We start from the raw sequence: 102,293 nt of genomic DNA, 5'->3' as shown, positions 1-102,293 counted from the left end.
CAAAGAGAGTTATGTGAAGTTCATGAAAGATGTTATTGAAAAGGGTGAAGCAGAGGAGGTCCATGACAAAGGAAATGAAGGAGAAAGGTGGTACATTCCCCACCATGGAGTTTATCACTCCAAAAAACCTAATAAGCTCCGTGTAGTTTTTGATTGTTCAGCTAAGTATGGGGGAACTAGTCTAAATGAACACCTCCTGTCAGGACCAGATTTAACAAATAATCTGCTTGGTGTACTCATCAGATTCCGACAACATCCGGTTGCCTTGATGTGTGACATTGAGAGGATGTTTCATCAGTTCCTCGTATATGAGTCTGACAGAGATTACTTGCGCTTCTTGTGGTGGAAAGATGAAAACCTAAGTGGAGAGCCACAGGAGTTCCGCATGAAAGTTCATCTCTTCGGTGCCGCATCTTCACCTGGCACAACTATGGCCTCAAGCACCTTGCCAAGGAGAATGAAGGCCTATTTCCACTAGGCTCTCAGTTCATTATGAGAGACTTTTATGTTGATGATGGTGTCACAAGCGTAGCAAGTGTGACTGAGGCCATTCAGCTTGCAGAACAAGCTCAGAAACTCTGTGCTATTGGTGGTTTGAGATTACACAAGTTTGTGTGTAATGACAAATTAGTGCTGGAGAGCATTCCACCTGCTCAGCATGCTACTGAAGGGAAGACATTGGACCTCACCCTTGGCAACACAAATCTAGAGAGAGCTTTAGGGATCCACTGGCACATTGAATCTGACAGTTTCAGATTTCGAATCGACTTGAAAGATCAGCCAGATACACGACGAGGAATGTTATCCACAGTTGCCTCGCTTTATGACCCCCTGGGACTCGTTGCTCCATTCCTGCTCACCGGAAAAAAAATGCTTCAGGAAATGTGCAAGCATGGTACAGGATGGGACGACCCTCTGACTGATGAATTAAAACCAGCATGGAGAAAATGGAAGGATGATTTGCAAAATTTAGAGAAAATTATCATCCCACGTTGTTATGTGCCAGCTGATTTTGGAAATGTGCTGCAAAGAGAGATACATCACTTCAGCGATGCAAGCACATCTGGCTATGGTCAGTGCTCATACCTAAGACAAGTGAATGAGAATGGAAGTGTTCACTGCACCTTGATTATGGCAAAATCCAGAGTGGCACCTATCAAGGTCATAACCATTCCCAGATTGGAACTGACTGCTGCGGTGGTGTCAGTTGTGACAAGTGATGTCCTGAAAGAAGAGCTCGGGTTTGCTGGGATCCACGAATACTTCTGGACTGATTCCAAAGTGGTTTTGGGATATATCAATAATGAGTCTCGTCGCTTCCACACGTTTGTGTCCAACAGGATTCAAAAAATCCATCTCAGCTCAAACTCACAACAATGGAGATATGTTCCCAGCGACAAAACCCGGCTGACCTTGCCTCAAGAGGTGCATGTGCTAGTGAACTTCTCACATCAAAGTGGTTTACTGGTCCTGACTTCCTGTGGGAGAAGACAATACCTCCAGCTTTAGAGGTCATAACAGAAATTTCACTCGGAGACCCAGAAGTCAAAAGAGCTCAGACACTGAACGTACAGACCAAAGAGGATCTGAATCTATCACAACGCCTGATAAAGTTTTCTTCATGGTACAAGACCATTCAAGCCGTTGCACGTCTTCTTCGCCGTGTCAGAGGAGACAAATCAGCCAGTCACAGCACTGTACAGGAACGAGAAGATGCTCAATGTGTCATTTTAAAGGACTTACAGAGACAAGTGTACACAGAGGAGATAAGGTTGCTTAGCAAAGGCACACAGCTTCCATCCCGGAGTAAACTGTATCGGATGGATGTCTTCCTGGACAGAGATGGGATCCTCAAGGTGGGAGGAAGATTGAAAAATGCTTCTATGCCTGCCTCACAGAAACACCCAGTAATTATACCAAGGGATCACCACATCACCAAAATGATTATTGCTCACTCTCATGAGCAGGTCCAACATCAGGGAAAGGGATTCACCATAAACCAGATCAGAGCAAATGGATACTGGATGCCTGGCATTAACAGAGCTGTTGCGGCATATGTGCATCAATGTGTTAAATGCAGAAGACTCAGAGGATCTGCTGAAGAGCAAAGAATGGCAGACTTGCCAGCAGAACGTGGGACCCATCCCCACCTTTCACTTATTGTGGAATGGACTGCTTCGGCCCCTTCTTTTCAAAACAAGGTCGCAAAATGCACAAGCGGTACGGCCTGCTTTTTACATGTCTCTGCTGCCGAGCCATCCATATTGAAATGTTGGATGATATGTCATCAGACTCCTTCATTAACGGCCTCCGCTGCTTCATTGCAGTTAGAGGAGCAGTACGCCAAATAAAATGTGATCAGGGGACCAATTTTGTGGGGGCTAAGAATGAACTAAAGGATGCATTAAAGCAAATGGACACAAATCTTGTGACTACATTTCTTGCTGAAAAGCAGTGTGACTTTATCATGAATGTTCCTCATTCAAGCCACGTCGGAGGGGTATGGGAGAGACAAATCAGAACGGTGAGAAATGTTCTTCGCTCCACTCTCTCTCTCTCATCAGGCAGAATGGACGATGCTTCACTCCGCACATTTCTTTATGAAGCAATGGCTATTGTGAATAGCCGTCCCCTCACAGTTGACAACCTGTATGACCCAAATAGTCCTGAACCACTGACTCCCAATCATCTCCTGACTATGAAACCTGTTGGAGCCTTGCCACCCCCTGGCAAATTCATCAAAGAGGACATGTATGCACGTAAGAGGTGGCGTCATGTTCAGTATCTGGCAGAGCAATTTTGGAGTCGCTGGAGAAGAGAATATCTCTCCAACATTTCCACCAGACAATGCTGGCATGCTCCAAGGAGAAACCTGAAGGTTGGCGACATCGTCTTGGAAAGGTTGGAGGATCTACCTCGCAATGAATGGAGATTAGCTAAAGTTATTGAGACAACTACTGATGCGGATGGACTTGTGAGGAAAGTAAAGATTAAGTTTGGTTATCAGAAGATGGAGAAGAATGGACAGCACTCTGGCAAAGTATCCATCATGGAGCGCCCTGTTCAGAAGCTGATTCTGCTTGTAGAAGCTGTTTAACTTCACACCCATATCCTTTTTATGTTATTTTATGTATGGACATTTACACAGATTTGCTGGTCTGAATAATTGACAGCATACAAGTGTGTAGACTTTGAGTGAAGGCCATTTTAAGTTTAGAAATCATTTGTGCTTAATTTCATTCCATTTAATCACTTCAGATTTGGTGGGGAGTGTAAATGACCTTTAGTAATGACCAAGTTGAACAAGTTTTCTAATCTTTATAAGTCCTATATACTGTTACAAGGAAGCTGTTTTATTTTGAAATTCGTGCTTTTATTTTGAAGTAAATAGTACCGTGGAAACGGAAATACATGGGAGAAAAACGAGGGAAAGTACGGAGCAAACTATGCAAACGGCAAAACATAAAAGTTATATTTAGCTCCTGGCTGACAGCAGGCACAAGGTATTCAATACTTTATGATTTATAATGTTTGTTTATGTATAGGAATGATGGCTAAGCTAAGCTTTGAACTTAGGTTGTGTCTTATATTACTGACAGAATTTCCTTGTGTGTAAGAGCAATTATGTGATTAGATGTTTTCGTTTTATTTCCTTTCATAGCTCTTACGGTGTGTTCACGTTGTTCATGGCTTATTATGAAGATTCTCTTCAATAAAATTGTGAAACATCAGTGCGAGCGACCATCATTCAGCCAGGGATGCTACACTGGGGTCCAGCAATGTTGCTAGTGCCATCACACTCTGTTTCTAAACCAGCCAGATGTTCTCTAAGTCTGCAGATAAGGCTGTCAGCCAGCAGTTTGGCAGGATCAGCCTGTAAATTTGCAGCGTCACACTGAACTCTGTGTTGGAGCTTTTCATGAGCGGTATAACCTTTGAGGCTGAGACATGTTTCTCCTCAGAGAGTTCCACTGTGGCCAGGTGGAAAGGGCCTAACACCTTTAATGCTTCCTAAACTATTTCATACTCCAACAAACTCAATGCAAGAAGGTCCGTGGAGAGAGATGGCAATGCTGCACCCACAGCTTCACGTTGTTCAAAGATGTGCTCTAACATGAATAAAATGCTATTCCATCTTGTTTCCACTTCTAAAATTTGTTTATGTTTTGGTCTGCCCAGCAACCCCTTTATCTGGCACAAACGTTCTTTTGCAGTAGTGCTGCTCTGAAAGTATGCGATAATCTTCTGTGATTTTGTTGAATGTCTGCAAGGATGGGGACCTGGTCAAAGGACTTGAGCACTATCAGATTTAGTGAGTGGGTAACACAGATGCTGTGCCTGATCTGCAGTGTCCTTTCATATTGGCTGCAGCTTCCGTGAGCAAGTAACTCACATTACCCTTGATTCCCCACTCTTCCATGATTTTATCTTTCGCCTGTGCTAAGTTGTCAGCTGTGTGAGTTTGAGGAAAATGCTCCACATCTAACAAAACTGTATTAAGGGTATCCTCCTCTGTGATGTAGTGGCATGTTAGGCATAAATAAGCCTCTATATTCATAGATGTCCACATATCTGCTGCCAGATTCACAGCAGCAGCATTTTGGACCTTTTCCTTTGGCTTCTCTTTTGCTCTTGTATATTTTTCTTCCACCATAGCCTTCAGAGCCTGGACACCAAAACAAAAGTGAATGACAGGGGAAATATTCAACTGTTAATAATATTTACAAGTATTGCCAATGACAGCATCATAGACATGAAACACATTCTTGTCTTGATAAGAGAGTGTAAGTTGGATCAAGTATATGGATGAGATTCCTAAATCCTTCATCGTCCACCACCGAAAACGGTTGTGAATCTTTTATGATCCTGGTAACGATCCACAGCATGATTCCTGGTACATACACAGATGTAATATTATGTTAGCTGATATGTTTCAACACAACGAAGGACATGGCAAGTAAAAGGGATGAGGGGTACATTACATGGCCTGGGATGTAGCTGTGGTTCATTATCATGTAGTGCACAATAGTGCCTCAGCATGGATGTAGTATTATTGCTGTAAGACAGCTTCTAAGGCACAACCGGCACTTCACCTGTAACAATATTATTAAGATGTGTAGATATGACAGTTTTTTAAGCATAATCTATCTATCTATCTATCTATCTATCTATCTATCTATCTATCTATCTATCTATCTATCTATCTATCTATCTATCTATCTATCTATCTAGCTATCTATCTAGCTATCTATCTAGATTAAAGTCATACCTTACCTTATTGGACAATATCATATCAAAATATTCCCAAAATGCTGATGTCTTTTGTCTTTTTGGCTGCTCCATCTATGTATTTTGTCACCTCGCAATCACCTTGAGTTACGTACAACATTTCCTCAATTTTCCACGGCTTTTTCAGCGTCATTACGACGCAACAAGGCACTCACGTGATTTACAACAAGCGGGGCCTCGTTTGTCTTTGTTTGGCCTCACTACAGGCCTCATTTGGACATGCCCCCTTTATTCGATGCAGGCCTTGTGGGCTTTTGTGTCAGATGTAATATCAGTATATACAAGCAATAAATGCACAGGCTATTCGTTTTGCAACATGCATTTATCCTACAGTAAACATTCATTTCTACAGCTTCATGTCCTGGGCATTGTTCTAATTTTCTATGTGTTTAGTGACTGCTAAATTGTGTTTAATATTGATTGACATGGGGCACGGTTTGACAACATAATTCAGTTTTAGGCACAGATTAAACTGTTTTAAGGTGAGTTTGTTTGTGCAAAAAGAGTCTGAGGTTTTTTTTATGTAGCTTGGAAATTGGGTTTTGTGCTCAGTTTGGAGAAAAAGAGACAAGCTTTCGTGAAATGTGTCATAGCAATCGAAACTGTAAAAGATAAGGTGCAGATGTCATGCATAGGTGCATGAGAAAATTGCAGTTTGTTCCACTTGTTTGCAGCATAACAACTAATTTCTGGTTCTCCATGGTTAGTCTGGTCTGGACTGGGTGACCAGAGTCTTTGGCTCTCAGAGCTCTGCTAGGTTTATATTCTCTCAACATATCTTAGATGTATTCAGGGCTTAAACTGATTTTGGATTTGTAAACTCAGCTGTTTACTTTTGTAAACAGCATCTGCAGATGTTTAATGGGTCTTTTTAGGAAGTCCTGTTAAAAGACAATTGCAGTAATCCAGCATGCTAGAAATTAATTTCTCCTGATCTTTCTGGGAGACTAAACCTTTTTTTTTTTTTACAGATATTTTTTAGTTCATTTAGAAATTTCTGAGTTGGTAAAAACGCTGTCTTGGTGAGATCTTTGAAAGTCAGATATGATTATATTAACACTCCAAGGCTACCAACTTGATCAGTGATTTCAAGAGCCTGAGTCTCAAGATGTCTACCAATGCTGACCCCCTTCTCTTTCACACAGTCTGTTGGGCTGCAGTTGTCTGGTGACAGAGACACAAAGTTGAAAAAAGGAGCATACAGGTTGAACAGAAGGAGTACAAGAATTGACCCCTGGGGGACTCCTTTGAGGACATTGTAGAAAACAAAGCTATTAATTTTTGTATTGTATTAACTGTACTGTTTGGCATTGAACAAAATGGCAGCACATCAAACAGACATGCATGCACCGTACTGAAGGACAATGACTCAGTCCTCTTGGATACTTAAAACCTTTACAAGGTGCATTCAATCCTGATTTGTGACAATAACTGTTAAATACTGCTAAGTTAGTGATTACTGCCAATGTGCATGTAAATATATGTTGACTCATGTTTTGAGGCTTTAACTGCTCTTCAACAAGGATGCTATCATCTAAAACAGTGAGTGATGTGCACACTCAAAACTCAAACAACATTTTTTTTTTTTAACACATCATTCACGCACCTGTCTCTTGGGTTTACCTCTGAAAATTAAAAATCACATGAGACAGGTTGATTTGGGGAGAGGGTGAAGAAAAACAAAAGGAGCATCTGGCAATTTGTGTAGGAAAAACCTGAGAGTTAAATCCAACTGAAGGTGGACAGGGAAGTGGAAACAGGTGTACTGATTAAGAACAAGGAGCCGGTGAGGTGGGTGACAAGCTGTGAAACTCGTTTTACTGCTTTCTGAGACAGAAAAAAAATTCCTATTTTGAGGTGGAAACTGACACACTGGGCTAGCACGTACATTCTGTCACACTGGACAGAAGTTTGTCAAGGTCACAAAGTGTGTTTATTTGCCAACATGGAGCAGAAATGAAGAGCCTCCTCCTTCTTTAAGCCACCCAGCTGGATGATGAACACCAACTTAATGTAATAAGATTTGCACGATGATGACCCCAAGAGGGAAGGTGATTAAAATTATAATTGGGGTAAACAATGTTGTTTGGGTGCCAGAAGAGAGAGTGTGTGTGTGTGTTGCATGTGGAGGATGCCTTCGAGCATACTAATGTGCAAACGTTAGAAAAGTGTTTCTGAAAGCTTTTCGTTGGCATCAGTCCATGATGTATAGGCCACACACAACTACAGAAATGAAAAATAATCACATAAACAGTCTGTTTTCACTCAGTCTGCACACAACCTTTCATTTATTTCATGAAAACATATGAAATACAAAAAGACCAGCTGTTTTATTCCCGCTTCACATCTATTAAAATTAACATAATGTTGGTAGATTTTTGTGTAATATTTTTTTATTATCATTGGCTGTCCTCCAAATGTTATGAACAGAAATGTTTGACTGACACAACTCTGCCATGTGCTGTCAACATGATACATAATGGAATATTACACATTACAGAGGAAGGCAAAATTACACATTTCAGTACATTTCTACCTGCTCAGATCCAGACAAACAATCAACACGTCATATTGTAAACGACATGCAAAGACATGCCTGTTAGGTTAATTGGTCACTCTAAATTCTCCCTAGGAGTGAGTGTGTGTGTGAATGGTTGTTTGTCTCTTTCTGTGTTGGCCCTGTGATGGACTAGTGAGTGTGTACCCTGCCTCTCTCCTTTAAAACGCTGGGATAGGCTCCAGCTTACCCGCAACCCGTAATGGACAAAGCGGTACAGAGAATGATATTATAAACGTTGTATTTGTGTAGGAATCTGTGAACACCCTCATTTAACTGTGTTTGTCAATTTGAGTTACACAAAATGGTTAAAGTGAGCACCAGCCTTGCTAACAAATAATCCTTTAAATGATTTGACATAAATTTCTTCACATGAGCAGACAATTCCTCTCAAATCTGCCAGGCTAATCCACTTTTAATCCCTGGCAAACTGCTCTTTATGCAAACGCTGCATTATTGAAAACACTTTTAGAGAAACACATGTTGACATTTCAATTACAGTACATACATCATATTAAGCACTCCCCATCCAGTTAATATACTCCTTCAAAACCCCATTCTCGTGTCACATTATATGTATTTGCTGTTTAGTCCCTGAATCACAGGGATGCTCTGCTTTAACCAAACCATCTGTCACAATATAGCAACAGTGATAGCTAACTAGCCTGTTTTGATGTATGTCTTACTGACTGCCAACAATGCCCTAATTTAGTAGACATGTCATTTGAATCAGTCGACCGCTGCAGCTTCCTACTTGAGTAAATCGGTCAAAGCTCAGCCGCTTGGCCTTGGGTTAATTGAATTGGTTCTCAGTGAAATGAAGCTCATTTATCAGAGAAACAAATAAAAGCTGATGGCAATGTGAAGGCGTCACATTGTTGAACTTCCTGGAAGGCATCAGATAAAGTGATAAGGCAAGAATTCATGATTACTTCACTGCCAACAAATACATTCGTAATCTGTAACAGCATTTTTTCCCAACTTTTTTTGAAGCTTTAGGAGACCCAAAAATGCAGGTCCAGACTCGTATTGACTTTAAAGTTGAGATAAATACCAATTCAAAGTTAACAAAGAAACTGAGAGATAATTTATTATGACAGTACACTCATTGGCCACTTTCTCCACCTTGCTAGGAAAGGATTGAACCCACTTTTTCCTTCAGAAATGCCTTAATTCTTGGTGTTATAGATTGAACAAGGTGGTGGAAACCTTCCTCAGAGGTTTTCTCCATATTGACATGACAGCATCACACAGTTGCTGCAGGTTTGTCGGCTGCATCCATGATGAGAATCTCCCGTTCCACCACATCACAGAGCGGCTCTGTTGGATTGAGATCTGGTGACTGTGGAGGCCGTTGAAGTCCAGTGAACTCATTGTCATGTTCTTGAATGCAGGTGGAGATGATTCTATTCAACTATTCTATTCTACAGTCATTTGGCAGACACTTTTATCTAAAGCAACTCACATTTGAGAGTAAGAACAACATAAGCAAGAATTCAAACAAGAAGGGACATCATCATTAAGTGGTAGTCAGACTGCAGTGAGTCCGGCTGGACCCAGGTGCTGTCATGTAGTTCTAGTGGCAGTGGTTTTTTTTTTTTTTTTTTTTTTTTTGATCTGAACTTTGCATTATCTTGCTGGAAGTAGCCTTCAGAAGAGACTGTCTTCTGCTGCTATAGCCTATCTGCTTCAAGGTTAGACATGGTTTGTTTTCAGAGATGCTATTCCACAGACCTTGGCTGGAACCAGTGCTGATTGGACTTCCTATTGCCTTTCCATCATCTCCAACCAGTCTGCCCATTCTCCTCTGACCTCTGATATTATCAGGGCATTTAACTGCTGCTCACTGGATACTTTCTCTTTTTCAGACCAACCCTGGAGATGGTTAAATCCCTTTTCTTCCTCATTCTGATGCTCAGTTTGAACTTCAGCAAGTTGTCTTGACCATGTCTACATGACTAGATGTGTTGAGTTGCTGTCATGTGATTGGCTGATTAGATGTGTGTTAACAAATGTGAAAACCTTATTTCAGGCCCACATAACAGAAAGAGGAGGAATGGTTACTGGAACAATGTTTGCTCCGACATTTAAGCAGCCAAATCAGTCAAAACAAAACAAAGGTCAAAGGATCAGTGTTTCATAAATCTAAAATTTTATTGAATCCTGCATTTTATAATTTATAATTTATCATTTTTTTGTAGCTGTCATTCTCTGTAAAATGATGCAGTAAAATAAAATAAATTTTTTAAGAGAGTGTCGACCTAATATCACAGCAAAACCTGAAACCGCCATGGAAGCTTGGTCCTTTAATTTATTCAGTTTTCTTTTTTTTTTTTTTTTTTTTCTTTGTTTTTTGGCTAGTGGGCAGGTGTTACATGAAGCTGTCAAAATAGGATTGTATACAGTTTTACAAGTCTATCAGGTATTATTATTGTATTTATTTCCTTCAGGTTAGAGGAGAGTCGAGGAACTTTTAACGTATCTAGTAAATTCCAGAAAATAGACAAACTTGCTTTCCTTTTCATTATCTTATAAATTCAGAAAATGTTTTTTTTTTCCCTTTTTTTGTAAAACAATGTCAGTAATTCAAACAGAGCTATTTTATTATTTCCTCAAGTAAATGTGTTTAGCTTTTGTAGAGCAGAAGTTATAACAGTGATAAAATAAAACACTTTTTTTTAATAATGAAGAAGGCCACAGCTCACGATGTAGACACACTGACAGCTTATTTACAACCTGCGGTCATTACCGGTCAGAAATATTCTGACATAACTAAAAATTCAAAATTATATTTACGCAATGTGTACACATGCATGTCTTTGAAAACAGTTTTGCCCTCCGGTGACAATATAAATCTTCAGTATAAAAAGGCCCAAAAATTACTTATCCACTTAATGTGAGATGTCGAGTCATGACTCAAATCAACAAGACAAGAGCTGAGGAGGGAAGATAGTGGATTGTGCTCAGTTAAAATCTGCGGAATAACAGAGTTAATCATAAGTCACGTTCCTCCCTGGACACAGCTGTGCAGACGCCCTACAGCAGGAGCTGCTGCGTTACCAGCTGTAGACCAGTGTTTAGCTTTAAGGTTGAATACATGAAATTCTGACAAGGTAAATCAAACCAACCCCGCAAGTTCTCAACCTGTTTTCATTTACATGTAGTCTTTTTTTTTTTAATTTATTTATTTAACCTTTATTTAACCAGGTAAAAAAATGTTTGAGAACCAGTTCTCATTTGCAAACATGACCTGGCCTGTCTGATGCTTTTCACTCATAAACCTAACCACAAAAAGATCCCACTTCATCAGTTTTTAATGTTGATCATGTCCTCAAAGCATCACTTTTGAATGTGCAGGGACTCAAGAGACTGATAAGATGATGGCTGAGCAGCCCCTTTTAATGTGAAACCTTGACGTAGATGAAAGGCATTAAAATAAACACTGGGGATAAAAATAGAGACATAAAAAGGAAGGTCTGAGGGTTGGTTTACAGATATCAGCGATCACCCTCTTTCCCTCTAAACCTCCTTACACAATCTGTGGCAATTATTGATAATCCAGTTTCACTGAATGTGTTTTTTTTTTTTTTTTTTTTTTTTTTTTGTCTGTGCTACAATTGGTGCATCACGTCCTGCCACAGAAAGATAAGTTGGAATATGCAGCTGTTCCCTGCATGCTAAGATGATGATAACGACCTGTCAGACATAACATCTGCCAGTATGCCAGTTCTATCTGCATTTCCTGTCAAACTGTCCGTTGGCAAGGCACTGAATAATATGCTGACCTTGAGATGCTCATAACTGTAAAAACAGAAAAAATGCTGCATTTTTATCAATACACCTCCATGCCCCCTCTGTTCTGAGCAGCTGCTCCAAGGTGCTGGATGAGGGCTGGTATCAATGAAGGCAGGATCAGGTCCTGGAATTCATTGGAGAGGGAATCCGCAAGGGGATTAAGGCCGATACCACCAAGCCACAGCCAAGACCATTAACTTTGTCAAGGAAGGAAAGACCAGGTCTATACAAGTGGAAGCTGACAGTAAGAGATTTTCCACCCACTTCCTGATCACGGCCTACAGTCACACCGGGCATAACAGGCTCCAGCCGAAGAAGAGCCATCAACAACACCCTAACCCTGTAATCTGAACACATTTCTACAGAAATCTTCTACAGCTAATTGGTGTAGAAAAGTTTCAGCACACGTGAAGATTTCAGACCATGATTGCTCTCCAAACCTAACCAAGTAGTTTAAGCTCATAAGCCTAAACTAACAGCAAACATGAGGAAGAAGAAAGCTTACTTATGAAAGTGACTGGTGCATTTTTGGTTTTATATATATATATATATATATATATATATATATATATATATATATATATATATATATATATATATTTATATGTATATAAACATTAAACCAATAACTCAAAATTCAAGACAAATCAAAGCCATAAGCTAAAATCGATTTTGGTCATTAGAACAACAATAAAAGTTAGAACTTTGGCTTAATGAAGCATGTATGTATATATAATTTCATCATAAAGGTATCTCTGCTCGTGCAGTCATCTGTTTGTTGCTTCATTTCAATTTACCAGGAAGAAGGTACGTTAGGTTTAGAAGCACAGTGAGAAAGAAGCATGGAAAAAAAGCTAGATAAAAGGTAAACGGGTACAGTGACATGCAGAAGGGATTATAACCATGTGCTGTTTTTAAACTGTGTTAGCATTTAAAAAAGACAAATGCTGCCTCTACTTTCCATTTGTCACACTGCTGTCAGCCTGGGTAAATTATCAGAGCTTCTTCCATTTTCAAAGGAAGACATTAGCTGTCATTTATTCCTGAAAACCTGTCAGCTCTAAAATGTTTTCTTCTTCACTAAATTGGACCTGACCTACATTCACTGGCAGTGTCTTCAGTCTGTTTCATGAGTCACACCTTTTTAAGTTAGCTAGATATTTATACAGCAAAAAGAGTTCTGTTTTATTTTTTTAAGTGTTCAAGTGTAATTAAAGATTAAGTGCTGTGATCCAAAAAGTATAGATAAGCCCATCCCTAGCCCCTAGAGATAAAATATTGATTTTCTGTATTTTATTTATTTATTTATTTTTTTCATGTAAAACCGTTTTATCGGGCTTTTTTAGGAGCAAACCTAAAAATATGAAATTTGTGATTTTATAGAGGAACTTAAACCTAAAGGAATGTTAGGCTGAACCATGACCAACTTTTTAAATTTGATGTAAGGCGACCCAGCCAGGAGGAAGAAGAGGAGGATGAGGAAGGCAGAATATGAGGCAGCTTTTTGGAAAAGTTGCTGCGATTGAGGTGAGTATTTGGGGACATGAGTGGAGGGAACTGAAATACTATAGTGAGTCAGATCCCACCGGATGGGAAAGAATTTGATTATTCTGATGTTCTCAGTTGTAAAATTCCTACAGCAGCTTGGAAAAGAGAGGTTTGATGGCTGGTGGTGTGTAAAACATCCTCTCCTAAGCAGGTCATAGAATGTCTCATCGCAGCTCAGCCGCCCTCATGTGAGGGTTCATCACCTGCCTCTTGCATAATGCATCCAGCGGCAACTTTGCCCTCCAAATGACTACAGCCCACACAAACAGATAACAGTTATCCTGCAGAGAGATGGAAGCTCATTCTGTCTCCTCTCTGATGTCTTGAATATCAATCTGCAAACACAAAGCAAGCGCTAGCTGAGGCTTCAACTTCTCTCTTGATAATGACATTTTCTCAGTGACCTGCAGACCTCTGTGTGGTTTTAGAAGCCAATTATGTGGAAGAAAAGTATAAATTCACATGGAGTCAGAGCGCAGACTGTGATGCCTGGTTACAGATTGAGGTCTTCCCCTTTAGTCACTCTTTCCAGCCCCTTCTATTCATCTGGCTCACTTTTATTTCTGTCTCACTCTCACCTCATTGCTCCCTGGGGCCAGATGAATAAAACTCTGTATAAGTTTACAGATGAAATGTCTGGGAGGCGGCTCAGCGAGGACGCATCAAGTGGAACTGCTCACATTAACCAGCTGAAGCTGAGACACATCAGGACCACCAGGCTGTTGTAAACATTCCAGCACCTTGTTGAATCGATGACACCAAGAATTAAGGCAGTTGTGAAGGAAAAAGGGTCCAACCCGGTGCTAGCAGGGACCTGATAAAGTGGCTTGTTTGTTTCTGTTGTTTGGAAACATGAAGTGGATGTTTTCACATCCTTTCCTGAAAACTGGGTTAAATCGGATAAATAGACTTTCTGGAAGTAAATGTCTTCTTTGAGTTTCTTTCTTTTGCAGGAGGAGTTCATATCAAAGGAAACACAGAAAGATCCTCCTTATTTAACTAATCTACCCAGGCCTGAATATTAAACTAAGAGTGAATTGTTAAAGTGGTTACAGCCAATTAAATGTCCCTGGCTCAGTGCTCACATGGCAGTTGTTTAAAAGTGTGAGAACTTGCGAGCCAGTCCTTTAAATACTATTAGCTTTTTCTAAATCAAGCCACATGTGATTTTTTTGGTAGTGCAGGACCAGCAGCTGTGTTGGTTTGAAAGATTAATGTGCATGTGTTGTTCAGGGTAGAAGTTGAAATCAAACTGCTTTCACAGTGACTAAACTGTATTAAACGGGGCTGCATCCACCTGCCCACCCACGGTTTCATAAACCCAGAGTTATGAAGCAAAGAGTTTTGCATTGCAGCTGCATGTTTCACCAACAACTTTGCTTACTTTGTCTGTATCCAGGGGATTAAATGTGCAGCCATCAGGGAAGCAGAACCTTGCTGGGGCTACATATGAAATATACTCTTTATAAACGTCGTCTGTACAAAAACATAAACCATGGTGATGCCACAGGAGGTTACAATTCTGTGTGTGTGTGTGCAGATAACTGCATAAAAAGCAGCAGCACCATTATAAATGTTCTCTTAAAAAGACAAGCTCCATAAGTTCTGCCATTTTCAGGAAATGAGTTGATATTATTTTATGGACTTCTACAGATGATCTATTGAAACAAAAAGCCAAATGCAAAAGCTTTGACTCATACTAAACTTTAACAGAGGAGTGCACATTTTACTATTAAAGGAGGTTGGAGATGAATATGTATTACATATGTGCATATGCACCAGTTGCATTCTGCAGATTATCTTACAGAGAAATTTATTCATTTTTCCGTGGATAGAAATGGTTTGCAGAAGATTGTATAAACCAGACACTTTCAGGTAAAATCCTCACACACCAACAATCAATTCTACAAAGGTGTTATACAAATATTTGTAAAGACGGCAGTAATAACAAGAAAAAAAGCTTAAAGAAGATTTTAACTTTTTACTGTTTTTACAGAGAGGTTTAGTTCAGACTTCTTATTTCCTGTATGTACTTCCTGGAAGCAGTGAGGCTAATATTTAAATTACGTGTAAACGTCCAGTCTCACAGGTTCTACTCTCATTTATAAGTCAGCTTAATTGCAATTTCAGACTTAAACAGACAATAACATTTATATTTATGCTCCTTGTGGCATCTTAACAGTAAGGAAGGAGGAATAATACGTGTACTTTCAGACAGTTATTTTCTTCTTTTGAAATGAAAAATTAGTGGGGAAAAAGTAATGGGCTTGTTTTCTTATTTGTATTTTGTTGCCTAAATGTTCCTTATGAAAGAGAAAATAATTCATTCTGTATTTGCCAAGATGATGAAATAAAGGAGATAAATTCCAGGTCATGTGACTTCTCAGATGAACAATCTGGACATAAATCATGATGTCATGTTTTGGTTTGTTTGTTTGTTTGTTTGTTTGTTTTCATTCTAGCACAAATCAGAAAACTTAAAACAGTTTAAGAAAAAAGAAGAAATTGTCTGAAAGTACGTGGACCAGAAACCTGCTTTTAAAAAACCTGTTTTTTATGAGTTGTTAGCCTTAGAATTTTGCTCTTGATCTAACTAAAAGGCATCAGTGTAGGCAAGGATAGCACTCAACCCCCTGCTGTCAGTTTAGTTTGAAATGGAAAAAATAAACAAGGCAGACAATCATTGGGAGCACCTGTAAGAAGACAAATTAAGAAACACCAAGGACAGCACCAGCAATAAGACTGGAAACACACAACTGTAGCTACTGGTACCAAACAACACAGTGGTTGACCAAACATGCGCAGTAATGAATGTGAGTGTGTTACACCCCTGAAAAGGGAATAATCCAGAACAGACACAAGACACACTGTTGCTGCTGCCATGTCCAGTGTTGTAATGTACGAGCAGGAGCAACGTTTCCCCTACACTAACTCAGGCATAATTACTCGAGACACGATCAACAAGTCAAACTCTCAAAACACAAACTTTCAGGAAAATACTTAAAGAAAATCAAAATTAGCTAAATAACATCCAAATAATGGCATTTTTAAACATGTTGTTGTTCTAATGCATCTTTTCATAGCCTTACAAGTTTAAGACCAGAGTAGTCGATCTTAGATCACTCAATCAGTAATTCACACTGTTTTATTCTAACAACTTTCTTTTATATCGGAATAAATTTAGTGTCTTTTTCTTCCATTTAGGCACTATTATGGTTTGAAGCAAATTACCTTTTTAACTAATAGTATTACAATATTATATCCATTTGCTTTATGTCTTAACATAAACCATTTTATAACCATTACAAGTGCAGAATAAAGAGAATGAGAAGTGGTCACCTGTGCCCCACAAGCCCAAAGAAACATCCAACCTCCTGGCTGAGGTCCTACTGGACACCCAGGAGGACCAGACTAGAGACCTGCACGGGACAGGATTTTAAATCCTGCTCACGCTCCATCCTGCTCCCACAGGACTCCCTTTCCCTGACTTCGCAAGGGATTCCCATGAGTTTCAACAGTCCTGAGTTTTTTAATGCAAATTTAATTTTTTTAATTACATTTGGAGGGAATGAAGTCAAATATTTAATTTTTTTTTAATGCAAAGATCTTCTCATTGCAATTCATGAAGGATTTTCGACAGCGCAGCACACTCAGTCCTGGTACACACAGAGATCATTTGGCTGCTTTTGTCCTGATTTTGCACCTTCCCGACCAAGGATGGTAAACACTCGAATATCTTGAGTCTTATGAGATTTTCCTAAAAGATCATCCTGTGGTCTAAGGTGTGTCATGAGCAAATTCGTTCCGATGATTGGCTCCAAAATGGGTCGTGGCTGAAAATCAGAAGTATCAAACATATTCAGTATTTCTGACCAAAACTCTTGATGTGTGTGAGGAAAGCCGACGACTCCTCAGCTGGGACTGTGTGGATTGTGACGTGGAACGGGATGTAGCCAATCAGAGAGCAAGCTGACTGGGGAGCAAGGAAGGATATAAAGGCAGTGTTCACGCTGTCTTCAGGCAGTTATTTTTTTCCAGTTCTGGCTTTTTCTGTTAACAATAGTCCCAAGACCACCATCATTTTTTTTTTTACTATAATAACGTTAAGACAAATAAAATACAGCCGCCAGGAGGTCACAATCATTCAGAAGCCGGGTTTCAAAATATCATAAATCATATTTCATATTAGTGGAATGTCTAATAGTTTTAAAATATTGTTTGACTTCATAATCAAAGGCAGAGAAGAGTGGTTTTGAATAGTATAACATTTGTGGAAATGCCATTTGGCTAAATATATAATAAGATTAATGATATAAAATTATTTTTGTTTCTCAGATGGATAATCAGTGAAGCCAAACAATATATGTTCAAAGCAAAGGGAATATTTCAATGTTTCAGTATAAATAGAAATCAAGTTACAAATGTCTTTTCACACTTTGGCGGAAAAGGGTCAAGACAATAAATGAACTCTGTCTTCAAGGTGTCCTTCACACAAAGAGCTTTTTATATCTACATCATTTTTGAATTGTTGTAGAAAAAAAAATGATGGTCAGAATCTGTGAATTATCTTAAAAGAGACTTCATTTACTTTATGATATATCATGGATCTAGCCATCAAGTTCCAAATCTTTTTCCAGTCAAGACTATTGATGAAGTAAGTAAGATATCATATAAAACTGATATGACTTCTTTTTTAAATAATGAGCGTATATGACAATTACTGTTGCGTGATGAAGAGAAACAAATTGGGCCAGTGGCAAGCTTGGTTGGATCAATAATAATGTTGACTTCTGTCCTGTTGTACCTTTAAATAACATTATTATTCCACCTGAAATTAACTGTGTTAAATTTATTAATAAGAAATAGAATACCATATTTTAGGATAAATTCTTAATACATCATTAATGATCCATCTGGGCCAAACAGCTGATGAACCAGGAGTATATTTTGAGTAAACCAGAAAGGGTAAAATAAGGATTTGTTTCTGTACCTTTGTGGGGGGAAATTGTGTTTGTAGATCAGTGACGTAGAGAGAAGCATCTGTTTATGAAAGTGAGATCTTTTTTAAGGGGATCTTGTTAACATTTTAGTTAGAAAGTTAAAGGAAATTCAGGCCTCCTATTTACAGAAGAAATAAAGTTTGGTATGAAGCCATGGCCACCATCATTCTCTCACCTTGTATATCCTCCACCATGTTGGGTGGTGTGTTTTCAGGTTGTTGCTACGTTTCTTCTTCTCTGTTTTTTTGTTGTTGTTGTTTTTATCTGGATGTTGCTATGTTTCTTCGTCTCTATTTTTTTGTTGTTGTTGTTGTTGTTTTTCTCTGGATGTTGCTATGTTTCTTCTTCTCTGTTTTTTTTGTTTTGTTTTTTTTTTCGTTTGTTTTGCTTTTTTAGGTTTTTTTGGGATGTTGCTATGTTTCTTCTTCTCTATTTTTTTGTTGTTGTTGTTGTTGTTGTTGTTTTTCTCTGGATGTTGCTATGTTTCTTCTTCTCTGTTTTTTTTTTTTGTTGTTGTTTTTATCTGGATGTTGCTATGTTTCTTTTTCTGTTTTTTTTTTGTTTTGTTTTGGTTTTTTGTTTGTTTGTTTGTTTCGGGATGTTGCTATGTTTCTTTTTCTGTTTTTTTTGTTTTGTTTTGGTTTGTTTGTTTGTTTGTTTGTTTGTTTGTTTGTTTGTTTCGCGATGTTGCTATGTTTCTTCTCGTTTTTTGTTTTTTGTGTTTTTTGTTTTTGTTTGTTTCGGGATGTTGCTATGTTTCTTCTTCTTTGTTTTTTTTTGTTGTTGTTGTTGTTGTTTTTCTCTGGATGTTGCTATGTTTCTTCTTCTCTGTTTTTTTTTTGTTGTTGTTGTTTTTATCTGGATGTTGCTATGTTTCTTCTTCTCTGTTTTTTTTTTGTTGTTGTTGTTTTTATCTGGATGTTGCTATGTTTCTTCTCGTTTTTTTGGTTTTTTTGTGTTTTTTGTTTTTGTTTGTTTCTGGATGTTGCTATGTTTCTTCTCTGTCTTTTTCCAGTTGTTGCTTGTTTCTTCTTCTTAGTTTTTGTTGGATCACGTTTGATCACATGAGATTTCTGGCTCAGCGGACTAGATTCTAAATCGGTTGCAGGACAGAACTGTTATGTGTGTGTTGTTCTGTGATGAGATGGTCAGAGCCACTACACACAGTACGATCAACACTGTTAAATGCCTGATTTTTTTTATTTTCATATGTGAGGTCTCGAACTGATAAAAAGTCATCAAATTAAAAAAATTCTTACGTGTGTACCAGGCCTACGTAAATGGGATTGACACAGTTGTGTAAAACAAACAACCAAACAAATAAAAACTCCCCAAACTTTAAAGGTTCAAAGGTAAGAAAGGACAGAGGCTGCTCACCATCCTTGAATTTGCAGCTTATTTGATTTGATTCACTCTGTAGTATAAAGAATTTTATAAAGGCTGGAGGGAGATTAAGAAGCTAAATTTACTTATCAAAACATGGTGGCTGAGAGGGACAAATCCAAGAGTTTTTTTTTCTCATTATTTCAAAGGAAAAATAGAGCAAGAGACTTCTTTATCGCAGTTTTAGAAAAGTACTGTAACACTGCTTATCACCATTTCAAAGACTGGCAGAAAAGAGGTAGAGGGATTGTGTGTCAGTATTTCTGCAGGAAGTTTTTTTTTTTTTCTTCACAGATACAGATAAAAAAAATAAAAAAAATAAAAAAGCTTTTCAATAGCTTTAAACGTGCGGAAGCAGAGTTATCTCTTTAAGAAAGAAAAAGACTTTTCAAATTGAAGTGGGAGACGAGTGTTAAGAGGCAGAGATGGGGAAAGAGAGAGATAAGGAGGCTTCATTTATAAATACTCCATTATTATCCTTATAAACGCAGCAGATAAAACAAAACTTGTGTAAAAAAAGAATATCAAAGGGAAACTGACAAACTGGGCATTCTAATCATATTTAATGATTATTTTGTCTTTGACGTACAAATCAAAGTGACAGCTATGCAAACAATCCGTTCCGTAGGTCACATTAAAAATTGCTGCTTCACTGTGATGACTCAGCAGCTGGATATCCGCTCACTTCACACTCAGTATCAGCCATGGTTTCCATGATTGGTTTAAAGTTAGAGGTTGTGTAGCGTCTTTAGGGGGTGGCCATTTATATCACCAGTGGTTATAAATCAGAACAAATAGTTTTCTGACTGAAAACAAAGCTCAAGGAGGAAAACAACTGTGGTGGACATCTACAAGAAGAAAATGAAGAGATTCTCCTTCAGGAATTACTCACCTCCGGGAATATCAGGGATATTGTCTCATTATGTATCACTTACGCACATCTGAAATTTTATTTATGAAGTCTGCAACACTTTCCTGGAAATGTTGATATAAAAAATAAATCTTCCTGATTTGATGTCTCTGAAGCACTGAAGACTTTGTGTTTTTCTCTATGGTGATACATGTGAAATAAGAAGAAAAATGTATCTCAGAGCAACCGTAGCCCTGCTTCCGTACCAACACTAACCCAGATCATTCTCATTAAATATGGCTGAGCACCAAACCATTGAATTAGATTGTTTTATAGTCTAAATGTATAAATCTTTTAATTATTTTTTCAGCTGCTGCTAAAGCTGCTTGGCTCTGAACGGTTTTAGGTCTGCAAATGGGACCATGATGAAAGATTTGCTGACCATCCAACACGAGCATCACTTAGCCTCGTTATCTGGGCTGCTGTGGCCCTCCTGAAGGAAAAAGTAATATCAAACCACTTCCAATGAAAAACTTGCTGCTGAAGCACTTTTTTCTCCCAGCGCCCCAGCCCATAACACTGCCTGTACCGACTCCTGGGTCTAAAGATGTGAGACTATTTCCTTTATTTTCAGAAATACTAATCTGATGGGAACTAATTTGAAAAGTTTTGCAGAGGGCAAACAAAGAGGATACAGAATCTAATTTGGACCACTGGCCTTTATTTCTCCCCAGACACAGAAGTGTTAAAACTTCTTCCTTTGCAGTAAAGAAAAAAAAGTTTTTGTTTTCAGTACAACCTCAGTTTTATTTTTGGCGTTATCATTGATTGCCCAAATGTTAGTGTTTCTCTCACCGTTTTCCTTAAAGTGAAGCATTTCAAATCTCAGCTGAAATAAATGAGTTTTGCGTGGATGGAAGTAGCTGTCAAACAATGCAGCAATTCCAAAGTATTTCTGTACCAGAAGGAAATATTTTACTTACTGTGCATTAAGAAGCACATATAAAATGATATGTGAAGTTTGGAAGGTAGTGACAGGCGGCTTTCATTATGGATGTATTTATTTCAAGTCAGAAATGTCAAACATTTGCTAGTTCCCTGTTTTTGATTCAGATCAGGAAGGCTGTCCCTCTCTGGGAAAGCTTGCTGTGTCCTGCTGACTCTTCTCTACCAGCTTTGTTCTCTTGGCCTTTTTATCTTCTGTTTTAAAAGGGAAGAGTGCACGCATCATTCTCTTGAGCTGAGAGGATGGTCTTATTTAATTCTGCTACTCATCTTCCCCCAAACAACTGAAAATGCATCAATAGGGGTCTCCTAAAGGAAGCTCAACGTTTCTATGGTTACATGCCCTGGATAAAAAGTGTCATGTTGTTAAAACTTGTTAATTGATAACCTTTATCGGGGATGTTAGATGCAGGACTTGTAAATATCCAGATGTTTTTACTCAAATTGACTCGAATTTTGAATATATGGTTAAAGATAATAAAAAAAAAAAGTCTCTTGACTCATGTTCCCTTGGAAACCAAAGATAGTATAGGAAAGGAGGTTGTTCGAGGATCTCATGAAGATGCATCTAATTTGGAACCCTGGAGGTCTTGCATGTCCAACTGGGATATGTTCTTGGGGAGACCCATGGCATGCTGGTGGGATTTTATCTTATAGTTTTACTTTTATTTTTTGCAGTCAGGAGCAACATGTGAAAGATTGAACAAAGACCCAGATGTTGATGCAGTGATTCACTTGTCATTCGATGCCAGTAACAGCCTGGCTTTGCCATATATGCTGGTAACGGACCCAAGCCAAAGAAAACTGTCATGAGTGAACATTCGTTTGATTCTTTTTTTCCATCAGAATAGCAGAACAACTTTCACTGAAACTCTTTCTTCACTGTTTGTGTTCTGTTCCCAGCACATAAAGGTGTATTTTTTAAAAAAAGAGTTATGTAAAACTGTGAGAGGTCTAGGTACAGGGCTGTGGGAACAATGAATATCATTATTTAACATTTGAGGATTTCAGCTGAAAGCATAATGCAGATTCCTACTGAGGCTGAGGTGTGAGAGGAGGAGATTAGCTTCTGTTAACAGGAAACTTCTCACAACATAAATGACAAAGGTCTGAATCAGACAGAGTTTTAGTTGTATTTGAAGAACTGTTGTCAGGATGCTGTTGTAGCCTAAATTATTATAAACATGAAAGCCAAATAGTCAGTGTCTAAGGATACAAGAATCTTAGGATACCAAGTTAGGTTTAACACCCTGGTCACTGATTTTTTAGGTATTTTCTACCTAATTTTGAGACATTTTGACAGACACAGAGTCTAGAGTTAGGCAATAAAAGCAGCAGAGGACAGGAGACAACCATTTCAGTCCAGTGAAGCTGCAAAGGCAGAGAGTGAAACATCACTGTGGATGCTCTCCAGCAACCAGCTAACTGGCTGTGCAGTGATTCATTTTTGCAACCACCACTAAAACCCAGTCAGAAAATCACTGTCATAAATAATGAAGTTTGTCATCAGCGTTGTCACATTCTCCTTCAATCCATTTATTTTCTGTCCTCGCTTCGTCCTTTTCAGGGCTGCATGGGGGCAGAGGCCTATCCAAGCTGTCATGGGGCGAGCGGCGGGTACGCCCCTGACAGGTCACCAATCCATCACCGGATCTCATTTGCTTTTTATGTCCTGCAAATGATATGAGCAGACTTTTGATTTGCTTTGATTTATTATCACATTTCTGTAACAGCTATGGTAAAATAACTGTTGCCTCTAAAGGAGATTAAAGGCCACTCCCTTTGTAATATTTTCTTTTCAGACGTCACCTTTTAGACACAGATTCCTCCTCAGGAGAAGAAAATAAGTTTAACCCATTGGCCTGGCGACCTGTCCAGGTGTACCTGCCTCTCACCTGTTAATTTCATCGGCATCGACTCCAGCTTCCTGCAGCCATGAACTGGACTAAGCGGTATAGCAAATGGATGGATGGATGGATGGATGGATGGATGGATGGATGGATGGATAGATAGATAGATAGATAGATAGATAGATAGATAGATAGACAGACAGACAGACAGACAGACAGACAGACAGACAGACAGATAGATAGATAGATAGATAGATAGATAGATAGATAGATAGATAGATAGATAGATTGTTACGACTGCCTGTCATTTCACTAACTGTCCTCTCATTTTGCATGGAAATGCCTGTGTGTCGTCACCCATCTGAGATTGGTCATGCTCTACACACCTTACTTCCTGCCTACTGAGGACTGGCTCCATACACCACACCTCTGCCTTCATCAAGCTGATTGGATAATTGCCAGGCCAATCATCATCCCTACAGCCACCTGATGAGGAAATAAAAGCCATCTGCAGCTGTGGAGTCATTGGCAACTGTTTGCACAGACAGTCTGCCCTTGGTCTGAGAGCTTTGGTTATGAACATGTGCTTTGGTTGGTGGTTTTGTGATTAGAGAAACTTAGTTTAGAGTAGATTTCCCACAGTGTTAAAACTGGGCTTTTGTGTTCTCCTTTTGTGGTATGGACTGATAGTCTTGTTTTTTTTTTTTTTTTTTTGTGATAAGTCTTAAAGCCCTTTTGGCTTCTCCCTTAGTTATATTTTGTTTAGTGGTATGTGTTGGGCTAGTTAGGATTGTAGTGGTTTATAATAATTCTTTTGGTTAAAATTTAGGTATTGGAGCTGCTTCACCTTTTCTTACTATATAGATTACTTGACCAGTTTATTTATTTTATTTTTTATCAGCTTTGTTTTTACTGGCTTGTTTTGAGTTAACTTTAAAAAATAGTTCTTATATTGATTTCTTGATTTAAGCAGCTTCACTAACCCCAGCACTTGATTCACCACCAGTTGTCTTTGGATTTATCCTCATTCCCACTTGTATCAATAAATTCTGCTATCTCCCGGTTTTACATCTGTCCACAATTCTCATTCTTTTGATATGTCCATCATACCCCTGTACAGGGTCGTAACATAGATAGATGGATAGATAGACTTTATTGCGGACTCGTGGTCCATAGTAAAATAAAAACAAAAAAACAGACAAATAATGTACAACATGGGCATAAAAATAGCAATAAAAAGATCCTCAATCTTTCAAAAGACAGTTATACCAGTGTCTCCACAAATCAGAGAAATGGCAGATGGCACTGTATTTAATATTTCTTGACAATAAAACCATAATTTTCTGATGCATTGAGCTGACACATAAATTTAAACATTAGATTCCTTAAAAGGGCTTGTAGTGTGTTCACTCTGTGAGTCACAAACAGTTCACTAGCACTAGCTTTTTTTGTAGGCTAGATTTTTTAAAGTTCACCCACAGATGAGCTGTGTATAGTGGGGTACAGTAAGCTCTAAACAAAGTTACTTTCACTTCAACAGAACAAGAGCCAAACCTACAGACAAAACATTGGCCTGTGCATACAACATTCTGCACTGCCGATACATGTCCTCATCGTCTGATAAAGAATCAGTCAGAATATGTCCAAGATATTTTACTGTATTAACAACAGTGAGAGTATTTCCAGACAATTTAAAATAAGGAAACACAAGAGCTCTGATGTCCTTTGTGCGACGTATCATGATGACACTTTTAGCAGAGTTGTATTTTACATCATTTTGTTCACCATATACAGAACACACATTAAGCAGTTCCTGAAGACCAGCTGAGCTAGGGCTAAAGACCACCAGGTCATCTGCATACATAGGAAAATGGCTCATACAAATTTAATCTACTACTTTACAGCATCATGTGCTGCATAGGATGGAATGAAGTGGTATTGACTGAGTACTATCATCATCATCATAGTCATCATTATCCTCCTCATCCATCATTATTACTATTACTGCATAACTCTGTTTTAATTATTATTCTAAGTATAATAATGGTAATATTAACATATAGGTATCACTTTCATTACCTTTATTGTTGTTAGTACGATTCAATCATTCACATTTTATTTATAAAGCCTACGGTTTCTCTCTGACACACACGCGCACACAGCCTGCGTTGCTTAACTTAATATAAATTTCTTGGTCACCACCAAGCATGTAAACTTCATTCACAACCAAAAGGTCGAGGCAGAACCCTCAGCTTACACATGCACCCCCTTTCTTACATTTTTAAATGATCTTTGGTCTGAGAGTTTTGGGGCATTTTCCACGTTTGAAATACAATAAGTGAACAATTGACAACAAAAACAAAGAGCACATAAATGCATGCCTACTTTATATCTGCATATGACACACACACACACACACATATGGACATTTCATAAACGTATATATAGATATACAATACACATACATACTTGCGTACACCTGCACATACATTACCTTATAGCTCCAACACAAAATGTATTCTTTAAGGAGATATTGATTTCCGTCCTCGGCTTTTCCACTCTGAGATTTCTCCAGACTCCCTGAGTCTTTTCCCAACATCCTGCTCTGTAGATGCTGAAAGACCAAAGTTCATTACAATCTGTCATTGAGAAATATGATGGACCCATCCTTGCTGGAAAAACTAAACCTTTAGTAAATGCTGCTTTTATAAACAATCCTGTCACATCTGATGTGTGTAAGATGTCCATACTAATCAAGGCATCAGTTGGTCTGCTGAGTCTACTTTGAGTTAGTTTAACTTCATCATTTCACTTCGTAGCATTTTTGTTTTATTTATTTTTTCTTGATTTTATTCTTTTCTATCCCACAGAAAGTTTTATAATGATCTCAGCTTTTTATCTGCTTCTAGGGTTTGTTTTTTTTTATAGTTTTTTTTTTCTTTTCATTAACCATTATCCTCCCAAATGTGGGTTCTTCTGTGGTTTGTTTCTTTCACTGGTCAGCTACTCTGCTCAGCACTGCCCCTGCGATTTACGGTGGTATTGCTCCGTCGTCTGCGTCAAGCAATGGAGAGCTAAGCTCCCTGAAAACGGACCAAATTACGCACGTGACCAACGCAGAAGACAGATGAAACAGTGCGCAAAGCATAAAAGGGCCTGAAGGCTTCATTCAGTAATTCATCCTGGATTTAAAGCATTCACTGGTAAATTTACACCTTACCCTCCCTGTTTTTTTCTCCTCTCCATCTTCCTCCTTTCATCTCATTGACAAACCCTGGATCTTCCCTGCTCATGTCACAAGAACCTTGTCTGGACTGGCTCAGGAACTCTCCTGAAGGAGGCTCAGCTCAAAACAACTCCAGGCTCTATCACGCCAGACAGGTTCTCCACCAAATCTTGTTAGATTGCACAGGCTGGGTAAATTTCTGTTTAAATTTTAATTAGATTTTATATAACTTTAAGAAAACACAACTTTATTTCCTGTTTATCATCTTTCAGGCAGTTTCTAAATCTGCCAAGTTGTCAGTTTTACTGCTGGTATTGCAGGTTACAGTGTTTACAACATCTAGTTGTTTCACTTCTTAGCAGTTTTTATGTATGTGGACACATAAACCTACCACACCAAAGAGGCCAAAAATGGAGACAAAAAAAAGAGCAAAGGTTGGCAAGGAAAGGAAATGCCAAAAAAATGTGGGTAGGATAAAATAAGGGATTATGAGAGGGAAATAGGGGGCAAAACATCTCCAATGAATGGAAAGATGACTAGAAAGAGAGAATCCAGTGGCAGACTGAAGACATAAAGAAAAAGAACACACAAAGATGGCACAAAGCAGAGAAAACTAAAATCAGAATATATGAACGAGTCTGATGCTGTCAGTTTGTCTAAAAGAAGAATAGAACAACACTGACATCTAGTGGAAATAAGAATAACTGCAGCTGGTTTATTTTGCCTCATTAGGGCACTGCTTCTTTATACAGATGTCTTACAGCAAAAGAAATATCTTCAACTAACATGAGTTCATATTTATGAATGTGTTGTAAAGCAGGACTCTTCAGTACTTCTCCCTCCTTCCTCACTTATGTATTTTTTGGCATGTAAGAGGGGCAGATATATCTGTGTTGTTTCTTTAAATAGTAGTAGTTCCTGTTGTGTTTTATTTTTTGCTAAGCAGGTTAGTATCTTCCACTCTGTCCCAGGTCATTTTCCACTGCTAAGATGTGTTTAGACATCAGAATCAATGACATGGATGAAGCATGCAAGTGTCTGGGTGACAATAAACTCGTCTTTCTGTCTTTATTTATGTGCCGTTGTTATAGAACTGCAGTTGAGTCAAATTTCCACCAAATCTGACCATGTAGCTGTAATTCTTTCCTTCTCTACAAACATTTTGGATTTCATGTTGTGTATTCAAGTGTAATTTTTATTATGTCTGCTCTCATGTGAGGTCTTCATTTACTGACTGCTATTCTGGGCTTGTTTAATTCATTGTTTCCTCATTGTTACTGAAGTGATTTCAGCATCTCTGTGTTAAGTGGTTTAGGCAGCACATTATTAGCCTCATATCTTGGCTAAATTGTGACATTTGTCTAATTCTAATAGTATATCTCCTAATATTGCCAATTGACTGTGCATCATAGACTTTAAAACCTTTAAATTAGGGCTGTCAAAATTAACGACTTAACAGTGGCAGGGACAGGGACAGAATTTTGATTTCAGAGGTGGGGGGGGCAAAAGTATTTGTTTTTTAAAATAAAAACTAATCTTTCAGCTCACACTTTGTTCTGGTAGTTCTTCTAGATTTCTGTTGCTACTTTTAAGCTTAATGTTCCCTTTATTGGTTTGACTGCTTGTAAAGCATGTAGTAAAACATTATCACCCAATTCTGTGTTTCACCTTGTTAGCCAACTTCACATCAACTCAGTACCACCAATTTTACACTTATTTATGGAATATCATCATTTACATAGCACCACCCAATGGTGGGCAGGTCAAACTGGCATCACAGGTGGGAAGAAACTGAATAAAATGTCCGTTATTTAGTGTAAGTAGTGAAGTATTAAATTTTATTTGAAATAAGTGTAACACAGAACCATTGTTTAATGATTTTTTTCATAAATGAAAAGTGGGCAACAAGACCACAGAAGGGTCAACATAATGAACTCAACCAAAGTTTTCAAACACATGTCGTCTGTGATCACTGGCAGAGATAAATTCCTGGCAGAGTTTCTTCCTGTTGAAGGCGTCAACTCTTTCTTCATGTAAGTGACAAACTGCCACATTGTTAAGGTGTTTCTGCCTCATGCAGTTATGAAGCCAGGTCTTTAACCTCCTCAGTGCTGAAACTCCTCTCAGCTTCAGCAGACATGTTGGATCAATCAACAACAGTCACAAGGACCTCCACCCGATCAAAAAGACCTTCAGGCAGGCAGGACCATGTCTAGTGTTTGAACTTTGAAAGCTCTGATACAGATTATCATCATTCTAACATTTGTCATAATGCTTCATGTCATAACTAACGAGTTTATTCTTTCAGCCTCACCTCTTCTCCTCCATCTCCTCCAGCTTCTTCTACTCTCCCTCCTCCATCTCCAGCCTCTTCTCCAGATTCTCCTACTCTCCCTCCTCCATCTCCAGACTCTTCTCCTCCAGCTTCTCCTACTCTCCCTCCTCCAGTGTTTCCTCCTGCATCTACTTCTGCATCTCTATCTGTCTCCTGACAAAAGTATATTGGTGCATGACATGAACAGTGGGACAATCTGGGGTGCCACAATAATCAATTTTGATTATATGGTTATAGCAGAAAAACTTATATTCATGATTATCGTCAGTTTGGATGCATAAAAATCTCGTATGTATATATTGTATTTCCCCCTTTTTAATAATAATAATAATAATAATAATAATAATAAGAAGAAGAAGAAGAAGAAGAAGAAGAAGAAGAATACATTTTATCTATCAGCACTTCCAATAATAATATACACTTTACAAGATTATTATGAGCTTTATAAATTATGAGGAGGATCTTAAAGTGGATATGCTGCTTCATGGAGCCAGTGAAGGTGTTGCAGGATTTCTTCGAGTAACTTACACTTTGACTTTTAAAGAAGTCTCTTATGTCCACTTTTCTGTTTTTTAGACATCCTGGCTGCACCTAATTACCAAACACACATACGCACATGGACACAGATTCAAACATTAATATAAATGAAACTTCTGATATTACAATAACTTCCAGGTGACTCATGCTGAACAAACACCCAACTTCCAGTCGCAAATTAACAAGGACTCCTGACCGCAGACTAGCTTACTGGTGTAAGACAGGTGGAGTGACAGCGGTGAGCCAATCACACAAGAAACGGCAGAGCCAATAGAGGAGCTTGTTTAAACTAAGGGAAACAGGCTTCAGCTTGAGCGACCATTTTCCGCTTGGTGCTGGTGCTTGATCTGTCTCTGTTTACCACAGTGTAACATTGCAGGGGTATTGCAAGCTAGTTTTGCACTTTGAGGTACATCCTTTGTTTCCTACCTCAGCCTGGTTCCTTCCTCAGTTTAATAATTCCTCATTAAAAAAAGACCATTCAAGCAAGTTTTTCCTCATGTTTTTATACAGTAGAAGTAAAAGCTGCAGCTGGCTACGAGCGTGGACTGAATGGGTGAAAATAGGAAAATTCCAGTATTCTGAGATCGCAGCAACATATTGGGAAAAAAAGAACTATGAACTACTTCATCTTTAGAACTGTTAACATAGTTAAAAAATTTGAATTATGAACTATGAACTATGAAAATTTGCTCTTGCGAGTCGAGTGTGACGGTGTCAACACAGTGTATGCCGCTTGTAAAACATGTTCAGTCTTAGTTAAGTACACCAGTGAGTCAGGGATGAGTGGTCTTAAGAGGCACACTTGCAAATTATGTAAAGAACCAGCAAAGCATCTTTTCTTACGTCAAACGCAAAGTACCATCGGGTGTGAAGTCTCGTTTGACAGGCTGAGACCCAAAGAGACCCTTTGCTGTGGTAGAGGGGAAAGGCTTCATCAATGTTGTGCAGACGCTACTTGACATTGGAGCCAAATATGGAAGTAACGTGCAGGTGGAAGATATTCTGCCGTGTGCACGCACAGTCACCTGTCATGTTAAAGGAGAGTTTGACAAAATAAAACAACGGGTCATCGAAGAGCTCATCAGGTACGTCACATAGCACTGTTTGTAATGCAAAAAGTTTACCTTTTTATCAAGCAGTAGTCTATGATCTATAGATCTACCACTACTAGATCTCCTTTTCCACCTGTTTTAAACAGCTTAAACTCTCAGTGTTATAAATTGCTTTCTTTTTAGTACTGAAGATATTTTGAGGGTTAATCGAATTATACTTAATTTTTTTGGTGCAGACTACAAACCCTGCTGTAACTACAGACATCTGGACAGAGGACTAACACACATTACATTACTGTTACAGTTCATTACTTCCTCAACTGGAAGATGGTGAACCGGGTTTTGGCCACAAGGGAGATGGAGGGTGTCAAATCCAACGACTACATCAGAATAACTTTTGAGGGAATCCGTCAGGTATCCCTCATCCTCCCTTAAAAGCAGAGGCAGTTATTCTAAAGTTAATTGAAAAAGGAAATAATTTAGTATTACTTCAAAATTTTTAAATAATATATTTTATTTATTTATTTATTTTTTTGTCTTGGTATCGTCCTTTGCTGACATATACATAAGACATTTATGTAAACACAGTTTTCTGTTCTAATATCGTACTATAAATCTTTTGAAAAGTGCTCTTTAAAATTAGATGGTTGTTTATCATTCTGCTTTATGTCTGGGCTTCTAGTTACTAAGCTTTTATGTTTCCTTTTTCTTTTTTTCTCCATCACAGGAATTTGACATCCTAAGCAGAGACACTGTCTTTGTGACAGATAGTGGCTCAAATATGATTGCAGAATTCAAGAACTATGTCCGACTTTCCTGTGCAGCCATAATATCAACTTGATCCTAAAACATGTATTTGACCACTTGGATGAGGACAACCCAGCACATGGTAGCGTCATCAAGCTGTTTAAGGACACAAAACTGTTGTCACACACATCAAAAGAGCAGGATAAGATAACATAAAATCTTGTGATGTCTGGCTGGGAAGCCTCCTTTAATAATTATGAAACGTGATCAATGGGAAATTAAAAAAGGAGCTACTGTAATCTATAATTGCCATAGTCACATTTTCTTGACTAAATTTAAACTTTAAATCTTTTCCTTTTAATGATTTTTTGAGGCTCACAAATTGTCATTTGTAATCAGTGTAACCCAACTTTTCCTGTACAATGTCTCCTTTTTTAATGTTAGGTCACAAAACACACTTGACCAGTTACTGAAGCAAGCCGTGGAGACGAGCTTGAATACCAGACTAGCAATGCTTCAATCTGTAAATGATGCTCTGAGGTCCGGTAAGCTGCATGACATCCTGCTACACCGAAACGAGCTCTATCTCAACAACATTGATTGTGAAGTTCTTGAGGACTTCAGCGGACTCCTGAAACCATTTGATGAGGCTACTAGGTACCTCTCTGCTGGTCACACACCAATCCTTCACCTAATTCTCCTGACCAAGGCAACCCCACTGAGGGGTTTGTCCATCCAGGATGGAGACAGCGTGATTGTAAAAGAGGTAATACATTACTTTGCTGCTTTTTATTGTTTAGTTGGTGGTCACTCCAGTAGCTAACAGGAGCTTGGTCCTATCCAATAACAGTGATGCATAAAAGAAATGTGAGTCTGATGTTGTCTAGGAGAAACAATGTATAAGTTAATTATTAAATAAATTTAAAACTGCTAGATGCCTGAAATCAAACATGGTGTCTGTCTGCCTGAGAACTTATATGCCTTGTAACAATGATGTTGCATATATCATCATTATATAATTGTATGTCTCATTATGGGATTTCACTCCTTCTCTAGCTGAAAGGGAAGTTAGTGGAGCTCAAATTCAAAATCCACTTGTATCATAAGGTAGCCACAGCTCACTCTCCTAGCCAGAGAAGTTTCTTGAGGAAAACTCTTTCCAGTCAAGAGTATGAGGAGGTCATCAAAACCCTGCAACACTCACAGAAACAGCAGGGACAGAGGAGAGTGTGAGAGACCATGTGGAGAGAGACGGTTAATAACACTTGCATCAACAGAGCACTCCCAGAGCAATTTTAAATGCAATAAAAAGTCTTCCTTTCATTTATAGAGAGTCACACACACACACACACACACACACACACACACACACACACACACACACACACACACACATGTGTGTTACCTATTAGGTAATGTCTGATATAAGTAATACCTATATTAGACAAATAAGTATGTTAGACTATCAAGATCTATGATGCAAATGGTAATGTTCTATAAGAATCTCTCTGTTTTCCTGAAGGCCCATCCCCAGAGGCAAGGACCACAGAGGTGCATAACTTCTTTGCAAGTTGTGTTGAAGAGGAGGACAGGGAGGAGGACAGTTGCAATATGGAGTCATGGGGCCAACAGTTGCTGCTACAATACAAGAGTGACTCTAATCTGACATGCTTTCGGTCTCTTCTAGACTTCGGGCGAAAGAGGTCAGGTGGGTTAGTGCCAGTTGCCAAGAGACTTTTAACAATCCCAGCAACAAGTACTCCCTCATAGCGTAGTTTCGGTGTTGCTGGGAGACTGATCAAGGAGGGGCATTCCACCCTCAATCCAGAAAATGCTGATGGACTTTTGTTCCCACATAGCAACAGTTAAGGTTCCTGGGCTCATTATGCAAAAACGTTGCAGATGATAGAAAACAGTTGTTCAAGTAATGAGCGAAAAAATACTTTACATGTTCTGGTTGGGTTTATTCAAATTTGGCAGACATGTTGCAAACCATATACTGTTTTATTGTTGTTACCTTTTGTAAATTAAATTCATGGTATTGCCTGAAGAATAAATACATTTTAAAAAATGGGAGCAGGAGTCATTCTAAATGGGAGCAGGATGAGTTCAGGAGTAATTTTATCAGGATTGGGACAGGACAAGATTTTCTTCTGTGGGAGTGGGATGGGACAGGAGTGAAAATCCACTCCCGTGTCACCCTCTAGCCCAGACCCATGACCTTCCACCCCTAAACCCACACAGGCATCCCCAAAACTACATGTAATAAGTAAAGAATTCTGCTACCCTAATAGGTAGCTGCAAGTTTAATTGGTTAATGGTATATTTTTTACACATAACAGATTTAAGCTGGTGATATTCTTCTCATTTGATATACACACTATGGAATCAAGGCAAGGCAAGGCAGTTTATTTGTATAACACATTTCATGTACAGGACAATTCAAAGTGCTTTACATAAAACAAAGACATTACAGATATTTAGAATAGTAAAAGGCATCAACACATAATCACAATAAAATAATAAATTACATTAAAATGATTAAAAGCAAGATAAGTTAAAAAAGTTACCGTGCAGATTTCATGCATAGACGCATGAGAAAAGAAATGTTTTTAACCTGGATTTAAAAATGTCTACATTTGGTGAAAGTTTAATCTCCACTGGCAGTTTGTTCCATTTGTTTGCAGCATAACAGCTAAATGCTGCTTCTCCATGTTTAGTCTGGACTCTGGTTTGGACTAGTTGACCAGAGTCTTTGGATCTAAGAGCTCTGCTAAGTTTATTTTCTCTGAACATATCACAGATGTATTCTGGGCCTAAACCATTCTGGGATTTGTAAACAATAAGAAGGGTTTTAAAATCTATTCTGTGTGTGGCGGGGTTCTTCGCCAACCAATAAAACAGGCAAGTCGTTTGTCAGTTTGTGGTGGATTAATTGTGCCCGTGGCTCCCAGACTGTGCTCAGCAGTGCGAGAAATGTCCAAAAACTCCAGTGCAAATTATATTTACATATTTACAAAAAGAGTGGAAAAAAAATAAACAAAAAACAACAAAAATAACAAATATATGCCTCTTGTCTCTCTCTAGACCAGCTAAAAATAGTCCAACCTTCTGTCTCCGAACAATCCTTCCAGTTGCCAGCAATGCAACTCAATGAATGCCCCCCTTCTTCTTCTTTTTCTTCTTCTTCTTCTTCTTCTTCTTCTTCTTCTACTTTAATGGCGGGTCGCAAAAAACGTTTCAGGTGCATACCGCCACCCACCGTATCGGAGTGTGTATTCTTAGGGTGACTAGTTCTTCAGGTTACAGACTAATTTGGCATAGATACAAACCTATATTTAAAAAAAAAAAAAAAAAAAGACTACAATCTATGCACTAACCCTGTGCTCTTAATAAATCCCATTAATGCCTTATTGCAGTCTTTGGGGTTGTCACCCTTTCCCAAGATTTCCTGCAAATCCCAGCCCCTGCCTAGCTTGTACAGCTTGTCTTTCAGTATATTCCTCTGTGTTACAAATCATCTACAGTCCATTAACACATGCTGCACATTTTCTATGACACCACATACCTCACAGTTATCTGTTTCCGCTTTACCTATTAAATACAGTGTAGCCCTCAGACCCGTGTGTCCTAACCTGAGCTGTGAATACACTACCTCCTCTCTCCTATCCCTTCCCTTAGGTACCTCCACCTTTACTGACTGTTGGATGCTATACAGTTGTCTCCCTTTGCGATCTGCGTCCCAGTCAGTTTGCCACGCTCTTGTTACTGCTGCACTAATCAAGGATTTTGCCTCCCCTCTTCCAAATGAAACTTTAATTATTTCAGTGTTGGATAGTTTTAATGCTCTCTTTGCTATTTCATCTGCTCTTTCATTTCCCAAAATGCCTACATGTGCGGGGATCCAACAAAATTCCACAACAAGGCCAGCTTTCTGTAAGCGAAACAGCATTAGGTGAATTTCCAACAGCAAGTCATCCCTACATGTTTCTTTGGCGTTAAGATTCTCCATAGCTGCTGCGGAATCCGAACAGATGACTACTCTCTCAGGTTGAATCTCCTCTATCCATTGTAGTGCAAGTATGATGGCCACTATTTCCGCTGTGAATACTGATAAGTTATCTGTGATCCTTTTTCAGATGGATACATTGAACTCTGGGATGAACACTCCTGCCCCAACACGTCCAGATACGGGGTCCTTTGAGCCATCGGCGTATATGTTTAAGTAGCTGTGGTATCTCATCCTCACATACTCCTCTGCCAGGGGACTGGTGTCAGTTCCTTTCCACCCTTTCCTTCTCTCAATGAGCTTACTATCCACCCCTGGTACCGGAAGGATCCAGGCGGACACATTGCCCCACACTAAGGCCGAACTATACTCAAGCACGTCTAGACCACATTGCGTAGCTACACCTTCAATCGTCAACCCAAACCTTTTACATTTTTGTTTTCGCAGGTACTCCCAGCAGTCTGCAAGAACACCTGTAGCTGGTTGCTCGTCTCCTGAACCTTTTAACTTTACCCAGTAGACAAGAGACAATTTGAGCCTTCTAAGTCGTAGCGGCAGCTCCCCAGCTTCCACCAGCAAAGCGTTTGTGGGGGTTGTTTTCACTGCACCAATACACATCCTCAATGCTCTATGCTGTATACAGTCTATCTTTTCCAAGATATGATTGGCTGCCGCTCCATACACAATACAACCATAATTCATACATGATCGGATCAGGGCCCTATAAATGCCTAATAGTCACCGCTTGTCTGCTCCCCAATCGTAACTTGACACAGCCCTCATGAGGTTCAGCACCTTCTTACATTTGGTTTCCACTTTACTGACACGTGCCTTCCAGAGACAGTTTTCATCAAACCACAGACCAAGATATTTAAACTCCTTAACTCTTTCTATGCTCTGCCCATAAATCTTGAGGCTGACATTAGCTATTTTCCTTTTCTTAGTAATAATCATGTAGCATGTCTCACTGACGGACATTTTAAAACCTCAATCGTACGACCACTGCTCAACTTTGTCAATAGCGGCCTGGACTGAACTGACGACATGGCTGACATTCTTCCCTCTCTTCCATATGGCTCCATTATCAGCATAGAGGGATGTTCCAATGTCCTTGCCAATATTTGTAAAAATGTCGTTAATCATGATATTGAATAATATTGGGCTGATCGAGCTGCCCTGCGGTACTCCATTCGAGATGCTGTACTCTACCGAGAGGTCGTCTCCCACTCTCACTCTAAATGTCCTATTAGACAGAAAGTCTAGGACCCAGTTGTACAGTCTGCCACTAATGCCCAAACTTTCCAATTTAATAAGGAGACCTTCTCTCCACATAGAATCATACGCTTTCTCTATATCAAAATATACAATAACCAGAGCTTCTTTATTATTAACAGCTTTCTCTGCCTCATTACTGACTTTGACAAGCGCACCTGTAGTGGATCTACCTTTTCTGAAGCCGCTTTGATAAGGGCTAAGCAAACCTTTTTGTTCCAGAAAATATGTCAGTCTGTTAACAATGACTTTTTCCATCCCTTTGCCAGGTGAGAAGTTAACGCTATTGGCCGATAGTGTCCTGCACCAGCTGGATCTTTGCCAGGCTCACTGAACGGCAGTGTCAAAGAGCTTTCCAGCTACCTGGCATTACTCCTTCACTCCAAATCTTGTTAAATAACCTGAGCACAACATTCAATGCCTCATCAGGCAGCCGCCTGAACATGGCGTAGCATAGCCGGTCCTGTCCCGGAGCTGAGAACCCTGTTCCATGCAGGGCCTTCCTTAACTCCTGCAGAGTAAAGTCCATATCAAGTTAGTTACGTCCGTATTTACTCTCAAAATGTCTTCTTTATGCTGCCTTTGAGCTGGGTCTAGATGATTCCCACTGTGAATGCCTGCAAACTTTTTGCCTAGCAAATCAGCCTTTTCTTTATTTGTGATAGCCAGGTAGCTCCCCTCCACAAGCACTGGCACTGTAGTATTTTGCTTTTTCCCAGTCATTTTCCCAATCATGTACCACACATCCTTTAACTGAAGTTCTCTGCCAATTGATGAGCAGAATTCTCTCCATGCATTCCGTTTTGATGACTTAACTATTTTCCTTGCATATGCTCTCTTTCGCTGATATTCTAATACACTATCTTGGTTATAGTGCCTCCTTAGGTTTCTAAATGCTTGGTTCCTTTCCCTAATAGCTTTTTTGCATTCTTCTTTCCACCATGGAACTGCATTTCTTTTCCAACCACATCCACTGCTAGGAATACATTGCAATGCTGCATTCAAGAACATAGTTGTAACTGCCTCTTTGCAGCTTTCAACATCACCATTCATCGCCAGTGCCTCACAGGCCTCCAAACACCATGCTCGGAACTTTCCCCAGTCTGCCTTGGCAAAACACCACCTATCCACCGCAGAGGCCTTCTGTACATACACTTCATAATTGATAGTACACAAAATAGGAAAATGATCACTGCCCATGTTATTATCAATTATACTCCATTCACAGAGACTGCTCATGCTGCCTGTAACCATGGTTAGATCCAGGCAGGAGCCACGATTTCTTGCCACATCCATTCTGGTAGCTCTGCCGTTATTTAAACAGACAAGAGACCTTTCCTCCATGAGCTCTTCAAATACCTCCCAATTCGAATCTGTGTGGTCACTTCCCCAAAGTGTGTTATGGGCATTAAAATCACCACACCAAATTTCTCGTCTGTCAACTGTTGCTGCAACAATGTGAAAGGTTTCCTGGCTTAATTTCTTGCATGGATTGTAGAAGTTGACTAGTCTGACATCTCCCCTAGGGCTATACACTTGGATTACTATACATTTGTATTCTCTGGAAATAACTTCCTCTCTGAAGGCTAGCGTGTCTTTAAGAAATGTCAAGCAGCCTCCACCGAGAGAGTCACTTCTGTCACATCTGATAGGTGTGTATCCTGGCATAACAAAATCTAGCTGCGGCCTCAGCCATGATTCTTGAATGCACATAACATCCGGGACAACATCCAGTTCTGTCACTACTCTTTTAAATTCCTGTCCGTTAGCTATTAAACTTCTGGCATTCCATTGTAGGATATGCAATACCATAAGTATTTCAATCAGCCTGAGATAATCCATCATAAATAACAGGATTTAACATTTTGTGAATTATTTCTGCCTTTACCGCTCTCGTTCCCAGAAATTCCGCTGCTGCCTCTACTACTGTCTTGATTCTGTCACTTTTCCTCTGCTGCTGCATTGTTACGTTAACCGTCTTACATATAAAAGCCACAAAGCTGACTTTGTCCACAAGCAGTGTGTCTTTATTGATTCCCTTTACACATAGATCTGCCTCCTTTTGCCTTTTGGGGTTGAGAGCTTGCGCTCTAGAGATCACCACCTGCGGTGTTGGGAAATTACCTTGTTCTGCTTGCTTTACTTTTTTAGCTGCATCAGCATAAGATACTTGATTGGTAACTTTGTATTTCACTTGCTTGTCTCTGCGCTGGACACCCCCCATAAGCGGCACTGCGTTCCCCACCACAGTTGCAACACATAATTTTAGCCTCTTTGCCACACTTGCCATATTCATGCTCCCCACCACATCTGGCACACTTTAGCTTTCCCCTACACTGCGTTGCAGTATGTCCAAATCTTTGACATTTAAAACACCTTAGGGGTGCTGGGACATATTCTCGTACATCATAGCTTAGGAAGCCTAAAGTAACTCGTTTAGGGAGAACGTCTTTAAACTCTAAAACGACTGAGAGGCTATCGGTCTTAACACCGTTCCTGTGCAGTAGCAGTATAGTGGCTTTCACCACTCTCCCTCCTTTTACTTCTTCTAACACTTGATCTATGGACACTTCCAAGGGCACATCCCGAACCACCCCTCTGCGCTTTGCTGCACTTCCTGGGATATGAACAACAACTCTTTGCCCACCAAGAGAGTCCATGCGTAAAAATGAGTCCCTTTGTGCTTTATCCTTTGCAAAAACCAGCAGCCTCCTGTTATTTAGAAACTTGGCAAAGCTAAATTTCCCCATCTGCTTCTTTATATCCTTCGCCATCTTAAATGGATGACAATGTGCCCCTTCCTCTTTGAACGTAACCCTGACTCTCCAGTCATTTTGCCTGGCCTCAACTCTATCCTCCCACCTGTTAGCTTTAGCCTTTCTTGTCGCTTCCTCACTCTCTGATCCCGATCTAGCAATCACAGAACTACCACTCCTCATTTTCCTTTTCTTACTGGCTTCCTGCCATGGCATGAGATTATCTTCTCCGTCCGAACTGTCACCCATAATAAATACAGTCACAATACAGTTGTTGCTCACCCACCACTCTTGTCACGTTCAAACTTTTCTTTCGCTCCCGAAATCCGTCCACCACCTCCCCAAATGCCCCCTTCTTCTCAGGCTTCCCTTTAAATACTCTAAGCCCCGCCCCTTATGCTCAATAATCCTTAATTTCTACAAATAAATCACTTTAGTTAAGTTCTTGTTATGTTTCCACATAAATAAAATAATGACAAAAATAACACAAATTCTACACATTCGTTTCAAATATCCCTATTAACCACAGTAGCAGAAACAGCAAAGTAATAAATGGTTTTTAAAATAAAAATGTTTGGCGCGAACCGGAGTGATCACATGGTCGTGACGTCACTTCTGGATGTTGGCCCGGTCGGCTTCTTAACAGTGGATTGGATATGGCCTCGGTTTTGACCAAAGCCACAGCAGTGACAGGAAGAGGACGGTAAGTAACCAGCAAACGCCATATAATCAATAACCTAGCAAAATATTAAGTGTGCACCCTTAATAAGTCGCTACGTGAGGCAGATTGCATTCCTGTGTGGTTTACTGTTGTAATATCACTGTGGGATTTGGCGGGAGTTTGTCCCCGGCGAACTGACCAGGCGAGTATGTGTGTATGTGTGTGTGTGTGTGCGTTTATGGACTCAGTTGGGACAGCTGTCAGTGACGAGACGACTTCGTCACACTGTGACTGACTGGAAGCCAGTGTAAAGATTTCAAAACTGGTGTGATGTGTTCAGATCTCTTAGTCCTGGTTAAAACTCTAGCAGCAGCGTTCTGGATGAGCTGCAGATGTTTAATGCTCTTTTTAGGAAGTCCTGTTAAAAGACCATTACAGTAATCCAGCCTACTGGACATGAATGCATGGATGAGTTTCTCTTGGTCTTTCTGGGAGACTAAACTTTTAATTCTGTTGATGTTTCTGAGCTGGTAAAAAGCTTCTTAGTGAAGCTTTGATGTGGCTGCTAAAAGTCAGGTCTGAGTCTATCAATACTCCAAGGTTACGAACTTGGTCGGTGATTTTAGGAGCCCGAGTCTCCAGTAGCACTAAACTTTAAGAAGTTTTTTTTTTTCTTCTATTATTTACTAATTGTTTTACTCCTTTATTTTTCCATTGAGTGAAGTTAATCCTCAGGTGTAAAAGAAATTGATCAATACAAATTATTGTTGAAGTACAGTTGCGTAAACACACAGAAAGCCTAGCATATGCTGTTCTTTGCTAAAATTCCACTTTCTTTCAGCACCGTATTAACAGCTGGTACAAGGGGTGCGCTGTAACTCAGTAGTCGACCATCATAAATCAGCTGGTCTGGTGTCAGCCGTGTTTGTTTCTGAGCTCTACACAGACAGAAAGCAGAGACACAGCAGTTACAGCCATGATGCAGAGACAGAAAAGGATTTAAAGCTACTTAAAAGAAAAATTACAGATGTAGAGAATCATCAACCCACCTTTTGTGGTACAGCCGTGCTATGTTCCTATCAACCCAAGTACAGATGTTCTCTGGGGTTAGCACTCCGGTTGGGGTGAACACAGCTCGGGGGCTGATGATGATTTTGAAGTTGTTAAACTGAGACTGAGTACTGGCGGGCTCCTGGTACAGATGAGCCAGGATGTTCACCCCAGGTATGTTTTCCCAGCAGCCTTGTGGAGGCAGTGTTTGTGGGGTGGGAAGAGGCAGTGGGGCGTTGTTGGGAAACACGTTATTCTCAAACTTGTAACACTTGTCGAGGCCGTACTTCTTCTCCAGCAGTGGTAACAGCTCCAACCAGCTGGTGAGAGAATGGTTTGGAGAGTTAAAATAGCAATATGTAATTTTCTGACATTAAAACTGTTTCTGACTCGTTTGATGACTCAGTGGCATTTATTATGTACATTCCTGTAACTGTCATTGCACGGCAGCGTCCTGAGGCTGAGAAAACTACACATCTAAAAACGCACCCCTGCCATGAAAAGTGCCCCTTGTGAGAAGCGTAGTTGAAACCACTTACCTGTAGTCGTAATGCAGATGTGTATGCTGCTCACATTCACCACCCTTTGTCCTTATTAAGCGTTGTTTTTGCATAATGACAAGAAAGATCTTGAATCTTATGGACAAGAGGTTCTCTGCTTTTGTTGAGTATGTAAAAAAATTTAAGAACTCAACAACAGCAACCATTACCAGCCTGTTGATCCAAATAGTAATTTTTGCTGGCTGTTGGGTGGGTGTGACGATTTTGTGCGTGCATATGTGTTAATGGACAGTCGAACGTTTGATCACCAAGGTAATTTATTTTACATAGTTCAGGCAGATCCTCTGCATCTTTGAATTTAATTAAGTCTTTTTAAGAAATAGGTACATATAAAAAATAAATAATATCACTTGTTTAGATAGATAGATAGATGGATAGATGGATAGATAGATAGATAGATAGATAGATAGATAGATAGATAGATAGATAGATAGATAGATAGATAGATAGATAGATAGATAGATACATAGATAGATAGATCTTCCTAACTACCCTTTTTGTGATGTCACAGTTTTGTTTGCTGAAAAGGCAGAAAAAAATAATTGATTTGTTCTATAATGAAAATATTTTCTATTTTTACTTTACTTTTGATTGATTGATCGATTGATTGAAATTGAAATACTCTGGCAGAGGGGTTTGAGATGCACCCCCGTTAGTAAGTCGCACCCTGTTGTGTAACTGTTGCACAATTTTATTTTATTTTTAATTTTTTAAAAATCAATATCAACAGGCTGATAGATGCTGTTGGTAAGTTCTCAAGCGTAGTAAAGATGAATATAGACCATCTACAGGCAACTGTAACAGGACAAAAGGAGCATTTCAGAGAGACAAAGTCTCTCAGATATAAAAATGGGCAGAGGTTCACCAATCTGAGACAAACTGGCTTTCAAAGTTATGGAAAATTTTCAAAAAAATGTTCCTCAATGTAAAATTGTGAATACTTTGAAGATCCACCATCAAAAGATTCAGAGAATCAGGAGGAATCTCTGTGTGCATGGAACAAGGCTGGATGCTAGTAATCTTCTGCATTAAAACAGACATGATTCTCTATTAGAAATCACTGCATAGATTCAGTTATTACTTCCAGAAATAACTGTCTGTGAACACAGAGCTTTAACCATTTGTAGATTTCATTGTGAACGATCATGCAAAGAAGAAGCCAGATGTGAACAGGATCCAGAAACAACACTGTCTTCTCTGGAACAAAGTTCATTTAAAATGGTCTGTAGACAAAGTGAAAAAAATGTTCTGTTATCAGATAGATGAAAATATGAAATTCTTTCTACTCTGTAGGACATGGCATCCAAGGGAGCATCCAGCTTGTTATCAGTGGACAGGTGAAAAGCTGCATCTCTGATGGGATGGGGCTGCATTAGTGCCTATGGCGTGGGCACCTTCCATCTGTGAAGCTCCATCAATGCTGAAAAGTACATGGAGGCTTTAGAGCAACATCTGCTACCATCCAGACAACGTCTCTTTAAGGGGAAGACCTTGACAGTAAATTTCAGCAAGATGATGCTGAACCACATCCTGCATCCATCACAGCAGCATGGCTTCACAGGAGAAGAGTCCAGCTGCTGAACTGGCCTGCCTGCAGTCCAGACCTGAAGGTCCAGAACTGTTGAGCAGCTAGAATCCTGCATCAGACCAGAATGGGACAACATTCCTCTCCTAAAACTCCAGAAACTGATCTCCTCACTTCCCAGATGTTGGCAGACATTTGTTAAAAGAAGAGAGGATGCTACACGTTGCTGAACATCACCCTGGAACTACTTTTTACAGACGTGTTGATGCCATCAGATTCACTATCAGCTCATATTTTCCATCACATGGTAAAATGTCTCAGTTTCAACATCTAATGTGATGTTTATCTTCTACTGGGAATAAAATATGAGTTGATGAGATTTAGAATCATTACATTGTACACAGCATTCTGACTTTTGTGGAATCGTGTTTCTAAAACCTCAACAAGAGTCTTCATGAACAAAGATCTACCTGTTGACTGATTGAGGCAGAATGAGCTCATCAATGTCCTGCATGGCCACATATTTGGACCGGTACATGTATCTGTAAAGGCAGTCAGTGAGAGCAGGAATCTGGCCGAAGTAGTGAAGTTCACCAGGACCGTGTTCAGGCAACCAGCCACGAGACACTTTTAAAAACCTGGATAGAGACCAAGGAATCACTTCCAGTAAACCTGAGGAGAAAAAACCAAGTGGTTTTAGATTGTCCACATATCAGACAGTAATTAACAGTAAATATACTAAATTTCTTTGTAGTAATTATTCTTTTTACATTTTGTTAAAGACTCAAATAAACACTTCAGATAAAAAAAATATATATAATTTTCTGCCCATTTAAAGAGCCTTTAAAGAGTTCAAAAGAGTTAAAAAGCTCATTCTAAGCATGGGTGACTGAAATTTAAATTGAAACTAGGAGCTTTCATTCCTTTTATTTCAGGCAAATCGTTCCCTTTCTTTAGGGTCAATCTCAGCGTTTCCATGAAAAAAGGAATCAGTAGGAAGTAGATACTGGACCTTTGTGTGTGTAGTAGTCCAGTATAAGCTGCGTCTCAGCGCTGCAGTTGGTCTTATAGACGACCACCTTGTCGACTCCCAGTAACTGAAACATTTCTAAACTCTGTACCAGCTGCAAAACAACACATATACAGGTGCTCGTAATAAAATTAGAATACCATGAAAAGGTTTATTTATTTAAGTAATTCCATTCAAAGAGTGAAACTTGTATAATATAGACATTCGTTCCTCACAGACTGACATATTTCAAATGTTTATTTTTTTTCATTTTGATGATTATAACTGACAGCTAATGAAAACCCGAAATTGAGTATCTCAGAAAATTAGAATATTGTGGAAAGGTTCAATATTAAAGACACCTGGTGACACACTCTAATCAGCTAATTAACTTAAAACACCTTTAAATGGTCTCTCAGTCTAGTTCTGTTGGCTACACAGTCATGGGGAAGACTGCTGACCTGACAGTTGTCCAAAAGACAACCATTGACACTTTGCACAAGGAGGGCAAGACACAAAAGGTCATTGCTAAAGAGGCTGGCTGTTCACAGAGCTCTGAGTCCAAGCACATTAAGAGAGAGGTGAAGGAAAGGAAAAGATGTGGTAGAAAAAAGTGTACAAGCAATAGGGATAACCGCACCCTGAAGAGGATTGTGAAAGAAAACTTATTCAAAAATGCAAGGGAGATTCACAAAGAGTGGACTGCAGCTGGAGTCAGTGCTTCAGGAACCACCATGAACAGACGTATGCAAGACATGACTTTCAACTTTAGGACCAGTAGCTGGTTTAAGAACCATGGTATCCCTGTTCTTAACTGGTCAGCAAACTCGCCCGACCTTAACCCCCGTAGAAAATCTATGGGGTATTGTGAAGAGGAAGATGCGATACGCCAGACATGTATTCATGTCAAAAACTTCATCAGAATATGAGCATTCATCTGCAAGTCTGTCTTGAAAAGCTGGTTTCCTCATTTTCATGGTTGTACGGTGGAAAGTAACAGGGCATGGTCCTTTAGGTTGTCTTCTTTTCTCCATCTTGGTCAGTATACTTAAAAACATCTCATTCACTTAGTTTATTCTTTATAATCATAAATAAGAAAATGTGAGGTGGTCTTACCTGAAGCACGTTGGTGAAATCATACATGGTGGAGAGACAGACAGTGAAGTTATAAGGAAAGGAATCACTCTTGGGATGTTGGTTTTGAATTTCCAGAAACTCAAGTTTATCTAAGAGACCACAAAAAGGCAAATTTTGGAAATCATAATTACTTAACTGTGTGTTTAATAAACAGAAAAAAAGCCCTTAAATTCCACAGCTACGCAAACAAATACTGTATTTATATATAGATTATATATACAAAGCCTATTCCTAAGTAAAGAGGTAAGAGCCTCCCATTGGATCATTACTGAATGGATGATGATGTTTCAGCTGCTGTTAAAGTTATTTAACTCTAACTGATGCAATGAGCAGCTTCTACTTTCTTAAATGAGCGGGAAGACGCATTTCGTGGTCGTAAAAAAGATGTTAATCTTTTTCAGAAGGGTCAGATTATCGGCACCAAGCAAAACAAGCATCTGAGGAGTTTTCTGAAAATACTACAACTAGGTTAAGAACTGTCCAACAAAAACTGGAAGGATGGTGGGGAACCATCATCTCCCAGGAGAAATGTGGTTGGAAAAATATCTTGAATGAAGGTGATTGGTGATGAATCAAATGTTTGGTGAACTAAAATTGTGCTGTGATCTTGGGTTGCTGCAGCTGGTCAGGTGTAGGTTCAACAATGTTATGTGTCCAAAGAATGAGGTTTAGCTGACTACCTGAATATACTGAATGAGCAAGTTATTCATCTTCCCTGATGGAACGGCCATATTCCAAGATGACAATGCCAGGATTTATGGGACTAAAATTGTGAAAGAATGGTTCAGGGAACATGAGATATAACTTTGACCCATGGCTTGGCCACCACGGAGTCCAGACCTGAACCCCATTGAGAATCTTTGGGATGTGCTGGAGAACGCTTTGTACAGTAATCTGGACAGAAATAAATGATGTGACCTTGCAGAAGTTTATGAAAATGACACCAAAGAGAATGAATGACATAAAAAAAGCTGAAGGTGATCTAACAAAATATTAGTGTCCAAACATTTGACAGGTGCTGTATATCTACTGTCCTACAAAGTTGGGCACCTGTATAATAAAAAGTTACTCTGCATCTGCAGGCTGTTCGATCACCATAATGTATCTTCCACATTATGCTGGTTTCACCTGAAACTGTGATGTAGCAATAAAAATATAACATGAAAATCCATCATCTTGCCAAAGGCTCTTAGATACCTAAAAGACATGGGGCACCATACTTCTGTAAAACAGAGGGGTATGGCCAAGAGGAGGTACAGTATTAGGTCTGATTCAAAATGGTGGTTTAACCATGTGACACATTCCACTGTCAATACTTAATGTCACCTGCAAACCTGCTCTGTGGTTCTAGTACCTTCATCTTTGGGTACAACAGTGGTCACAGCTATATGAGATGGTGTCTGGCAGCCCATAGGGAGGGGACACATGATGTCGGCGGTCCCGTAGGGAAAGCCAAAGTGATCACTGTGGATGTGGCTGACACCCTCAGAGATGTACCCCAGCCCCTGGCAGAGTAAGATGCAGATATAGGCTACTGCTTGGCTCCGCAGCACCACTGAAATCACACGAACCTGGAACAACAAGAAGAATTTTACTTTTAGTACATGGATAATAATAAACCCTTTTCTTAATTTATGCATACATCAGTAGCACATGTAAATAACTGTTTCCAGAGTGCAGAAAGCATGGCTGTTAGGTGAACTATGTTTAGCATCCGTCTTTACAGAGGAAATTAATATGATGCTGGACAGATGTTGGACAGGTTTTCATCAGCTTCTTGTGAACAAACGCCAACGAGCAGCCTGGATTCGTGCTATCTGCTGTACAAACTGGAAGGCAATGCCCTGGCACCTGGTATGCAATGAACACTTTGGTGTCATCAGACGATTAAAGATGAGGACACATGCTCGTCTTTGGACATGAAGGTGAAGTCGAGACAGCGACGCAAGTAGAAGGCAGCAGCAACTCCATCATCATGAAATTGTCAAGGTATGTACTGGCACCAACCATGTTTACTGCATTTCAGTGAAAACATTACTGACCCACTTATTCAATACATAGATTAACTCTACAGTTGAATGAATTGGCAATCATTATTTTTACATGGACAATATGTTATCTATCCAAATGAAATCTTTCAGATTCCACACGTTTACATGGACACTGGATAAAGTATCCAATCAGTTGTTTTTTTATGTGATGGAAAGATTAAATACAATTGTAATGTGGGATTGGACATTTTTATGTGGTGTTTTCTTTCTATTTTTTTATTTGAAACTATTTATTCAGAATTAAAATTTTAGAATTAACAACTATAAGTCACTTTGGATAAAAGTGACTGTAATGTAATAATATAATGCAATGTAGAATAAAGTATTCCCCTTTACGTTTACATGGAAATAGTAACTCTGAATTGAGGTTTACATGGAACACACTTTTAATCACCTTCATTTAATTCCACTTTAGATCTGGAGGTTGGGAAGGTTTCTGATTGGACAGGGCCAGGTGGGACATATTTATGTCTAAAAGAAGAAAACAAACTCCTGTTCCTGCTTTTATCATTTCATCTACAACATGGAAGACCACATAATAAAATCTATCAGATCAGAATAACTTTTGCTTTACGCATCTTGATTATTCTACACTGACAAGATCGGCTGGTTTTGTCGTAAAATCTCTAAACTACAGTTGCTTAAAGCGGCTTCTTGTGCAGATCTTCAATGATTCAGTTTTCTACAGCTTCTTTAGATCCATGTCTTTATAAAACATTTTACCTAAGTTTAACTTTTAAAGATGATTCGCGCTGCCCTCCAGTTGTAGTTGTGTGCAGGCATGCGTAACTTTGTCAAGAGATGTTTGGAATGAGTTAAAGATACCCAACAATACAGATGAAACCTGGGTTACTGCCCAGAGAAGTTAATGGATTGTAAACATTTCTTCAGTGATGTAGAATTTAAAGAAGCTGACATCATTCTGCAAAGCCCTACATTAACTCCTGTACCAAAGGTCACTAATTGGTGGACCACGCCGGGACTTCAAGCCAAAGCAGGAAGTTATGATTTACAATCTGGTGGAGCATTTCTTTTTTTACAGGTGCAGGTTTTGTAGTTTAGTGGACAAAAAAACACAGACCATGTAGCATTGGAGTTAAGCCATCCCACGTGATACCACTCAAGTCCATCGAGTCTGTGTAGTCCAGCCAATACAACTACTAGGCCTCTTAAATATATGTTACATTTAATGATTAAAGCCTAAATTTTAGATATTACGATCTTCCAGACCCCAGAAATTTAGGGGCTCAAAAGTTTCATAAGACATTCCTTATTTATAATATATTTATGTAATGTTTAAATATAAAATCAGATGTGCCACATACCCACCATCATATATCATGAACTGTAGAATAATCTATTATCAATATAATTACAAGTGAAAATCAAGTAAAAACATTTGCTATTTAGTTTAATGCCAACTCATCCTCTTCAGAAGCTGAATGAACATCTACAGTTGAACTTCCTCTTATTAAGCCCACATTCATTTCTTAATGATGCGCTTTACTCAAAATTGTTCATACATGTGGTTTAAAAGGAAGTAGTAGATACAACAGTCATGTAGATATACATGATATGCACCAACAAACTAAATTGAAGGTTTGGCCCAATCAGGTCATTTTTTTAAATTTACAACAGGACTTAACAGAAAATAAAGTGAAGTGTTGTCTTACAGATTTTGTTGTGGGTTAACTGCATGTTTAGTGATCCTGGAGGGAGGTGCAGGTGCAGGTTTTGTAGTTTAGTGGATGAGGAAACACAGACCATGTAGCTTTGGAGCTAAGTCACCCATGTGATACCACTCAGCTAATCGGGTCTATGCACCCCATCCGATACAACTGCTAGGTCTCTTAAATATATATTACACTTAGAAAATAAAGTCAAAATTTTTTTATATTATGATCTTCTAGACCCATTCCTTCAAAAGGACCTCCTTAAATCTTAGTTGAAAACCCATCGTATACAAACATGGTAAAAAGTATTGCTTACATCAAGCTAAAATCAAGTAAAAACATTAGCTATTTAGTTGTAAGTTGTAGGTTTGCTTATGGCCCAGTCAGGATCATTATTTGAATTTATACCAGACCTTAAGAGAAAATAATGTGAAGTGTTATCTTACAGATTTTGTTGTGCGTTAACTGCATGTTTAGTGATCCTGGAGGGAAATCTGGGAGTAAAACTCTTCACTGACCTCTTTTTCTTCAGTGCGGTGCTCCAGATAAGCTGATATAAGCAGTGTTTTTGTCTGATTGACTGTCACGAAAGACGAAGCTCGTCCGAGAGAAGCTGCATCAGAGAAACAATGTTCAATAAACTAAGCTGGAGTTTTACTGCCTTAAAAAAGTTTTTAAATTTCAAAATTTATTTTGCACACACAGAAAAACGGATAAAAAAGCAGAAATTATGGTAGATATCTCAAAATGGAAACATGAAGTTTAGATTGACCATGACAGTCCATACTTCAACTTCAACTAAATTTATATAATAATTTATCAGATATAAGATCAAGCCAAAATCCTTTGAGGAGAAAACAGAAGAAAGAACATAAAAATACACAACATTTGGAAGCCGGATGATGTTTCTGGTGTTTAGATAGTAGAAGCGTGACAGCTGGTGACGTCCAGCCCTTTAAGGTGTCCTGCAACGGCCTGGAAAACACAAAACAAATTACTTTGAGGTGAAATGTTAAACAGTTTAAGAGAAAAGTAAAAGAACCTGATTAAGGAAAATCAACATGCAAACATATATAATTTTTTTCAGGACAGCCTCAGTTGTCAGACAAGGCTAAAATTACTGTATCAATAGATATAGCACCATAAAGGCCAACCAAAAAAACAAAACTGCGCTATCAGGTTGGACCCCTTTTACCTCCAGAACTGCTTCAATTCTTGGTGTGAAAGATGGAACATTGTTTTGGATACCTTCCTTATAGGTATTGTTCCATATTGACATGATAGTCATGAAAATCCCACTAGATTAGCAGTTTCAAAATAACTTAAAACCCCTTCCTTCCTCTTTCTGATGCCCAGTTTAAACTTCAAGTCATCTTCACCACGTCTACATGACTACCTGCTGTCATGTGATTGGCTGAGTAGAGATTTGTGTTAAAAAGCAGTTGAACAGGTGAACCTGATAAAGTAGATAGTGAGTGTACCCACACAGTCTGTGATGAGTGACAGGGTGTCTCTTCATGGAAAACATATTTAGCATTCATTCTGAAACTGTAAAATGTGTCTGTACTTTGCCCTTGGTCAGTAGTGACAACTTACTGGAGCTAAAAAATAATTAATTAGATTTTGGGATTCATGTCATCGGTTTCCATATGACAATGATCAGTTCCACTCACTTGTACATCCAGAGCAGGAATGTGGCAGAAAGGATGAGGATGGCAATATTGATGTACATCAACTGTCTCAGCATCTTCATTGTAGACCACCGGGGGTGATTGCTGCCTTAGTGCAAAGAAATAACCAGTCAGAGCTGCTGTTGTGGTTCTGCCACCTCCACCACATTTTTGCTTTTTTCTTTAAAAGTTTAGGTAAATCTCTCCCATCATTCAGCTGCTCTTTGTTCATGGAATAATGTTATTAGGAAATTATTTGCTTAATTTACTATTAACCAAATGGTTCAGTTAGAATCTTTCTGAGCTTCTGTCCAAGCATAATTTAGCAATTATAAATGGTTTGTGTTTTTTTTTTCTTTTTTTTTTAAACACAACAAACAAATCTTGAAGTGTAAAGTCTGAATTTTTTGGTGACAGATGTTGCCAGTGTTGTGTCTTACCAACACCAGCCACCACAGAGCCGCACCGTGCATGCGTCATCAAATTACGAAACATGGAGGCAAAATCCAATGAAGGCAGCAGCTCCACCTCTGCGTCAATGATCACTACAGCATCTTCGTATGATCACTTAAAATATTTTTTTAAAAGGTCAGTGATGATCCAGGAAGGAGAAATCTGGCCTTTTTGTGAAATTTTCCAGTCGGGTGTCCAGACGCAGCTCCCGACATCATCAACAGCAAACCTGAAACGGCATGTTGAAATAAAGCACCCGGCTCACCTTCGAAGGTATGTGAACTAAATGTCACTAAAAACAATCTAAAGGCTTGGCAACGGCGGCTAAAGCAGATCCTCTACCAGCCAGAACTAAATAACGGTGTCTAGCAGCAGCGGCTCTGATGTCTTCATCTGCAGCTCAATTCTGATTTTTTTCCCCCCAGACGTGACTCATATCAAAATTTTTAATGACAGTCCGAACAGCAAAATATGATTGTTTTAAATCCAACCCAAGCCGCTTGCATATGTGGTCCTAGGTCGGATGGGTATCTGAAGCGACTAGCCCCTGTTGCACCGTGATCCTGGTCTCTACCTCTACACTGTCTGCTGAGCATCTGCCCCCTTTTTCTGGACTTGGCATGTCTAATGGTATGATCCAAGTCTGTGAGAAGCCACATGGTGTGTCCTTCAAACTAAAATCCTGCTCCTTGTTTGCTGAGCAGCAGCTGCTGAAGATTCAACTCGGCTCATCTTGTTCTCTTGAAATAACTTGTTCTTCACCTACCAAAGTGGCAGCAAGTTTTTATTTCTATCCACCAAATTAAATTTTAACTTGCATTTGACAGCTTAGCAGGTGTCAATAAAGAGCCATGGGTATATATAACCAAAACATTATTGAAATACAATTTATTTGGAAGCGTTTTGTGACCAGACTTTACTGCTTTGTGGCCTTCCACCACCTCCCCCTTGCCCTTCTTCCAGTGCAGACCGCTGCTGACTGTGTCGACGACTTTCTCAGCAGCAGCATCAAGATGGTGTGCGTGCCTCCACAGAAAAAGGGTGTGCCTAATGTTAGATATTATTTTAAATTTGTCTTTGAATGAATAACATGTATATAACCTTAATCGAACATTTAATTGCAGAGTTGTTTTGGTGTACTTGTATAGTGCATCAATAGGTCACAAGCACTGAATCATTAGAAAAAAGTGAAAGTGACACGAGGTTTGAGTGTTTGTGTCTGGACAAGAGGTCATGTTATATTTTTGTAACATAGGGAATTTCTAAGTAGTGAAAATAGTTCAGGATGAAACAGAAAGTCTGCAGTTTGCGTCTCTGTGTGCATGTGACTCTGATTTGCAGGAAAACAGGAAACCTGCACCAGACGGGGCGGACGCAAGGATGGGACCTGCCAATCACAGCTGACTAAGTTAGAGATAGCATCCAATCACTGTCTAGCTTAGAAGAGGCTAAAAACTGGATCCAGAAGCTTAGCAGGAGTTCTATCTGGGTTCCGAACAGTAGAACTCCTTTTTCTCTGTAACCAGTGAAAAGGAAAACTTAGACGAAAGGATCCAGGGCTCTGTACTGCACATTTCTCACATCAATTGTAATTAATAAATTTTGTAATCTTGAGAGAAGTTTTCCTGTCATCTGTGGTCTGGGTAAAAGAACATGTCTAGAAGAAAACCTCAGGTAAAAGTATATTGTGGGTAAAATCCTGTTCTCTATTACTTGCGCATTCTTAGGGTTTTCTTTAACAACACAGTGGCTCTCGACGTGCCCAGATCCGGTATGACATAATTATTAAATGTTTTTGTATTTCATAAACAAAATTTTCTCTCTTGGTTGTCAGATAAAGACTTTTGAAGGACACTTTTCATCATCCTCTACCCGGCTCAGGCACTAATGGTCGACCACATAAAAAGGTATGGACAAACCTTTTCTAAATTGTCCACATTGACTAATTTAAATTTATGTGCCTGGTCAGGTAACAGATGATGTAATGTTGGTATGAGAAATGGGGCTTTAAGAAGTTAAAAAGAAGTAAAGGAAAATATGCATAAACGGTCTGGGACCGTGGATTGTCTGGGACCATCAAGGATCTGGGATCCAGAGTATAAGAATACAACGGTCTGGGACCCTAGCTGAAATAGGGGATCTTAAATTAAGGAGCTAATTATAACCGTGAAAACACCACAGAAATAACAGTAAAAGTAAACTTGATAGAAGTGGAAAATTTTAAGTGTCGTGTGAGTGTGTGTGAATGGATGTAGTATCAAAAGAGTATTAAAAGTGCATCTGGGACTGGAGAGAACCCCTAGAGATTGACCGCAGAGAACACAAGGATCTCTGTAGAAGCTTGTCAATCTGGTCCCAGGTCATGGCATTGTGCCATACACTCTGCTCATCATTTGTAATTACAGGAATCAATCATAATGGCTGGTTTACAACCATTGTTTCCTATGTGGCTTAAAGTCCAAAACCTCGTAAAACAGGGAACGTCAATGGAAAATAGAGATGCCATAATGAAAAAGTTTGAACAATACATGAAAAAATGGCAGGAAGAAAAGCTTCTGCCTCAGAATTATAATATGGTGCAGTGGTCCATGGTCAGTAAAATGATGTTTAAAATATACAAAAAGATGGACACGGAGTCTGATGAAAAGAAACAGGAACTAGAGAGGGCCAAGATTCTTTCAAAGTCTAAACTTAGGAAATAGTTTCAGAATTTACAGAATGACGCTTCTCTCTGTCATCTCACTGTTTTATCAGTGGAACAAATGTGGAGACAAGAAGAAGCAGGAATCATGGCAAAGGCTGATGTAAAGAAGTCAGGCAGTCAGGAAGAAAAAGGGAAATCAGAAAAGGGTCACAGTGAGCCAGAAAAAAGGGGGAAAGAGAAAATGGTGAGTCCAAGCGGTCTCTACCCCTTGCTTCAGGCCCTGAGCCCTAATTTACCACCCCCACCTTATTATCAGCCACCAGTACAGGCACTAGTAATGGATGTTGGCGGACATGTTGAAGTCAAGGGTCAGCTTACAATTGAAACAGTTAAGGATCCACAGGGCGTTGTTCCATCGGAACTAAGAAATTGAGTCAGCCACAGGATTTTCTGGGTGACCACTGCAGACAAGTGAAGTTAGACAAAGAAGGACAGAAGGAGCATAATACAAGAAATGTATCTGTTGGGGGAATTGTGAGGACTGACAGTAACAGAAGTGGCAAACAGCAGGGTGTGCATAGGCAGGCAGAAGAGGAAGTGAACACAGATCTGCTAGGAGTATTTTTAGACAGCAGCAGGACAGAATGTTCGCGTAGCAGACAGACAGAATAGCAGGTCATGTAGCAGAGGAGGCATAGTTTCGGCAAAAGAAGAACAGGTAGGAAAGGATGAGAAGGATGATGATCAAGGTGTCAGACAAAGTCCTCTGCCAGATAGACACAGACACGACCATAGCCATGAACACAGACATGAACATCATTGGATGGGTGACTCTTCCCCTGTGAGCAGTCATACAAGGTCCAGACTTCAGGAAAAATTAGGACCTGAGTACCAGCTACAGTGCCCACTCGTAGGTGAGGGTGTAGGACGGATTACATACAGGAAGATATCTTGGAAGATGACTGACAAAGAACTAATTCTGGCTAAGCTGCCTAAACTCTCTGATGGAGCCTCTGCATGGATCAGAATGTTTGAGAGCATGACAGTTTCTATTCTATTGGCGTTAGGAGACTTTAGGTCCTTGTTGTCGGGGTCTGCCTCTACATCTGACCTAATGCAGGTAGAACAGCGGGCAGGCACTGTGGATGCGGCAGACGGTTGTCATCTTGACACTTTTAGGCATGAGTTGTACTCAGCCATGAGAGAATGCTGGCAGACTTCCTCTTCTGAGGCCTTGGTGTTCACTATTAAGGATGGTGAATCACCAGAAGAGTTTATCCTGAGGTCAAAAACTACATGGACAGATCATACAGGCATGAACCCCTCTGGAAACAATCAGGGCAATTTAATTTTATTTAAGCAGGCTATAAATGGCGGCCTACCCCAAGAAGTGAAGGTCAAGTTAGCAGACACACCTGGTCTTAGCTCTAAGCCATGGCAGGAGTGGATGGACCATGTCCTCCATCATCTTAGAGGCTACCTTAGAAAACAGCAGGATGAAAAGGAATATCTTACAGATATGGAACTGCGACTGCTTAAGATGCAGCTTAAGGAGGCAGAACGAAAATGCACTGACATTAAGAAATCTACAGCTAAACAAGTTCCTGTATTAGCTGACTCTTATCCACAACTGCCCCCTACACCTCAGACCACGCCCATGATTATGATCCAGATGCCACAACCACAACAGCAACCTTATAAAAATTGGGGCCCTTCACAGCAGCTATACAATGGGGACGTGGCCGGTTTGGCCCTAGAAGGGGACGTGGTGGTTTTGGAAGGGAAAGAGGTGGGAGGTCTGTGCGGTCGGATGACCAGTACTGTTACAGTTGTGGTCAACCAGGGCATTGGGCTCGAGTTTGCCCCAACCTGCCTGTGCAGGCCCAGACTGGTGGCCAAGGACCCCAGCTCTACCCTGCACCTAATCCTAACCAGGCTCCACGACAGATGTGGCAGGCACCTGGAGGCCAATGGTCAGCATAGGGGTGCCCAGAGGAATTGGTGGGGCGGGGGCCTGGCAGAACCCATGCTTCATATGACTGTAGAAAAACACACTTTGCCTTTTATGGTGGACACTGGGGCCAAATACTCAACTCTCACATGATCTGTGCAGGCGTCCATGTTATCTGACCAGAAAGTGCCAGTTGTTGGTTTTTTGTTGTTGGTAGTTGTTGGTACCACTTTGCTTTATCTTTGACCAGACCACTCCAAACTACTGTTGGCTCACAGACTTTTAACCACTCATTCCTTTTTGCTCCAGATTGTCCGGTCAATCTCCTGGAAAGAGATATTATTTGTAAAACAGGAATGTCTGTCACTTGTTTACCTGAAAGAACTGAGGTCATGTTCCTTGATGGACGGGTGCTCAAATGTGGATCACCTATCCTTTCCCAGCCTGATCAGATGTTGCTGGAATCTTCCACACCCACAACGTCAGTGGATATTTATTGGGGTCTTCTCCAACCAGACTGTCGAAAAGACTGGCATACTATTTCTGTTTCAGACCTGGAAGCCCTGGCTCTGGTCCCTTCATCCTATCTCACTCCCAGCCAACCCATTACACGTGACCTTTAATTATACTAGAGACATGGATTTCATCTACCATGATGCTTTTGACACTGAAGTAGCAGGGATGCCCTGGTCCATGAGCTCGCCTTGCCTCTTAGCAGGCAAAGATGGAGTTGTTGCTGCTGTGGATTTGACCCCTGACCAACCAAGCTGGTATAAACTGCAGTCTTATGCCAGTCCACATGTGTCTCTTGCACTTAACTCTGGACACCAAGCTAAAGATTTAGGTCCTATGACAAAGCACCTGTTGGAAACACAGGACTGGCAACAGTCTACCTTGCCACAGATCATGTATTCTCACAGCCAGAATGCATATAAAATCATGCATCACACCACAGACAGGGTTATTTTGGAACATCAAGAGCTAGACCGTTTCCATGGCAGGGAGATGACTGATCACTGTGACACTGAAAGAATGCTTGGCACACTTCCTTCCTCTCTGTGGTTGGACGGGCCTACAGACGTTGGCTTCGGTCATGACTTCCCTCCAGTGGAGTTTCAGTTTTCTTCAGAGCGTCCGATCTGGCGCTGTCAATAACCGCTTCAGGAAAAGGCTGAAGCAGGCATAGCTGATACTATAGCAAGATTGGAAAGGTCAGGTGTGTTAGAACCAGCTCAAACTGCGGCCTGGAACACTTCCATTTTGCCAGTGCCTAAACCCAACTCTGATAAATATAGAATGGTTCATGACCTTAGGCCAATTAATGCCACTGTTACTACACCCTGTACACCAGTTCCCAATCTGTACACTGCTCTGTCAGCCATCACCCCTGAGCATACATTTTTCTCCACAATTGATCTGGCTAATGCATTCTTCTGTCTGCCCTTACACCCTTCACTGAGAGAACTGTTTGCATTCACTTTTAGGGGAATGACATATCAGTATACCAGGATCCCTCAAGGTTTTGTTCTATCCCCTGGCATATTTAATCAGGCTTTAAAGAGCATGTTGTCAGACCTCATTCTTCCTGTGGGTGTGGTTCTTTTACAATACGTAGACAACGTTTTGGTGGCAGCCACAAATGACTCTGACTGCCTCAATGCCACACATGCTGTACTGACTCTGTTGGGAAAGTGTGGCTTTAAAGTCAGTCGCTCTAAACTGGCCTGTTGCCGACCTACTGTCCATTTTCTTGGCCGACAGATTTCATCCTGCGGGACTGGGGTTGGCCCGTCCCAGCTCTCAGCAAATTTGCATCATAAAAAGCCTGTCACTGTAAAAGATATGTTGTAGTTTCTGGGATTGACAGGATATAGTAGACATTATGTCCCTTCCTATGTTGAGAATACATCTCTCCTTCGCCAGCTTGTTGCAGAACAGGGACATAGGAACTTGACTGCCCCTCTGAGGTGGACTCCTGAAACTGAGGCACAGTTCATTGTATTAAAGCAGATCTTGCATTCCTCTACCACCTTACAAGTATCAGATTACAGATCCCGATTTTTTCTGGATGTTTCTGAAAAGGGCGGAGTTGTGAACGCCCTGTTTCAGAAAAAGGGGGGAAATAGACACGTACTGATGTACTACAGCTCTAAATTGGATTCTGTGGAGCAAGCTCAAACTTCATGCAATAAATTCGCAGCTGCAGTAGCCAAATCGATTTAGAAAACCGCCCATATTGTCATGTCTCACCCTCTGACAGTAATGACTACACACAGTAGCGACTTTTGTGTCCTCTAAGGCCTTCACTATGACTCATCTCTGTCTGACATGAGATGAGTCATAGACTTGAAAAAATTCTTTTGCAACCGCATATTTTTTATTCTCCACAGGGAATTAATATGTCAGACTCTATGGACCCCTTTCCCGAACATAAATGTGAGGAGAGGTCAGTCAGAGACACCAAAGTAAGAGCTGATTTGCAGACTGAGCTCCACAGAAAGTGGAGTCAGGCAGCTATTTACAGATGGTTGTTGTCATAGAGATATGGAAACAGGAAGTCTAAAAGCAGCCTATGCAGTAGTTGGGCTGAGAGACAGAGCATGGGAGACAGTTGCAAGTGGGTCTGTGATTCCTTCCCGATCAGCACAGAAAGCAGAACTTACTGCTGTGCTCGAAGCATTGAAACTGAGTTCAGGCCAGAATGTAAATATCTACACAGACTGTGTATCTGCAAAGTGGCTAAGGGCTGGATTTGTCACTGCATCTGGTCAACCTATCAAACACCGAGGAGTGGGGCAGGGGATTGCCGAGGCTTTGATGTTGCCTGAAAAGGTAGCAGTGATTAAGTGCAAAAGTCATGACAATTCAGGGTCCATGGTCTCAATAGGAAATGCCCAGGCAGACTTAGCCGCTAAAAATGCAGCAGGATATCAACCTAGCGCACAACAAATGCTCCAATCATCAGTAGACATTCCTCCGAATAATTCATTAACTAGAGCAGACTTAGAGACTCTCCAGGAGCGAGCAGGACCATATGAACACCAGGTGTGGAAGGATCGTGGAGGAACAAAACATAGTAACTTATGGAGAGCCCCTGATGGCTGGCCTGTTCTGCCTGCTGGGTTAGCTGTAAAGCTCTTTCAGGAAGCACCCGGCCCAGCTCCCATTTCAAAAGCTCAAACTCTCCACAACCTATCTCATTGGTGGCACCCTTATTTGAAGAAAATGGTGGGTGATTTCTTTAACACTAACCCCATAGCTTGACGTGGAAATGAGCGGAAGTGAAACCTTTTTCTGTTGCTCTCATGTGCTGGTGATCCCTCGTAAAGATATTTACATTTTTTACTTTTTACTTTATCCTAAAATGCATCATGGTTTAGAGTTTCTATAAATGTTTTTTTACAACTGTATTTCTACACTTTTTCTTAATCTAAATTAAGAAAAATCCAACATTTCCCTCTGAGCAGCAACCCTCTCCTAAACGGCAGAATCAGTGCCCCTAACTGAAGAGATTCAATGAACGACCTGAAGAAAGTTATTTTGAATGTGCTCACATTTGACTTTCAACAAAGGATGTGGTTTTCTGTATGAGCTGAACCGCAGGGCAGAGCAGACACGATGAAGAGGAAGTCTGTTCTGTCAGTAAATTCATGTATTTTATAACTTCATTACCAGTTCTTACTGCTAATAAATAATAAAAGATTACTTTGATTTAGAACCAGTTCTTATTTACAATGACGACATGGGCCAGAGGAAACAGTGAAACATACATTGGTACATACATGTCACAGCAACAATATTTTATATGTGTAATCTAGACAATTTCATGAAAAGTAAAACATTATTAAAAAAAATGAAGCGAAATATTTTTTCCCAAAAATTGTAATAAACAATTACATTTTTTCTGATTGGTTAGGCATGATTTTAAAAAAAGCTATTTTAAACATTTTCCCCAACAACATGCCCACTAGCAGAACAGTTCAGATCACTCATTTATAAAAACTATATTGTGTCATCTTATTAAACACACATTGTTCATATAATTAAATCCTTTTTTAAACCTCTAACAGTGATGTGCTGAACATAAAACTCTAGGATTTCTCAGTGAGGTTTACAGAAAATGGACAAAAATAACAGCAGAAAAATTCTGCAGTTTGATGGAAATACGTATTTCTTCCTGTAAACTCAGATCAGTCAACATGGAAACCAAAACAAAATATATTCTAGTTTTCATACAAAAAAATAAAGGAAAAAGTCTTATGTGCCAAATCCATCCCTGCATAGATGCTTCACTTACTCTTAATTTCTGTTCAACTGTACTCAATAAAGTTGCTTTTATTTGTACTGATCAAGTTCTGTCACCATAATCAAAAATGGGAAGGGCTGATATTTTAACAGCAGGTTCGTAGCAAAGTGGGTGAAAGATGATTTATTACAGTACAAGAAACCAATCCTTGAAGTAACCATGGAAAGCAAGCTGTTGATGTGCACATCGAAGGAGAGGGAAATGTCAAGCCACATACCCAGATGTTAACCAACTGAACTTCTCCACCATACAGAGACATTTTCTATTGAAAATCATGCTTTTTGTTTTACTTCTGTATAAGAGATGATGAGAAAATGATAACCAAGCAAGAAAAACTGTAATATGACAAACAAGTTATACAGCAGCTGTTAATTTAGATGCAACTAACTTAAATTTAATATTTAGGAAAGTAAATCCATGAATTTAGATGTCACTGCAGCGAGCGTCAGTTCTCACCTTTTAGTGGAGGAAAAACGCTGATGGCTGTTCTTCTGTTGAGTACCTGAGGCTGCAGGCTTAGTTGCACTGTTTGTGGACAGACATCTTATTGGTAGGGTTATGAATCAGAAAGAGTGCTATGTATATATGAGAGAAAGATCCCGCCCCTGTACTTTTGCACTACATTTACTAAACGGGATATCACTGTGAATTGTGCTGTTGAAATTTGACAGCTGTGAAAATGTAGGTATAAGATAGTTCTTTTACAAAGAGTAAAAGAATGAAAATAGCATGTAGGGTAAATAGTTAACCCATTTTGTAAGCAAAAGACTTCCACCTACCTCAGTAACAACTACTAGACTATTTGGTTCTGTTTTTACTAACTATACTTTATTTTTCCCAGCTTGGAAATTCCTTCTCTGCATTTAACCCATATCTAGTAACTAGTTTCAGGCTGCCGGCATGCGGAAAGTAGTTCTTCAGGGGCATATGTGAAAAAAATCCAAGAATTCTTCAATATCACAATGCAGTTCTTTAGGGGGTAAATTATCTCTGCAGTTTAAATTGTTTAGGAAAATAAATAATAAACTAGAGAAAAATAAATTTATTCAAACATTTTTCAAAAATATGTTTAGTAATTATTGTAAAAAAATCTATATTAAAAACAAAACTAATTATTATATTAAATATAATAATAATGATAATGATGAAAATGATGATGATGACACTATCAATAAATACACTCTTTTCTTTCTTTCTTTTTTTCTTTTTTCTTTTACTTGTCCTGTCCAGCATTGTAGCAAACAGACTGGTGGTCTGGCTGCTGCGATGTGCCGAACAAATTCACCAAGAGGAGCTTTATGGGTATAAGGCTCCTCTTGATAATCTCATTTTTTTAAATATATTTCTTTATTTGTATAAATATATTGTTTTATCTTATTTATTTAGTATTATCAAATTTGTGTATTCTTGCAGGACCTGACTGGAGGGGACAGAAGAAATAAAATAGTAAATAAATAAATGAAAAGGGACAGAAATGTAGAGAAGTAAAAAGTAAAAATAGTTGTGGACTAATGCAGCTGTTCTATAAGGAGTTTAGGTTGGATGACAGTGAGGTTCAACATCTTTGTATGTCTCGTTATTTTATGTTGAAACGTGTTTCTTTGCAGTGTTCATCACGTCCACTTATAATGTTCAGCTGCTCTGTGGTAACTTGCAGCACTTTCACTAGCAGAGGTAACCTCATTAATGCTGCATGCTTTAAGACAAACAAAATGCAGTTTCTTTAGCATATTTTCAGCATGTTGTATGGATTTAGGTGTTGGTTTATCAGGTAAACTCATTAAAAAAAAAAGAAAGAAAAGCTGTAGTTTGTACTGTATTACTTTCAGTCATATTTTCAGTTTGTAAAAGAAGCAAACCAATACAGAAAAACAACTGCTGTTATATATAAGTTTTCTAAGGCAGTTTTCATCAGTCGTCTGCAAATAAATTCTGAGCTGCAAAGGTTAAATAAAATAAAAATCAGCAGTTGGTCATGGTTTGCAATATTTCACAAATATTTAAACCATGTTTTCTCTTCTCCAAACTGATTCCTGCTTTAAATTATGCTAATAAATTCAAAACACAGCTATCAGAAGTGTTTATGCAGGTTTTTACTTCATGTCATCAAATACAGACACGTGTGCACAAACACAAAATTGTAACAAAGAACTATTTATTTGTTGTTGTGAAGCGAAGAACTGAACCAAAAAAATAAATAAATACATAAATAAATAAAAAATAAATAAAAAAATACTACAAAGATGCAGAGAAACATGACTCTACATCTCATCTCTGGTCCCGGTCAGCTCAGAGGACCTCATCCATTTCAGCTGCAACGTTTCCCCTGGCCCAGCAGCACAAGAGCAAAAATCCTCTGTACCATCAGTTGTCTGGAGTTGTTGTCATCAAGGCTGCACGTATTTATTAGACATATTTCATGATTTGGGTTGTTGCCACCACAAGGCCTCCTCATCAGTAGAATTCACCTTGTTTTGGCCTTTGATTGAACCGATTTTCGAACTGACTGCACAGGAGCAAAATAAGCATCGCAGTTATTGTGGTTGCATTTTGTGTTTTCAACAACACTGAACACACAACATTTAAAAGATGAATTTTTAATTTTTTTACAACACTGTGGCTTCAGTTTTTATGAGAAATGCGTTTATTGTGCAGTGTTTTGCAAAAACTATGAAACTGATATTGTGTTAATAGTTGTGAGAATCTGGACTGCTGCTTTACTCCTTCAGTGTAAGATTTTTACTAAATAGAATAATTCTTATTACATTTTTACTTTAAAATCATTATCTCATTTACTTACTTATTTTTGTCACTTTCTTTCCCTTATTAATATCCTATTTATTTCTAATTATTTGTTACAATTATTGTATGTATTGTACTAAAATTATTATTTTATTTTGATTATAGTTATTAATATTATTTTAATATATATATTTTTTTATTTTGTCTTGCATTTTATTCTGGTATGGTTACATCTGGACTTTTTTCTCACTTTTTTGTTTAGTGTGTTTGTATAAATAAAAATAAATGAAAAGGAGAAAAAAAAATTATTTTAGTGGTTAAGCAATCATAAAATTTGGAAAACGATTTCTGATTGAGAACTGTGTTCAGTTTAGCAGTTTAGAGGCATTTTATTTATAAATTAGCTTAACTTTTTCAGCATTTTTTTTCCCACATCTGAAAAAACCTGATGTCGACACATCACCGTCTTTCTTTTTTCACAAGTGAACGTCAATGTTATACTAAATTAATTGTGTTATTACAGCCTATATTAGACTGTGATAAACTTTGAGAGTTGCAAAGGAAGATATAAAATGTTAAAATTTGTCTTTATTTAAACACATCTGTGCTTTTAGATTTTTATCAGATAGATAGAACGGGAGGGAGGGAGGGGGGAAGAAGAGACCAGGAATATCGCAACAGGTCCCAATGAGCTGCCCCAGCACCAAACTCAGTCACAACCCAGCAGTTCACGGCAAAGGTGACAATGAGCACACAGCAACGCTGAAAAGAAACACGGAGGTGTAAATAATCTGCTCTAGAATCCCTGCAAGCACCAGATTCTCTCTCATGCTCCGAATCTGCAGATCGATCACCGTTCCTTTTATCTTCTTATTTTCTTCAGAGAGTCAGGCTGGACATTTGAGGTGGGCACTGTTAACGTGGAAAAGCTTGAAACAGAAAGTTGTCACTTACGCATTTCCGATAATGTGAGGCTGAATGAATAATGTAATACATGGTTACATTCTGAACTGTTTTAGCTCTGACATGAATGTTTAAACCTTGTGTTTTAATAGAACTCATCTGGCTCAGTGTGTCCTTCAGCTAGAACATCCGGCACATAGTGACAGAAAAAAGACTAAGATATAACTAAGAATTATCAGGTAGATGTTAGTCAGATCTGTTGCATAGATACACGTCTCAATTCAACATTCACACGCATTAAACAGCACATCCTAATCTATTGCGTAAGCAGTGTGTGGCCTGCTCACCTCTATAACTGGCCAATTACAATCGGTTGCGTGCCAAGCTATCCCATTGTAAGAGGCAGTCTCAAGAAACATCTGGGACATCTGAAGTTTACTGATGGAAAAATAATGTACTGATGAAATAGTGACCATCTGTGAAGACAGAGCTAGTCATTAAAGATTGTGATCAGGACTGTTTTTCCCCCTGGGAGTGAATACTGTTGTAAAACACACTTGACAAAAGAATTGCCTTCTTCTGTGGTCCGTCAACATGGACCACACTCCAGGGGTCCAGCACCAGATGCCAAGAGGGACCATTGTTCCCAGGGCAATGGGCTATATAAGGATGTGTCCTGAGCTGAGAAATCAGTTCTAACATTGTCGGTTGACTTGAGTTCCACTTGTCTTCTGGTTGTGTTTGAACTCCTGTGATAGCAGTAAACAGCTGTGTCTTTTCATCGATCCGAGTGCCTGTCATTCATGTGAGGAATTTTCCTGACATTTACCCACAGGAAAGTTAGTTTACACTTTATATTTTGTTACATCCACGCAACAAACCACATCCCCCACACTTTCGAAAAGCTCTGGTTAAAAAACTTAAATCAACTCAACTCAGCTTTATTTATAGAGCACTTTAACATGTCAGCTGGACAAAATACAGCATAGAAGATATAAATTTAAAAGTAACATAAAAGGAAAAAAACAATAGCAGTAAAATGATAAAACAATAAAATACTGAAAACAACAAAACAAGAAAAACAAGAAAGAAGAAAATCCAACCAGAAGACCAGCAGCAGCAGTTCAAAACAAAGACTAATAATTGTTGAAGTACACTTGTGTAAACACACAGAAAGCCTAGCATATGCTGTTCTTTGGTAGAATTCCACTTTCTTTCAGCACCGTATTAACAGCTGGTACAAGGGGTTTGCTGTAACTCAGTAGCCGGCCATCATAAATCAGGTGGTCAGGTCTCACCCATGTTTCTGACTGGATTCTAAACAGACAGAAGGCAGAGACACAGCAGTTAGAGTTGTGATGCAAAGAGACAGAAAATTATTTAAAGCTACCTAAAAGAAAGATGAGAGCTGTAGAGAGGCATCAACTCACCTTGAGTGGCATATCCGTGCTATGTTCCTATCAACCAAAGTACAGTCTTTCATTGAGCTTAACACTCCATGAACGGTCGGGGTGAACACAGCTCGGGGGCTGACGATGATCTTGTAGTTCTCAAACCGAATCTTAGAATCGACGGGCTCCTGGTGCAGGTGAGCCAGGATGTTCACCCCGGGTATGTTTTCCCAGCAGCCTTGTGCAGGCAGTGTTGGTGAGACCGGAAACAAGTTATTCTCAAACGCGTAACACATGTCAACGCCGTACTCCTTCTCCAGCAGTGGTAACACCTCCAACCAGCTGGTGAGAGAATGGTTTGGAGAGTTAAAGCTTTATAAAATAGCAATATGTAACTTTCCAACCTTAAAACTGTGTTTCTAACTCGTTTGATGGCACAGTGACATTTATTATGTACATTCGTGTAACTGTCATTGCACAGCAGCGTCCCGAGGCTGGTGTTGTGCAGAAAAAAGCACCCCTGCTGTGAAAAGCACTCCCTTGTGAGAAGCGCAGTTGAAACCACTTGCCTGTGAATGGCATATAGATGTGCATACTGCTCATATTCACTACCCTTCGTCCTCATCAATGCTTGCATAATGACAATAAAGATCTTGAATCTTATGGACAAGAGGTTCTCTGCTTGCTTGTTTATATTTATCCAAATGGAGTAATTTTGCAGGCTGTTGGGTGAGTGTGATAATTCCGTGCATGCAAATGTTTTCATTTGACATTTTCAACAAACTAAGAACTAAGAAATAGGCACAAATAAATAAATTAAATAATATTACTTTCACAACAACAACTTTTATAAACAATATTACAGATGGACCGACGGACAGGAGTTTTCAGTAGTGGTTGCATCCACGTACATATCATGGCTGCCACACATTCTTAGCATTTGTTTGGCACATCGGCCGCTTGTGTTGATACAAAGTAACGCGTCACGTGCATTAGTTTCAATATTGACTTCAACGCTAGTGGCATTCAAGTCAACGTTGAGTACAGGTGCACATGACAGGTTCGAAGTGAACACAATGGCAAATAGTTTTAAGGTCCATCTCTTAAACCCTGTCTGTAACTACTGGCATCTGTATGATTGCTACTACCCATGGCACAGTAAAAAACACTGGTACCTTAACAGTTGGCAACAAATTGGAAGCGTTTTCAGGGTTAATGCCCCAGAAATACAATGTGACCAGTCGACTGACCAGGCGGCAACCTCGGGCGGTAAAATCTGAAGCCTATGTGGAAATGCAAAAAATTGCAGTTCACCCCTCATCTGCTAGGGGCTGGCTCCAAAAAAGGGTCAATCCCCACAGACTCCCATGTTAAAAAGATCAACTTCACAGTAGAAATAAGCATGTTTAAAGCTTGCTACAAAAAACATTTTAGGATTAAAAGGTCGAGTTTACCTTCATGACAACTGTGAGGGGGATGAATTTTTTTCTAACCCATCTGTTTGGATGTTATTTAATATAGAAATTCGGCATAATTAGGGGCATGTCCCTTTGATTGACAGGTATCCAATATCTGCAGCAAGAAGAGAGAGTGCAGCACAACCGCAGTTTTTAGCCGGCTAACAGCGCGCCTTAGCTTTAGCCCGCCTACCTCAGTTAGCTGGTTAGCTGCTGTTAGCTCCGGGTTAGCTCGGTTAGCTCTTGATGACACATGTGATGCCAAGATGGCGACAGTGGAAACCACCCAATGAGCTTCAATTCAGCTCTTGGGAAACCTACGGGTGACGTCACGGAGGCTCCGTCCATCTTATTATATACAGTCTATGAGACTGACCTTGTCTCATAGACTTGTCTCAAACCTTTGCTGCAAGTATATACACAAACTTAGAGGAACGCTGACGTGTACGATTGCATTCACTGCAAGTATATCCCAGCCCTTAAGAGTGAATTCATCTGTGGTGTTATTGATTTAGAGTGGTTTGCCGCGCAAACATATTATGGTTAAAGTGAATAGAATGTGGTGCATTCAAGAGCTGTGTGGTGTCAGTTAATTTGAGCCTGTTATTCTACTATCTAAAGCAACATATAGATACAGTAAAAAGGGAATGCCTACTTTGATGTCAATACATACTGTTAACTTTATTTCCCTAAAGATAGCAGAGCACCAGTGTGCAGAGCCAAACACTGGTGGGGGGCTCACAAGGCTCTGATAAAACTGTTAATCCAAATGTATGTAATCTGGTTGATGAGAGCTTGGAAGTGGAGGTGGATTTTGAAAATTGGAGTTAATGTCAATTTTCTGTTGGATCGTGGATCCATGGAGAGTTTCTTTAAAAGGAATTTTCTCATTTGTCTTATAAAGAACTCAAAGACTGTGGCTGGCTGGGTTTAAGAACTGCAAATGGGTTAAAAATCCCATATCTTGGCTGTAGCCGCCCTTACCATGTAGAAGGAAGAGCAGTGGCAAACAGATAAAATAAACTTTTAAGTAGTAAAACTTCACACATCAGTTACACTAAGAAAAATGCCTCCCTTTTGAAATTAGGAGGCTCATCATTTTGTGCAGGTAGGTCATGAAAAGTCATTATTTCCCTAAACTAAGACAATATGTGTAAAAATAACAGTCCTGACTGCCTTTCTACTCTGTACTAGCTGCATTAAACACATGGAGAAGATGCGGACAGGCTCTACAGTGGACATGCATTAAAGATCGATCACTGTTTTTGGTTTATGTTTATGTTTCAACGTGCAATTTGTAAGGAAGAGAAAGGACTATTTAGGAAGTTAAATTAGCCTTGGTTTTCTATTTTTAAACAAATTGTTGTAAACAGCAAGGGGCAGGAGCAATAGCCCCTAGCAAAGGAATCTATTACACCAAAACCTCCTTCAGTAAAATTGGTCCTGTTGTGTAACTGTTATATAATTTAAAAATCAATATCAGCAGGCTGATAAATGCTGTTTGTAAGTTCTCAAGAGTAGTAAACATGAATGCTACGTACAGGCTGTCACTACACTCACTGAGAGGGGGTTCTTTTCATGGCAGGGGTGCTTCTTTTGGCATAACAACGGGACACCTGGGACACTGTCGCACAATATAGCTGAGTTCTGCTTTATCATTCTGTTCCATGTAGAACATGTCAGATGTTAAAACTGAGACATTTTCTAATTTCATGGAAAATATGAGCTGATAGTGAATCTGGCGGCAGCAACACATCTGTGAAAAGCTAGAACAAGAGCAACAAAAGGCTGAAAAGTAAATGATATAAATCATGCTCCTCCAACAAGATGTTATAGGAGCATTTGACAGGTCAGTAACATGACTGTCAGGAGCATTCCAGAGGCGCAGAGTCCCTCAGGCAGAAGATGGACAGAGGTTTCACCAATCTGAGACAAACTGGCTCTAAAAATTGTAAAACAGCATTCCTCAATATAAAATTGTAGTTACGTAGAAGATTCTACCATCTAGAGTGTATAATCTCATCAAAAAATTTAAAGAATCGGGAGGAATCTCTGTGTGCATGGGACAAGGCTGGATGCTGGTGAGCTTCTGCATTAAAACAGACAGGATTCTCTACCGAAAATCACTGCATGGATTCAGTTATTACTTCCAGAAATAACTGTCTGTGAACACAGAGCTTTAACCTGCATTTGTGGATTTCATTGTAGAAGAAGAAGCCAGATGTGAAAAGGATCTAGAAACACCACTGTGTTCTCTGGACCAAAGCTCACTTAAAATGGTCTGAGGCAAGTGGAAAATTGTTCTGTTATCAGATAGATGAAAATGTGAAATTCTTTCTAGTCTGCAGGACATGGCATCCATGCTTTCCAGAGAGGAGAGGGAGCATCCAGCTTGTTAACCGTGGACAGGTGAAAAGCTGCATCTCTGATGGGATGGGGCTGCATTAGTGCCTATGGTGTGGGCAACTTTCATCTGTGAAGCTCCATCAATGCTAAAAAGTACATGGAGGTTTTAGAGCAGCATCTGCTCCCATCCAGACAACGTCTCTTTCAGGGAAGGCCTTGCAGATTTCAGCAAGACGATGCTGAACCACATCCTGCATCCATCACAGCAGCATGGCTTCACAGGAGAAGAGTCCGGCTGCTGAACTGGCCTCCAGACCTTTCACCAGTACACAACATCTGGAGCATCATGGAAGCAGAAATCCAGCAACCAAGGTCCAGGACTGTAGAGCAGCTAGAATCCTGCTTCAGACTAGAATGGGACATCCAACTGTCCGTCCGTCCATCCATCCGTCCACCCATCCATCCGTCCGTCCACCCATCCATCCATCCATCCATCCATCCATCCGTCCACCCATCCATCCATCCATCCATCCATCCATCCATCCATCCATCCATCCCTTTATTGTCCCCAGAAGAACTAACGCCATATGTCGAAACAGAGATTCACACAATTCAATAACAATAAATAAAACAGGGTAAATAAAATCTCAGCTATGAACAAAAAGAGAAACCAACCAGGTCACTTTAATGGTTATTACCACGTTTGAGGTAATAACAGCAGGAGGGTTAACAACACCTTAAGTCTCTTTGTCCTCCCTACAGGGGCCCTGAAGCGACTCCCCAAAGGTAGTAGGACAACCACATTAAAGCTACCAAACCAAGCATAATACAAAAAGATTAAACTGATTCAGTTACACTTTTATAAACAGAGACTAAACTCCAGAAACTGATCTCCTCACTTCCCAGATGTTGGCAGACATTTGTTAAAAGAAGAGAGGATGCGACATGATGCTAAACATCACCCTGGAACTACTTTTTACAGACATGTTGATGCCATCAGATTCACTATCAGCTCATATTTTCCATCACATGGTAAAATGTCTCAAATTCAACATCTGATAAGATTTTTATCTTCTACTGGGAATAAAATATGAGGTAATGAGATTTAAAAATCATTACATTTTACACAGCATTCTGACTTTTGGGAAACTGTGTTTCTAAAATCTCAACAAGAGGCTTCATGAACAAAGATCTACCTGTTGACTGATTGAGGCAGAATGAGCTCATCAATGTCCTGCATGGCCACATATTTGGACCGGTACATGTATCTGTAAAGGCAGTCAGTGAGAGCAGGAATCTGGCCGAAGTAGTGAAGTTCACCAGGACCGTGTTCAGGCAACCAGCCACGAGACACTTTTAAAAACCTGGATAGAGACCAAGGAATCACTTCCAGTAAACCTGAGGAGACAAAACCAGGTGGTTTTAGATTGTCCACATATCAAACAGTAATTAATGGTAAATATACTAAATTTCTTTGTGTTAATTACTTTTTTACATTGTGTTAAAGGGTCAAATAAAGACTTCAGATAAAAAAAAAAAAAAAGAAATTTTCTCCCCATTTTTTCTTGGTTAGCCTTTAGAGTTTAAAAAGCTCATTCTAAGCATGGGCAAAAACAGTTTAAAAGTGAAACTAGGAGCATTTCACTCCTTTTATTTCATGGAAATCCTCCCCTTTCACAACTCATTGTGGTCTGCAGTGTCAGTCTCAGTGTTTCCATGAAAAAACACAGTCAGAATATCAGCAGGAAGTAGTTACTGGACCTTTGTGTGTGTAGTAGTCCAGTATACGCTGCGTCTCAGCGCTGCAGCTGGTCTTATAGACGACCACCTTGTTGACTCCCAGTAACTGAAACATTTCTAAACTCTGTACCAGCTGCAACACAACACATGTATTCATGTCACAAACTTAATCAAAATATGAGCATTCATCTGCAAGACCGTCTTCAAAATTTGGTTTCCTCATTTTCATGGTTGTACGGTGGAAAGTAACAGGGCATGGTCCTTTAGGTTTTCTTCTTTTCTCCATCTTGGTCAATATACTTTAAAACATCTCATTCAGTTAGTTTATTCTTTATAATCATAAATAAGAAAATGTGAGGTGGTCTTACCTGAAGCACGTTGGTGAAATCATACATGGTGGAGAGACAGACAGTGAAGTTATAAGGAAAGGAATCACTCTTGGGATTTTGGTTTTGAATTTCCAGAAAATCAAGTTTATCTAAAAGACCAGACAAAGACAGATTTTGGAAATCATATTTACTTAACTGTATGCTTAAATAAATAAAAAATACATTAAATTCCACAGCTATGCAAAAATATTCTGTATTTATATATATTATATAAACACAGCCTCCCATTGGATCATTACTGAATGGATGATGATGTTTCAGCTGCTGTTAAAGTTATTTAACTCTAACTGATGCAGTGAGCAGCTTCTTATTTCTTAAATAAGTGTGAAGACGCATTTCGTGGTCGTGGAAAAGATGTTAATCTGTTTCAGAAGGGTCAGATTATCGGCACCAAACAAAACAAGAATCTGAGGAGGTTTCTGAAAATACTACAACTAGGTTAAGAACTGTCCAACAAAAACTGGAAGGATGGTGGGGAACCATCATCTCCCAGGAGAAATGTGGTTGGAAAAATATCTTGAATGATGGTGATCGGTGATGACTTAAATGTTTGGTGAAATAAAATTGTGCTGTGATCTTGGGTTGCTGCAGCTGGTCAGGTGTAGGTTCAACAATGTTATGTGTCCAAAGAATGAGGTTTAGCTGACTACCTGGATATACTGAATGAGCAAGTTATTCATCTTCCCTGATGGAACGGCCATATTCCAAGATGACAATGCCAGGATTCATGGGAAAAAAATGGTTAAAGAATGGTTCAGGGAACATGAGACATAACTTTGACCCATGGCTTGGCCACCACAGAGTCCAGACCTGAACCCCATTGAGAATCTTTGGGATGTGCTGGAGAAGCCTTTGTACAGTAATCTGGATAGAAATAAATGATGTGACCTTGCAGAAGCTTATCAAAATGACACCAATGAGAATGAATGACATAAACAAAGCTGAAGGTGGTCCAACAAAATATTAGTGTAACATTTTTTTTGGTTGGGCAGTTTAATTTGGATCCACTTTCCTATTGGATTTAATGGAAACTGTGTCCAAACTTTTGACAGGTGCTGTATATCCACTGTCCTACAAAGTTGGGCACCTGTATAATAAAAAGTTACTCTTCATCTGCAGGCTGTTGGATCACCATAATGTATCTTCCACATTATGATGGTTTCACCTGATGTTGTGATGTAGCAATAAAAATATAACATGAAAATCCATCATCTTGTCACAGATAAATCACCAAGAAACAGTAAATTTACAATTCATGCAGGTGTTGCTAAGATATTTCATCCTGAAACAAAGACCCAACCCTGACTCCTCTTTTTGTCTCAGCCAGTTGGCCCCTCTGTTTTGTAGAGATAAGGCAGCTTTTTCTTTTTGAAGATCAGAAATTAGTAGTTATTGGAGCCATTCAAATGGCCCAAATGTCCCATTAAGGGCCAAATATTCTTAGATACGTAAAAGACATGGGGTACCATACTTCTGTAAAACAGAGGGGTATGGCCAAGAGGAGGTACAGTATTAGGTCTGATTCAAAATGGGGGTTTAACCATCTGACACATTCCATTGCCAATACTTAATGTCACCTGCAAACCTGCTCTGTGTTTCTAGTACCTTCATCTTTGGGTACACCAGTGGTCACAGCTATATGAGATGGTGTCTGGCAGCCCAAAGGGAGGGGACACATGATGTCGGCGGTCCCGTAGGGAAAGCCAAAGTGATCACTGTGGATGTGGCTGACACCCTCAGAGATGTACCGCAGCCCCTGGCAGCATAAGATGCAGATATAGGCTACTGATTGGCTCCGCAGCACCACTGAAATCACACGAACCTGGAACAAGAAGAAGAATTTTACATTTAGTACATGGACAATGATAGACTTTTCTTAATTTATGCATACATCAGTTGCAAATGCAAATAACTGCTTCCAGGGTGCAGAAAGCATGGCTATTAGGTGAACTTTGTTTAGTACCTGTCTTTACAGAGGAAATTAATATGATGCTGGACAGTTGTTGGACAAGTCTTCACCCGTTTCCTGTGAACAAACGTTAGCGAGCAGCTTGGATTTGTGCTATCGACCATGCAAACTGGGAGGCAATGCCCTGATACCTGGTATGCAATGCACACTTTGGTGTCATCAGACAACCAAAGACGAGGACAAATGCTCGTCTTTGGACATTAAGGTGAACTCCAGAGACAGCGACTCGAGTAGAAGACAGCAGCGTGTCCATCACTGTGATATTGTCAAGGTATGTTCTGATACCCACCATGTTTACTGCGTTTCAGTGAAAACATTACTGACCCACTTATTCATTCATTCATTACATGGACACTCGATAAAGTATCCAATCAGTTGTGTTTTTACGTGATGGAAAGATTTAAAACAATCGTAACCTGAGAGTGGCCATTGTTCCGTGATATTTTTGAATTTGGAATTAATTATTCAGATTTAAATTTCAGAATTAACAATTATAAGTCGCTTTGTATAAAGTATCCTTGTATAAATGTAACTCTGAATTGAGGTTTACATGGAACACACTTTTAATCATCTTCATTAATTCTGATTGGACAGGGGGTGGATGTGACATATTTATGTCTACCAAAAGAAAACAAACTCCAGTTCCTGCTTCTTCGTTTCATTTACAACATGGAAGACCACATAATAGGAACCAATTTCGCTCTGATTTTGATTTTAGATTTGAAGCACCAGCATACTGCCTCACAATGGTCAGCTGAGGAGGAGAAGGGAGGTAGAGTACTGTACCGTCATAACAACAGGACAAGAGAACGAGTGTAACGCCCGCACCAGGTTCTGCTATGGATTACTAATTGTCCACACCCTTTCCACCCATCCACCAACATACTAATCATCCACACCTGTATCCAATCTACTCACCCCTCTACTTATACTCCAGCACCATAATCATTCCCTGTCAGGCTTTGTTTCATCATGCATGGACTATTCCTCTCACGTATGCGTGGCCATTGTCATAATTTAGTATTTGAAATACCAATAAAGGATCTCTGAAATCCACTTGTAGTCGGCTAGTATTAGTCACGTCCCCGTGCTTTATGTATTTTGACTTTTCTCCACTGACAAGGTCGGCTGGTTTAGTCGTAAAATATCTAAACTACAGTTGCTTCAACCTGCTTTTTGGGCAGATCAGAATAACTTTGGGCAATCTCCAATAATTCAGTTTTCTTCAGCTTCTTTGCATTCACATCTTTTTAAGACATTTTACCTAAGTTTAACTTTTAAAGATGATTCATGCTGATTGGTAAAGGAACAGCATGTAAAAAGCCTCATTTGCCCCCCAGTTGTAGATGTGCATAGGCATGCATGACATATGCATAAATTATGAAAACAGGCCTTTATCCTTCAAAAGGACCTCCTGAAATCTTCGGTGAAAACCTGTCCTATATCAACATGGTAAAAATGATTGTTTATCCTGTTATGGATATGTTTAAGTCTCATAAGAAATGTGATATTAATAATACAGTATATTTATATCATATTTATTTATAGTTATAAAATCAGATGTGCCACATACCCACTATCATATATCATGAGCTGTGGAATTATCTATTATCAATATAATTACAAACTAAAATCAAGTAAAAAACATTTGCTTCTTGAGTTTAATGCCAGCTCATCCTCTTCACAACCTGAATGAACATCTACAGTTGAACTTCCTCTTATTAAACCCACATTCGTTTCTTAATGATGCGCTTTACTCGAAAATGTTCACACATGTGGTTTAAAAGGAAAGTAGTAGATACAACAGGCATGTAGATATACATGATATGCACCAACACACTAAACTGAAGGTTTGGAACAATCAGGTCAATTTTTTAAATTTACACCAGGACTTCACAAAAAATAAAGTGAAGTGTTGTCTTACAGATTTTTTTGTGGGTTAACTGCATGTTTAGTGATCCTGGAGGGAAATCTGGGAGTAAAACTCTTCACTGACCTCTTTTTCTTTGGTGCGGTGCTCCAGATAAGCTGATATAAGCAGTGTTTTTGTCTGACTGACTGTCACGAAAGACGAAGCTCGTCCCAGAGAAGCTGCATCAGAAAAAAAATGTTCAATAAACTAAGCTGGAGTTTTACTGCCTTAAAAAAGTTTTTAAACTTCAAAATTTATTTTGCACACACTGAAAAACGGATAAAAAAGCAGAAATTATGGTAGATATCTCAAAATGGAAACATGAAGTTTAGATTGACCATGACAGTCCATACTTCAACTTTAACTAAATTTATATAATAATTTATAAGATATAAGATCAAGCCAAAATCCTTTAAGGAGAAAACAGAAGAAAGAACATAAAAATACACAACATTTATAATGAGGACAAGAAGCATTCAGTAGCTTATCCATGTAAGCCGGATGATGTTTCTGGTGTTTAGATAGTAGAAGCTTGACTGCTGGTGACGTCCAGCCCTTTAAGGTGTCCTGCAACGGCCTGGAAAATACAAAACAAATTACTTTGAGGTGAAATGTTAAACAGTTCAAGAGAAAAGTAAAAGAACCTGATTAAACATTAAATTATTCTGTTTTAGGTTTTTGTCATCATCCTGATTAAGTTTCTGAATGTCCACAGATGAAGTGATGAACAAATTATCCACCATTCATGTCTTATCGAGGTCGTTAATGAAGCTGTTTAGCTGGTTTCTACAGAATTTAAAACCTGGTTGTATTTGGGTTAAAAACAAAAAAAGAACCTTTAAAAATATAAACCAATGTTTTGCTATATTTGGGATGCCATTTTTTAAAATATTTCTTCATGTAAAACTGCATGTAGAACAGCAACATAAAAACATGATATCTTTTTCAGGACAGCCTCAGTTGTCAGAAAACAAGGCTAAAATACATATAGCACCATAGAGGCTAACCAAAACAACAAAACAGAGTTATTGGGTTGGACCCCTTTTACCTCAGGAACTGCTTTAATTCTTGGTGTGAAAGATTGAACAAGGTGTTGGAAACCTTCCTCTGAGGTTTTCTCCTGATTGACATGACAGCATCACACAGTTGCTTCAGGTTTGTCGGATACATCCATGATTACATTAATTCCCCTTTCTTCCTCTTTCTGATGCTCAGTTTGAACTTCAAGTCTTCTTCACCACGTCTACATGACTACATGCTGCCATGTGATTGGCTGATTAGAGATTTGTGTTAAAATGCATTTTGAACAGGTGAACCTGATAAAGTACATAGTGAGTGTACCCACACATTTTACATTCTGAAACTGTAAAATGTGTCTGTACTTTGCTTTAGATCAGTAGTGACAACTTACTGCAGCTAAAACATTCATTAATTAGATTTTGGGATTCATGTTACTGGTTTCCATATGACAATGATCGGTTACACTTACTTGTACGTCCAGAGCAGGACTGTGGCAGAAAGGATGAGAATGACAATATTGGTGAGCATCAATTGTCTCAGCATCTTCATTGTAGACCACCGGGGGTAAATCAAGCTTTAGTGCAAAGAAATAACCAGTCAGAGCTGCTGCTGTGGTTCTGTAATAGATTCTCATGAAAACAGAAGTAAATGAGTTATTTTCATTCTCTCTCAGCTCCAGCACTTCACATCCCTTCACAGTGTTACAATAAAATGTCTCAGGCTTAGTGGTCACTGAAAATAAACATTTTGCTCAGAATCAGTAGAAATTTCTTTTTAAAGCCTGAACACACCGTAGTTTTCATTTCATCTTCAGTGATGAAAGAAAAAGATGACAGTGTCCAAATGACACTGGATTTCTGTTGAACTGTACTCAATAAAGTTGCTTCATTTTGTACTGATTGAGTTCTGTGTCACCATAATCAAAAATGGGAAGGATTGTTATTTTAACCAGCAGATTCGTAGCAAAGTGAGTGAAAGATGATTTATTACAGTACAAGAAACCAATCCTTGATGTAACCCTCAGCCTGTCTTCGTCCTCATTCTGTTCTTCCTTCTCCTTTCCACTCAGTCCTTAAAATCCAATCCACAACCATGGTGGTGTGGTGACCTAATCGAAACCATTTTTTTCTTAAACAAGTCCAGACATACAATAAAAAAACCTGCCTCAGGTTCCTTGGCAACTAGGCCAAGCGAAGGATAAAACTATTAAAATCCAAACAATACAAACCAAAAAAAACCACACAGATATTAATAATTAAAATCATGCCAAGTTGTAAAACACCAAATAATATAAAACTTATGAAAACCGAGAGCGGCCGTTATCGGCTATTATTCTTTTTTTTTTTAATCATTATCTCAAGATTTCAGGGATAATGGGATTAAATTTGTTTATTCAATAAGGTGGCTGAAAAGTAAGTGTGTGATACCTGATTTCATGACCAAAACAGACCCTCTGACAGCTGATGGGTGGGGCAACAGTCACAGTGAAGATGTGTAATTATGTGAATGAAGGATTGATAAAACTTAACAGTGAGACATGTTTCTCAAAGAAATATCATGTATATAATTCATTATCATTATTTTCTTATATCCTTCATTAAATTATGTATCAAGATTTAGAAAATGTACTCAGCAGCATTGTTTGTGCATGTGTGCTGGTTTTATGCTTGAGTCTGAAAGAACAGGAGGTGAGGGCCATGGAAGAGATTTGCATTTGCATTGTCGTACCCATGCTAAAAATCTGATTATTGATTATTGACAACTACTTTAACTTCCACCGGCAGGTTAATTCTGTAGTCAAAAGCGTTTGCTTCCATTTAAGGCTGCTTGGCAAGTTAAAGCCCTACCTGCCCAAGTATGACCTAGATAAAGTTATCCACCTGCTCATTATGGCCTGCATATTATTGCAACTGTCTTTATTATGGCATTGATCAGTCATCTCTTGACTGACCTCAGCTTGCCCAAAACGCTGCTGCTTGAGAAGATGACATGGTCACGTCACCCCTGTGCTCGCCTCCTTGCATTGGCTTCCTGTTAGTTTTAGGACCCAGTACAAGAATTTATCAATTGTTTTTAAAGCCTTAAATGGTTTGGCTCCCTCGTATTTGTCAGAGTTGCTACACCAGCATGCTCCAGATAGGTCTCTGAGGTCCTTTTCAGAGCTCTTACTGAAGGTGCTGAAGGTCCAGCTAGACTTAAATCCAGGGGTGACAGAACTTTCTCTGCTGCCGCTCCAAAGCTGTGGAACAGCCTTCCCTTTATATCAGAGCTGCTCAGTCTGTCTCTGGGTTTAAGTCTCTACTCAAAGCCACTTCTTTGTGCTGGCATTTGAACAAAACTGAGCTTGACATTTGAGTGTTTTACTTTTTATTCTAGTTTTATTGATTTTATTCTTTTATTGATTATACCTTTTCATTGATTTTATATTGTATGGATTTCATTTTTATTGTCTTTTTTTATGTGTGTGTATGTGTGTGTTTGTGTGTAGTGTTTTATTTTCAACTGTGGAGTGTTTCTTGTTCTATTGTTCAGCACTTTGGGCAACTGCTGTTGCAGAAAATGTGCTATATAAATAAACTTGAACTTGAAATGTGCATAAAGAAGACCAACCACTAATCTACCTATGCCTGCAATTGTTCATGTCTTATCTTTAGTGGAAAATGCTGAAGCCTAAATATTGTGAAATGTTTGATGTTTGAGGGAAGGACGTTGTGAACCTCCCCTTATAAATTCCTTGTGATGTGTATAAAATCACACAGGGGCAGCAGAAAAAGCCTCCAGGTGGCTCTGGATAAAGAGAGGTGATAAGTGGGTGAACTGCCCTTGGCAGGGTCACCTGAGGGAGGGTGTCTGATGTTCAAGACCCAAAACACCCAGTGATCTCAGGATACATCACTGATAATGTGACCAGGCTTTGCATTAGAAGATGTATCATCACAACAAGTGTTCAGTCTATGATGAAAAGTAAGTGCATTCCTTTCATTTGATTTGTGTTTATCACAAGCTCATTTTCACCACAGGCATTCATCAGAATAAGGTGGTGTGTCTGCTTAGGTAAATATCTCTACTAGTTAGCAGACACCTTCTTAAGTCTGCTTAGATGTCTGTGTTCTCCAAGAAATGTTCAATGTCCTCCTTTAGAAGAAAGAAGAAACAGCAGTAATGTTCCTGTCAGGAAGAATGTGCGCTACTCGTGCTGCTATGAATCTCTACCCACTCTGGCCACAAGGTGGTGCTATTGCCACATTTGTGTTAGTTTGGCCAGCAGAGATTTTTGTATGTTTTATTGGGCAATGTGATTTAATACTTAAGATTGTTTAGGCTAGACTTGCAGATTTTATATGCAACTGCCTTAATACATGCATATTTAATGTATATTTTATGGACATTTTTTGTTGACATAATATAGCACGTATTGCTCAGTTATTCATTGATATTTATCTGTTATTTCAGACTGTTATAGCGCTGCTGAGTTTGAACTTTCCTGTATCCTGACTGATACACCATCTTGTCTACCGTAAAATCCACGACTAGCTAGGTTTCCTGGGTAATACCCCAACAGATGTGTATGGTGTGGATGCGTATGTATGACTAGAGACTCTCCCTTATGAAGCAGTGGACAGAGCAGATACCTAGCTGGATTTAACGAAGCTCTGTTGGATAGCTGAAGTAGACTGTGAGAAATATCATCAGGAATTAAAATGGGTACCTGTATCAGCAAAACTGAATTAAAAGGAGATGCTAAAGTTATGCAGGCAAAGGGTCCAGATAATGTAAAATATCTAAATAAACAGAAAGAGACACATCAATTTGGTGGTAAAGTAACTATTCCATCATGCACCATGCTGGTTACAAGAATCAAAGTAAAAGCAAAATATAATACAAAAAAAGTAAAAGAAGCATGGCTTAGAACAAGCGAATAAGTGGCTTGAGGCAGAACGGAGAAGGGATAGTAGACAGAGGAGGAAAGGAAAAATAGACTCCATGATGAAGGAAAAGGAGGATGAGCTTGGTCTGAATACAGTGTTCTGTCCTTCCCCAGCAGTGTCCCAGCAACCTATACATGCAGACGTCACAGGAGCCCTCCATGTGATCCCCCTCCTCTTCCACAACCTCCTCCTTACAATCTAATCTATCCCCAATCTATCAAATGAATAAAGTCCCTGAGCCATCCACGGCCAAGCCTGAGCATTTCAATCTTCCCATGCCAACTGATAATAGTATAAAAACCAAAAGACATCCAACAGAACCAGATAGAGGCTGGATAGAATTAGCCACGCCGCTAGTGGGCATGCTCTCCCGACTCAAAGGACTAATGACTGAGCCAGAAACAGAAACTGAGCAATTCCCAGTGACTGAAGTACCCAACCCTAGGGCAGGAAGGGGTGAAGAGAATAACATATAACCAAATACAATGACGGTTTTTAGAGCATGGACAGATAGAGATGCGACTGAAGCTATAGCAGGACTGACTGACCCAAAGACAAACTCAGAAAACTTAACAAAGAAATGATAGACTTGAATAATAGCTATAAATTAAATGGTCTGGAGGATAAGAGAGCTCTAAAGAAAGCCCTAGGACCCTACTAGATACATGTAAATGGGAACTGGAACCCCAGAGATGAACAAGATGCTGTTTTACCCACTCAACACACTCGACCTTAGGGTGACAAATCTACTTTGATGCATAACAACTAAATGGACTCATAAACTAGACTGAACTATCATAAATAAGACTACACAAACCGAGAAAGAAAGTTTTGAGGACAACTACAGGAGACTAGAGCAACAGTACAGGATCTTATTGCTATCTGCTGGGTCCAGGCTACAACAATGTGGATACTCATGGCTCTCTCCAGCATAAGTCGGGTCCCAAAATTGAAGTAGTTTCTTTTATCACTGTTTTAATATAAAAAAAAAACAGACTGATAAATGTTCAGAAAAGCAAGACTCACCCAATACATTCTATAAATGTATCAAATCTTGTGTTCATTCCTCATCGGCCTCAGCCTGCTCATAACAACAACTGGACAGATAATGTTTTTAGCACACTGATTAATTAATTTGTTTAATTTATTACAATGCACAAACTTTTCTTTTTTCTTTTTAACAGAAACTGGTTAGACAGAGAAAATGATTGGGTTGTTCTTATAGAAGCGACCCCTCCAAACTTCAGCTTTATCATTGAAGCTAGATCAAAAGCTGACTGCAGGTGGTGGAAAACAAAGTTGCAGGTTTACTATGAAATGTATAAAGAGAGACTGAGGATTTATAATCTGCAGCTGAGAACTGCAAGACCATCTTTCTTTTCTGACATCATTGCTAAGAATAGCAATAATGCTTGTACCTTGTTTGTTACTGTTGATAGGCTAACTAATCCTTCTGAGTCAGTAACAACAGAACTTCTGTCCAACCGGGCCTGTAATGAGTTTGCTTCTTTCTTTACTGACAACATTAAAAAAAAATCAGTCTGTCAGCGCTTCTATGCCAGGGGTAGGACATATGTCCCTGTGCCCACTCACTAAATTGCCCACTCACTGGCTCTGACTGAGACCTGGATCCATCCAGAAAACAAAGGTAGTCCAGCTGCTCTTTCTGTCAATGCAGAATTTACACCTCACTCTGCTGGACGAGAAGGTGGTACGGGCATTCTTTCCGCTCTCTAAATGAGGACGAAGTCTCTAAACTTCTTGTCAACTCAAAAGCCACAAACCGTTCTCTTGATCCTGTCCCTACCAACATGCTGCAGAGCATTCTACCCACAATCACATCTGCAGTAACCCATATCATCAACTCCTCTCTTAAATCTGGTGTCTTTCCCTTTGCTTTCAAGCAAGCTCGGGTTACCCCGCTGCTGAAGACACCCACACTCAACCCAGCCCAGGCTGAAAACTACCGGCCGGTCACACTGCTTCCATTCATGTCTAAACTACTAGAGCGTGCCGTCCTCAGTCAGGTCTTGGGGTTCCTCCAAGACAACAACCTGTTAGATTCATATCAGTCTGGCTATAGGCAAGGTCACTCTACTGAAACTTCTCTCCTGTCAGTTACTGATTCCCTACGGGTTGCCAAATCCACTGGTCAATCCTCAATTCTTATACTGCTGGACCTGTCTGCGGTCTTTGACATGGTCAACCATCAGGTCATCCTCTCCACACTCTTGGAGCTTGACATCTCAGGATCTGTCCTCTCATAGTTTATGTCCTACCTCACAGGAAGATCCTTCAAAATATCTTGGTAAGGGGGAATGTCCAGATCACCTGGGCTGACAACAGGGGTGCCGCAGGGCTTGGTGCTTGGCCCTTTTCTCTTTTCACTGTACACCTTCTCACTCGGTGCTTCTCCTATCATTGCTTTGCAGATGACGCTTTTCCTTTCCTTCCTACCTGATGCCACAACCATCTCAATGCGAATATCAGCATCTCTTGCTGATATCTCTGCATGGATGATAGACCTTAATCTTCAGCTAAATCTGTCCAAGACAGAGCTCATTGTCTGTCCAGCTAATCCTTCCTTACCGCCACAGACAAGTGTGCAACTTGACTCTATCATGCTTGTGCCTACGTCTTCTACCAGGAATCTTGGTGACATGGTAGACAACCAGCTGACCTTTAAGGACCATGTTGCCTCGGTTGCTTGGTCTTGCAGATATGGAAAGACATTTCCATACAGGTTTCAGTGGGTCTAAGGGGGACGCCCCTTGACCTCAGTAAGCTGGCTTATGGTCCGTATTACAGAACGCTAACTGCACTGGTAGCATCTCTGTCTTCACAGGTTCAACGCCACCACCAGAAAAAGGAAGAATCCTCAGGAACAGGTGCAAGGCCCTCTGACTGGATTTGGCTTAAAGTAATGAAAAGGAAGTCGACAGAACCGAGGTGGACGGGACCATTTAAGGTGACAATTGCAACCACACATGCAGTGCAGCTCGAAGGGAAAGGCAATGTGTGGTTCCACCTGAATCATTGTGCACCAGCAGAAGCACCTGAAAGATCTCTGCCTGAAGTCAGGGAGGACGTGGCTCGGACTACAACTGCATTACAAAAAAACAAAAAAAACATTAAATGTATTTTTTATTTTAATTCAGTTTTAACTTGTTGCTTTTATAACGACTATCTTATGAAGTTTGATTTTGTAGCAGGGCAGCCCAGAGGGTTGTTATGTTTTGTAGTGCTTGCAACCCCATTCTTTTAATGCTTAAAAATCCACAGGCCAAGGACGCAGGTGCATACCGTATGTTATGGGTGTACGGCTATCTGGGTCTGATCCTCTTGGGTAATTTTGAATTGTGGTCTTAAAAAATAATACAGTGTCTCCTACCCCGTCCCCAGATCCCTCCTCCTTCTCTGTCGTTGAACATTCCATATTAACAAAGGCTATGCAAATAAAGATAAAGATTGGATTAGAAACAGGATGAATGCAAAGCAACTTGTGGCTTGACAAGATGGCAGCTTGTGCTAATGTTACAACACATGTAAGTTGTGTTATGTGTTCTATTGCCAGACCCACTCTTTGGACTGTCCCCTCTCTATTTTCCACTAACAGTTCAGTAGCTGACTGTATTTATCACCTCTATACCACTCAAAATCCATCTAACACATGTACACCTCTTGATGTTTTCTTCCAACTAGCTTCTGCTGCTGCCATTCCTCCCATCTTTATCCCGGGTAAAGAAAATCACTCCTATATAACTAGATTTAACTCTTTTGTTCTTTCAGTAGGTTCTTGGTGTGTGGCCACTACCAATGTCTCCACCTGGTAGAATGCCACTACCTTCACCACAGCCAGGGTAGACCTGTGGTGGTACTGTGGTGGCACAAACAGTCCACCATCAGCTTCAGTGGCACAGGATTCACGGACTCACCCACTTATATAGATGCCATTGGAGTTCCCAGAGGGGTATCTGATTAATATAAATTGGTTCACCAAGTAGCAGCAGGTTTTGAATGATCTCTTTGCTGGTGGTGCACCATTAATAAGAACATAGATCGCATTAATTATGTTCGTTATAAAGTCCAACATTTAGACAATTTAACCAGAGTTGTGGGCACAGCAGTTGAGCTGCATGCAAATTTTCTTCTGACGTTTCAAAATAGATTAGCAATTGACATTTTGTTGGCTGAAAAGGGGGACATTTGTTTCATGTTTGGTGAAGAATGTTGTACTTTTGTTTCGCCTCCAGTGTTGTAATAGTTTCTAGGAGGACACATTTCAATGTAGGACCAGTTTGTAATAGTTTTTATTTTAGTGACGGACGAGTATGAGCCTCCGCATGTAAAAGCAGTTACAAGTCAGCTTCATCACAAGAGCTCAGTCAAATCTTTGCCTGTAAGTAATAGTGCATGAGCATCGTAGTTCTGTGATGAATATGTTTGTTTAGAGAAGTATTTAATGACGTTCGTGTTAACCATTAGTTTTACACGAGTTGTGTGTAAGGTTAAAAGTCCGTGGTCGACGTACTGTTTCAATGTGCTGCATTTGGCGCTAGGCTGCAATTTCTTGTTAGAGAATTGTCTGGAAGAAAACAGAAGAGATGTTATAAGTTTGTAATGTTTATTTTCTGTTCATTCTTTCAGTCTTACAGATTGAATGGAAGCTTTAATAAAACTGAGGAGAGAAAAGACAAGCATCAATCCTCAACCAAACTTAAGGATTTTCCGTTCTTCATTCTGTTAACTATCTGTCTAGCTGCACATGAGAGATGTCGCCAGGCGAGGGCAGAATAACTTTCATTCCTAATTATTTTTATTTCCCTGATTGCTACTGCCTCTTTATTGGCTTTATGTGAATGCTTGTATATTCCATGCATCCGATCTTTGTGTGTAAAATGCATTACCACTGCTATAGATAATAAGATGCCAGGATCTCCTCCTCCATACCAAATGCCGCTCCTAGCTGGAGAACACCTACTTTATTGGACTCAGTGTATTCTGATAACCATGAAGGAGAAGATATTCTTTAAAATGCCTTATATCCTTTTTTTAAGGTTTAGGGAACCTACGTGAAAATGGGAATTGAAGAATTATTTTTTGTTAATCTTACTTTATATCTTTTAATTAAACATGCTCACTAACACATGAAATGCATAGGACAGCAGATTTTCAGTACAAGTGGGGTAAACGCAGGATGTTACATGCATGACTAAGAGGCTTAGCTTTGCATAAAACTGCATGGGTGATAAGATAAGTATGGGTTGGTCTGGCAGTTTGTCCACTGTCTTGTATTTCCTGCTCTACTCCCTTCTACACTCTGTGTCTATACTCACAGATGTACTGGACCTCCAAAACAGAAGACACCTCAACTGAGCAACTTACTCACACTTGTTCACAGCCAGGTGTGTGATAAAAGGAGGTCCTACTCAAGAGATCAACCTACATTTCTCTATAGAAAGGGTTTAGGGAAAGCTAGGGGATCCCAGCCATGAGAACTGACACAGCGTACTGTTGGTTTTAGGGCTATGCACTTTGAACCCAGACACTCCTAAACGTCATCCACCTCATTTCTGATTAAACAAACAGTGCTGAATAGGTAAAGTTTTATTGGAGTCAGATATTCTATGTTAATGTTTACCCTACTCTAAATTCAACACACACACACACACACACAGACAATTTACTCAAAATATTAGAATGCTGATTTAAACTGAGGGTAAATAACTCCTAACATAGTAAAAAAAAAGAAGCTTTTTCAGGATAAGTCTTTTTTAAACCATTTTCAACCTCTCTTTGAATTTATTAGAACTCCAGTAATGAACACTTCAGATGGGAAAAATGATAAATAATAATAAAAAGAAATAGTGCACAAACTCCGCTTTTTTTTAAAATTCAACCATAATGATGAACCATAACTCAGGCCTTTAAATCACCAGGGGTCAGTTGACAAAACTCAAAACATCAGGGGGTCTTGCTTGAGCAGGTAGACATTGTCTCAATGCTTATGTGGTCTAGCTGAAATGCTCCAAGCTGGCTCTGTGCATCTATCAAAGAAAGAGCAGTGAACAATCAGCTACTTGCAGAGATGCATCAAAAATAAAGTCCAACATAAGCTGGAAAGATTTCTGCCATTTTGTACAGGGTCTTTTGTTGTATGGACAAACCAAGTCAAGATAACATTCAATGTGGAAACCAGTTTTGGTAGAAGGCCTGTTACACACACATATGAAGCAGTTATTGATGTGCCTTACACTTACTGTTCTCACCCAGAATTTCCAACAGTTTGAAAATATTTTGTCCAGTAACTTTGTCTTAATTGACATTATTTAAGCAATGCTAAATGTATTAAATTAAAACTCTCCGTTTTACTATTACTTTGATCTGTTAATACATTGTTAAATTGATCCTCGACATCATCCTCCTCATTTATGATTCAACAAACAACGCAGAATAGATCAAGTTTTATTGGAGTCAGATATTGTTTAACCTATTCTAAATTCACTACCAACGACAACACAAAGTGCTTTACATGATAAAAAAACAATTTATGCATATTAAATACAACAAGACTACAAACACTGAAAATCAAAGTAGCATCACAATTAAAGAAAAAAAAAAGGAAAAAATTTATTGCTATCTCTCACACACACAGTCAGATATCCGCACACATCCACAAACAGAGCAGTAAACCCCCCCCCCCCCCCCCCATTCTAGAATAAATCTGTATATATATATATATATATATATATAGATATATATATATATATATATACACACATTTATATGCATGTAAATAATACACATAAAGTACTTCATAAAATAACATTGTAAAAAGTAATACACAGAATGAAATAAGATAACATAAAATAAAATTATGCAAAATAAATTAAAATCAAATAAAATTCAGTTAAAAGCTAAGCTAAAAAGGTCTTGAGCCTCTTTTTAAAAACAGTCTCTGCAGCCCTGAGGTTCTCTGGCAGGTTGTTCCACAGATAAGGATCGTAATAATGAAACGAGGCCCTGCAGTAGGTTTTAGTCCTTACTCTTGGAACAACTAAAAGACCGGTACCAGAGGACCTCAGGGTCCGCGAGGGTTTATTATTTAAGAGCAAGTCACATAAATAATTAGGCCCAAGACCATTAAGACATTTCTAAACCACTAAAAGAACCTTAAAGCAAAGAGAAATAATCCCAAGATACGGCTTCCCAAGTAAAATCTACAGTGATAACGGAACTAATTTTGAAATTGATATCTAATTGATATCTGGACTGGTAGAGAGGAACAATGTAATTATAAAAACGACAGACTTAGGAAAACTATGGAGGAAATGGAAAAAAAATTTGATATATTGTTTAGATTTGTTTAAACTACACATGCATATAAAACCAAACTCTAACAGAGGCCGGACTCCATTTAAAATCATGTATAAACAAAGGTATAGAAAAAGAACAGAAGCAGAAGAACAATGTGAACAAGATTAAGTATAAAAACTGTTAAAGACAAAGGAAGTCCTGAATGCTAATAGAATGCCAGATGCCTTTCTACCTTGGCTGGACACCGATGACCTCTGAAGTTGGTCACTGGATCCAGATCAAGAACTTAAAAGGAAAGAATTGTGCCCCACCCAGGTGGAAAGGTATTTCCAGGTATTGCTCCCCACACCAACTGCTGTCAAAGTACCGGAAAGAACTTCCTATATACATCTGTCACGTTGTAAAGAACAGATAACTTTAGTTTAGGTCTGGGATCAGGTGGTGACAAGCCTGACTACAAAGGAAGGTGGGGCCAATAAGGACCACTTATCTTAAACTCAGTGAAGAAATCAACAGTACTACCTGTCCCTTAGAAAATAATGATAGGTTAGAATTTAAGTGGTTACTGGTGACAGTGTGTATCAACCACTTGGGTTTTGTCTCCATCTCGTGGACAACTTATCAAACTACAGACCCAAAGGCCTGATGTTATGGGACCTTAACTCAGACAGATTGTGTATGGCTGTGTGGAGCATACATCCATATGTTCCTGTCACCAAACTGGGTGGGTCGTTGTGCAGCCGTGGATCCAAATGACCACTCTTTTATCATTTCAGCTCATCCGCAGGTGAACCAACCACACCTAGCGGAGGCAATACCAACCACACAGTGGTGGAGTCAGAAAATTTTCACTGGGGTGGCCAGGATGGATTTGAGATCATTTTTGGGGTGGCATACATTTCCCACTGCACGATGTGTCGGTTTGTAAAGCAAAGCTCAGCTGCAACGTCATGCATCATCCCAAAGAAAAAGTTGTGAAGTGCAGTTTCTCAGCATCGTGATGCTGCTAGGCAGCGACCGCTCCACAAATGAGCATTACAAATGTCAGTGCACCCCCAAACGAGTCAGGAACGCTTAGTAAAAGGTCGGAAGGTTACATAGTGCCACTTTAACAACAACAACAACATGATAACAATCATTTTTACTTTATTTATCCCAAATGAGAAATTCAGCTCTGCTTTTAATCCATCTTTAGATGTACTAGAGAGCAGTGGGCTGCCATGTTTTGGCACCTGGGGAAGAGTTGGGAGGGATTAAGGGCCCTGCTACCACATTAACCCTGCACCTCTACAATATCTGTAAAGCAGATTTATTCATTCATTCTCTGTACCACTTAGTCCATTACTGGTCGCGGGTAAGCTGGAGTCTATTCCAGCATTTTAACAGGTGAGAGGCAGGATTCACCCTGGACAGGTCACCAGTCCAACACAGGGCCAACACAGCACTCACTCCTAGGGAGAATTTAGAGCAACCAACCTAACATGCATGTCTTTGGACGGTGGGAGGAAGCCAGAGTACCAGGAGAAAACCAACACATACAAGAGGAGAACATGCAAACTCTACACAGAAAAGCAGCCGCTCCTGAGGTTCGAACCTACGACCTTCTTGCTGCGAGGATGCGTTGCTAACTGTGCAGCCTCTTGAAAGCAGATTAAATAATTAAATAATATTAACATTAAATAATATTTGGTGTATCTAGATTTCTTTTATTTATTATTTTTTTTGTTTGTTTGTGTAGGTAAAAGGCGTCGCTCAGTTTCTGTCTGGTCTGGTTTTTTCTTGGTATAAAACCGACATAACACGCAAATGTGACAGTATGTCCACATTAACAAAGAAAGTCTGCTTTTGCAAGTTTCAGCTTTAACGGATTTTGAACAAGCTGCAGGAGAGGTGTTGTAATCAGAAACTATATTAAAGCATAGTGCTGCTTCACTCTTTAGGCCTCATGTGTTTCCTTATGCTGGTTTATTTTTAGAATGTAAAGTCCAGTTTATGATTTATGTGTTGATTTACAAAGTCTGATTTTCACTGATGTTCATGACTTATTGTTTTATTAATTATAGTACATTTCTTGTCAATAAAATGCAGAATCTATGAAAGTGGTCTGATTTCATTCAAGATATTACTGGTCAACCAGTAACTTAGTAGTACCGTAGTACTAGTAATCAGTTTCTTTGTGGTACAACACGGGCACTCGGCAGCCCAAGCATTTGCTGCTGATGCCTGTTGGCGAGCGGTGGCTCTGATTATTTGTTGTTTGGTCACATCTGATAGCTGCCACTCTGAGGAGAATTTCTAACCACCAATCATCTGAAGACCAGATGTGTAAGCAGCAAGTGAAGCACCACTGACTAAAAATATATCACATGTCACTTTTTTTTTTTTTTTTTTTTGTATTTATACCAAATAAATAAATACAAAAAAAAAAAAAAAACTCAGTAAACGAACTATGAACAGCAAACGGAAAAAAATGACTAGAATGAATAACAAATTAACTAGAAGAAACATAAAAAAATAAAAAATATTTTTGTCAAATGATTCATTTTATGCCAGGATCCAAATTTTGTTATGTTTAGAATGACTTCTTTTCAGCAGCACGATGTATGGAACTATTAAACACACTTTATTTACAATTTAAATGAACAACCAACACATACATTTACAAACCACACATTTCTAAGCAATTAACCAAATCTAAAAAATCTAACTACTTCCTAATCTAACATCATCCAACAAAAACAAAAACAAACACTGAATAAATAAATTATTTACAGCAAATGTAGACATATAACTAGAAAAAATACAAAATAAACACTCGATAAATGAACTATTTACAGCATTTGGGGATGTTCTTTTTGATCCATTTCAGCACAGCTGGCTCCGTATGGGCAGAAACCAATGGTGTGAAAGGTGCGACTCAGCTCACTTTTATATTTTGGGTGTCTGCTCAGGCTGCGCAGTTCATGGATTCTATTACTAAAGTGCTGATTAACTGACAGGTCTGCAGGAAGAAACATTAAATCAGTTCTGCCAATTAATTCAACATAATTTTGAGACTGAAACAAGTGGGCGTCCTAAAGGTTTTAATATTTCAGTGAAAAGATAAAAAAATAAAAATATTACTGTCAAATTATCCATCATTTTATACCAGGATCCAACTTCTGTTGTGTTTAGGATGAACCAGTCAGCCACTATGAAATCTAGTTACCATTAAAATCACACAAAAATAACAAGAAAAATAACAAAGATAATCCTGATATCAGTCATCTGCAGCTGGATGTGTTCTGGAGTCAGGATCAGATCAGAAATATTGCCTGCCTGATGAAGACATGGTGTGTGAAATCAGCCTGCAGTTAGTGCCTTAGTGACATCCCCGTTCATATGGTAACGAACAAGCAGAGAGAGGAGCAAAGTATAAAAAGTAAAAAAATAAACATTGAATAAATGAACTACTTACAAACATTTACACCATTCCCCAAAGAGAATGGCTCTTTTTTGTTATTTTCTCTCAGTAGATGGTGGTGCCAGCACTCTTTTTTCTTCTGTGTGGAAGCTGTTTTTTATTGGTAAAAGAAAGAAAAGACTTCAGTCATCGTCTGCTACACGTTCTAATTACATAAAAAAATATATGCAGAGTGTTGTAGAAAAATGATTTACCAGTCAGTCTGCTGGCCATCTCCTGGTCCACAGTTTGGTGGTCGGCCTTCCCAGCGAGGTATCTGACCATCACTGAACTCACGGCTGAGCTTGTGATTTGAGCAGCATTACACCACTTTGGTGTAAAAACAGCTCTGCTGTTTTTGTAAACAGGCATTGTCCAAACAACAGCCCCCTGTGGTGGCATGGTCAGCACTTTGATCCGAAAAGGACACAATGAAACCAGGCAAAAAAATAATAATGTACACAATCCATCTCATTAATCCTGCAGTTTTTGTTGTTTCTCAGACGATATATATTTTTAAGAGCTCATTGTTTAGGTCTCCATGCTGCACCTGGGGCACATTTTTGAAAGTAATAATACTAGACAGTGATGGTGTCATCACACTGTTCCACAGGTCACTAAATGCGTCTTGGCTCAGTGGTAAGCTGTCGTAAGCTTGCCCTTCCATAACTTCTCTCCAGGTTTGGCAATGGGACTGATGAAGGGCGACCTCCTTGGCCTTGAGGACCCCTGTTCTCCTGAGTTGTTGCCACTGTGTTGCTTCATTTTCAGCAATGTCCCTCTTGGTTTGGCATCTGTGTGGCAATGTGGAAGAAGATGGCTGCAGAGGAACAATTGCATTTGAAATTTATACAGCAGCATGACTGAACAATCTTCCCTGTTACCATTGTGTATAATACCAACTAACCCTGCATGATGTCATGATGCCAGCAGTAGGCGAACTCTCTGGTCAGAATCAGTCTTTCAGGTGGAGCCGTGTTCATTAGATTGGATGGCAACCTCATTGGTAGGCTGAAAAATATTAAGAGGATCAGCACATTAACAGATTTAAATGAAATTATACAGATAAAAAAAGAAAAACTCTTCTATACATCGATTTGTTTTATTCTTGCTGCTCTGAATAGCTCTGATCATGAGCTTTAGAAAGATGTGTAATTTACAGTTAACACATTCCAGCATTTACTGGACATCAGCTGCAACAGATCCTCTCAGGTTGGATTTTGAAGTCACTCTGAAAACATCAACTAATACGTAAGACCTTCCCTGAAGCCCACCCAATGTAAACATAACCAATTTAAAATTGTAAAAAAGCTCTAAACTTACAGCAATGTCACATCTATCTCATTCATACACTTCTGAAAAGCCCTGATCCTGGCCTTTCTAGAGACATGTCACACAATGCTGAGAGACCTTCCTTGCCAGTTCTGGGCCCTGGAATATTTTCTGAATTTTCAAATCTGCCACTTATTACCTAGAAATGTCCACACTAGGACATTCATAACTTTGCCAAATCTGGTCCAATTTGTTTTAATTCTTGCTGCTCTAAATAGCATATAATCTGACCTTTCTAAGAATCTGGATCATTACTGTACCACCTTCCTGGCCAGTTCTGGGCCCTGGAATATTTTCTGAATTTTCAAATCTGACACATATTTTGACCCATGTCTGTTAAAGCTGAAATGTTGTGGGGCTGACGCATGGTAACTGTTACCACCACCATATTTAATCGTGGGTATCGTATTTTGTAGATGCAATGCTGTATTATTAAGCCTCCAAAAAAGGCGAGTGGAGTTCAAGCCAAAAAGTTCAATTTTGCTTTCATCTGACCAAAAGGACATTGGCCCAATACTTGGCGGGAGCATTGAGATGGTCCCTGGCAAACTTCAGTCGGGCACGGATATGTGCTCACTTAAGTAGCGGTACCCTCCGGACGATGCAGGACTGCAATCCGTGATTAGATACTGCAGTTGTAACACTAGTTTTTGTTACTGTGGTTCCAGCTTGCTTCAGGTCATTGACCAGTTCCCCCCCCCCCCGAGTAATTCTAGGCTGCTTCCTCACCGTTTTCAGGAACAGTCATTGCCCATGGGGTGAAATCTTGCAAGGGGCCCCAGGTCGAGGGAGATTGTCTGTCGTCATGAACTTCTTCCATTTTGGGATAATTGCCCCGACGGTTGACCTACTCTCACCAAGGAGCCTGTCAATTGAACACTGGCTCATCCCAGCCTTGTGCAGGTCGACATTTCTGCCCCTTGTGGTCGTCAGAAGCTCCCTCGTCTTCACCATCGTGGAGAATGCTTGCTTGCTAGCTGGCTGTTTACTGGGGGGAAACAGGTGTTCGCAATCAGCTAATCAAGAATGTACACTGGAGGAGAGAACGAAGAAAAATGTCAGCGATTGGCCAGAATTTTTGTGCATTTGAGGTGCCAAATACTTATTTTATTTATTAGGTTTTAATAAACTGTTTAAAAACTAATGAAATTTGATTTCCTGCATTGTTATTTAACATTGGCCCTGTCAGAGTTGAGATGTACCGATGATTTTAAGTGGGATGAATGGCAAAATTCAGTGCTGCCAAATACTTTTTGACCCCTGACTGTATATATATATATATATATATATATATATATATATATATATATATATATATATGTATGTATGTATATATATACTATGATGTCATGATTATATTAATTTGTAAATTGTAACACTGTAAACCAATGTAGCAGATAAACTTGTTATCAACACAAAACTATATAAGATCATTTATAAAATCACACACAACACCCACATGAACATATGCATTTACAATGTTTTTTTATTAAAATTTTTCCATAAGTTTCTGAAACAATAACAAGCATCTCTGCCCTCTCTACAGCTGCTCTCTCTCCTCCTGCCTTGCCATTGCTTCGCTTTCCCTTTCCTTTCTTTCTTTCTTTCCTGTTGCATGCTGGGAGTTTGGTGGTGGAGGAGTGTGCGGTGAGTTTGAATGAGTTTCTTTTTTCTCTCTCCTTTTGGTTTTCTACCTGGTATTTATTTTCTGGCTGACATGCATTATTTGTGAAGGTTGCTAGTGGGTTTTTGGTCAGTGGGTGGCCAGCAGGCGGGAGATGGCGTCTTTTGAGACGCTGTCCTTGTCTTTGAAGCACAGCGTGCGGGTTCAGCCCGAACCCACGGTCCCAGCCCGACCCGACGGTCCCATTGGAAACGGTTGCTCCTTGCTGTGGGGGACTGTGTGGGACATGCCAACCTGTCCTATGCTTCTGTGATAAATTAAGGTCTGGTGGTTTTCTTAAAGGAGGAGAGTATGGTGGCGGGGTTAATTGCTAGCGGCGTTACAGTGGACGGTGTTTACTTACAGGTTTCCCCGCTTGCGGTGCCTGCCTCTCCTGTTACCGTGTCGGGTGTTCCCCCGTTTGTCCCAAATGACGTTCTGGGGAAAGAGCTGCAGCAGTTTGGGAAGCTGACAAACAATTTTCGGACCGTGGGGCTAGGCTGTAAGAGTGAGAAGCTTAAGCATGTGCAGTCTTTTAGGAGGCAGGTGTTTATGTTTCTGAGCTGTCAGACGCAGATGCTCGATGTGTCCTTCAAGGTGAAGCATGAAGAGGGATATTACATGGTCTACGCCAGCACTGAGAACATGAAGTGCTTTGACTGTGGTGTGGGACACAAATGGATAAATTGTCCTAACAGGCAGGCTGGAGCTGTTGCTGAGCCGGGAGCCAATAGCGAGGTACTGGGGAAGGGTCGGGATCAGTGGCGGCTGGTGTAGTTTTCTCTAGGAGGGGCTATACCAAACTCCAAAACATACATATATTCAAAAAAAGCACGCAAATAATCTAATATAGTATCACTGTATTTAAATAACTTAAAACAACAAAAGCAACATTACAGTGACATGTAGTGCTTTACTTTTTGTACATGAATTTTGCCCTTCTATCCTTGAGAGAAGCAAATTTCTTAATGACTCTATGGTTAAAGTCAGGGATGTTTTTGACAAGTTCCTTTTCCATAGAGAGCATGGCCAATGCATTGAGACGATCCTGTGCCATTGTGTTCCGGATCCCTATCCTGTAGCCTTCATCAAGCTGAGCAGAAATGTTAATTTTCCCAAACATGGCTAGTCGCAGTGCATTTTGCATGTGGATCCCAGTTTGTTCGTGCTTCTTTGCTTTTTCTGAAAAGTGCTTTAAATCAGTCATACCTGTCTGAATCCATGCTGGGTCTGATCCGGGTGTTTGAAAAAGGAGGCAAGGAAAGTAGAATAAAGCATTAGCGTTACAGCGAGAGTCTATGAGTAAAGATTTTTGCGCCCGGGGGAGGAAACACGTGACCAATGAGTAACTTTAAACAACGTAGATGAACACAACAAATTTACTCGCTAATTATATATTATTTATCTTGCTCATCTAAAAAAGATATACATATATTTCTAAGTATTTTATTTAATTTTTTTTTTTTTCTTGTGGGGAGTGGTGAGTGGTGGGGCGGCTCCGTAGCGCCCTTTTTTGGCCAGCCGCCACCAGGGTGTAGTGGAATGGCAGGTAGTCAGGTTGGAGAACGGCAAGATCAGGTGGGTTTTACTGGGTTATCCGGGGTTCCCGACGAGATAGCTGTGAAGGTGGGCGGGGCAGGGGTGGAGTCGGCTCCGGGAGGAGCGTCGAGTCAAGTCAGGGAGGGCTGTGGTGAGAGACCGGGGTGTGGTGCCTAAATGTATGCCAGGTGGGGATGAGCAGGATGGAGGGCAGCGGGGTGTAGAGGGGCCTACTGTAGATGAGGGGGAGAAGATGGAGGATGACTTGGACTCTGCTTTGGTTGCAGATTCTCAGCACGGTGAAGATTTGTACACGCTGGAGGAAATTGATGGGTTTCTAGAAACATTTGGTAAATCCTTTAAAGTATCAGACTTTTTTCCAGATGTAGGGAAGTTTATTAGAAGTGTGCGCACCCTACAGAAGGTAGTGGGGCTGGATTTACTGGATGAGAAGAAACGTTTTAGGTTAAGGAAACATGTCACTAGTTTGAGGAAGACACTTAACTTGAGAAGGGTTTCTGGACGGTTGAAGCCTAGTACGTAAAGATATGTTGAAGATACTGCACTGGGTGTTTCTCCTCTGTTTGCCCCTTTATGCTCTCTCTTGTTAGTATGGGTAAGGTGAGGGTGGGCATTTTAAATATTAATGGAAGGTGGGATCAGCAGTTATTTCTGAGATGATTTCTCAGGTTAAACGTGGTTTTCCTACAAGAAACACATAGTGATAAAAGTAATGAGCTGGACTGGGAGTTGTGGTGGAAGGGGCAGTGTGTTTTCTCTCATGGCACGAACATCTCTGCTGGGGTAGCCTGCCTCTTTTCTCCCGGGCTGGATATTATTACATCCACAGTGGAGTTGGTGGCTGGTAGGGCTCTGGTTGTCAGGGCAGAAATACACGGCATCCATTTATGTTTCTTTAATATTTATGCTCCTACTTTGGGCTCAGACAGGCTGGATTTATTCCAGAAATTAAAGGATTTTCTTAAATCTTGTGACCACACTGAGTGTGTGGTGATGGGGGGGGGGGGGGGGGGGACTGGAACTGCATCACAGTGTTTGTACTAGGTAGGACTGGACAGGAACCCCATATGAGGTCATCTGCCACTTTAACCCAGATAATCTCGGAGTCTAATCTAGTGGATGTGTGGAGGGTTCACCATCCCCGGGGCAGGCAGTACACGTGGGTTAGAGTGGTGGAAGGAGGTGTGAGTGCAGCCAGGTTAGATAGGATTTACCCAGTAGGGTTCACAGATCATCATTTAGTTACACTGGATCTTCACATTTCACACACTATCAAGTGTAGCTCTGATTGGCACTTTAATATTAAACTGCTTCAGGACAGAGGTTTCTGTCAGAAGTTTGAGAATTTTTGGTCTTGTGGCGGTCTAGAAAGAGGGAGTTTATCACTCTGAGTCAATGGTGGGAAGTGGGAAAGGCACATATACGGGTTTTTTGTCAGCAGTACACCAGCCATTCTACATTTCGAGTTAAATCGATCCAGCGCTTAGAAGGAGAAATCAAAGATCTGGAGGACACGTTGTGTCCAGGTAGCAGTTCAGACGGCAGCAGAAAAAGAATGAATTGAATTATTTTTTAAGGGAAAGAGTCAAGGGTGCTTTAGTTAGGGCCCGGTTTGTCAGCATGCGGGACATGGACGCTCCCACTGCATTTTTTTTTGATCTGGAGAAGTCTGTTTCTCAAGCCAAGCAGATGGTGTGTCTCCGCCTTCCTGATGGTACTGTGATGACTGACCCGACTGAGATGAGACGACTTGCTGTGGAGTTTTACAGTGACCTCTTCAGGGAGGAGGCCTGTGACCAGCAGTGTGTGGCCGAGCTGCTGAAGGGGCTGCCTCGGCTGAACCCTGCGGACAGAAACACGCTTGACGCTGCCATCTCCTTGGAGGAGCTTACTACTGCTGTTGGTCAGATGGCATCTGGTCGTGCTCCTGGGCTGGATGGGCTGCTGGTGGATTTCTATAAGCACTTTTGGAAGAGTATTGGCATAGACTTGTGGGAGGTGTTGCAGGAATGTCCGGCCTTGGGTCTGTTGCCGGTGTCCAGCAGACATGCAGTTCTCTCTCTCTTGCCAAAGAAGGGGGACTTGGCTTTGCTCAGGAACTGGAGGCCGGTGGCCTTGCAATGCACAGACTACAAACTTTTTTCCAAGGTGCTGGGTTGGTTTTGGGGTTGGGTTTATTTCTCAGGTGAGGCTGCTATATAAGGAGGCATTTTGTCTCCTAAAAGTATGGGGTGGTTTGAGCTGTCCAGTGCAGTTTTAGAGGGGTTTAGACAGGGCTGCCCCATCTCTGGAATCCTGTACTCCATAGTTCTTGAGCCTCTTTTAACTCAGATAAGGGCCAGACTGTCAGGTCTTCTGCTGCCAGGGATGCCTTGGCGTCCTCCTCTGATTGTGTCTGCCTACGCAGATGATGTCACGGTTATTGTACGGAATCAGAGAGATATAGAGCAGCTGAGCAGTAGTTTGGAGTTGTACCAGAAGGCCTCTTCAGCTAAAGTTAATTGGGGGAAGAGTGAGGCCTTACAGGTAGGGCCGTGGGCGGACCAGGGTGTTCCTAATTTACCGGGAAACCTTTGTTGGGGACGACAGGTTCAAGATCTTGGCTGTGTTTTTTGGTACAGAGGAGTTTCAGGAGCAGAACTGGGAGGGTGTTGTGGACGGAGTGTGTGCCAGACTGTCCAAATGGAAATGGCTGCTACCTCAGCTTTCCTACAGGGGGCGAGCCCCTATTGTCAATAACCTTGCCGCCTCGACCCTGTGGCATCAGCTGATGGTTTTGACCCCACCGAGGGGCCTGGTGGAGGACCTTCAGAGGGCTGTCGTCGATTTTTTTCTGGTCTGGGATGCACTGGGTGAGTGCAGCGGTTCTGTACCTGCCGGTGCAGGAAGGAGGACAGGGCCTGGTGGACATTGCATCTCGTATCAAGGCCTTTAGGTTGAAAACGGCTCAGCGGTTGCTGTACCATTCTGGACTGCCATGGACTGACACTGCCTGTGTACTGCTGAGGGATACAATAAACATCTTTTTCTTCTTCAACCGGGGTACATAGATTTGCCTGGTCTGACTCCTTTCTACAGGTCTGTCCTGCAGGCATGGCAAGTTTTTATCTTCCATCAAAAGGAGTCTTTGACGGTGGGAATGTGGGTCTTGGAGGAGCCTCTGGTTGGTAATAGCCTCATCACTTCTCAGGGGGGGGGGGGGGGGCTTACACATCAAGTCCAGCAGACTGTTGACCAGGTTGGTGGAGGAGGTTCGTGCGTCACTACCAGGACCCCTCAGAGTGTTTGCTGAGGACAGGGCTGTTTTGGATCGGTGGGCAGCTGGTGTGGACTACCTGTTTCCATCCCTGACTGTCTCTCCTGCCATTGGTCAGTGGCAGGATGATGAGGACATCTTGTTGGCTTTTCAGACCCCAGTGTCAAGGGACTTTGAAACTTTGGGAAGGACGGCGCTGTATCATTTCAGTGTGAAAGTCTCAAATGTCCGCTCCTTGGTGGGGGTAAAGGTGTTGAGGTGGACGGAGGTTTTTGGCAAGGGTGTGTCCCTAGGGGGCTGTTGGCGGTCCCTGTATAAGCCCCCCATCGATAAACGGATGGGAGACCTCCAGTGGAGGGTTATACATGGGGCCATAGCGAGAAACGGGTATCTGGTGCACCTCAATCCTGACACAGGGGTGGGTTGTCCTTTCTGTATGCAGCCTGAGACGGTCCATCATGTGTTTACACAGTGTGGTAGACTGGCTGGGCTCTTTAGGCTTTTGGGGACTTGGTTTCAGGGACTAGGGGTACAGTTTTCATTTTGTTTGTTTATTTATGGTCCACGCTATTCTGCGAGGAACAAAGAGATGCATACACTTGTTAATTTCCTTTCAGGTCAGGCAAACCTAGCTGTCTGGAAAACCAGGAAGAATCGTGTGAGGGGTGTGGGGACAGTGGACGTGGTGATGATGTTGACAGGGATGCTGGCGGCTCGACTCAGGCTGGAGTTTGAATTTTATAGACTTACTGAAAGGATCGATGCATTTGTGGGAATCTGGGGGGTGCAGGATGTGCTGTGTTTGGTGAGAGAGGACTGTTTGTTTTTGCATTTTTGAGGGTTGTTGGTTCTGGTTCTGTAGTTTCTAAGTTCTGTAAGGTGTGAATGGTTTGAAATCTTGTTTATTAATGATTTGTATTTTGTATTTCGTGTTTATTTTTTTAAGTTTCTTTTCTTTTGCTTTGTTGTTGGTGTTGTGGTCATTTTAATAAAAGTGTTTTAGAAACTCAAAAAACTCTCTCTCTCTCTCGTTCTCTCTCTCTCTCTCTCTCTCTCTCTCTCTCGCTCTCTTCCTTCAAGAAATCCAGGACATCCCTGGATCTCTTTCTGCCCTGTGTCCTGCCTGGACTCTCAGCCACAGAGGGGCAACTGGCTGATGGGGTAGGGACAAACCAAGGCAAGGCAGTTTATTTGTATAGCACATTTCATGTACAGGACAATTCAAAGTGCTTTACATAAAAAAAGGCATTACAGATATTAAGAAAGCAGAAGGCAGCAACACATAGCAAAAATCACAATAAAATAATAAATTACATTAAAATTATTGAAAGCAATATAAGTTAAAAAGTTACCGTGCAGATTTCATACATAGACCGTCAGAAAAGAAATGTTTTTAACCTGGATTTAAAAGTGTCAACATTTGGTGAAAATTGAATTTCCACTGGCAGTTGGTTCTACTTGTTTGCAGCATAACAGCTAAATGCTGCTTCTCCATGTTTAGTCTGGACTCTGGTCTGGACTAGTTGACCAGAGTCTTTGGATCTAAGAGCTCTGCTAGGTTTATATTCTCTGAAAATGTATGTCATATGCTGCGTGCTCGCTCCACTGCATTTAAATCTGGCAATGAGACTGAGTACAAAGCTGCAAAGTACGGAGTGAGGAAGGCCTTCAGAGCAGCCAAGAGGCAGTACAGAGAGAAGCTGGATGGCTTCTACTCCACTGCTGAGCCCAGACGCATGTGGCAGGGTCTGCAGAATATCACAGACTACAGGAGCAGCTCCAGTACCATCAGCACCACTGATTGAACGTCAGGTTAAGTTGGCTGCAGGACACCAGTTTGACAGAGATGCTGAGCTGCTGATTTATTACAAAGATGCCCACCAGCCCACTGCTGTGGTGGAGGCAGGACAGGCCTCTGCAAAGCCTGGTGAGTGTAAGTTAGTCTAGTTATTGGGCCATGTCCACATGGAGATGAGTTTATGTGAATCTGCTAAAGTTTTATATTGTTTAGATGTTTTATCCACATGAAACCAGTGTTTTGGGAGCCTGAAAAGTGTAATCTTTAAAACCATGTTTCAAGGTGAATAAATATGAAAATAACACCATTTTGTTTACCTGTAACTATTGTTAGATTCATTAAAATAGATTTGAAAATGTAGATTTGGGGTGATTTTTCCATTCCTCTCATGTTTTAGGTACTCTGATGGGTGATCCAGTGGTGATGGTGAGCCTGTACCCTGAGGTCCCCCAGTCTGTGATGTCCTCACTCGCCTCACGTGGGGACTTTGTGTTCTTATTGGATCAATGGGGAAGTATGGACGATCCCATGAATAACAGCAAGCAGGAAGAAACTTGCATCAGCAGTGCAAGGGTATTCAACAAGTGTAAACTCAGTCATAGAAACACTCATATCTGTCTCAGCAAATTATCATGACTTTTTTCTGTGTCTTCCTTCAGGACACTCTGCTGCTCCTGTTGAAGAGTTTAGCAATGGGCTGCTACTTCAATATCTACAGTAATGGGTACAGATTTCAACACATCTTCCCGTAAGTGACTCAGTCCACAAAAATGTGTTTCAGTCATTAATGTCACATGATGATCATTAGATCAGATCAGGTAGTTTGTGTCTCTGAAGGCAGTACGAGTGTAGAGTACAATGAAAAGAGAATGGAGGAGGCTCTGAAGAACGCTGAGATGCACGCTGATCTGAGAGAAACAGAGATCCTTGAGCCCATCAAACACATTTACAAGCAGCCCTGCATTCCCAAGCAGCCCAGACAGGTAATAATGAACGTACACTAATGCTCCAGTCTAACATGGAGGTACTCATAGTTTGAAAACAGCCAATAACTTTAGCTAACTTTGAACATGTAGCCTCAAAGTTATCCTGATATCCTAATTTCATTCCAAACCAGCACAGTTGTCTCATCTGCAGAAAGAAATCCTGAAGTGATGTTCATGAACGAATCAATTATTTTAAACATCTTTTATTAAATGAAGAATGAGAACTCAGTCGCAGCTGCGAGCTGTTTTTTTTTTTTTTAATCTACACATGATTCACGCTGCCTTCACATCACGGGTCATGTGAGCCATCCTGGGAATCTGATGTCCAACACACTTCATTCACGTAAACGAATCTATGGACAGAAATTATTGTTCATAAACAAATGCTGTGAGTTCTATCCAAAAGCATGGTGAAATGGGGCCACCTTAAGGAATGGTTACAACGAAAACACATGCCAAATAAAGTTATTACGTATATTTCAGAATAATTCCCACAGAGTATATATTGTTGGGGTGTGTAAATTTGAATTATTCTGATCCAAGTTACTCCTGATTGAATTCTTTAAAAAAAAGAAAAAAAAAGAACAAGTCAGTCTTTTGAAAGGCTCTTTGAAAGGAACAGCTCCTTAAGATCCGGCTCCTTTCAAAAATCCATAATTTCCACCTCTAGTGTTTTTTTTCTCAGGCACAAGATATGTATAATGACAAACATACCTTTAAAATATAGCAGAAACCTTGAATCAGCATGAATATTTCCTATCCATTAGAAATTCTTTGGCTGTTCTGCTCACACCCAAATTTACACAAACCTTTTTGTGTTAATCTTACATTTAATTAGTCTCTATTTGTTCTTCATACTTTGCAACATGTGTTACTCAAACAGCAGTGTTACACACCTCTCATGTGATTTTCCTGAGAGTTTTCAGCTCATGTGAGGGTGTGATGTTGTTTCTCTTCCCTTGTTTGTCTTCACTGATGGAGAGGTGGGGAACACCAAAGAAGCTACTGATCTGGTTAAGAAGAATGCAGGTTCACACAGGTGAGACTACAACAACACAGACTGACAGTAAGTGTAACACTGTGGTTGTGTGTGTTTTAAAAACAAAGTTTGACTTTGTAGGTGTTTCTCTTTTGGGATTGGAGAAGGAGCCAGTCCTGCTCTTATCAATGGGTTGGCCAAGGAGGGAGGAGGTCATGCTCAGTTCATCACAGGGACTGACAGGATGCAGCTAAACGT

The 102,293-nt window shown here is 39.9% G+C and overlaps 3 protein-coding genes across 4 annotated transcripts in view; 2 read left to right on the top strand and 1 right to left on the bottom strand.

Moving 5' to 3' along the window:
- Positions 1–6: 6 nt before the first annotated feature.
- On the top strand, positions 7–3,735 carry LOC121646099. 2 transcript variants are annotated; one of them, XM_041994976.1, is made up of 3 exons: positions 7–2,220; positions 2,256–3,503; positions 3,662–3,735. In XM_041994976.1, the coding sequence occupies exons 1-2, from the start codon at positions 1,377–1,379 to the stop codon at positions 3,095–3,097; spliced, it is 1,686 nt and encodes a 561-aa protein (XP_041850910.1). In that variant the 5' UTR covers positions 7–1,376; the 3' UTR covers positions 3,098–3,503; positions 3,662–3,735. The 2 variants fall into 2 exon arrangements, with proteins under 2 accessions (XP_041850910.1, XP_041850911.1); XM_041994977.1 differs by having other exon boundaries at positions 7–3,503.
- A 36,939-nt stretch (positions 3,736–40,674) lies between these two features.
- LOC121645548 lies at positions 40,675–87,269 on the bottom strand. The gene is made up of 10 exons (XM_041994038.1): positions 87,252–87,269; positions 76,243–76,347; positions 75,206–75,330; positions 49,399–49,493; positions 46,511–46,727; positions 45,136–45,245; positions 44,023–44,134; positions 43,481–43,682; positions 40,925–41,245; positions 40,675–40,813 (listed from the first exon to the last, which is right to left on the bottom strand). Exons 2-10 carry the CDS (start codon positions 76,320–76,322, stop codon positions 40,675–40,677), a joined length of 1,401 nt encoding a protein of 466 aa, XP_041849972.1. The 5' UTR covers positions 76,323–76,347; positions 87,252–87,269.
- Positions 87,270–100,061: 12,792 nt separating this feature from the next.
- LOC121645547 (von Willebrand factor A domain-containing protein 5A-like) overlaps positions 100,062–102,293 on the top strand; it is a 3,485-nt gene continuing 1,253 nt past the window's right edge. The window contains exons 1-6 of the mRNA XM_041994037.1: positions 100,062–100,199; positions 100,468–100,643; positions 100,730–100,818; positions 100,908–101,053; positions 102,040–102,095; positions 102,177–102,291. Of these exons, the coding sequence (XP_041849971.1) occupies positions 100,791–100,818; positions 100,908–101,053; positions 102,040–102,095; positions 102,177–102,291 (345 nt within the window). The 5' untranslated portion in view covers positions 100,062–100,199; positions 100,468–100,643; positions 100,730–100,790. The remainder of the gene's footprint in view (positions 100,200–100,467; positions 100,644–100,729; positions 100,819–100,907; positions 101,054–102,039; positions 102,096–102,176; positions 102,292–102,293) is intronic.

This window comes from Melanotaenia boesemani, chromosome 9 (genome assembly GCF_017639745.1).
Source record: "Melanotaenia boesemani isolate fMelBoe1 chromosome 9, fMelBoe1.pri, whole genome shotgun sequence".
Taxonomy (NCBI): Eukaryota; Metazoa; Chordata; class Actinopteri; order Atheriniformes; family Melanotaeniidae; genus Melanotaenia; species Melanotaenia boesemani.
This window is presented reverse-complemented; position numbering and strand designations above follow the sequence as displayed.

Excerpts from the sequence above, each read along its gene's own strand:
- LOC121645548 (XM_041994038.1), bottom strand. The coding sequence starts at position 76,322 with ATGAAGATGCTGAGACAATTGATGCTCACCAATATTGTCATTCTCATC. Across the intron at positions 44,135-45,135 it reads ATTTCACCAACGTGCTTCAG|CTGGTACAGAGTTTAGAAAT; the intron begins GTAAGACCACCT and ends GTTGTTTTGCAG. Across the intron at positions 43,683-44,022 it reads GGACTACTACACACACAAAG|GTTTACTGGAAGTGATTCCT; the intron begins GTCCAGTATCTA and ends TTTTCTCCTCAG.
- LOC121646099 (XM_041994976.1), top strand. The coding sequence starts at position 1,377 with ATGGAGATATGTTCCCAGCGACAAAACCCGGCTGACCTTGCCTCAAGA. Across the intron at positions 2,221-2,255 it reads GGTCGCAAAATGCACAAGCG|CCATCCATATTGAAATGTTG; the intron begins GTACGGCCTGCT and ends TCTGCTGCCGAG.